We start from the raw sequence: 144,179 nt of genomic DNA on the forward strand, positions 1-144,179 counted from the left end.
TCAGGCAACTTTAAAAATTCAAAGATCCATTTCTTCAGGTCATGTATGTTTGATTTAACTAACAGACCATGTCTCCTCCAAAGTGTGCGTCTTACATCTTCATTCAGCAACCCAAAAATGAAGTGCAAGATGGCTGGAAAACGTGGCATTGCATAAGAGACATCGTGAAAGTCAGTTTTCATGGAAAATATTTGAGTAAGTTTCTTTTTTGACTCTTTTTCATCAAGAAGGAGATAGTACAGAGCAGTGAAGAACTCCTGGAAGCTGAGGTGCATGAAACTGAACATTGTCTCCTGCTGGATTCTTTTCTTAAAGAGGAACTTGCACAAGAATGGACTGCCGGCAGGGTCAGAAACCGTTTCATACACGGTCTTCTCATCAAACAGCACTTGCTGTGCCAGTATCCCTTTCTCTGCCAGCTTACCCAGACTCTTCACCAGTGTGGGAATGGACTGACCCAAACCTTGGCAGTGATGATCTAGTAGAGTGCACAGGAAGTCTACATATATGGACGAGGTCGTCTCCAGTCCACTCAATACATCTGCGTCATCGCTAAACCTCTCTCGGATAACCGTGCAGATGATCCAGCATATAACTGGGATGGAGCAGGCCGTAAGGAGAGTTTCATTTGCTCTCACATACTCGTATCCTTTACTGAAGAGTCTGTCATCCTGGAAGAACCTTTTGAAGTACTCCTCCACCGCCTTCTTAGAGAAGCCAATAATCTCAATGAAGTTGTGAGGTTCCTTTAACATGCTCTTCAGGGTGTCAATAGCTGTAGATCTGGTGGTGACCAGAAGGCATGACTCTCGCAAGATGTGTCCCCTTAACAAGGCACAAAGAGTGACCTCAGGTGGGGCTTTCTGATTCAGATCTGTGAGTGGCGACATGTGATAAATGTCTTCTGTGCTTTTAAGTTCATCAAATCCATCGACAAGGAAGAGCACTTTCTCTAGTGACTGCTGCAGTATCATGGATATCTGATCTGATGTTAAACAGCAATTGTAGCTCAGGAGCTCCACCAAACTCGTGCTGCTAGAAATGTGGTTTATTTCTTTACACTTTAGGTGGAAAACAATATCAAATTTGGTTCTGTAGAGATCAGATGCCCAGTCCAACATCATTTTCTGCACAGTGAAGGATTTTCCATTGCCAGAGTTTCCCTGCAATATGACAGCACCAGGACTGACACCACTGCTATCTGGGTTGAACAGAGTGTTCAGACCAACGGATTCTTGAGTGCTCCTGGAGTCGAGGACCTGCTGGAAAGTCTCTCCTCTGGATGAGATCTCTTCTTCTCGCTCTTTCTGATCTCTATGGTTCTGAATAATCAGAGGTTGTATGTAGCGATCAGACAGCAGCACATGCTCACCAGGCAGAGAGTTGTACTCTGTCACATACTGGTACTCATTGCGTATCTGCTCTTTATATGTGAGAAGCACTGATCTCCTTACTGCAGAAATAAAATTACCAAAAGATTAGTACGTTTCAAAATGTAATGACTTTTAAATACTGTTCGTGATTCTGTATAATGAAATTCTTCAGAATGTACAGGTACACTACATGGCCATATATTATATACACTGATCAGACATAACATTATGACCTTCCTAATATTGTGTTAGTCCCCTTTTTGCTGCCAAAACAGTCCTGACCCATGGAGACATGAACCCCTGTAGGTGTGCTGCAGTATCTGGCACCAAGATGTTAGCAGCAGATCCTTTAAGTCAGAAGTTGGCAATTAAGTTTGGAATCGGGCCCAAAAAAAATTTGCCAAAAGATGGCAGGCCAGAACATGGTCAAAGGATAATTGAAGACATTCAGTGAAAAATGCAACTAGAATTGCCTGTGTTACATTGTCTTTTAACTGGTAGTGAGCTGTTACTCTGTGTTAAATCCTGTAGACAGTCATTAAAGGATTTGTTTGTATTGTATTGCAAATCAGACGGGGTACGGACAGGGTACAGGATTTGTGGTATGGGTGGGTTTAAGGGTGGGTTAAGGTGTAAGGGATGGATCATAAACATGTATGTACACAATAAGTGCATTGTATAAAATGTTTAATATAAATTTAAGTACATAGAAGTTAAGGCCACCAAAACCTTTTTTTTTTCTTCAGAAAATAAGATATAATATCTTATGTCATTTTACTTATCTAGTAAATGCTTCTTTATTTAAGAGTATTTAGATATTTGGTCTGGAAATAAGACAAAAAAAAATAAAAATATTAAGAAACATTTTTGCAGTGAAAATATGAATTACCGCTCCTCTGCACTTAACCTGGAAATCAGTCAACAAATTTGAAAACCAATTTGTTTCCATGCCAAAGGTTGAAAATATGACAATCAGTTTTTGAGAAAAAGTCTGAAAAAGAAAAAAATAATGCTATAATGCACATATGTTCTAACTATGTGTTTATAAGAGGTTGAATTCAAATCAAATGCTGCCAAACTGCCCATACTACTTCTGGATAGGATGTCTACTTCATAAAATGTATGAAAATATAGAAATATATGGTTCAGATCACCCTTAAAGGCACCCTTAAATAGTCATTAATGGAGCTTGGATGTCATCTAGTGATAAAGTTTGGTACTGCGCCCAAACAAAATCTTACTGAAAGCTCATTTGTTGATATATCAACCTAAAATTTGAAATGTTGATATTTTTGGCTTTGATTTTCTTGCAGTTTAAGAGCAAAACATGTTTTGTAATATATTATTATAAAAAATAAACAATTATTGTGGCAAGGGGGGGCGTGGTTCAGCAAGGTCTGCAGCGGGAGAGAGCATCAGGAGAGGCGCGGTCTGTGAGTGAATTAGGCGCAAATAACAAACACCTGTCTCCTGTTTCAGTAATTGCCGTGGAGAGAGTATAAAACACCAGGAGAAACAGGAGCAAGCGAGAGAGAAGGACTACTGGCTGCTGTACTCCCCGACGCTTTTGGAAAGCAGAGATTTCTTTGATGATTGTTTTTGTGCTGGTTTGCACCCTTTTTGTTATTTCTTATTTTTGTGTTAATAAAAGCAGCCAGCTAGTCAAAGCCGACCCTGTCCTCTTCCTTCCTGAGTAAAAGAACATTGTTACACTGGTGCCGAAACCCGGGAAGAGAGATGGATGACGCCGCCGTGTCAGGGACCTCCACTGCACCATTTGCGGAGCTCATTACATCACTCGCGGTCATGCAACATGACCAACACCAAGCCCTGTTGGACCTGCGTCACGATCAGGAGAGGAGGTTCCAGGCCGTCCTCCAGGCCCAGCAGGAGGACCACGAGAGGTTCCGGAGCTGGATGGATTGGGAGGTTCGGCCAGAAGCCACCGTCCAGCATGCTGCGCCTGCCCACCACCCACTCAACAAAATGGGGCCTGAGGATGACCCGGGGGTCTACGGCTGAACCATGCCCCCCTTGCCACAATTATATTTTCATAAACTTAAACTTTTTTCTCACTTTCATAATTTATTTTACTTCAATAATCTGCCAAGTGTCTTCTTTAAAACAAGACCCTTAGGTCTATATTCCACAGCATTCTTGAATTACAACCATTTATATGTGGATAGGGAACTTTCATGTCTATATGCGAAAAAAAAGGGGAGTGAGTTATTTAAATGTTTTCTTAAAATTCCGTTCCTGAAAATCAAAGCAATCAGCCGACTTCAGATAACTTTAACTTTTGTTGCTGACAAGCTATGAAAGAAATAAAAACAGATTTGTAAAGAGCTTGAATCCAGGTAAAAAAATTTCTTGGTTTTCGTAGAACACACACACACACACACACGCACACGCACACGCACACGCACACACACACACACACACACACACACACACACACACACATATATATATATACTGTATGATCATGATTCTCTGTAAGTAATAAGCCTTCATTTAATCTTGCACAAACTACACATGGCTTGAGATTTAGCTTTGTTATAAATATGTTATAGTCATGTTACAGTAAGAGATTAATTTCTTAATTTGAGGAGGTATTGTCAGAAGGTAAATCTAAAGTTCTAAAAAAATCTAAAACCATGCTTTAATACAAAATATGAGCCTCTTGAAGAAAAAAGAAAATGAAAAAAGAAAACCTCCTGCACACTTCTAATCAGAGTCCTTTTCTAAACAATGCCCCTCAGGAATTTAAGTCCAAAAGTTTGCTTCTTTGGTAAAAAATGTGTGGATTCTCATTTGTTAAATTCAGATTTCTTTAGAGAGGAGTATGTTTTTCTTCTACTATGTAATGTAATGTATGTTTCATTAATACTCAAAGCTAGGGGCAATATTGCAGAAAGTACACACACAAGTAAGACCTATTTACAGTAAGTCATAAAATTGATGATGTTCCAGGAAATCCCTTATTTGGACATATTGGTGTTATATTAGTGGTCAATAACAATGCCATATAGCATAAGTGTACTAGGTTAAATATTCAAATCCTCTTTGAAATGATAAGTAAAACCATTATTCATCATTTACCTGAGGCCTGTGTTCTCTCAGTTTGGGTATTTGGGTGATGCCCAGTGATACCTGTTGAAGATTAAACATTGCTTTATGGTATTATTTTAATTGTGTTATACTGTATGTGCTATGCATTGTATATATATATATATATATATATATATATATATATATATATGCAATCAGAAAAATCCAATATTATTAGCATCAATACTGTAAATATTTTACCGGTGGCATTATGTATGATCTGAACATTGCCTGTGATGTTATTATTAGTGAGCACAGGTGCTGTAATATGGCTTTTGCTCTGAGCTGCAATGTTGACATTCAGGTCATCATGAGATCTGGAACTGTACTTCCTACGACAATAGTCTAGGTGACAAGGAGAAACATTGTAGGTTATAACAAGTCCTATTGGTTTATATAAATGAAATTACAGTATCTCAAAGAAGTATCTCACATTTTTTAATATTTTATTTTATCTTTTCAAGTGACAGCACTGAAGAAATGACACCGCCTCTCGCGAGAGTCAGATTTTCACGATTTATTACACATAAACGTTCAAATACACATGGTAAATGCTCGTCTTGGCGTATATTTGCTTTGGTTATGTGAATGTGAACAGCATGTGTAACAGCATATTTTCTCTGTCCATAGGTCTTAATTGCATGCAAAACATACCCTACTATTGGATATATATATATATATATATATATATATATATATATATATATATATATATATATATATATATATAATATAAGCCTAGCTTTGTATCTTTAAATATTTTTACTGTGGTATCGACTTTGGTATATTGTATTGGAGTATTGTGCACTTTTGGTGGTATCGGCACAGACTACTAGATTTTTGGTATCATGACATCCCTGTGTGTTACTAAAAAAATTTAAGTATTATAGTATGTTTTAATAAAGCTAAAATGTTTTAAAAAGCTATAAAAGGCTAAACTATTCGATGTTTGATTAATTTAAATGATTAAAAAGAGTTTCCTTTCTATTGTCTATCCGGTCAATGTTTATTGGGATTTTTAGAAGTAATTAGTTGAATTACTTATTGAGTAATTAAATTACTTTTCAGACAGAGTAAATAGAAATGTATTTTAAATACAACTTTGATGATGTAATTAGTAATTAGTAATTAATTACTTTTTCGAAGTAACTTACCCAACAGTGCTCCCATATTTACAAGTCAAGTGTGACCACACCTTTACAGAAATTAATAAAACAAGAACAAAACTGTAAATTGTTAAACTTTGTTTAAAGACTACTAGGTCAATGAAATTATCATGTTACACCAAAAACTGAAATAAAAGTTCTAAAGTTTAACATACTGACATCATGGTCCATTTCAGTTCATTCTCTGTGAGAGAAAAAGCAATAAAGTTAAAAAATGCACAATAATATTTCCCATTTACGGTGACTATTGTATGTGTGAGTTTTATATATATATATATATATATATATATATATATATATATATATATATATATATATATATATATATATATATATATAAAGAGTCAATAAAATCAAAACAGCCAAATACAAACTTGTCAGTCACTTGTCAAACAAAATTAGTTAGAACTTAAAGTCAGCAATAACTGCACTGCCAGTGTCACTCTTTCCATTTCACATAAATACAGAAATCAAACTCTTAACTAACTTTCTTTTATACAGTTCAAACAGACAATTAACAATTCATTTAATGCTATAACTATGCTATAAATATTAGGCCTACCTAATGCTTGAAATCAGAGGTTATACGTTACATTCGACATGGAAGCTCACAGGTGTGTTCGGCTTCGGCTCCTGTTGGGTTTGACTGATCGATCAGCGAGATTTGAGTCTGGGGAGAAGTTGAATACAGAGACAAAAGCCTCTAGAAAGAGTAGCAAACTTGCAGATTGCTGACATTCAGGTCTTACTAGTTTTGTTTGACAAGTGACTGACAAGTTTACTCTTTTGTACAAAGTTTGTACAAGTTTTTACTGACTCTTAAAAGGTATAAAAACACACCAATACAATATTCACCGTAAACTGGAAATATTTTTTTGCATGTTCTAAATGTATTTAGACATCGCACGTCATCAGCACATTCTGTAAGGCTAAATTATTCAGACACTTTGACCTGACCATGTTTTGCTTAAGTGTCATCTGACATAATTAAGATTTTTCTTTTTTCTGACACAGTTTAACTCTGAGATTTTGTCATATTTAATTACCATTTTTTTAAACTATAGTATTTTAGGGGTGGGCGGCATCCCTATTAAAAATATCAAGTGTTACATTATTCTCCTGATGTCTGAAAATAAAATTTGAAGGAATGTTTCAGCTCATTTGGACAAACTGAAAGGTAATGTTTATTTTTAGCACAACCTATGTAGCGTTGTAGACAGTCACCAACCACCAACAGCCACAAACAGCAGCATTTTTCAGTTCCTCCTGAACCAAAACAACAAGCTTACGCCATGTTGTAACCATAATTATAAAATGGCAACCCATGACGTTCTACCTGGAGCAGTTCACACCCTCAGACTCAGATTTATGCATTTCTATGTCAACATTATCAATGCCGAAATGAATCTGCAGCAGTCAGGTGGAACAAATAAGAGCTCTGTAAGTTGATTACAATCATTATTATTATGTGCTTTGAGACATGAGGTAATTTAATGTTGTCTTTCGTCTTGTGACAAAGACGCTGCTGTATGTCCATGTGTTTTAGAGGAGCCGTGGCTTTGGAGACGCTCTGAAGGGAGGTTGGGATCTCATGCTTTCAAAACTAGCTTGCTAATGTCTGAAATTGCCTACACTATCTTTAAGCAGTCATTCTGTCTGGAACTATTATTTTTTCATTTTAATACATTTACTTAAATTAGCGTGACTGAGCCGCTTTCTCCTCCTTTCCTCTCCCGTGGCGTGCTGTAATTGTTATGTAACCATGAACTGCATTCTCCACGATGACGAGGAAGTTTCAGCAAAGGATTAATTGATTTCTAGCCCTTGCATTAGCTTTACTACTAGATATATTTATGGAGATGAGAAATAAAAACCCCACCCTACAGCTATGATCAGCTGTTCGGCTGAGCTTTATGTTGTTACGGAAAGGCCGAAGATGATTGGTTGGTTCTTGTCACATGACCTGCGGTGTGTTTGCGGCATTCATCTCCCGCGGCATATACGACAGTGTGTTCCAGTTCCTGCCAACATCCAACAACTTTGCACAGTCATTGAAGAGGACTGGACCAACATTCCACAGGCAATCAACAACCTGATCAACTCTATGCGAAGAAGATGTGTTGCACTGCGTGAGGCAAATGGTGGTCACACCAGATACTGACTGGTTTTCGGATCCCCCCGGACCCCACCAGTACAGTAAAAATGCACATTTTAAAGTGGCTTTTTATTTGTGGCCAGCCTAAGGCAATAGTCATGCTGTCTAATCAGCATCTTGATATGCCACACCTGTGAGGATGGATTATCTTGGCAAAGGAGAAGTGCTCACTAACTCAGATTTAGACAGATTTGTGAACAATATTTGAGAGAAATAGGCCTTTTGTGTACATCATTCAGCTCATGAAAAATGGGGGCAACATTTTGTTCAGTGTATAAACCCTGTGGAACAAAAAAACATTTATCTAAAATCTTTGTTCTGAATCTTTAGGGGTGAATTTCCTCTAAAAAATCATTTGCACTTTGCCTGTTAGTAGTCCCCTTATGATCATTATTTGAACTAGCAGAGCAAATTGGAAATGATCCAGAGTTTTGTGGTTCTGAGACTGAAGTCACATTACTGACACATTTAATTTCCTCTATTGAAAGACCCGCACAGAAACAGGTATTTCTGCTAGAAAGGAATATATTTTGAAGAATGTGATAAACTGAACAGTTCTGGGGAACCATTGAATTCCATAGTATTTTTTCCCTCTACTATAGAAGTCTATGATGCCCCAAAGCATCCTGGTTACACACTTTCTTCAAAATATCTTCCTTTGTGTTTAGCAGAACAAAGACATTTATACAGATTTGGAACAACTTAGAAGTGAGTAAATGATTACAGTATTTTCATTTTTGGCTGAACTATCCCTTTAATAACAATGTGCATTTATTTTTAAATGGTTAATTTAGGTATAAGTTTAGGATGTTGCATCAGCCAGTGTTGTTAAGGGAAATAAATTAATTAAAATAAATAGTTGTCATAGCACAAAATGTAAAATTATTTAAAGAGGCCATCTAATAACTCAATGGATTACAATAAGTAATAATAATAACAACACTATTAATAACACGCCATTCTGGGCCTTCTGTCCTAACTCTGGGCATCACTAAGTGTCTAATCTTAACTTTTCACTTTTCAAATTCTTTCTGCAAATCTTAAAAAAAAAATAATGTGTCCACATTATAATAATGTTCCTCACTAACAAAAACTGTTTTGACTGACTAAATCTTACAAATGTTATTATTTAGAAGAAATGACAAAAAAAAAAATTAAAAGGTTTTTAAATTTTATACTCATTCATGAAATGTATTGACATGAGATTTTGTGTTGTTTATGGTCAAGAGAAAAAAAAAGGTGTGTGTGAAGGGGTTATCTTACACCCATTTACCTTATAAGATTAGTTTATTAATACTATTTATAGTAGTGTTGTAGTCGAGACTACCTAAACCGAGACCAAGACTTTGAGGGATTGAGACCAAGACAAGACCAAGATCAGACTAGCACTCCTCAAATTCATCTGAAAGGTCCACTTTTACTGTCTGAGAAATTTCTTATTTTTAATCAATAATTACAATTAGAATAATAAGACATATAGAGCTGTTACCAATCAATTGAAATCACTAACAACAAAATTCATCTTTACACTCTAGAGGTGGAACAGAAATTGCAGCTGAATTGGTACAATTACAAATGCATAAATAATGTGTCGCATGTAGTTTTGGGTTTTGTTTCATGGTCATGTTTCATGTCTTTTATTTTGATTCTTGTTGCTTGTTTATGTCATGCTTCCCTTGCTCCTCATGCACCCTGTTTGTCAACGGATGCATTCCACTCCAGTTTTAGACACGCACTCGCCAACTTCCCTAAGCACCCTGCCACCATTTTGAAGTGCGTTATTCATGAAGTGGACGAGGGAAGTTTATATGGACAGACCCTCGCTCCCTCGATTTTGAACGAATTTTATATATATGTAGTGGGTACGGAAATTATTCAGAACCCCTTAAATTTTTCACTCTTTGTTATATTGCAGCCATTTGCTAAAATCATTTAAGTTCATTTTTTTCCTCATTAATGTACACACAGCACCCCATATTGACAGAAAAACACAGAATTGTTGACATTTTTGCAGATTTATTAAAAAAGAAACATGGTCCTAAGTATTCAGACCCTTTGCTGTGACACTCATATATTTAACTCCATTTCTTCTGATCATCCTTGAGATGGTTCTACACCTTCATTTGAGTCCAGCTGTGTTTGATTATACTGATTGGACTTGATTAGGAAAGCCACACACCTGTCTATATAAGACCTTACAGCTCACAGTGCACGTCAGAGCAAATGAGAATCATGAGGTCAAAGGAACTGCCTGAAGAGCTCAGAGACAGAATTGTGGCACGGCACAGATCTGGCCAAGGTTACAAAAAAATTTCTGCTGCACTTAAGGTTCCTAAAAGCACAGTGGCCTCCATAATCCTTAAATGGAAAATGTTTGGGACAACCAGAACCCTTCCTAAAGCTGGCCGTCTGGCCAAACTGAGCTATCGGGGGAGAAGAGCCTTGGTGAGAGAGGTAAAGAAGAACCCAAAGATCACTGTGGCTGAGCTCCAGAGATGCAGTCGGGAGATGGGAGAAAGTTGTAGAAAGTCATGCCTTGCCACAATTCTGTCTCTGAGCTCTTCAGGAAGTTCCTTTGACCTCATGATTCTCATTTGCTCTGACATGCACTGTTAGCTGTGAGGTCTTATATAGACAGGTGTGTGGCTTTCCTAATCAAGTCCAATCAGTATAATCAAACAGAGCTGTATCTATCTATCTATCTATCTATCTATCTATCTATCTATCTATCTATCTATCTATCTATCTATCTATCTATCTATCTATCTATCTATCTATCTATCTAAACATATAAAATCAATTTCCAATTCTGCTCATATTTGTGAAAACAGCTCTTTTGCTCGTCATATTGCTAAATTATATATTATGTTATATAAAAAACCAAGATCTCATAAGTACTTTTTTGCAATCATATTTTGAATTATGTGGGCATTTGTATTAATTTTGGTGATATTTTTGACACAATCACTCGTTAACTTCTGTTCCAGCACAACAGTTACAAAAGATATCAAATAAGAAATAAGTTCTTGATTGCATTTGAAGCAGGAAGTTTTACTTTCAATCAAATTAACAAATAAATCAAACAATGCAACAGCAATTTAGTGATATCTTCACAGTTGTGGTCTTGACCAGTCTTGAGGCCGGTCTACAACACTAGGTCACACTTTTCTTCAGCATTTCTTCTATGACATCCTCTGTTTAGTTTTGTCCTGGTTAATTTCATCTTACAATATTGATTAAAGCCACCCAGGTTCCAAATTTTCTCTGACACTTTAAGTCTGTCACTTAAAACAATAAGATGAATTAAAAATATAATTAACTATATGTTTAAAGGTTTATTATAGGATTAATTTTTTCCATATATCTCTAAAAAATGATAAAGTCTTCATCCTCAAGGATGAAGTCTTCAGGGTCCTTGTCTTCTGTCTCAATGCCATCTATTGTGAATAGTCTTGTTTGAGAGTTCCTACAGAAGGTGACCTTCACTTTCTCATCGCAGGCTGATGGTGATCTGGATGTGTCCATCATGATTTCAGTGTACCCATCTGTCGTTTTACCGCGCTTCATCCTTTAAAGAGATTGAACAGTCATTAAACCATTAAAAACGGTGCAATTCTTTAATAAATGGTTAAATAAGATTATAGGACAGACCCTGTGATGATAATCCTGCAATCTGAATCCACCTGAGAGCTCTGCAGGATCCTCACAACGTCCTCCAACAACAAGCCACCACTTTCTATGCAGTCATATCTGAAACAATAACACTTTTCAATATAAATATATAACTAAGGTTTACCAAAAATGTATTTTTTAAGTCTAAATGACAAAAAATGCATTCAAGGACACACTGCTATTTCTTTTAAAGGGTTTGTTCACCCAAAAATGAAAATTCTGTAATTTATTACTCACACTCATGTCATTCCACACCCGTAAGACCTTCATTCATCTTCAGAACACAAATTAAGATATTTTTAATAACGACTTTATTCGACAATATCTAGTGATGGGTGATTTCAAAACACTGCATTATGAATATTTAAAGCTTAACGAATCTTCTGTTTCGAATCAGTGGTTCGGAATGTGTATCAAACTGCCAAAGTCACATCCCCCAGTGGTAAACCTTTGAAATTTTGAAACACTTATGACATAATGAAGCCTTGTTTACTGATATCACATGACTTTTCTGAACCACTGATTTAAAAAAATAAAACATTCATAAAGCTTCAAAGTTTCATGAAGCAGTGTTTTGAAATCGACCATCACTAGATATTGACTTTGTTTGTTTTTTTTTGGTGCACAAAATGTATTCTCGACGCTTCATAACATTAAGGTTGAACCACTGTAGTCACATGAACTGTTTTAAATATGTCTTTAGTAGTTTTCTGGGAATCTGAAAGTGTTAATTATCTTGCTGTAAATGCAGGCCTCACTGAGCCATCGTTTTTTTTTTTAAATATCTTAATTTGTGTTCCGAAGATGAACTTCATAATTAATGACAGAAAGTTCATTTTTGGGTGAACTAACCCTTTAAACACCTTCTCACCTGATCTCCTGAAGATTGGGACAGACTTCGGCTAAGGACAGAATCCACTTCACCCAGTTCTCTGTTAAACTTCCGATCTCGAGTCCGATTCTCCGCAGACCAGAAACACAGAGCAAGCTGGACATCAAATCGCTCACAAGCTCTTCATGCTCTGAACAGCTGGATTATGAGCAAAATAATTAGAAATGTTGAGTTCACTGATGGCAAATGATAAATATATATGATTCATATTTGCTATGACCTATTCATTTTCACGTACATAATGAAATGGCAGAATCCTTACCTGTCTTTTAAATCTTTAAGAATGTCAAGTGTTTCGAAGAGTTCATTGAGTTTAGGAATCTCTGAACATGGTGATGTGAATGAAATGAATGATGGGGATATTTCATTCTTGCTATTACGGGCCAAACGAATGTCAACTGTCCAGCTTGAAAAGAGATGAATATATAAGTCACAAGTACATATTTTGTATGCTCAAATGTGACCCTGGACCACAAAACCAGTCATAAGTCACATGGTATTTGTAGCAATAGTCAACAATACATTGTATTGGTCAAAATTATAATTTGGATCCATTAAAATATTTTCAAAATTTCCTACCATTTTTTTTTTTTTTTTTTTTTGCACCCTCAGATTTCAGATTTTCAAATAATTGTATTTCGGCCAAATATTCTCATATTCTAACAAACCATACATAAATGGAAAGCTTATTTATTCATCTTTTAAAATATTGGTCACAGGTTCACATATTAAGAATCTGTGTCATTAAATTATAACCAGGACAGTTAGGGATGAACTCACGTAGAGTCTGTGATGTTTTTGGTGATGCTGAGAGAGGAACACACATTGAGCACACTGTATCTCTTGTCGTACTCCACCTGCAAACTGACAGGCAAGAACAAAAATGGGGGCTGATGTTATACATATATATACACGTATATAAATATATTATATATATATATATATATATATATATATATAATACACACACACACTTTAATGTACCATAATATCTGATCCACCTGCTTTAATATATCAGTATATTTAAATTTTTTAGTATACAACAATAAAATAATAAAATAATAAAAATTGCATAATAAAAAAAAAATATCTACTGATTTCCAATTCAATGGCCTAGATTCCTACAAACAGCTGACTTTCTGATTTCAGAGATAATGCAATAATTTTTTTATAAAAATAATTTTTAGAATTAAAAGAAATAGGTCTTACAAACACCATAACATTCAATGTCATTTAAAGTCACAATCAAAATCAAATCAAATCAAAATGATTTTTTTTTTTTTATGGAATATTGCAGTATTTATTTGTAAATGATGCACACATCATTTACATTTTTTTTTTTTTTTTTTTTAATCTTTCTTCCCTTCCCTCTTCCGGGACAACCAGACACTCACATGAAATCGACCAATACAAAGCCACAACCATCCAATCAATCCCCTTGGACAAAATCAAGTCCCGCCCTACATTTTTGATTGTTCAAGAACACGTTTCACTCAAGATATCTCTCTGTCACAACAGAGAAGCAAAGACTATCATTACTTCATAACTTTTCATTATATTTCATGTGGAACACAAATAGAGTTATCTAAGAGAATACTCAAATTGCTATTTAGTTTTCATTCTTTCTAGCAGAAGTATTGGCAGAACATCATACCAGACGGTGTGAAGGCTGGGACATGTGTGACACAGGGAGAGGATCTTTGGTGCCCAGTTCGTAGTCAGGCTGTCTGTCGTCAACTGCACCTTTTTCAGACCAGACACCGAGTGCAGGGACAACAGCAGAGCGTCCACACTCTCGTCAAATGCAGGACTGCTGTTGTTGCATGGAAAGTAGTTCATATTTAGTTAGAGATCATTTTATGCTTTATCTTTAATGTGTATTGTTGCTATTTTAGCATGAAAAAGGTCTACAAAGTAACAGTCACTCCAAAGGCAGTTATTCTGTATAGTTGTCACGGAGACGAACTCCGTGGTTTCCTCCTCTGGCCATCGGAGGGAGCCATCTCCCGAATACTGACACACACGCATACACACTACATTTCCCATCAGCACGTGCCTTGGACTAATTCGCGCCACAGCTGATACCCATTACCCGGACTATAAAAGACTCTCATTCACTGCAGTTCATTGCAAGTCTTGTTTTGCCTTGGTGAACATTTCTGAGCGTTATTACCCTGACTGTATTCCTGTTGCTGATCCTGTTTGTTACCCGTCTTCGACTCTCTGCTGCCTGCCTTTGACCCCTGCCTGTTACTTTGATCTGTGAGTGATATCTGCCTGTCCTGACCCTCTGCCTGTTATCTGACCACGATTCTGCCTGTCCCTGTTATACCTGTCTGCTCGTGTTTGACCCTGCCTGTATGACCACGCTCTTGTTTAATAAAAGCATGCAAATGGATCCCAGCCTGAGTGACGATTCGTTACAATAGTGGACTTCAATGGAGCCCAAATGGTTGAAGGTCAAAATTACAGTTTCATTGCAGCTTCAAAGTGTTCTACACGATCCCAGGCGAGAAATAATGGTCTTATCTAGAGAAACCATCACTCATTTTCTAAAAAAAAAAAAAATAAGATAAGACCCTTATTTCTCATCTGGTATCATGTAGAACGCTTTGAAGCTGCAATGAAACTGTAATTTTGACCTTCAGCCGTTTGAAGGCCATTGAAGTCCACTATATGGAGAAAAATCCTGGGATGTTTTCATCAAAAACCTTAATTTCTTTTCAAGTGAAGAGAGAAGGACATGAACATCTTAAATGACATGGGGGTGAGTAAATTATCAGAAATTTAATTTGAAAGTGAACTAATCCTTTAAATAGTTTCTGCCCAAGGCATATGCAGGGCAAGGCTTGGTTGAGGTGCATTAGTAGTGTGTTGAAACTCACGGTTATGGTAAGGGGCGTGACATTTCCAAAACACACTGGAAACAGTTGACTAATCATAACACATTGGTCCAGCCAACCAATCAGAGCACATTTTGCTTTTCAGAAAGAGGGGCTTCATAGAGACAGAAACTAAACAGAGCGTTACTGACAGACTGGTGCTGCAATAATGTCAAATATGTGAAAAATAAGCTGTGTTTTAAACATTCAAACATGAAAACCAATTCTAGTAGACTGCAAAAACAAAACAAAATCAAGGCTTTGTAAAAGGGCATAATATGGCCTCTTTAATAAATTAACATTGATTTAATATTCATTTGAAGGTTCTGTTTTATAGTGAGTAATTAAATATTTCTGACAACTTTATTTTTACCTTATAGAGATCCCTTTGCATCGGTTATATACTTGTAGAAAGGTTTTCCAGTTGCTGCTAGTTTCTCCTGAGTTTTCAGACAGGGTGAGCTCTATCTTTGAGAACAGTGACTGTGTGCTGGGACTGGAGCCATAGCACTTCAAAAACAAGCTAAAGTGGAAATAGAAATGCTAAATAAATAAATACATAAAGCAGTTAAGTTAGACTTAACACATTTTAGCAGTTTACAACATTTTGTGAAGGAACAACTGTATATGGCTCTTTCAAAACATAGTGAGTCAAATGCAAACATACTGTATATCACTGTGATGCAGTGTTGCAAAGTCTGCGGTTTTCCAGAAGAATTTGGCTACTTTAACACTGTTGCTGCAGGTTGTTTTTCATGTCCACGAGTTGAAGCAACCCCAAAAAACATGATATTTAGGCCCTGGAATGCGATTTATTATTTTTTTTATTTATTTTTTTTTTTTTTTTAAACCAGGGTAACCCCGCCAAAAATGCAGATTTTACCCCCTGAAACATGATTGGGGTAATTTTGGGCTAGTTTTGAGTAACAATTGTTTTGAGTAATTCTTCTAGCCCTTGTGCGGTCTTCATTTGGGAAGTACACTCAGGGTCTTCGGGGTCTCCACAGACCCCAGGCAACAAAATGCAATTTTGTAACAAAATACTTTCTTTTTTTTTAAACAATTGTAATTTTACTCTGTTTATTAATGTTTTTACTCCATGTTTGTGCAGTTTTTGGAGGATTTATATTTATATAATAAATATAAAAAAATGATATTTTTATTTTTTTTATTTTTTTTTTTACAAAAAAAAAAATGTAAATTTCACTTTATAGAAGACCCTCATTTCTAACTTTCATTATGGGGATAACATGGATAATTTCACATGGTTTAGTGTAAGATTTTTGCCCTTCTTTTGGAAAATGCAGTTTTAAAAGTAAAAAAAAACCCTATCATTTTTACCAGTAGATGGCTGCAGAGCTCCACTATTTGCTATGTGCTATTTGACTGAATATTATGAAATCACAATTATGACAATAAAAATTAGTTTTTGTCAAAGTTTAGCATTTTTTGTAATGAAAAACAAAAAAACTGTTTTTCAATATTGTTACATTAAGATGAGACTCCATTTAGAAATTGGACAAAATTCATCCTCAAAATTAACATTTTTGAAAAACTTATTTTTTTCAGTACAAAAAAATGCTAAACTTTGACAAAGTCATTTTTACAGTTATATTTGTGATTTCATAATATTTAGACATGAATCCAAATGAATAGTACTTGTGAAAATATGTTTTTCAGTCATTCAAATAGCACATAGCAAATAGTGGAGCTCTGCATCCATCTACTGGTAAAAATGATTTTCCAAAAGATGGGCAAAAATCTTACACTAAACCATGTCAAATTATCGATGTTATCCCCATGAATGAAAGTTAGAAATATGGGTCTTTTATAAAGTGAATTTTACATAAAAAGCTGTTTTTGTATAAAAAATATTTGAATATTTATTTATTTATATAAATTTAAAAGATCCAAAAACTGCACAAATATGAAGTAAAAACATTAATAAACAGAGTAAAATTACATTTGTTTTTTAAAAAACAATTATTTTGTTACAAAATAATACAATTTTGTTGCCTGGGGTCTGTGGAGACCCCGAGAGTGACTTTTTTTTTTTTTTTTTACACTAACATAAAGATATCACTCCATTTTTTTTTTTTTCTTTGTAGATATAGAAAGTGTTAACAACTGTACAAAGTTTCATGTCATTTGGACAAAGAGAACATTTTTTTTAAAAATTGAACAAACGTCATTTGGGGTCTAAAAAGACCCCAAAGACCCTTTAAGGGTAGAAGGGAATTTTAACATTTTATCAGATTTATGTGAATCCACTTGTATTAAAATGGCTGAGATACATTTAGGCATTTAGCAGATGCTTTTATCCAAAGTGACTTACATTGTGTTCAAGCATACTTCTTTTTCAATAAAAGCATATCGAACCCATGATGTTGCTAGCACCATGTTCTACTGGTTAAGCATCAAACAGGGCTTAACTCCTACTAGTCATTCACAATTGCTCTAAATACAGTAGCAGCATAAAATATTCAGTAACTTCCAGTACAGTGATATCAAACCAAACCAAACACTCAAACATACTGTACAGTACAGTTCTCTCTACCTGTATTGTCCAGATAAATATTTCCACATCCTGATTTCTGAGCAAAGAATACGCTCCACGTTGTCCAGCTGATCAGAATCACTTCAGGTAAAAGACACATAGCCTGTGTTAGTTTTTTTCTTTTCTTAGCAGATTTAACTTATTACAGTCTGATGTTTTGAGCAGAAGTATAATAAATATCCAGTATTTTCTCACTTCATTTCATGGCTGCAGTCACCGAGAGGCGAGGACAAGCACTCTTCATCACTGTCACCTGACATCTGTCTTGCAGACTGCCAGCTGTGGATATTTTCACAAATCATTTTACTATTAGATGTATGAACACTTTCCTACTGCAAATACATCTGCAATGAATAATCCAAAAATATATTGCATATCCTCACCACAAATACAAAAAGTCAAACTAAAATCAAAAACTGATACACTTTTTTTAATCCAGTTCAGACTGATTATTTACTATAACTAATGTCATATCTTGTTTCGCTCTGAAAAGATGTACATCAGATTACACTAATGGGTTCCAATTAGATTGAAGTAAAAACTGTCATCCCACCAAAAATCATTTGATCTGTCTGAATCACTGTCCTCTTCACTCTCACTCATCTTAAGGATACTGAAAAACAACCACAGAAATAACAATATATAACAGTTTATAAAAGCATAGTGAAGTCTCAAACAGAAAGAACACAGGATCAGTGACCATTCAGCTGTCAATTAATGTTTATAATAGTTGGCCTTGATTCATATATTCCAATATATATTAATAATCAAATGTGCAGAAATTACAGATCTGTTAAGCATGTTTTTTTATTGTTGTGATAAAGTTATATTTTTGCAGTGTATTGTGTTATTAACTAAAACGAAATATTAAAAATAATTTACATTAATTTAAATTAAGCTAAAATAAGATAACATTAACTAAAATATAGCTGAAACAAAATTAAGCTCATGTTCTAAAACAAACTAATACAAATAAAAGTTAAACAGAAACATTAAAAAAATGCTAAAAATGACAAAAGTACAAAAGAAACTTACTAAAACTTGAACTAAAATAAAAAAAATGAAAACTGAAAATATAAAAATAACAGTGTTAACAATATATTTATAAATACTGTTATTGTACATAAAATTATAATAACACTGGTGTTGCGTTATGCACTAATGTTATTGCTTAATAGCACCACTAGGGGGCAGTAGATGAAGAGTAATAGTATGGAGTGCTGTTAGAGTTAGTTCTTCAGCTCTCACTCTTTCTCTATGCTCAAATTAAATGGATAATTAACCCAAAATGACAATTCTGTCATCATTTACTCACCCTCAAGTTGTACCAACCTGTATTTCTTTCTTCTGACGAACACAAAAGATGATATTTTGAATAATGTTTGTAACCAAACTGTTGATGGACATTATTCAAAATATCTTCTTTTGTGTTCAGCAGAAGAAATAAGTTCATACAAGTTTGGAACAACTTGAGTAAATTATCAGAATTTCCTTTTATCCCTTTAAGTAACTATGTGGTCTTTTATAAAGCATTAGTTAGTGCATCATGTCTTCTTGGATGCTGGTCATTGTCACTCCACAGAAAAGGATCATTACAGCAGTTGTTACCCATGTTTCCCCTAGCCATGTACCATCCACGTGTTAGATTTCAGTACAGGAATCACTAATGCCTCACCTGGAGAATTCATTCCTGTAGCCTTTCTTGAGGTTCGCTTTACTTGTCTCAGGCTGCTTGACTGCCAAAAAACTGAGCCACAAAAAACACAGTGGTGTGATAATGTGAGCTTTTCTCATCACAAAATTCAGGGTGCAAAATCAGGTCTGCTCATCTATGTGTACTCGTATGAAAAGAAGTGAACTGAATTCTTACGTTAATGCACTCAAACTGGGTTTCATCTGAATGAGATCCAGGACTCTGGATGCTCCATCCACTGTCATGAATCTGAAGGCAAGATCCACGTTCTTCAGACCAGAGACCGAGTGCAGGGCAGAGAGTAGATCACTCACACTCGTATCGTACTCTGAAGAACTGTTAAAAGCACAGAAATAGAGATTTTTGAATCATTGTGAACTAAAACTCTGCTTATTTGTCTGTTATTCTCCCTATTTCACACATATAAACACTCTCTTCTCGCTCTCTGGTGTTGAAATAGTTACCACTCAGTCAAGTCTTTCAGCTGGTTGTAGGCCTGAAAGAATCTCCTCCAGTCAGCATTTGCATTCTCAGAGTCATCAGTCACTATGATGGTGATGCAGGGAACCACTTTGTGCTCCGGAGGTTTGAAGAGGTCGAAATCATCACAGTCGTCTAAATAATTCACATGGTTACAGCCGACAGAGAGCCTGCAAAACAACAGAGGACAAACATAGCATAACGCTATAAAGAACAAAGATGAATTTAAGCAATTATATTCTCTCTATATTTTTTCCTGCTGAAAAGTTGGTGATAATTTTAATAACCATCTCAGAATACCAGATGCTTTTTTCAACTTCTAAAGCCCTGGGTACACTTCATTTTTTAACACGTTTTGTTTTAGCACAGTCAAAAGCACAGCCTTGCAAAGTACTTCATTTGACTCGTACGCAGGTGTTCGACGTGCAGTTTTGAGTTATAACCCATTTAATTTTTTTATTCTTTCATGCTAGAGTTGTACAAATGAGGGTGCTTTCTAATCTCTTCGCACAATCTCTCGTCTATGTCTCCATTATTGCTGTAGCGTGCATGTGTTCCGGTCTGTTCTGTTTATGCAGTTTTTTTTAACTACCTTATGGATCGACACCCCCAGGGCCACGGTTGCCAACTTGTGGATAAAGTAATTACTTAAAAAAAAAATAATAATAATAATAGTAAAAAATGAAAAAAAATTAAATGCACATGTGCAACCCAAAATCCAGCAGTGCGCATTCTCTTCTGATGACAAAGTTTGCGTCACACCGTACACCGATCCTCGCATATGTGGAAAAAGTGAACTATATTTTGGGTTTAAGGCAGCATCTCATTCTTATAAAGCAATTCTAGAATGCATTGCAAGAAGCTCAAAGAAAAAAAATAATTTACAACTGCTAAATGTCAATTCTAAATCTAAGTGAATGTTACTAGAAAGTATAGTTGGGGTTAAAGTTTAAAACATAATTGTTACCTCACTCCACCTTCATCTTCTCTCATCACACCCAGACTCTCCACATCATTAACAAGAGACATACTGGTATTCAATCTGCCAAAAGAGAATTCATTGTGTTAATATTTAAGCACAGAATGAAGACAACTGTATTCTTGCAAATGTATTGTGGCATTATGGTATCAGATGGTAACACCATGATACATTAATATATGCCATGGTACTATTGAATGTCTATGTAATAGTATTTACACCATGGAACTAGTAAGTTTTCAGGTAGAAAAACACAATAGGTTAATCTTACTGCAAGTGAAGTAAGCTGGAACAAGACAGGAAGAGGGTGAACAGACCAGCCGCCCAGCTCTCAATCAGGTTGTTTAGCCAAACTTTAACCTCCTTCAGACCAGGAACAGAGTGAAGGAACAGCAGCAGAGAATCTGTATGCTCATCCAACTCTGGGCATCTAAAAAAAAATAATATAAATAAAAATAAATAATAAAAAATATTATTAGACTCGCCACAGGCCACTGAACGATACAATGCATTTTGTTTTCATTATTGCATATGAAGCATATTTATTAAAAATCATGATGACTTTATGTTCTGAAAAGTTTTGATTTTGAAACATAAGTTAAGTCAGTTAAAGTCAGTTTCATTCATTCAGTTTTCATATTACATCCACAATGTAAAAAAAACAACAATTTCCAGTGTATGGGAAATGTGAATGCAACATAATTCCACCAAATATTGTCTCAACTAATCAAACACAGTTATCTAAACAAATAGCTTTAAATTGAACAGTGATAGTGAAAGGTTTGTGAGTTCCCAGCATGCACTGCAGCATGAATAAATTATCTGCTTACTGTAATAAGATTATTGTTTTGCTGTTTACTGACCGGTTTGTGTGTCAAGTGTTGAGGTCTATGTACAGTCACTTTTAAAACCATATCCCATATATCTTTGCTTTTTAAGGTAGAAGAAAAGATAGCATAGTTCACTTCACATTTTAAGTGTCCTATAAAACTATATATGGCTAGCAAAATGATAGATCAATTTATTGTGTTACTAACTGAAAACTTTCTGAACAAGAGAACTGTAGTTGCCTTGATGAATTTATTGCCATTTTACATTTAGTGAATGAAAACATTCAAATCGACAAAATATAGAAAAACAGTAGACTGAGAGAACCTAATAATCAGAATGCATAATGTTAAATTTTTACATTCTCTCAACTAATTTTTTTTTTTTTTTTTTAAACAGTGAATAAAATTAAACTCACTGTTCTGTCAGTAGAATGAGTTGGTAAAGCCTTTTGAAAAGAACCTCCCAACTGACACTAGACCCTTTAAAAGGAGGGAAACTGAGCATGAGCTTCACCAGAACCGGTTTGTCCAGAACATGCGAATATCCCGGCTCTCCACTGCTACCATATCTGGAAAGAATCATTCATAATTATAAATGTGAAAAAATCTTGGTTAAACAATTGAAAAATTGGTTCAAGTGTTCAAGTTAAAATAATTGAGGATATTTCATGCATGAATTCTTACGCAATATCATGACCCCATCTGTCCATCGCAAGAGTCAATGATGGATTTTTCTCTTCACTTTCATGCATCTTGTACCTAAAAAAGATTTTACCAACAGTTATTTAGCACAAACACAAGCTAGATGGATCAAGTCAAATGAAAAGAAAGGATGACTTACCGTCGAAATGGCTTTCTAGAGACCGAAAATGTTGAACAGACCCTTTCATCATCACTAATCATGAGGTTGCTCAAATGAAACCTAAAAGATTATAAATGTGATCAAAATACAAATCAGCTGGACATTTATTGAGAGATTACAGCTTAATATGTAAACATTACTTGCTCATACTTTATGTGAGAAATCTTAGGATTGACTTGAAGGTAGCACAGAATTCTGGAGGTCCAAATATCTGTCAGGAACTCTGCACATATGTCCAGCTCAGTTAAACCAGGAACACAATTCAGGAAAGACAGCAGAGCATCCACATTCACACCAAACTCGATGCTTTTCCTTGAAACATACATACAAATACCAATGTTATACATGTAAAAACCCAAAAGGATGGGTTTTATTAAAGTAAAATGAAATACCTACAGCTCTGAGAAGCATCTGAGGTTATGGGATGCTTCGAGGAATTCAGTCATGGGTACTGCCGAGAAAGGACAGAGAGCGAAGGATATTTTTGTAAACCCCTGATAAGAACAAAGACCATGCTTTTCTGAGATTTCACCCTGATGTCCTTCTGAATGCCCAACAGTAAACCTGAAATTAAATGGAACAATTATTCATATTTGTTATTAGTATCCAAGTCTCTTCAAGTAACAATGTTATATTCTTATCTGAATAAATGTAAGAAACTTTAACTGAGAATGATGTTTGTTGAAAAATATATATGAAATTAATTACCAGACAGAATTATTTTGGCTTGCCATTGTGAACTCTGAGCAAAGACCCTTATGTATGGTTTCTGCTTGATTGGCAATGCAAACGCTGTGAATATCAAATGAAATGAACATGAACATCAGTTACATACATTTAAACCAGAAACATTGACGTTCATGTCCATGGTATGTGCCATCTATTTACCTGAAGCTTCTATCCATCATCTCTTTCACAAGGAAGTTCATGGTCAAATCAATATTGGCTTCGCTGATGTTCCTCAACACCAGTCGAATGTTACCCACTGATGTTTGTCCACTGAGGGTTTTCAGGATCTTCTGCACACTTTCATCTGATAGAGATCCATCCTCCATCCTGCAATGCATTTATAACACTGCTTTACAAACCCTTCATTTTAATTATGATGTGGCATAAAAATGATCTTTACTATCATTTAAAATTGCTGAACATGGAAATATGTGGAAAGATGGCTAAATTAGTCAATCAGATCATAGTTCCATCATGATGAACATGATTTTACCAAGTAGAACATGTCCCTGGAAACACATCCTTGTTGATTCTGGAACAATAGTCCAATCAACCAATCAGATCTGAGGGACAGGTTAGTTAATGTCAAGTTTAGGCTTACAACAAGGGTAAGAGCAGTGGTCTCAAACTCAATTCCTGGAGGGCCACAGCTCTGCACAGTTTTGCTCCAACCCTCAAACACACCTGATCCAGCTAATCAAGATCTTCAGGATTACTAGAAACTTCCAAACAGGTGTGAGTTGGAGCTGGCTGGAGCTAAACTCTGTGGCCCTCCAAAAATTGAGTTTGAGATCACTGGGTTAGAGGCTTCTATATCATTCATACCTATCATTTAACTCTAATTTTAGGGATAAGTTAAGGGTAGGGTTTGTTTTAGGAGTAGGAGTAGGGGTAGGGTTTGGACTATGTTTTTGGACAAGAATGTTGTTCCAGGATCAACAAAAGATGCTGATCCAGGAACATGTCTTACTTTGCAAAATCACAACAACCGTTTGATCATAACTTTCAAGCCATTTAAGTAGAATCTGATTTAACCAAGTTCAGCATGTTCCTGAATCAACATCTTTGTTGATCCTGGAACAACATTCCAATCAACTAATCAAGGGTGTGTTTCCCAAAGCAAGCTATGTTAGCAAGTTACGTTGTTACCAATAGAGTTCAATGGGACTTATGACCATAATGATGCTTTCAGAAAACTCACCCCTGATCTGAGGGACAGGTTAGTTAATGTCAAGTTTAGGCTTACAACAAGGGTCAGAGGCTTCTATATCATCCTTACCTATCATTTCCCTATAATTTTAGGGATAAGTTAAGGGTAAGGTTAGTTTTAGCGGTAGGAGTATGTTTTTGGACAAGAATGCTGTTCCTGGATCAACAAAAGATCACCCCTCTCCCAAAACACTTTCTCATCTGATCTACACAAATCTCATAGGTGACCTACTTTGATCTCAAAAAGGTGAGGAGTTTGCATCTATGTATTTGGCAAAATCACAGTAAAGGTTTGACCATAACTTGCAAGCCATTTAAGTAGAATCTGATTTAACCAAGTTCAACATCCTGGAAAATTCCAATCAACCAATCAGATCTGAGAGACAAGTTTACAGTTTATGTCAACTTTAGGCTTACAACCAGGGTTAGGTGCTTCTACATAAGCATAATTCACCTATCATTTCCCTCTGATTTATGGAATAACTTATGGGTAGGTTTAGGTTTAGGGGTAGGGATATGGTTAGGATTACATTTTTTTAGACAGGAATGTTGTTCCAGGAATGTTGTTCCAAAATATGTTAACCCAGGAACGGAATAAAGACGTGGAGCCATTTAGTTCCTACAACTCATTCTTGAGGCAATGGTGGCATTGTTGCATTTACACATATAAAAAGAGTAGCACATTAATCACAACCAAGAAAGAGAACATTACTTCAAATAGTCCACATTCTTTTTCCTCCCCAGGGCTGATGTCAGGAGGTTGACATCGGTGTCAGATATGGAATCAAAATCCAGCCTTCAAAAACACAAACCAGAAACCAACAAGTCTTCATGACATAAACTAATCCTCTCATATAATAATAATAACTATAATAAATTGTATACATCATCAAGGATTTTAAAACATGAGATGGTAATAAACATTTTGGACACTACTGTGATGGTACTGTTTGGAAACCATGAAATATAAATACTTTTTGTAATAGCATATAATTTAAGAATACATACCATAAAGTTGTACACCTGCAGAGTGCAGGATGAAGCATCTTTAAATCTTTTGCATTGCACTTGACTTCCATTCTGATAATGCGTGAAGAATACTGGAGGCAGTACATCACAACCTGACAGTCAATACCCTTCAAAGACCAGCGTATGTTAATACCTAAACGTTCCCAGAACTTCATGACATTCTTCAACATGTTCTTATCATGGAGCTCATACAAGCATTGAAAAATGAAATCATTCACGTACACTGTGTCCTTCTGTATAACTTTGCTGATCCATTTTTCCAGCTCCTTGCGAATAAAGGAAGATGTTGACCGTGGATTTTCCCCCAGGATTAAACAGCCTACTTTCTTGTTTGAGAGACCAAAAAGGAACCGGATTACAGGAAAGAGATACTCATTGCGCCTCCCATGGCTTGCTGACTCCAGTAGCTCCTTGATTTTTATTTTTGCATCCACCTCGTCTGTTAACATGTAAAACAGAGCGGTGAAGAACTCCTGAAAGCTGAGGTGCATGAAACCAAACATCTCCTTCAGATAAGTTCTCTCTTGCTGGCGAAATGTGCAAAGGAAGGGAATGTTTGGTAAATCAGAGATTGCCTTTGGAAGATCATTTCTGGGAAACAAGACTTGACGTTTCGGCATTCCACTCTCCGCTAGCTGACCCAGGTTCTTGAGGAGGTCGAGCTCTTCTTGCTGACTCAAACTACTGTGATGCTTCAAGAGAGTGAACACAAAATCAACAAATATGGACGTGGTGGTCGTCAACTCGCTAGTTACAACACCATCTTTTCCTTTTCTTTTGAAAATTGTGCAGATAATCCAGCAGATGACTGGGATGAAGCAAGCGGTGTAGAGCATCTCATGTACCTTCACCTGCTCATACACTTGACTTGAAAACTCTTCATCCTCAAAGAACTGTTGGAAGTATTCACTCACTCCTTTCTCTGAAAATCCCATGATCTCCATGAAGCACTGAGGCTTTTTCAGAATGATCTCCAGTTTGTCTACAGCACTCGATCTTGTAGTAACCAGCAGGAAGGACTCTCTCATCATACGTCCCTTCAGAAGAGAGCAAACAATGGCCAATGGCTGGGATTTGATGGCTGGTTTTTGTGGCAATGACTCTTTGGATTCAGAAAGCATGAGCTCATCAAAACCATCAATGATGAACAAGATCCTCTGTGATGTGTCTTTTAAGATCTGATCAATCTCATTTGGAGTTAAACTGCAGTCAAGGAGATCCACCAAGCTCATCTCACCTGAAAGACCACTGAGCTCTTTGCATCTTAGATGAAATACTACATCAAAGAGTCTAGCGTAGAGCTCTCCAGAGGCCCAGTCCAGAACGATCTTTTGTGCAGTGATGGATTTCCCACTTCCAGAATCACCTTGGAGAATCACAGCTCTTGGAGTCACTTTTTTGGAGCCATTATCTGGACCGAAAAGCTTATCAAGGCTGATGTTTTGGTTTCTCTGGTTACTTTCTCTGGTGTTGAAGAATCGTTGCCCTCTAGAGCACATCTCATTCTCTCGCTCGTTCTTTTCTCTGTGTTTCTGAACTATCAGCGGGTCAACGTAGCGGTCATTAAGCAGCACCTGTTCACCAGCACGTGAAGTATATTCTGTAATGTATGCATATTCAGACAGCAGGGACTTCTTGTATTCGGCGATCAGTGAGCTTGTATCTGCAAAAAAGAAAGATTTTTTTTTAATATTACATTTTGGTGAATATATATAAAATTGTACAAGTACTGATAATTCTCACTATATGGTAACAATATTGGGTATTTTACCTACTTAAAGAGGTAATTCACCCAAAGATGAAAATTCGTTCATCATTACTAATACTCATGGGGTGTTTTGCACCAATAAGGATTAATCTTAAATCTAGATTAAGTCAAGGTTTATCTAATATTTCTGTTGCACCAAACTTTAAACCTCATTTGAAAATAAGCAGGTTTACATTTAAACCATCATTATGATCCTGGGTTTAATTTATATATAAGATATATTAACTTTAACCCTGTTGCTCCATAACTTTAAAATAAGATTTAAATCTCAATTAGGGATTCCTTTTAAACTTACAGGTGAGGAGGTTTAAATAAAATAAAGTGCACCTACAATTAAAATATGTGGATGATTGAACAGAGATAGAAACAGAGGGTGTGTCGTCAGGTCTCCGAGAGGTGTTTATTACAACTTAAAATGAAAAATAAAGTGTATTGAGCAGGCAGAGTGTGAGGATCGTGGCGACCTGTGAGGTATGCCTGCTATCGAGTCCGGGATGTGGATCCGTAATTCATCTTGGTCCACCTTAGTGTTTCTACTCATCTTGGTTGTTGTGTCTTAAGTTAGGCTGCCATATTACTGCATTAATTGATACTGTAAATACACTTTATTGCCAAAAGTTTTGCGACGCCTGCCTTTACGTGCACATAAACTTTAAATGACATCCCATTCTTAATCCGTAGGTTTTAATGTGGAGTTGGCCCACCGTTTGCAGCTATAACAGCTTTAACTCTTATGGGAAGGCTTTCCACAAGGTTTAGGAGTGTGTGTATGGACATTTTTGACCATTCTTCTAGAAGCACATTTGTGAGGTCAGGCACTGATGTTGGACAAGACGCTCTAATTCATCCCAAAGGTGTTCTATCGGGTTGAGGTCAGGACTCTGTGCAGGCCAGTCAAGTTCTTCCACACCAAACTTGCTCATCCATGTCTTTATGGACCTTGCTTTGTGCACTGGTGCGCAGTCATGTTGGAACAGGAAGGGGCCATCCCCAAACTGTTCCCACAAAGTTGGGAGCATGAAATTGTCCAAAATGTCTTGGTATGCTGAAGCAATAAGAGTTCCTTTCACTGGACCTAAGGGATCAAGCCCAACCCCTGAAAAACAACCCCACACCATAACCACCCTCCACCAAACTTTACACTTGGCACAATGCAGTCAGGCAAGTACCGTTCTCCTGGCAACCACAAAACCCAGACTCGTCCATTGGATTGCCAGACAGAGAAGCGTGATTCATCACTCCAGAGAACACGTCTCCACTGCTCTAGAGTCTAGTGGCAGCGTGCCTTACACCTCTGCGACCAACGGTTTGCATTGTACTTGGTGATGTTAGGCATGGATGCAGCTGTTTGGCCTTGGAAACCCATTCCATGAAACTCTCTATGCACTGTTCTTGAGCTAATCTGAGGGTCACACCAAACTTGCTCACCTATGTCTTTATGGACATTACTTTGTGCACTGGTGCACATTCATGTTGGAACAGGAAGGGGCAATCCCCAAACTGTTCCCACAAAGTTGGGAGCATGAAATTGTCTTGGTATGCTGAAGCATTAAGAGTTCCTTTCACTGGAACTAAGGTGTCAAGCCCAACCCCTAAAAAACAACCCCACACCATAAACCCCCCTCCACCAAACTTTACACTTGGCACAATGCAGTCAGGCAAGTACCGTTCTCCTGGCAACAACCAAACCCAGACTCGTCCATCGGATTGCCAGACAGAGAAGCGTGATTCGTCACTCCAGAGAACACGTCTCCACTGCTCTAGAGTCTAGTGGCGGCGTGCCTTACACCACTGCATCTGACGCTTTGCATTGCACTTGATAATGTAAGGCTTGGATGCAGTTTCTCGGCCATGGACACATGAAGTTTGGAGGTCTGTAGCTATTTACTCTGCTGAAAGTTGGTGACTTCTGCGCACTGTATGCCTCAGCATGTGCTGACCTCATTTTGTGATTTTACGTGGCTGAGTTGCTGTTGTTCCCAATTGCTTCCTCTTTGTTGTGATACCACTAACAGTTGACCATGAAATATTTAGTTGTGAGGAAATTTCACAAATGGACTTATTGCACAGGTGGCAACTGATCACGATACCACGCTTGAATTCACTGAGCTCCTGAGAGTGACCCATTCTTTCAAAAATGTCTGTAGAAGCAGTCTGCATGCATAGGTGCTTGATTTTACTTATGTCAGTGTCAGAGAGAGAGTTTCTGGTGGAAATGGAATATTAACATTGTTGTTGTCAATGGCGAATCCATCATGGTGGAGAAAATTAATCGTATATGGAGGTTTTGATTGCAGGCAAAGAACTTACATTGACTTTTTTGCAGGTTAGAATTCTAATTGTTAATCTGTGTTTGAAATTAATTGATGCAACACAACTCGATTTAAAATAAAGCCTAGATCAACAAATCCTACATTAGCTCTAAACTGTGCTTAATTTAGCCCTTGCTGGTGCAACCCACCCTATGGTTTTATACCTGTATTATTTTCTTTCTTCTGTGGAACAAAAAAAATAAAATAAAATATTTTGAGAAATGGCAACCCATTTGGTTACCAACATTCTTCAAAATATCTTCTTTTGTGTTCTGCAGACAAAGAATGTTGCACAGGTTTGAAACGGCATGAGGGTGAGTAAATTATGACTTTTCATTTTTGGGTAAGGTCTTACAAACATGGTCAAAAATTGCAGTACTAGTAATTTTACCCATCAGTACTGTACCTGTGATTTCAGCCACAGGTCCTACAGCAGGAATAAGAAAACTTTAGATTATTAGATTTTAGAAAAAGTACATTATTTCATTCTTTGGAAATCTCTGTGCATTTCTAATTACTGACAACAGAATTAATATAGCTGTGTTCGGCTGTGGCATTTCCACCAACAGAGAAAGATACTTCCACTCACCGGGAAAGAAATTATTAGAAATATTAATATTTCCAGTGACTGTTGAATTTAATAACACAGGTGCTGAAATATTGCTTCCACTCTGGGCAGAGATACTGATTTTAGAGACTCCATGAGGCTCCATGTTTTCCCCTTTTTCTTCTAATAGAAAGGAAAGGCATGTCATTAATGATATTTTTTTAACCATAGTTTACATGCAAATATTTATAAAATATTATTATAACAGAAATATTATTATATAACTTTATGCAAATCAGTCCTGATCTGACTGGTGTGTTCATTGGGCTGTAAATTACCATCATTTGACCCGTCCATCTGCTGTTTTTAGTATGTCAATCCTCTTATCTGAAATGACCAGCTCAACCTGAGAAAAAAGGCAAATTTTATGTAGAAGTGAATTGGGCACACCATTTGCCACTGAGATAACTGGGGGAAGTGTGACAATTATGAGGAAATAATTATTTTATGTGTATGAGTTTTCAACAGTAGGCAAGTAAGTTCCAGTATCTTGTAGCTTAGAAATAATGATTTTATCTCCAGATTAATTCATTTATAATCATTTATTCATTACTTACCTCCTTCACAAATCCTTCATCATTTTCATTGCATGATTTATAAACACCCACCAGTTTGAAAACACCAACAAATAGCCTACAGAAACGCACACTGGACAGTAGTCATGTGGTCAGGGCAGGGGCTCGAGCTCCAACGGAAATGGTTGAGCTCCCACCCACGGAAAAAACACGAGATATTCTCCATTCTACCCATGGTAAAAAACAAAATAAGGAATAGCCTACATATTGTGTGACAACATGAACGAGGTGGAACGTGTAGCTTATATTAAAGAGGATATGTGTTCTCAATAGTAGCCTAGCTTATGTTGTGGTATATTTACAGCAAACATTCCATGTGTTAATAGTTTTGGATTCATGTAGCGCCCTCTGCCGGAAGTACACTGCGTGGTCATCCTGTTGCTTTCATCTTCATGACTCAATTTGCTAATTTTGTTTAGTTTCACTTTTTATCTATGTCGTGCAAACTTAAAATATTAGGCTAAATTTTATTTTAGATAACAAAACCGAATCTCAAAACTGACGAAATTAATTAAAACTGACGAAACAAAATAATCTTCAAACAAAATGTACTTTTTTAAAACGTCATAAAAGTACGTCTTATGTTCAATAGTAAAACACAATGTTTAATACAGGAAATACAAAAAAAGTGATTTGGTAGTTATTAAAAGTATTATTAGTCAAAGTCAAGAATGTTAGAAACGCCATATTTACCTGGAGCTTGGACATAGCTTTGTATCCTGAGAGCTTGAGCAGATAATGATGCCGGAGAGTAAAATACTTTCACTTTTCATTTAAAAATGAGACCCGCCTTGAGGTCGCACTATCAACAGTGTGTCATTTTGAAACCATCTTGTTGTCATAACTTTCTTTATAGAATGCATTTAGCCTACATAAAAACTTTAAATGACCTATATTTTCATTTCAGTGGCTTTGCATAGGTTTACATTTTTAAATTAAAAAGTGCTGATATAACTTATCTGTGTTTCATTTTTTTTGGATCTGTCTTAACAGGAGAGTGTAGACTATCTGTGTAAACATTTGTGTAATTGACTACCTTTGAACATGCTGAACCGAACAATCAAAAATGCATTTCGTTTCCCACTTCTGTAGCCTGTTTTGTCTCACGTTGTCCTTAAAATCAGTGCAAAGTTATACAAGACATTAGAGAATTTTGTTTTTAATATGCTTTCTTTATTCACTATTTCTTTTATCACAAAGAAAGTCTCTGAAATGCAGACTAGTGTGTGTTTGGTATAGAAACTGTACACAAAAGCAAGGCACTATACTGTACATTTAAATTAATATCTTTTCTTTCTCTCGTCCATTACTCCATGCTGTCCGAATACAAACAAACATGACGTCCCTCACACCTCAGGAAGAAGAGAGCATCACCACCACAAGCAACAGCCATTCACACGAGAAGAACACACAAAAAATACAGACGCGGCATGTAAACTCCCCTCGAATCAAACAGGAATATCCTAAGACATATGACAACATTAAGAGCGATCACACGGGATTTTCTGCCGTTTCTTTGTTTGCTACAAAGTTTATACAATTTCCAATTTTTCAGCAGACTTATCAAATGTACACGTAACAACAAAAACACATTGCAGATCAGACCAGGTGGAAATGTGAGCGAACGGTTTGACTCCATGTACTTCAAGAGATAAACACTTGTTTTAGATGTTACAGGGACTTACGCACTGCTCACAGACTGCAAATCGTTGTACATGAACATGATGAGAAGACACACACAGACATCACCTCCACAGACTTAATAGATACATCAAAAGTGGACGCCACAGCAGGTGCATCTGTAGATCCTAAAGTGACCTTTGACCTGACCGTTTACCCTGCTTTTAGTGAACAAACACCTCCATTAACCGAAAGAGGTCAAAATGCCGAGGTGACCGCAGAACCGGTGGACATGGAGGAAGTGGACAGTGATAATTCTGTCTTCAGGTTTTAAAAGAGTCCTTTGGCTTTCTTTAGGTTCACTTGCTTCCATCCGGGTAGAACGTCAAACTCTTCTCTCTTCATGTCTAACACTCTCTGAAAACACAGAAAATACTGCAGTGAGGGAAGGGAGAGAAACACACAGGAATATAAATATAGATACACTTACTGTTCAAAATGTTGGGGCCGGTAAGATTTTTGAAATACTTTTAAAAGTTTTTTGATTTGGCTTCATTTATTTGTTCAAAAAATACAGCAAAAACAGTAATATTATGAAATTATTACTACAATTTCAAAGAAATGTTTTCTGGTTTGAAGGTTTGGTTCATGCAAAAATGAAAATTCTGTCATTTACTCAGCCTCATGTAGTTCCAAACCCGTCAGAATTTCGCTCATCTTCAGAACAAAGATATTTTTAATGAAATCTGAGAGATTTCTGTCCCACCATTGACAGTCTACGCAACTACTACTTTGACGTTTTAAAAAGTTCATAAAGATATTGTAAAACTAATGAACTGAGCGGTTCAGTCCAAATTTTCTGAAGAGACACAATCGCTTTATATGATGAACAGAATGAATTAAGGCTTTCATTCATATAAACATTCATTAACTCAAACATCAGTTGTGGTAAACAGAAGCTCAAGCATGTTTGCTAGACGTGCGAGAACCAATGAGGTTCATTCTTGTGTGTTACGCGGCACTTTTGAGCTTCAGCAAGAACCATTGATGTTCAGTTTCGTGTGTTACACAGCAAGAACCAATGAGATTCATTCTCATGTTATGCAGCATGTTTGAGCTCACGCAATGAGGAACCAATGAGGTTTGTTCTCATGCATCAAGCAAGTATGGTTGAGCTTCTGTAAATAAAAGCCTAAATTTAATCTGTTCATCATATAAAGTGATTGAGTCTCTTCAGAAAATTTGGACTAAACTGCTCGATTCATATGTTTTTTGTTTGTTTTTTTCGATCGCTTTATGAACTTTTTGAAGCATCAAATTGGTAGTTGCGTAGACTGTCAATGGAGGGACAGGCATCTCTAAGATTATTTAAAATCTCTTCATTTGTGTTCCAAAGATGATCGAAAGTCTTATGGTTTTGGAACAAGATGAGGGAGGGTAAATGATGACAGAATTTAACACTTTAACCTGTAAATGCTCACCTTTTTTGAGCAGAAATCTGAACTTAAATCACTGTAATTCATGAATGCTTTGGAAAACAGTCACTTTCTAAAGATGACACTCAGCAGATTATTGTGAAAGGTCAATGCTGCAACTATGTTGTATTTCAAATATGAAGTTGATACCATAAAAATTGAGCCCCCTAAACATTTTCAAAGTACCGTTTTCATGGTAATGCATTATAATGCAGCCATTACTCCAGTCTTCAGTGTCACATGATCCTTGATTTAGAGCTCAAGAACATGTATTATTATCATCAATGTTGAAAACAGTATACGTTTTTTGTGGAAATCATGATTCATTTTAAGGATTCTTTGATTTATAGAATGTTTAAAAGAACAAAATTTATTTGAAATCAAAATCTTCTGTAACTTCATAAAAGTCTTTGCTGTCATTTTTGAGGAATTTAATGTGTCTTTACTAAATAAAAGTTTTAACTGTTTTTTTTTTTTTTTTTATCTTACTGACCCAACTATTTTAAACAGTAGTGTACATGTGGACAAAGAATCTTAAATTTGCAGAAAAGCCAAGAGGAAAGGGTTACAGTAGCACTGTGTCCTAACTAGGCGCTTTGTGTTTCCAGCGCAAAGTCACTTTTCTGCCCACGTAAGGCAAAACGCAACATAAATCAGTCAAAAGGATAAGATTTGACGTTCATATACAGATAATGTGGGACTTTGGAGCAATAAAAAAATCACTGTAGGTGGAGCAGCGCTAATCTTCTTGCTGTTTGGGCACAAACATACATTAAAAATTATATGTTGTCTAAAACTACTTATTATTTACAGGGTACAATGTGCAGACAACTCACTGACTTCTGGTTGCTTTATCATAGCAAATCACTATCTGTGTGACACTGACATGGAAGAGATATCATTTATTGCTTGCTTATCACGTCACACCTAGTTAGGACACCGTGCTCTCAGAAAAATATTCCCAGAAATGTGTAAACTATTTGTGGAAAAAAAAATAGCTTGTGAAGAAACCTGTTCACATTGTGTTTGTGTGCATGCATGAGTGCTTGTGTGATTTAATGTGGGTGTCAAAGAGCTCTCCTGGATTCTGCAGGACAAAAAGAGTTGTCCAAAGTGAGAAAGACACAGGAAGGAAGGCGAAGCACAAAAGTGTGGCTGTCAGGAAATTGCGTTTAAGTTGTTAGCATAGAAACAATCGATCCCTGTGACATCAGTCCATATCAGAGATACTTACCTACTCAGATTTCCCTACAACCCCGCCTAAAACGGCAAAACATTAAATTCTTAGTATCTAGTTACATCATATGTTAAGCAAGCCATTCATAGGCTGAGTAAACCTACTCAACAAATTCAATTTATCAATAGAACTTAAAGGATAAACAGAACTGAAAATTCAATATAGCTATTAAAACTGGCTTAAACAGAATTAATCTTGTGAGTTAGGGTTGACATAACTGGTTAAAGGTGCAATATGTAAGATTTTTGCAGTAAACTATCCAAAAACCACTGGGCCAGTCTTATATATTTTGTTCACTTGAGTACTTACAATATCCCAAATGTTTCCAACTATTTGTAAATCGTGAAAAAATTGCAATTAACCAAGGCTCCGGGACGTGTGAGGAGTCGCCTGTCAATTGCATCATACCCGCATTACCCTCGGTTTCCGGTTTTATTTTGTAGAAAACATGGAAACACCAAAGAAGCTTTAATATTTACATGTTTTAATACACAAGGGAACAACTGTTTTGATATATTTATAGACAGAAAACTAATTGTTGTTATATAGCTCAACACGTTTAGTCTTATTGATTAAATCTAATTTTCTTGATTTTTTGCGAGTACCATGCTTTACCATGCCTCAGAGAAAAACGCTATTTTGTGAAGTAGCTAACATAGCATAATCAGATGCTGCTTTATTTTTAGTAACAGTAATACAGAATTTTCTCCATCATATGTTTAAAAATTAATTGCATGCCATTTATCAACACAAGCCATCCAGCATTTAATATGATATTCTAAAATCGATCTAGTTTACTGCAGTGTGTCTCAAACAAGTGTCTCACAGCAGCCACCGAACGAACGCACAGAGTAACGTTATAACATCATTTTCAACACTCTCAAATTATATCTAATATGATAAACAGAGCTGTGTTTTATGGAAGCCCGTTTCTGCCACAAAAAAAAAAAAAAAAAAAAAAAAAAAAAAAAAACCTCAAAAATGAAAAGCCACTAAAAAAAAAAAGATGAATTGCGACTTTTTATCTCAGAATTCTGACTTTTTAACACAATTGCGAGTTATAAAGTCAGAATTGCAAGATATAAAGTCGCAATTGTGTGATAAAAAGTCAGAATTTCGAGATATAAAGTCGCAATTGCGAGTTATAAAGTCAGAATTCTGAGATATAATGTCAAAATTGCGTGATAAAAAGTCAGAATTCTGAGATATAAAGTCGCAATTGCAATCTTCTTATTATGATTATTATGATATTGTTATTATCGTGCAAAATTCATTAGTGTATCCATTCTGTTAAAAACAACTTTTATTGTCCAAATACCTTGACTGTAATTTGCAGAATTGCATGATTCTACCCTTGAGTTGCAAAGTTAATGAAACATGATAGGTATTGGTTGTTTTAGTATTAAGCCCACTAGATGGCAGTAAAAGCTGTTTTTTCTCCTTGAAACGCTGTGTACAAGGTTACCATGGAAACATTCTATATGCATATTCCTGCATAATGCATATGTCCGGAGACTAATCTTTATGTGTCTCCTCCAGTAAAATCAATATTTCTTTATTGGTAAATCGGCGCTTAAAATAATCCTTTATGATGTCCTCTATTTTATGTATAATAATAACAAAGCAGCAATCCTGATGGTCAGTCGCAATGAAAGGAAACGCAATCAAAGTAAGAACTGTGAGAAATAACGTTTCACAGTAGTGAGAAAAAGTCAGAATTCTGAGATAAAAAGTCGCAATTCATCTTTTTTTTTTTTAGTGGCGGAAACGCGCATCCATAGTGTTTCCTCATACTCATGACCGGAAAAGCGGAAGCAGCGCCAGCAACTATGGCATAATAAAAGTTCCACTGCTCGCGGTCCTGCTCTGCTTCATACTACAGTAACATTAATAATCTCATCCATGAACATGATTTCTGCCCGAGTCCTATCCCAGTTCTTTTGCACGGGCTGTGAGCTGAAGACCACATGTCCAAAAATTCCATGCTCAAATTTGCTGTCATCAAGCTACGCCTTTGTTTTGAACAGGCCTCTAGCGACCGCTAGTGGACAGAAAATCTTACATATTGCACCTTTAATTAGTAATTTGTCATTTTTCCCCACACACATTGAATTACTGTGTTTTGAATTCCGGATTCATATTTAAAATCAATAGAGCATCTGCTGCTCAAAGCTGCAGTTATGTTGTTCTGTACTGACATGAAGAAAAAAGATTCAGGGATGTGGACATTTTTTGCAATGGTTTTATATTTTTACACAAATCCCAGGCTGTACAGGCAATCTCTCTCATATTAGCATACGGCCTCACCTCAAAGTCCTCATCGGTCAGGTACATCTCGAGTCTCAGAGGGTCGACGCCGTGTGGAAGGGGACGGGTTTGCAGCATTGCTAGAGGATAAGTGCTCTGACAGAGTCGAGCCAAAACATCCTCCACGAGAATGATCTGGTTACACACCTCTGCCTCCTGCACACACACACAAACACAATATATCAATGTCACTACTATCACACAACCGCAAATCAAAGCTTCAGAATTTTATCACAAGTAAACAAAGGTTTCGAAACGTAAATCGAATCGGAAGTTTTTAATGAATGTACTGTACTTTTGTGTGTGTGTGTTTCTAGCCAATCTCTGAAATATTTTATTTTATGAGGGAGTTTGAGTTCAAAATAGTTTTTAAAGTTCTTATCCATTAAATAATGAACAAATGTTGCCAAAAATCATGAAGCCTTCAAATATAGAGGGTATGCATAGACGTCACTTTCCCACAGGAACGCGCTGCCTCAGCTGGACTGATTGGCAAAAGAAGCTGCTGCATGACTGGATTTAATAGAGGAAACTGCGAAAACACGAGTAAAACAAACGAACAGGCAAATCTGCCTGTGAATATTTTATATAACTACAATATAGGTAGGTTTAAATCCAAGTAATCACTTATATCAATGTTATATATATATCGTCATATCGTCCAGCACTAAAACTTATATAGTTTGTGTCAGTGTTTATTTAAAAACCCAGTTATGCAGAATATAAAATGATAAATATTTAATTGATGAGATGTCAACACAATATATAACAATACAATACATACGGTATGATTTTACCCCAAAATCCAACATTTTGACACAAAATGATAACTGCAAATCCATGTTTCTTTGCCTGGAGTCCAGTTGTTTTTGTGAATTGCAGCGACCTATTTGCTTCTTTTGCTTTCAGCAGTCTAAAAATATACCTCAGATTTTGTGTCAAAGCTATTTGTACAGTCAGTCGCAAAGCTCTTTCCCATTTTGGATGTGTTTTGTGTGTTTTTTGCGGCTGAAAACTAATGCTGCCACTCAGTCTTTTGCCACTCAGTGGGCGTGACCGCAGTCTTAATGGTCGATACCCTCTATTGTTGTTGACACTGACAGAAGAGGTGGAGGAAAGCTTGGAGTCAAAAAGGTTAAGAACCACTGTTCAAAACTATATATTTTTCCTGCCTGCTGGAACAACCATCATTATCAGGAGTGTGTCGATGAAGTCTTAAACACTGTCTAGTTAGAAAACTTACTAGGGTTTGGAACAGAGCTAAAGAAAGAAATGGATCTATAAAAATATCTATCGCCTCTGGTTTGCTTAGTTGGGGGCACATACTATTCAGCAATATTATATGACTGCACTGACACACTATTAGATGATGATATCATTGTTTTCTACAGAGCTGCTTCATAGCTGAATTGATCTTTTTTCATATTTGATGAACTTTACACAGTCATTGAACGAAGCTGAATCAACACTGAACTGACCTCAGCTGAACAATGACACCATTTTCTTTTTAGAGCTGCTTTATAGCAAAATTGATCTGTTTGCATCATCAAATCCTTATTTTCCTGTTTATCCCTGCAAAGCTGCTTTGAAATAACCTGTATTGTATAAAGAGCTATATAAACAAAGGTGACTTGACTTGATGTCAGTGTCTCACCCTCTCTGTGATTTCAGCAATGTCCTCCCTGTGCTCCCAGCTGGGGAACATGTTTGTGAAGGTCAGAGGCTCCAGTCCAGCATGGATCAGGTATGACTTCTGAGGCTTCTTCTCGTTCTTCTCTGCTAGACAAAAAGAGGCATCAGTATGCACAGCATAATCTGAACAGAAACCACATCTGAAGCAGGATATATATCATTAAAGATGCTAGTTCAGATACACGCTTCTGATTTGCTGGCTAATAAGGCTGTCAATCACCTCTGCAGTACTGCAACACGGTTTCCATAGCGCACTTCCTGTCTGAGTCCCAGCGGATGCGGGCAGAGCCGGTGCTTTCTGTATCCTGCGGCCACCAGCCCTGCCACAGGTAAACTTCATGATAGTTATCCACTAGGAACAGAGCTGGAAAGAGAAGAAAACATGCATCATTTGTGACTCATTGTTTCCATTCTAAGATAAAAGTTCTAAGAGTTCAAGAGTGTCATTTCTTTTTTTACCTGGTTGCGGGGCAGAGTACAGATCCTCCTGTAGGAACGGCAGGGAACAAACAAGGTCTGCAGCTCTGGATGGGTTGAAAAACTCCTGCGCCACAAACTCACCCGAAGAACTACTGAGCTGGAACAGACGCGGAGTGAAGTTAAACTTGCCAGGGTCTACAAAGAGAGAGAAAGATAGAAATAAAAACACTGAAAAAGGGTATTTGAACCTGAGAAAAAAAAGTCTTTCTTGTGTAAAGTCTGAATGATGGAAGACTATGAATTCTTATGATATGCATTTGCATTATAGCTTGTAAACATATGGAAGCCCATTTCCACCAAATAAAGAAAATAAATGCTTTGTAAATCATGAGATATAAAAGTCACAATTATGACATAAAAGGCAAATTTATGACAACTCAAAACAATGTCAATTTTGACTTTTAATGTCACAATTGTAACTTTTTATCTGATAATTATTGCTTATAAGGTAATAATTATGATTTATCAAAGCATTCTTTTCTTATGCGTTGGATATGCACTTCCATATGAACTCGTTATGTTGGAGATGGATTATTTTCGGAATGATATTGTAGCGAGGGACTTCCCACTCTCCATGGTGTGTTTTACCTTGCAGCATGCAGTCATAGGCCTTACGATCCTTCCTGCCTAATGCTTCCCAGAATTCCACTGGCTCGCCTCCTTCCTCACATTCATGAATGGTCACATTACAGCTGCTGTGAAGTCCAGCCTCCAGCGGTCGTCTTTGAACACAAATATGAGTCAGATTACAATCATAAAAACTTACTGTAATGCAAAATATGACATCAAGAAAACCATATATCATTGGTTAATAGATTTAATTTACACCAAAATTAAAAGTAAGGGGTCAGTAAGATATTTTAATACTTTTCAGTCTCTTATGCTCACAGAGGATGCATTTATTTGATCAGAAATAAAGTAAAAACAGCAATATTGTGAAATATTAGTACAATTTAAAATAACTGTTTTCTATTTGAATATATTTTACTCCTGTGATGCAAAGCTGAATTTTCAGCATCATTCCTCCCATCTTCAGTGTCACATGATCTTTCAGAAATCATTCTAATATGCCGATTTGCTGCTCAAGAACCATTTCTTATTATTATCAATGCTGAAAGCAGTTGTGCTGCTTAATCTTTTTGTGGAAACATTGATACATTTTTTCCAGGATTCTTTGATGAACAGAAAATACAGCATTTATTTGAAACAGAAAACTTTTGTAACACTATAAAGGTCTTTACTGTCACTTTGGAGCAATTTAATGCGTCCTTGTTCACGTGTTGCGTTTTATACAAAGATTTTTGTGCGTGAAAGACTCACTGTTCTTTGATCTTGTCTGCGGCGGTTCGAGCTACATGCCGTGTGTGTGTTTGTGTTTTGCAGCCGTGCCACAGGTAGATGAGGGCTTTGTTGATGCTCAGAAGGACCATTGATGTGCGAGATCGCAAACTGCTGCAGTGACAAGCCACTTCCAGCAGGTGTCCCTCAATGGGTATCTCACCACGTGTACAGTATAGACGCCAATCATCTGAAAGAGATGGTCAAACAGTCCAATATTAATATGCTGGTTTACAGCTTGCACAGCATACTATGTTTAATAACAATAGTACTTGAAACAAAAAAAATTAATGTATTATTTTCACATGAGCTCATTACATATATGCAAGCAAGGTATATATATGGAAAGCCAATATTGTGTAAAAACATGAACAGTCTGAATAAATGATGAATGTAGACAGAGATAATTGCTTTGTGTCACACATAGCATGGCGAAATAGAAGGTCAAGTCAAGTACACTGCATGATGGGATGTGCTCTGGTCATATTTGCCCATTTTGGGTAATCCATGTATACAAAAAAATGCACATACAATGAATAGTATGCATGATGTACAGTACTTCAAAATATTAGGCAGTCTCCCAATCCTAAAATACCCAAAAACTTACTCTGAATGTTCTCCTCATCTTCTTCTCTCTTCCCAGAATGCACGATCATCCCGCCATTGAAACATTGCAGAAAACAGGGCGGCTCCTTCCCCTGCTGGACCTGCATCTGAATACGAGTCACAGCAGCAGTGAGCGAGAGAAAGACAGAAGCGGAAAGCAGTCACAGCATTAAGTTCAGCATCTCGTCCTACCTGTGCTCCTCTCTCTTCGTCCAGCTCAACAGTCATGAGCGCAGATGTTCCTTTCTCACTGACCGTAGAGTTTCTGCCCTGCCAGAAGAAATAGCAGCACTTCTCCCTACCGGGACCCGCACTGCGCACCTGGTCTGGCTTCTGCCTGCTGCCCACTGCACACGGACACAAACATCCAATGACACAAGATTAGAGAAGCGAGAAACATTTGTATACTAGTGCATGAGTTTAAAGAAGGCGTATTTTATACTCCTGTAATATTTTAATTTTTCCTGAAGTCCACTTGCTATATAGCTTCAGTCCTAACCAAGTATTATGGCAATATTTTTATTAAAAAGTATTTTTATCTGTCCATACTAAAACAAAAATGTGCAACAGCACAATAAAAGACAATCAGATATCTTTATACATTAATAATTTTTGTGAACATTTTGTTTCCATTTTAAAATATACACATTTTTAAAAAAAAAGACAAAATTATACATTTTAATATTAAACATCTTTTTCATCTTTTCTTCTTCTATTGTGTATATATATATATATACACACACACAATATTTGATGTTTAATATATATATATTTAATGTGGAACATTATCTCAAAATAATTAAATTGGAAAAAGGAATGAGATTGGTAAAATCCTGTATAATTCTCATAATATAAGAATGTTTATAGGCTATTACACTTTTCCATTAAAGCAATTTTTCAACAACTTACAATTCCAATAAGCAAACAGAGCTATATTTTACTGTACAATGTTCACAGACATAAAACCCTACAGCATTTGAATGCTGACAGAAATCCCAGCTCATTAGTCCCGGTGCAGTTACTGACCTGCAGCGCTCACCATGTACTTCCATTTCACCACATAAGCGTCTCCCTCGTGAAACTGGCCGATGCTCTGCTTGGGCAGTCGGCTGTAGTCAAACTCCAGGATGTGCCAGACATCAACGGCAACAGTGCTGATCTCCAGAGACCGCAGGCAGTCATCCAAGCCGTTCTCCACTGGACCGTGCCCACGACCCACGTCCTGACCGTCCAGAATTGTGCTGATGGGCGACTGCAGGACTGGCAGCATCAGAGAGGCGCTGTACGCCCGGAACTCAGAACGAGAATCTGAGCCCAGAGACTCCTGAGATGGGCAGCAAGAGGGATTGAAAGAAGAGAAAGAGAAGTGCAAAAACAACAATAAAAAACAGGAAATGGAAAAGTTGTGTTCAGATAGAAGGAACAGCTGGAAATCATTCTTTTTCACTACAACACTAAAAAATAATTGTACAGTTTAATATTTTAGTATCGCTTTCTTTGTTATATACACTACCGTTCAAAAGTTTGGGCTCGGTAAGACTTTTTTTTTTGTAAGTAATTAATATTTTTACTCCGTAAGGATGCATTAAATTAATCAAAAGAGAAAGAAAATGCATTGTTAATATTGCAAAATATTTCTATTTCAAATAAATGCTGTTCTTTTGACATTTCTATTCATCAAAGAAGCCTAAAAATGTTCAGTTTCCACAAAAAATATTAAGCAGCACAACTGATTTCAACATCGATAATGCAAATCAGCATATTTTATATTTTAAAATATATTAAAATAGAAAAACAATTATTTTAAATTAAAATAATATTTAACAGAATTACTTTTTAATGTATTTTAATTAAATAAATGCATCATTGGTGAGCATAAGAGACTTCTTTCAAAAACATGAAAAAAATAGTACCAAGTTCTAACTTTTCAATGGTATTGTAAGTTTAGAACCAATTATGCATGGGGTGGGAATCAGAATCATTACATTCCTCTCAATTCCTATCCTTAATAATGGAGGTCAAAAGATTTTTTCTCTTTAGCAGCTGTTTATTGTGCTAAAATCAGATACACACAGCCACCCACCTTCTGCTGGAATGGGTGTTCGATGACATTTTTAGGTGACAGTCTGGAAACATCTTTCCAGTCCAGGAACTTCTCTTTAAACAGACTTGTTTCATTATGTTCGGTCAGTCTGCCAAATATGGCCCAGTCTGGACGACCTTGACCTTTCCTAAAAAATAACCACACCCACAACTTTACACAGACTATAAAAGTTCCACAAACTATCAGATGATTCTCAAATTTGAGTGGATAATTAAAGTAATCTAGTGGAAATGCATGAAACTACCTTGGTATGAGTGTGTTGTGTCCTCCAGGGTCCAGAGGGTTGATGTCACAGTTGGTATAATCAAAGGTCCCGTTCCAAAGGTGCTTGGCCAACTGAAACGCCACCTTCCTCTGTGCCAGTGTGACCTCTTTTCCATGCCATACATACACTTCACTACCAAAATCAAATACTATCACCTACAGAGACAAGAAAAACAAATATAGATAATATATATTATTTCACATTTATTCTGATGAAAATGTGGTTGTCCTAAATGGGGAAAAAGTTATTATTATTAAATATAATAAAATATGCAAAATAGAAGAGTATAAAACCCCTGAATATTTAATTGACCCATTTAAATAAATAAATCAATGATAAAATACAGTTACCACAAAAGTCGAAGAATGTTAAACTATTTCATATTTAACCACAGTGTCAATGCAAAATATAATGTACAGATGTTAATTCAAAATAACTAACGTGTGTCAGATCATTTTTTAACAGATTGTTTAGAGCCAGTGTAAACTCATATCCACATATATTCAGATGAAAATCTGGTTGTCTTAAATGGGGGAAAGCTTTATTTTTAATGAAATAAAATATGCAAAATAGAAGAGTATAAAAACCTTTAAGAATGTACTAAATGTTTAATTCACCTAATTATATAAAATAAATTATAATTGCAAATGTATCAGTTACCACAAAATGCAAAGAATATTAAACTATTTCATATTTATGCAATAACAAATAATGTATGAAGATTATATATATTTATACAATATCTAAAACCTCAAAAAAATATTGTTTTCTGACCTCTTTAGATCCCAACAGTGAACTACGAGGCACTTTCCCCCAGAAATCATCATCGGGAAGCAGTTTATCATCCACCAGACGAAAGATACAGTTTGTCTCCACAATGGCACTTTCAAACATCTCATCCTCGTCTGGAGATCCAGCCGCTGTGATCATTACACACAGAGAGGGAAAAATAGTATTAATTTCAGATAATGGCACATAAATGGTGTCTATTTTGATTTCAGGGTATGTACTTTGGTAGCTGGCTGGTCCTCCCAGGATCTTCCAGAACTCTGCAGCAGCGGGGCTTTGTGCGTTCGTTCCTTCTTCAATCGTCTCCACCAGCACTGCTCGACAACCAAGGTCATGGTTCAGCTGGATGAAAGTGGCCAGTTCTGATGCCTGGATGTCAAGTGGAACAATATAGCAGTAATGTAGAATGCTACATGATAATATGAAGAATAATGTGGCTAAGATGTCAGAGCATCAGTCAGGTCATACCTTGGCTCTTTCAATAACATTTGCAAACTCCCCAATCCAAACGAAACAGTGTTCAGGGGTAACCAGTAGAAAACAGTCACCGCTGTTCAGAGAGGACACTCTGGGCTCCACTAGTCTAGTCTGGACATGCCGTCGACCTGGGGAACATGATGCATGTACAGTTAAACACACACAAACAATCAAAAACTCATACTGCTGCAGTGAAATATCACTATATTACTATTTATATCATATTCCATGCATCTTGTGGGTGTTTTGCAGTATTCTAACCAAGAGTAATGTTATTTATGTCCTTTTTCTGTCTTTGTGAAGCCAATCAGAACACATTTGATGTTTGGACCCATCAGATTTCAATGTTGCCGGGGCTATGCAGCTTATTCCAAACATCACTTTATCACATTGCGCCTGGTTAGAGACAGTGTCAGAGTGTTACAGACTGACCTTTGACCTGCATGAGCATGAGTTTTTTGTAGGGAGCTGCGCTGTTATTGGTCATCTGCTCTGAGATGCTGACACTGCGCAGACTCACACTGCTGTAGCTTTCTTTACTGGCCAAACCAGCCAGGGCTGCGTCTGACAAACTGGAGCTCTTGCTCACTGGAAAACGTGTAAAAAAAAAAAAAAAAACACATTATTACAATAGAAAAACAATATATATTTTAAAAAAGTTTAAAAAAGTTAACCTCCCATCCCACTCAAAATGACATTTTTTCTCTTCATGATGTATCTCTCGGCGGAGGGCGGGACTAAATATCCTCCACAACTGACTGCAAACTGGCATTCAGATTGGCCTCCATTTAATTAGCAATGCCCAATTTCCTAATGATCCAATCAATTCCCAAAGGACGAAATTAAATCCTGCCCCTACATGTTTCTCGTTTCAGAAGCCATTTCACTCGGATATAAGTCACAATAGGGAAGAAAAGACTTGCAACTTTCAGTTTCATGCAGACACAATTTTATTTACAAAAATGCACATTTTTAAGCAGAAACCAATTTGCATGTTCTTGCTAACTTACAGCAGTATTTTGACTTAATTAGCAGTCTTTAACAACTAACATATGTAAGTTCTTTAATCTTTACCTTAGATATTTGATTTATTTTGAATAGTTATGTCTCTTTTTTCTTTTTCTTTCATTCTTGTGTTGTAACTACCACTTTTAAGTTTATATGTTATTCTCAATAAAAAAAAAAAAACATGTACAATCACACACAAAAGAAGCTGTGTTATTTAAGTATTATCTGTATACTTTTATATTTAATAATATTTTGAATTCTCTTTTATTTTTTATATTTTCTGTTTTCATTTTGATTCCATTTTAGTAATTTTGTTATGTGCTTTTGTCATTTGTTTTTAGATATATTTTTATTCAGGTTTATTTTTATTCCAGCTTTAGTCATTTTAGTACTTCAATTCTAGTTGCAAAGGCAACATCTCTTTAAGCGTTTCATGTAATATATATATATATATATATAATCTTATTTCAGACTTATTTCAATTGCTGAACATATTTTTAATAGGTTTAGTTAGTAACACTGAACTGAAGCACATTTCTATTCATTGCTCATGGACTCACTTTTCTCCTGTTTAATTCTCTTGCTCTCCAGCTGCCCGACGTTCAGTCTCTGCTCTGTGTACTCCTGCCGGATGTCTTCTCTTGCAGCGAGAATCTTTAAGGGGTTCCTGGATGCCTGGACATTACGAGAGGGACGAACAGCCCGCTTGTGCTGCACCATCGCCGATGTCAACCTGGAAGCCAAAGAAAGGCCGAAAGTCAGACGACCAAGTCTTTCAATGTCAAATATTTCAATGCCTCTTTAAAAAAAAGCTTAATGCACCAGAAAAGCTACAATATGCTTTGTAAAAAATTATAAATAAATATAAAAATTATAAAAAATTAAATTAAATATTTAAAAATAATATTTTTAAAATATAAAAATAAATGTACATGATTATACTGTATGTATAGCCTATTACAGAAGCACACAAATTACATTGGTGTTTGTTTTCCAAAGATGGCATCAAAGTCCTCATCCAGATGCATTCTGCTACTCATGCTGCGGGGAATATCTGTCATGTGGCGGTAAAATTTTGAAAAGACCTCATCATCCAATCGCATCACTTCCTTCACTGCCTTTTCTGTCACCGTCAGAGTCGTCTCCTGCAAACCTGATACTGAGAGGAAGGATGAAAACAAGAAAATGAGAGAGAGATTGCTTCAATAAAAGGTACATTATTTGAACACTGTGACAGCAATTGAAATAAGCTTCTTTTTTTAAATACACAAATGATGCAATAATCTTTTTTTACTCTGACCTCTATAATGGACTCATAACATCCTCCTGCAAAAAGGACAAGAAATTGAGCAGATCTTGCATCAATCAACTCACCTTTACTGTTCAAACGCCCCAGAAATGTCTCCAGCTTTTCCAACTTCTTATCAGACTCCATTTCTGCTCTGGCCTCAATTTCTGCAGCACATCAGTTTTTTGCCCCAGTTATTATGGCAAAAGAACATTTCCAAACTTTGTGACTTTCTAAAGAGGAATATCTTCTTTCATGTAGTAAGTATTTGTCTAATGTACCTTCTTGTGGTTTAGAAATAGCCGGCACACTGCTCTTCAGTTTAGCAGAGACTGGAGACAGAATCGGGCTGATCACTGCAGAGGAAGCAGCCAGGCCTGACACACACACACACACAAATCAGTCATTTAATAATAAGAACATTATTCTTATAGTTTTGATTTTTTTTAAATATTTTGTTTATGTTTTACTGTATTTGATGCTTTTCTCATTTAACAATAATGACTTTAAATTATCTTTTGGTGTGTAATTTCTCAGCCAAATGTGCGATTAATTTGTGATTAATTAATCGCAGTGTGTAATTAATAGTAGCCCTAATTTTTAAATAAATAACTTTTTTTTTTTATTTATAATAAGCCATGCAACAAATGCATTTTTTTTAATCAATGTAGTTTCAAAACATTTAAATGTTTAGTGATTTATTATTTTATTATTATAAATGTGTTTTTATTTGGTTTTAGGCCATGAAAATGTATTAGATTTCTTTTTGTATTTTTAGTATTCCATAATATTTGTATCCTGTAATAATAAAATAATAGAGTATTTAATAACCTGTACACTTGTTTGCACATTCTAACCTTTTTTCACCATCCTGGCAGCCACCGTGTACTGGGCCGAGTCATTGGCCACGCCCTTCCCTGTGCTCTGCCACGCCTCCTCTCGTGTCGAGATCATCTGTTTCCTCTCTTCAATGGACATCTGCCCCTCTCCCTCTTCAAGTTTCTGATTAGATGAGACAAAATGGCTATGATGGCTATAGATCATCTTGATATATTTACAGCAAGAGAAGACCAACGACTTGGACATCCAGAACAGACCATGTAAGGATAAATCATACGAGCATTCACCAGGTCATCAGCAACCTGTAAAAAGCACTTACAAAACATTTGAATATGACTATCCTCTTTGTGGTTCATACAGTACTGAAATTTGTCATTCAACAGCAAAAGCCAAACATGCAGTAATCCTTACTCAAAGTGCTCTGCATTTCCATCTAAATTAGATTATGCATTTATGCTGCCAACACCCATTTAATGAATGCATTTGCCCTCACAATCTGCATTGTAAAAAGCGCTATTATATATATATATATATACGATTAAAGTGGGTACGGAAAGTATTCAGACCCCCTTAAATTTTTCACTCTTTGTTATATTGCAGCCATTTGCTAAAATCATTTAAGTTCATTTTTTTTCTCATTAATGTACACACAGCACCCCATATTGACAGAAAAACACAGAATTGTTGACATTTTTGCAGATTTATTAAAAAAGAAAAACTGAAATATCACATGGTCCTAAGTATTCAGACCCTTTGCTCAGTATTTAGTAGAAGCACCCTTTTGATCTAATACAGCCATGAGTCTTTTTGGGAAGGATGCAACAAGTTTTTGGGGATCCTCTGCCATTCCTCCTTGTAGATCCTCTCCAGTTCTGTCAGGTTGGATGGTAAATGTTGGTGGACAGCCATTTTTAGGTCTCTCCAGAGATGCTCAATTGGGTTTAAGTCAGGGCTCTGGCTTGGCCATTCAAGAACAGTCACGGAGTTGTTGTGAAGCCACTCCACTAGGGTCATTGTCTTGTTGGAAGGTAAACCTTTGGCCCAGTCTGAGGTCCTGAGCACTCTGGAGAAGGTTTTCGTCCAGGATATCCCTGTATTTGGCCGCATTCATCTTTCCCTCGATTGCAACCAGTCTTCCTGTCCCTGCAGCTGGAAAACACCCCCACAGCATGATGCTCTCACCACCATGCTTCACTGTTGGGACTGTATTGGACAGGTGATGAGCAGTGCCTGGTTTTCTCCACACATACCGCTTAGAATTAAGGCCAAAAAAGTTCTCTCTTGGTCTCATCAGACCAGAGAATCTTATTTTTCACCATCTTGGCAAACTCCATGCGGGCTTTCATGTGTCTTGCACTGAGGAGAGGCTCCCGTCGGGCCACTCTGCCATAAAGCCCTGACTAGTCGAGGGCTGCAGTGATGGTTGACTTTCTACAACTTTCTCCCATCTCCCAACTGCATCTCTGGAGCTCAGCCACAGTGATCTTTGGGTTCTTCTTTACTTCTCTCACCAAGGCTCTTCTCCCCCGATAGCTCAGTTTGGCCGGACGGGCAGTTCTAGGAAGGATTATGGAGGCCACTGTGCTCTTAGGAACCTTAAGTGCAGCAGAATTTTTTTGTAACCTTGGCCAGATCTGTGCCTTGCCACAATTCTGTCTCTGAGCTCTTCAGGCAGTTCCATTGACCTCATGATTCTCATTTGCTCTGACATGCACTGTGAGCTGTAAGGTCTTATATAGACAGGTGTGTGGCTTTCCTAATCAAGTCCAATCAGTATAATCAAACACAGCTGGACTCAAATGAAGGTGTAGAACCATCTCAAGGATGATCAGAAGAAATGGACAGCACCTGAGTTAAATATATGAGTGTCACAGCAAAGGGTCTGAATACTTAGGACCATGTGATATTTTAGTTTTTCTTTTTTAATAAATCTGCAAAAATGTCAACAATTCTGTGTTTTTCTGTCAATAAAAAAATGAACTTAAATGATTTTAGCAAATGGCTGCAATATAACAAAGAGTGAAAAATTTAAGGGGGTCTGAATACTACTTTCCGTACCCACTGTGTATATATGTGTGTATATATTATATATATATATATATATATATATATATATATATATATATATATATATATATATATATAAATATAAAGGTGACTTGACTGTGTATATCTAGAGTAAATTTAACTGAGCTGCCTGTTTCTGTCAGAGAAATAAGCATTTTTTTTACTATCATTCACAGTGAATTAAAGGATAAATTATGCAAACTAATAATAAGAATCCTTCATTAACTAAATGAAAACCATTTTTTACTGCTGGTGTATTAAAGCAGGGATATGTTAAGTATTTTTGAGTCTTTGTTTACTAGTTTGAATGAATGAATGAATGAATGAATGAATGAATGAATGAATGAATGAATGAATGAATGAATGAATGAATGAATGAATGAATGAATGAATGAATGAATGAATACATGCATACATAGATACATAGATGAATACATAAATTATGAACTAGATTCACTTAAAATCAGCAAGAAAAAGCAACTCCTATCTCAAAACAATGATCTACCAAAAATTCTAGACTAATACACCAATATCATCTGGTGGCAGAAGGATGAATGGATAGGCAAACTTCAAAATTCAGACTTTTTGTAGAGTTATGTTAGAAATGAAATGTTTCCAAAATGCACAAGATCTCTCTTACCTGGCCTTGATGTTCTACATATTGGCATTTTGGGGTAGATGGGAGAGGAGGAGGAGAGTAGGTGGAGGAAAAGACAGGCTCCTACAGACAGAGGAGAAGGACGAAACATGAAGTAGACAGAAAAAAAAAGTGAATGAAAGAGCAAGAGACAAATGATTCCAGGGCGTAGATAGTGACGGAAGAAGAAAATAACCCAGAGATGATGGAGAATGAATGAGGATAAAAAAACCAAAGGAAAAGATGCAACATCTACGAGTATGGACCAGTGGTTCTCAACTGGTTTCACATCAGGACACAGATTTTGCAGATTTTTTAGACATCAAATGGCAATTAAAATAGCACCACTATGTATAGTACACTCTCAGAAAACAGGGACAAAAGCTGTGACTGAAGCACTTCCCCTTCAAAAGGGACTAATATGTACCTTTAAGATAGTAATATGTAACCTTTAAGGGTAAAGTCAACATGAAATTAAAATTGACAACTCTTAATATTTTATGGTCCATCCATATATATATTATGAATGATTTATCACATGAAATCGACCAATAGCAAACCACAATGACCCAATTATTTCCTCATGAACAAAATCAAGATCAAAATCAACATATATACTGTATATATAAACCCCTGAAATCTAACAAGTTTAATATGAACTACATAGGCTCAAAATACACCAAATTTTTTAACATGATAACTTACACAGACCATTTTGGTGTCTATATATAATAATTGTTTCATGTTTTTGGTCAGCTACTTTTTATCATTCACATTTTGCATTCCTCCTTCTGACTGTATTGCTGTCAGTACAGACCTGCCACCCATTTTTGAGTTTGACCCATTAATTGAGAACTACTGATCTAGTCCATCTAGAACAGCAAGACATTTCATCCTAAAAAAACATGTAAGATTTTGACTTGGACACATCTTATGTGGTGCAAGACAAACAAGAGAAGCAAAAGATCTATAATGGCAGTATAATGAGGAGTCATTTCTAAGACTAAAGTGATAGTTCACCCAAAAATGAAAATTCTGTCATCATTTACTCACCCTCAAGTTGTTCCAAACTTATATGAATATCTTTATTCTGATGAACATAAAAGATGATATTTTTGAAGAATATGGTCAACCAATTAATGGATCCAACTGGCTTCCATAGTATGAAAAAAAAAAAAAGAAGTAGTCATTGGGGTCCATCAACTGTTTGGTTACACACATTCTTCAAAATATCTTCTTTTGTGTTCAGCAGAAGAAAGAAATTCAGCCACACTTTAGTTTAGGGTCCAGTTCTCACCATTAAATAGCTATTAACTACGGCTTTGCCTCAATAAACCCCGAATTTACTGCTTATTAATAGTTTGTAAGATGTAGAATACAATAATGCAGAATAAGGCATTAATATGTGCTTTATAAGTATTAATAAACCGTCAATATCCTAGTAATATGCAAGGTAATAAGCAACTAGTTAATAGTGAGAAATGGACGCTAAACCAAAGTGTTACCAGAAATTCATACAGGTTTTGAACAACTTGAGGGTAAGTAAATTATGACAGAATTACCATTTTTGGGTGAACTATCCCTTTAAGTGAATTCATTACAGCATGTTCCTAACATTTCAACAGCAGTAACATTTTAAAGAGAAGCAAATATTAGTTTACTATATTTGTTAACAGTTAATGCATTAGCTAACATGAACTAGCAATAAGCAATGTATTTTTTATTATTCAAAACACATATTTTATTATTCATTTATACAATTTTAATGCTAATAAAAATACAATTCTTCATTGTTCATTTTAATTTATAGTGCAGTAACATGTTAACAGATGCAACTGTACTAATTCAAAATGTATTAGGAAATTTAACAAAGATTAATAAATGCTGTAGTACCATTGTTCATTGTTAGTTCATGTTAACTAATGTTAAAGGTGCCTTTGAAATTTTTTTTTTTACAAGATGTAATATAAGTCTAAGGTGTCCCCTGAATGTGTCTGAAGTTTCAGCTCAAAATACCCCATAGATTTTTTTTTATTAATTTTTTTTAACTGCCTATTTTGGGACATCATTATAAATGCGCTGATTCAGGCTGCGGCCCCTTTAATTGCTCGCGCTCTCCGCCCCCTCCCGAGCTCTCGACTCTATCATTGCATAAACAAAGTTCACACAGCGAATATAACCCTCAAAATGGATCTTTACAAAGTGTTCGTCATGCATGCTGCATGCATACATCAGATTATGTGAGTATTGTATTTATTTGGATGTTTACATTTGATTCTGAATGAGGCACCTTTAACAAATGAAACTTTATTGTAAAGTGTTACCAACTGAAAATGCAAAATATGGTTAATTTAGAAGATAAAGCAAGCAGCATGTCAGCCCTAGCCAATCAAATTGCAGTTTCCACTAGCAGGTCAGCCAATCATCTTGCAGCTAAAGCCAAAATTGTCTAGGACAGCCATAGATGCTGGCGCTTACCCAGAGCTGCTCAGATGATGTGAATTCAGTGATAACAGTCTCATCCTAAACACACAGGAGATGCATTTGTGTGTGTGAGGGACAAAAAACTAAGACTATAGAGAAATAATGGTACATGAAAAACTGGAAAAGACTTGGCCTTTATCTTTGGATAAACTGAAAACAGTTTACTTTAACCTTTGCACTTGCTGAATTGAGAAAATTACAATAACTCAGGAACGCACAAGTTGCTATATAAAACTCAGTGAACACCTCTCTGTGAAATGACTCATCAGACTGTATAAAGTACAGGTTTCAGGTCTAGGCAGTCAATTCACAGCTTTGCCTGCGACAGTAAATGAATGTGTTACTATTCACAAATTAAAATAACACATCTGATTCACAGTTTGGATTAGGAATAGTTCACCAAAAATGAAAATTACCATCATTTACTCAGCATCATCTTTCTTTTTTTCTGTGGAACACAAAGGGTGAATTTTTAAATATGCTAGACATTTAAATGGAGTGTGGAGGTGGGGACTAATTTGCATATTCATGTGACCATGTATACTAAATGAAGCAAGAGTAGAGTTGCTTTCAATCTATTTTAGGCATGAAGAAATTATTTTCACAGGACAAAACATTTAAAAATATAATTTTGATTATTAAAAGATGAGTTTTAAGAGAAAATGATTGACAGGAGGAGGATTTTAAAGGTTCCCTAGAACCCTATTTCACAAGATGTAATATAAGTCTAAGGTGTCCCCAGAATGTATCTGAAGTTTCAGCTCAAAATACCCCATAGATTTTTTTATTATACAATGTTTTAACTGCCTATTTTGCCTATTTTGGGGCATAATTAAAAATGTGCCGATTCTGTGCATGTCCCCTTTAAATGCTTGCGATCCCCGCCCCCAAGCTATAATACATTACATAAACAAAGTTCAAAATGGATCTTAACAAAGTGTTCATGATGCAAGTATAGTATTTATTTTGCGGATGTTTACATTTGATTCTGAATGAGTTGTGCAGAGGCTGTGCAGCTCCAGACGTTAATACTGGCTTGTCTAATGCCTTGAACATGGGCTGGCATATGAAAAATTGGGGTCATACATATTAATGATCCCGACTGTTGTGTCACAGTCCGTGTTAAGTTGAAATTCGCCTGTTTTTCAGTGGTCTTTTGCACGAATCAAATTTACATAAGGAGGAAACAATGGAGTTTGCGACCCACTGTATATGTCATTTCTGTGTACAGAACTCTAATTATTTAACTATGCCAAGGTCAATTCAATTTTAAATTCTAGGGCACCTTTAAGTATTATTTTGGAAAATCTGTATCTTAAAGTTGACAATTTAAAGTACATATAATAATACATCATGTGGACTTACATTTTTCCTCAAGAACTTGATTAAAATAGTATTTTTCCTAATCCTAATGAGATTAACAAGCCAATCAAGCATGCTCACATAAGTTTAACTTTCCTTTTATTCCTTTTATTTAAACAGCCAATAGAATTTGAGTGTAAATAATACTGACAAGGCAGAATTTAGTTCACCAATAATAATAATAATAATAATAATAATAGTAATAACAACAACTGTCAGAATTGTCAATGAGAAACCCTAACAATGAGAAAACAATGATATTTGACAGGTTTATCTATGGAGATTTTGCATTAAAATTAATAAAATGTTAAAATCTCTACTGTGTCAAAGTCAATTTAAAAAGCTAAGAAAAGCATTTACTTTTAAATAAAGCACAGTTGCATGTAAATACAGTTTTACTTCCAAGTTTTGTTTTGGCTAGTTACTTTTACTTGAGTATTTTAAATAAGTAACATTTTTGACATAGTACTTGAACTTGAGTGTTATTTCTTGGCATTTTTCATGCCCAGGAATGTGGATACCAAAAGTGGGTAGATGGTGGAGACTGTTGTAATACTGTCATGACTATATATACATATAAAACCTGTAGTGCATTTCTATATTTGATGTTGAGAGGCAACATATGCTTACCTTTTTCTTAAAGCCTTGCTCCTCCACTATTTGACTACTCTTCTCGCTTACAGACACCACCTCCTGTACAACTTCCTGTTTCTTGTTTATCCTGTTTTTCCAATCTTCCTCTCCACTCTTCTTCAACATGGCTAACCTGAGAAAGAAAAGTGTCAAACGCTTCACTCCATCTTGAACATTGTAGATGCAAAAATCATGCAGATCTACTGTATAAAATGCAAGAAATGACAATTAAAGGGATCATTCAGATATCACACCAAATACTACAACATAGATAATTCTTCACAATTCAGCTTTCTCATACTACTTTGTCATGGTTTGTTCTCTCTATACTCATTTCATCCTGCCCTGTGGGGAAGGCTGGAGTACTAAAATAGTGCTGTCCGCATTATCAGCGCTCGTGGAGAGCAGAGATGACCCAATTTCATTTATAAGACAAGACAGAAGGAGAACAGCTCCAGTCACCCTGAAACATCAACACACTCCAATGCATGTGCCATTGTTCCTTACACCACAATATGCCATGAGTGAGCTTTTAACATGCTATCATGTGACCTTTAAAAGCTAATCCTGACACATACAAATCTTGCTTTCTAGCTAAAAACAATATATACAGTATATTACATTGGTCAAGGGGTTGGGGACAGTAAGATTTTTTATTTTTTTTTTGATAGAAATTAATTTTTATTCAAGGAGATTTATATGTATAACATTACAAATGCTTTCTATTTAAAACAATTCCTTTCTATTCAAAGAATCCTGAAGCAACTGTTTCCAACATTGATAATAATAAGAAATGTTTCTTGAGCAGCAAATCAGCATATTAGAATGATTTCTGAAGGATCATGTGCTTATCATCACAGGAATAAATTAAACTTTAAAATATATTAAAATAGAAAGATGCATTAATTTGACCCAAAATACTGTAAAATTTTAAATATATTTTACAATTAAAAAAAAAAAAACAGCCTTGGTGAGCATAAAAGACTTCTTTAAAAAATATTTATTTTTTAAATATCCTACCAACTCCAAATGGTAAGAATGAATAGTACTGAAAGCATTTATATTTGTAATAAATTATATTTATGACTTTGTGGCCAGTGATAAGTTTGGTAAATAATATGTACCACAGGCTATTGTCGAGACCTGGAAGGTAATTTTGAAAGGTTTATTTATTTACTAAATTAAATACAATTTCTTTATGGGAATGTCATATTTTGCCTGAATCACAGTAAATGGGATTATCTGTATGACAACAGTGTTGCCAAGTCTGAAGCCGAATTGGGCTACTTTTACACTGTTGCCTGGGTTTTTTTTTTTTTTTAGTCCACGGGTTGAAGTGCCCCGAACTCCATTTTTACCCCCCTAAATTTACCCCCCGATTTTTTTTAGTCCCTGGAACGCAATTGGGTAGGTCTTTAATAGCAATTGGGCTGGATTTGTTATGTAAACCTGGCAACCCTTCCAGACATTCCGCTCTCCCAGAAGGTCCGGAAGTCTCCAGCATATTGACAGGGGCTCCCTGACGCCCACAAATTATGTACAATATCCTGGAAATTGAGCAAGCAGGAAAGAAAAAATGCCTGTCTCCCCCTAGCATTAATATACGTTTTCATTGAACCTATCACAAATGGTCAGCCAAGACGTATTAACGTTACATCTGGTTTGTCATGCGTTTCAAATGCGTCTTCTGTGACTACTTACATTCGGATTTTATGAGACCCCCGCTTCTTTTTTGGTCACACTAAAATTACATCAATTTCAATTTTGCCGCATGAATACTAATGAATGAAAGTCCCAGTGTTGGATGGCTTATGCAAATGAATATAACAGTAATAGTGTTTTCAAAAGTACCGACCGCAATACCAAGTTGGTAATGAAATTTTAAAAATGTGATGCTTTGAGCACTGTTGAGCAAATTCATAAACACCTCTGATTGGCCTTCGTGTTCACGTTCATCAGGGTTGTCTGTGATTGGCTACAATGATCAACACTTCAAAAATATGTTGTAAATAGACATCAATGACGCTCTTAACAGAGCGCTTACACGGATACATACAGGAACGTTTGAAAGCAGGAGGACCGTTCCGCTGGCAGACAGCTGCTTCAAAAAGCTCCCACTCCCAAAACGCTTTCAAATTCAAACACTTTCATGTGCTTTCAAAAGCTCCGGTGGCCAATCACAGACTTATCTGATGAACGTGTGAACACAAAGGCAAATCAGAAGTGTCTGTTCAAAAGCGCTCAAAGTGTCACATTTTCAAAATTTCAGTACCGACTTGGTATCGCGGTCGGTATTTCTACAACACTAAATAGTATATTATTTTTAATGCGTGTTGTGCAATCTCCCGGAAATTTGTTGGCAAGGTGGGATGTCTGGTATGCCCACAGCTGATGTACAAGTAAAGTAATCAACACACACCTCTCTTTGATTGACATAGATGACATGGCCTCTGGATCTTCCTGGATATCTGGCTTTTGATCTAAGGAGACGATGGGTCCAGATGGACCGTATTTTCCCAGGATCTCTTCTTGGGGTTGTGTTTGAGGCGGTATGAAGCACTGGGGTTTTGGCTGGGTTTGAGGGGGTACCTTGGGTTGAGAGGGAACGTAGGCATGTAACTGAGGTGGAAGAAAGGATTGTGGTTTTGGCTGAGTCTGCGGCGGTACTCGGGGTTGTGTCTGCCGTTGGGGTTCAGAGTACACCTGAGTTTGTCGTGGAGGAGCCTGAGGAGGAGCCGAGTCAATGTGGGCAAGAGGTTTAAAGTCAGAAACGAGGTGCGTCTGTAGTTTGGCCTGTGTCTGTGGCGGTGTCGGCGGGCTGTAGGGTTGTGTTTGGGGTCGGGTGGGTGTCGCTGTGTAGACTTGAGGGTGCTGTGCTGGTTTTGGTTGAGGTTGCGGAGGAGTGTATGACTGGGTTTGCTGGAGGTAAGTGAGGGAGTGTGAGGCGTGTGAAGAACTTCTGGAGGAGACCGCAGCAGTGCTCACCGCCCTCACGGGAACGCTGGGATCAGGGACATCTGGAGAAACACATTGAGGTCAATTATTGGAGCAAATACACATACAAAGAGCCTTACATGGTAAATCTCACAAAAACGGTCAAGAACATGTCTATTTCTCCCAAAAAGAAAAAAGAAAATACATTTTACATAAAGAAAGGAAAATTAGGTCCTTTTTGCGAATATTAGATTTTTTTAATATATACATTTTATTAATGACAATTAACACTAGAAGTCCCAGAGAGCAGCCATTTGGCTTTTCTACCTATAAAACCCGCAGGACAGCCGAATGGCTGGAAGGCTTTAGGCTAATATCCTTAATCAGCTGTGAACAGTTGCTTTTGTTATGTAAACAATGTGGGGCCATGCTGAGCCACTTCAAGGAAACTTGTGTTTCACTTTGCCATCTTAGGGAGAAATCAACACACATGTTTTTTTTTCCTTTGTTGCTGAGATCTATTGATAAAAATAGTACAAAATAAAATAAAGAAACCAACCATTTGTACAATAATATTAAAAAGTGAGTGAGTACATTCCAGCAATCACTCACAATCCTGGCACTGCCTGGCAATATATTATAAATACATTTTGTATATATTCATTATATATTAATCTTATATTTGAAATACATCATAAGTCCATTTTTAAAAGTGTTTGAAAGATGGGTTCAAGTGTACTACAAGTGGTAACTAAATACATTTTTCTATACAGAGATAGTATGTTAAAAGCACATTTTAGTTCAAATTCATGGTGTCTCAAAATAGCACAGTTGAGTACACTTAGATGTTCTTAAGATTATCTTAAGAAGTACTAAAGAAGAGCTTTTAGTATATTAAGTACAAAATAAGTGCACGGAAATAGAGCACTGAACATTATGGAAGTGTAAAAGTGTACTAAAATAAAGTGTATTTTATTGCACTTTTTTTTTCACCTGGGTAGACACTCCAACACTTTCCGTTTGCATTAAGATTATTTTTATTACCACACTGGCAGATATTGATCATTTTACTTAAGTAAACACAAAGTTTACCCTAAATCCCCATTACTGTCATGCAAAAAAGAATAGTAATTTAAAATTGTAATGTATTTCTATAAGTGCAGTCAATTCGATTATTATATGTCTGTTTGTTTACACATATATACACATACATTATATAGAGTCATGCTCAAAATTATTCATACCCTTGGTAAATATGACCAAAGAAGGCTGTGAAAATAAATCTGCATTGTTAATACGTTTGATCTTTCATTTAAGAAATCTACAAAAATCCAAACTTTCATTGGAGATTAATAATTTTAAATGGGGGGGGGGGGGGGGGGTATTATTATTATTATTATTATTATTATTTATTTATTTATTTTTTTAAAAAAAATTTTAATGGGTAACCATGATATTGATCCTACAATCAAAGGCATTATATCAGTATGAATTAATCAAAATACTAATAGATGATCAAGCACTTTGGACTTAATACTTTGTACTTTAACTTTAACGTAGTAAAATGAGAGTCTAATGAGAATTATCACCGAAAAAATAAGAATTACATGAATGAGAGTTTGATATGAAACAAATAAAATTATGGACCACAAAACCAGTTCTTAGGAATGCATATCCACTTACAAAAATAAAAATTTGATACATTTACGGTTGAAAATATCTGCTTAATGGTTACAAATACACCTGTGTGACATATTATATATATAAAATGGTAAAGGAGGTGAACTTATGAACTGGACATGACACACTTGTCAGGATTCATGAGATTGACCAGAGGCATTATATCAGTTTAAATCAATCAAAATATACATGTATAACAGCAAATCAAGCAGCCAACACTAATACACCATTCAAATATTTACACCCATCCAATTAAGAATACACAAAAATATGTGTCTAGCCATAGCTATTCAATGCACCACATACAGAAAAGAGAGAGAAAAAAAAAAAAAACATACATAAAACCCAGAAACTGCATTACACATCAGCTTACACTCTCATGCTCATCATAGGGCTCAAATCAATACCTGACACACATGAACAGACAGCAGTCAAAAGCACCACTGCCACACACACACACAAATAAACCCATGTTAAAAACATCCTTTATCCTGTAAAGGCCACTGTCGCATTCTGCTGTCATGGCTGTCCTTTAACATGTGGCAGACGTGAACCTGATAACCTACTGTGTTTTTTCTGAAGGGTGACAACATGTCTGTATCAGTGTGTGCATGTGTGCCGAGCACATTTCCATCCATCTCACCGCTCCCGTCTTTCATTCATCTCCCTCTTTACTACACAATTCACACATACACGCCTCTTGCTTCCAGACGAATGGATAGTAACAGCTTTGGCGGGGAGCGCAAACAAAAGCCACGGAGGGGAGCATCACTCCACTTTGCCTTCTGCCCGATTCATTTCGGCATCATTAGTTTTGCACGGCTCAGACAAAGAGAGCCACACGCTTGATGTATGATAAATTATGCTAATCACATTCAACTCGAGCAGCATGTAGGCTGAGAGCCCGGTTAACCCGGTTAACCCAATCAGAGGCCGGCTGCATCGTGCAGACATGCAGCATGCGTGTGTGTGACTGCATGTACAGAAACAATAGACACAGCTGAGAGGTTTGCACCCCTTTTAAAAGACTTTTCTTTTTGGTTTTGTCTAACCTTACCTGAGATGACGGCTTTGGTACCACTTCCTCTTGCCGTCTGATGAGTGTCTGGTGAAAGGTAGCCTCCCTGTGAGATGGGTGTGCTTTCTTTTTCCCTCTCCCGCGGGGCGCTCAGCTCTGCATCTCCCCTGCCGTGAGGGGGTGTGTGTCTGAGCGCATGTGTGTGTGGAGGGGAAGTCGCACTGGGGAGCTCTGTGTCTCTCTCCTCTCTCCCTAAATACCCAAGTCTTCCCTTCCACCCACTTTCATCCTGCCTCTGGCCATTGGCTGAAATCAGCGCGGCCCCACCCTTGACATATGCTGATTGGCCGGGCTGCACTGCGGGGGGCGGAGACTGAACATCAGGTGTGGGATTTTCCCCACTCTCTGTAAGACTGAAGTATCGAACTCCTCTCTCATAGGCTGGAAGCTGAGTCTGATTGGGCGAGGCCTGAGCGGAGGGCGGAGCTGCCGACATCCCCATGCGAACATCTGCGGTCATTGATGGGGAAGCGCTTGTCACCATGGCAACAGAGGCCTGGGCGGTGACCGCGGTAACAGAGCGGACCAGTGATGCAGAGAGAGGCTCCAACCTCATGCTTCCATTTTGCAGCTGGAGAGAAAGAAAGAATAGTTGAATTTTCAGATGTCTTTTTAAATGGCACTCACATTTACAGGCCCCAGAGAGGTCAAAGGTCATATGCAGGACACATCATTCAGAAGCAGCTTGCAGAGATTGGATGCGTTTTGCATACCAAACAACCTATTCTGTTCACTTCTCAAACATGCAGCAAAGCAGTACTTTTTACATCACTATCATCATCATCATCATCATCAAGGTCTGGGTGTTTAAAACACAATTCTAATCCCACTTTCTTGACAAAAACTGTCAGATAGTGGATTTTCTCTCATACCAAACACAATTTTGATTATTTAAAGAAATACTTCACCACAAAAATCTTCAAAAAACAAACAAACAAACACCATAAAAGTTACCCATGTGAATTGTCCCTTGTGAAAAATCAAGTAAACTCTATCATACTTCTAAAAAGAGTTCTTATTATAGAAATAATATGCTATAAAAGAATATACTTAAGTGTGACCTTAACTGCATGTTATTTGCAATTAAATGAAAATGTATTATAGTTAAATTTCATAATAATAATTTCATAATAGCTTCATTGTATTTGAAATAAAGTTAAAGAGTACTGCTGAATGTAATGACAAGCATTTCTGGTAAACTAAAATGTACTTTGAAAAAGTTTTGTTTATTGAAACTTGTATATCAAGTATTTAAAAAATATGTTTAAATACACATTTGTAATGATGAAGTTGCAATTTAGTACATTTAAGATATGTAATATAGAATGTCACATTACAGTTCAAATTCTAATCAAGTACATGTGCTTAGTATGTTAGTCAACAAATCAAAATTTGTATTTCTTTAATGCATGACAAAAAAATTATTTAAACAATGATTTAAAATGTACTTAAGTAATATATTATATGACATTAGAAAGTGCATTTTTTTAAAACTGTGTGTTAAGAAACAGTCATGAAAGTGAGCGTGCATTAAACTGCCAAAGTCATGCGATTTCAGTAAGCGAGGCTTCGTTGTGTCATAAGTGTTTCAAAATTTCAATGGTTCACGTGAATTTGGCAGTTTGATATGCGCTCCGAACCACTGATTCGAAACAAAAGATTCGTAAAGCTTCAAAGCTTCATGAAGCACTTCATTAGATATTGTTGAATAAAGTAGTTTTTTGGGGTTTTTGCCACACAAAAAGTATTCTTGTTGCTTTCAAATATTAAGGTTGAACCACTGTAGTCACATGAACTGTTTTAAATATGTTTTTAGTAGCTTTCTGGGCGTTTGAAAGTCTAAGTTAACTTGCTGTCAATGCAGCCCTCACTGAGCCATCAGATTTTATCAAAAATATCTTAATTTGTGTTTCAAAGATGAAGGTCTTAAGGGTGTGGAACAACATGAGGGTGAGTAATTAATGACAGAATTTCCATTTTTGGGTGAACTTACCCTTTAAGTGGCCTCTTATTTCATTATTATATTATCTCCAAACAGCATTTACAATATATTTTTAGGATTTAAAGTACACTAAAAGTGCACATTAAATACAATTAAGCACCATGGATTATCCCACTTATACCATGGACATTTGCCAGCATTGAACACTCAAAGCTGTTATTGATGTTTGCAGTGCAATATTTGACCGGAAGGGTAAAAATGCTGGTTATTTTCATCAGTTACAGCTCATTAGATGTAGCACTCTGCCCACTTTAAATCAGACACACAGATAAAGTAATGTGTAAGATTACATTTATTTGAATCTCTGTGTGCGAGGGATGTGTGTGATGATGCGAGTGATTAATATAGAAGGGTGATTAAACTGACTTGGAACTACCTGTGCATTAAACTAATCTAATGCACACCATCCGGCCAATTAGAATCAAGTATTCAGACAGACCATAGAATAATTCAAATCATCTGAAGCCATATTACTTTACATATAGCTTTGTTTTAGGAAAAGAACAAATTTTGGACACCGACAGCCCAGCCCCTGTTCTCCATATGCTTTTGCTGTATGAATAAAAATCAACATGAACATCCTGACAAACATCTTGTTCCATTGGGGGGGATAAGCCATATAGGTTTGTAATAACATAAGGTTTAGTAAATGATAGAATGCAATGAAATGCAGTTACTAGATCAAGAAATGAAACAAGTCAAAATCAAAGCAGTTATAATGCAACTCAGCAGAAGCAAATATCCAGTTGGAAAATGCAATGTTTTCAGAAACTCAGAAATTAACCAATCAGCAGCTGCTGCCAAGGCAAAACTCTCACTGCTCAGCCAATCAAAAGTCTCAGTCTAGGGTCTCTTACTTGCTCGCTCTGAGGGGGACCAACAGAATCATTAGTCACAGCGGGTTGAACTGTGAGACTGGACAGATCTACATCTTTTGTAAGTTCCTGTGAATGGCACAATATCTCTTCACTTTCAAGAGAGTATTGACTGAAGTCAACTACAACTTCTAAATGATTCAGGATGAAAGACAAATATACCAGCAAAATAACACAAAAATAACTGACAAATAATAATGCATGGCCTCTGTAAACTTGGTGAAACTAGCCTAGAAATTTTAGACAGACTTTTAAATTTTAGAGTGCTCAAAGCAAAAATGTCCATTAATTTAAATGGTGGTATCCACAAAAAAAAAATCCTTATTTGTGAACTTGAAAAAAAGAAAGAAAGAGGGAAGCCTCACCTGATCAACCTCGCCCTGGGTAATAGGTTGGGTCTGAAAGCGGGCGTTGGCCCTACGCTGGCGTGTGTCAGAGCGGGGGCCGTTTGCTGATTGGCCAGAGGGTTGCGACAAGCGATTGAATAATGCCATCTTCTCAGCCAGGCTTAGTGCTGATAGGTCCGGTTCATCAGGCCCCAAACCCTCTTCTCCTGCAACCGCCTCCTTTGAAACATCTTCTTTCTCCTGCTCATGGTGGGCCGATCCATGTGCTGATGAAGCCTGCAAACTGGGAGGAGAATCACGTTATGTTATAATAAAACACTACACACAGAGACCAGTCCGGCTGCTAACAAAACTGCACACAAAACGATTCTTGAACAATTACAGTAAGTATAGTAAGTGTGAATCCCAGTAACTAGTTTGTGCATTTGTTTATACACAACTCAGTTATTAAGCAGAGCAATATGATTTTATACATTAGCTATATACAGTCAGCTATCCATAAATTACACTCATAAAAGTTACTCTTGAAAGAATGTGTTTCATTATTCTGTTACACTTAATAATATAATTAATAAGTAAAATAAGTAATTATGCTACATAGCTGTACATTATGGAGGCTTGTTTTTGGCACTAAAAATAAAAAAATAAAAAAGGTAATTGTGACGTTTCTCTCACAATTCTGACTTTTCTTATAAAGTTAAGTCAGAATTCACTCTAAAAAATAACTAAAAAATGAAACAAATTTACACAGTAAAATACTTTCACATTGAAACAGTAATATACTGTAAAAACAATGCATTCTGAGTAATACTATTTGTCATTTCCGAGAAAGTAACCTATATGCTACTTTCTTGAAATGACAAATATTACCCAGAATACATTGTTTTTACAGTATATTACTTCTGTATATTACAATGCATTCTGGGTAATATTTTTGTCATTTTTGGAGAAAGTAGCCTATAGGCCTCTTTTCTTAAAACAACAATTACCCAGAATGCATTGTTTTACAGTATATTACTGTTTTCAATGGTATTTTACTGTGTAAATTTGTTTCTTTTTTTAGTTCTTTTTTTAGTGTAGTCGCAATTGACTATCTCGCAATTGTGAGTTATCAAGCGATTCTCGATATATAAACACAACTGCGAGTTATAAAGTCAGAATTGCGTGATATAAACTCAATTTCAAGAAATTCTGAACACTCTCTCTCATATACACAGTTTTAAAATGTTTATAATTGTATTAATTAGGACTCAAATGCATTGGTGTTGTTTTCTTGCATTTAATTTGAGTGAAACTTTGTTCTAGTTTAAGTTCATCTTGACAGATGGGTGACACCTCTGACATTTGAGTGTGCATCAAGTATGCAGAATTTGTTTTGCTACTTACCATGTGACTATTTACAGCTAATCTGGGTGACCACGCGCTGATGTAGACACCCCCAAACATATGCACATGCTCACACACATTAATATACTCTTACTTTTTCACAGACAGTCACATGCTCACATTTCAAAATTGAGGAACTGAATAACCCCACAATTACATGCCAGCCATTCTGTTTTAACATTCCCAATGACAATTTTCAACAGCGAGTGAACATTAAATTCACCAGCAGATGGAGCACTGGCACATAAACATTCACACAGACACATTTTTAGAATTGAAAAATGCACCAAAAATGCACCAGAATGAATGAACCAGTTAATTAGACTCTTTTCTCCAAGTATGGTCTGAATTCTCTATTAATATGCAATCATGTTGTCAAAAAAAAAAAAAAAAAAAACACATCTGGTTTGCTTCTATAAAAAGCCCAAGTCAAGCAATGAACAAATTAGGAAACAGCATGCAGCTGAAGACTAAAAGTCCTAAATTCTCATGACATGTATACACAGAAACGCATACAAAATAAAATAAAGCATTGAAATGATACCTGAAGCTAGTCATGGAAGTGCTGACTACGGCAGGACTGGGGATTCTGGGAGCAGTGGTTTGAACAGTGATGACTTGGGAAGGGGGAGCAGGGGAACTTTAAAGGAGGACAAAACAAAAGGAATGGTAGAGTGAAGTGTACAAGAATTACTGCAAAAGTAGGGGTGAAGAACAAATCATTGAAACAACAGAGTTAAAGTGAAAATGACCAAAAGTAATTAGTCATTTTAGCATCAAATGAGTGATTATGGGAATATTAAATGGTCAGTAATGAGTATATCTTTTAATGAAACAGTTCACCCACAATGAAAAATTCTGTCATTATTTACTCACCCTCATGTTGTTGTACACCTGTATGCTGTATTTTTTTTTTTTTTTTTTAAGGAAACTGAAATTTCATGCTGCTACAAACACCGTTTCTAATGACCACAAGCTCCAAAATGAAAAAAGTACTTTGTCATTAAGTACTTTTCGAATAGTTAGTCATTATTTGTTGATATTACTCTTCAAAACTCTCTTTGGGTTCCACAGAAAAAAACAACAGCATTCTGGCTTAGAATGACATGAAGGTGAGTAAACAGAATTTTTAACTTGTGGCAAAACTCCTTAACATCACAAAAATGAGGAAATTACTTACGTAGCAGCAATGACAACTTCCTCTGACGTGACTGGCTGTGTCCGTGAACGATCCTGAACTCGTCTGAGTCTTCGTTCAACTGCAGCATTGCGTGACCGAGGTTTGGGTACACCTCCCTCTGAAGTCCTCTCCAGCTCCTGCCAGACAGACCAGACCAGGAGAGGTCACAAACAACAAAAATATTTGGCTATGCAAACAAATGTAATATTAATGGCATTAAACAACTAAATATATATTCAATATTAATGTGTTGTTTTTTTTTGTATCACCATGTGATATATCATATTCAGCAAGTTGTGTATGCTACAGAGAGTTGATACCCTGAAAAGAGACCTCTTGGCTGCCACGCTCATTTTAGCTCGTTCATCCATTTTTTCTTCATCCACTAGACAAAAAAGGGGGGTGTTCAACTTAAGTTACTCAATATTAACTGTTTTATAGAACTGTTAGAAAAGCATGACTATGCTGCTGATATTTGGTACAACAGTTTGTTTGATATTGCATAAATATTGACTCACATTCTGCATGTTGAAGCTCTGGACTAAGACGGGACCTGAAGATGAAAGTACAAAAAGAAAAATAACTAACCCTGATGATTCAACTGGTGTGATGTGACTAAAGAAAGCAAAACTTAAAAATAAATTCAAAAATGTACATTAAAGATACTCACTAAACCTTTCAAAAAATGCTTTAATAAATTCTGATAAGTATATATTTTTAAAAGACGGTGGAAGACTTGAGAATAAAACAGTGACAATTTACCACAACTAATAATAAATTGGTGTTTTCAGTGCAACACATGACTTCTTGTTTCACTGTACCTATCAGACTCCAGCCTTTCGGCTGATGTAATTGGCTGGGTTCTAAACCTCTCAGATGACTTCCTGTCATCACCAGGGGAAATATAACGTCTGGGCCGACGTGCTCCTCTCTCCCCTTCACTGCTGACAATTGGATCAGTCTCCATGGGAACCTGGTCACCTTTAGACTCCCTTTAGACAGGAAAGATTGTCTTAATAAAAGATAACTTTCAGAATTAGTTGGATACGGAGTCTCTAAAGCAAAATTTGCAGTAAAAAAAATAAAAAAAAAAAAACCCTAAGACATTTTTGTGTGCATACAAGTCAATTCTCATGCACACACAAAAGTCTCAGGGCACTAAAGTTTAGACAAAAGTCAATCAATAAATCAAGTCACACAATCAGTTTTATTTAGTAATGATAATCATGCATTTGATGAAGACAGAATATCAAGGCAAGATTAAGAACCAACAGTTTGTAACCCTACAAAATCTCATCTTGCTGCCAATATTGTTAGAGGAGATGCCAAAGTAGATTTAAATTAAGTTTAGATTAAGTGATTGAAATGCAAAGTCATCACTGAAGCCATTAGTTGAATCCAACATTGCTCCGTTCAGACTTAGCTGATTGGATGTGTGGTAAAGTTTCAGCAATTACAAATTAAACTTCTGAATGAACAGCAGCATATGGTAAAGGCATTCCATATGATTAAAAAAAGCACATTTTACATCCAAAAGTACGGGTTATTACATAAAGGTTAGTGGGTTTAATCATCATCTTTGACAAAATTTTGATTTAGCATGCTGACAGGCCAGTCCACGTACAGCTCAGGTCTGCGTCCAGAAGCATTCTCCAGGTAGGAATGTCTCAGCTTTGCCACAGAAACTCTTGTGTCCAAGGTACCCATTTCACCATTGGCCACGGCACCCGGCTCCTTAATATGAACCCCAGCACCCATCACTATGGCAGACTCTCGACTGGCAGCACGGTCAAGACTTCGCAATGCAGACCGCTGAGTTACTCCAATATCTGACATGGAGCGGATTCGTACCTTTGGCCTGAGGTCACCTGCATCCTGACTCACACGATGTTGAGCTTGTGGGAGGGAGGAACCTTTCTGCAAGTACCCTCCAGCTTCCCCCACCCTAATGTGTGGAAAATGCTGTTCATTGGTTAGCTGTATCTGTGTGGGAGCGGTGCTCACATCTGCAGGTAGTTGTGGGTTATACCTCTGCTTTCCCTTTTCACATCCTTCAAACTGATCATCTGGTTGGCCCATTCGATGCACTCCTCGTGCTTCCCATTCATCCAACTGGCCAATTATACACACCCTACATCCCTCCCAATCATCTTCTGATTGGCTTATCCGTCTTCGTCTGACATGCCCTTCCTCGTTCTCTGACAGATTGATCCGTCGTCTCCTACCATGTCCTTCTGCCACTTCTTTTTGCTGGAACCTTTGGCCTTCTTGCTCCTCTAGCTCTTGACTGATTTTCTTATCACCCTGTACCAGTGGTTCAATAGACTGTTCAACTTGGCCTTTTCTTTGATCAGCTTTCCATTCTCTTTCTTTGAATTTGTCAACCTTACTGACACCTCCTTTTTCCATCCCCTCTAACCGATTAGTGCTCCAATTACCTTGACCCTCCTCATTTTTAATTCCACTCTTTTGCTTGTTTTCTTCTCTTTGACCAATCTTCCTTACACCACGTCCTACATCTTCACCTAACCAGCTGTTCTTTGTGCAATTATCTATCTCTCTGTCCTCAGATTGACTGGTTCTGGTCCTGTCATTTAGTAGTCCTATCACCTTTTCCCCTGTTTTCACCATGTCTTCCATCTGAGCCATTCCTCTTCCATCAAACCCTTCCCTCCCTTCCAACTGGTGCAACTTTCTTCCACCTCTCCCCTTTGTCTCTTCTGACTGGCTAATCCGTCGGATTCTCTGACTTTCCAAAACTTCTTCAGTTTGTCCACGCATGGGATCATCCACACTTTTCTGTCTGCGGCGGATCTCTGAGGGTAGCACAGCCTTTCTGCTCCTAAGTAGCCCTTCTGAAGGTGGAGCCACCCTGGATGCTGATCGACCCTCTCTGTGAACAGCCTGACTATGATCAGCACTGGGACGCCGTCTTGTCTCTTCACCCTCTTTGCCAGTAGATGTTGAACCAGGTGAGGTCAAGCATCCTTTGTGATCCAGCATCTCAGACATGCCAAGTGGACGTCCAGGCATAGGGTGAGCTACATGAGCATTCGAAGGTGGGGATAGATGGCTAGATGCATGGGAAGGACCAGAGTGGACTATTTGTCCATAGGCTGGAGGTAATGCCTGGACTGGACCATACTGCAATGGTTGGCTGTGACCATAATGCCTATGTGAAGGATGTAATTGTGAGGTTTGTTCATATTCATGTAGAGGCTTCTGAGTTGTTGCATGTACTTGAGCCGGTTGGCGAGTGTCCCCATCCAAAGGCGCTGGTTGAAGGATAGCCCGATACTTCTGTACAGGTGGTGGGGCATCTCTTCGACCAGGTAATGGATGCTGGAGGTCTTTGTAAGCGGAGTGTGGTTGTTGTGTCATTTGTGATGGTTGTTGAGCATCTTGACTATCTCGCCTTGGTAGGGATTGCCTGATTTGCCCAAATCCAGGCTGATGACCCATAGTGCTAGGATGTACACCAGGAATCTGTTCATAGTTTGGGGGCTCTGCACTTTGGGCACGATGATAATTTCCCATTTCATTTGAAGGTATAGGTTGAAGGGCAGGAGAATCCATACTGTGAGTGCGCTGGAATCGTGGCCGCTCTGCACTATGTGCCCTTTGTTGACGGGTCTCTGCTAGCTGACTCGGTTGTTGGATTGGGGGTTCAGTGCTCCGTGTTCGCGGCTGGTTTGCAGATTGAGGTCGTGGAGCCAAATATGGAGGGGCAACTGTTGGATGACGTCTGACAGAGGATGCATCTGGCCCTGAATCAGAACCCCTTCCTGAGATATCCTCCCTTGTTTGTCTCTCTCTTACTCTTATTCTTCGTGAAGGGAGGAAAGAGAGGAATTAACATTCATCCATTTCAAAACATGATCTACTATCATTTTGAGTAGGGATGCACGATATTGGATTTTTGCCAATATGCCGATATTTTACAACTAATTTTGGCCGATAGCCGATGCCGATATTATTTCCTTTTGTTTGGAAACAACACAAAGTCTCTCCTGTGCAGGGATTAAACAAATTATTTTTCATTTCAATTAGTTGTTAGTTTCAGTAGAACAAAAACTTAATTGTTAGAACGAAAACATCATTAAAAGTTCTTTTTATAATGAGAGTACACTGAAAGCTTTGGAATTAACAATAAAAATCAATCGCTGTTTTTTTTTTTTTTCAGACGCAGTTCCACTTATTTGTGGATTGAACATTTGTAGATGGTGTAGAGCAAAAGAGCTGTAAGAATTCTAAAAATCTTATTATAAAAAAGTTATTTTCATAACGTTTAAAATATATATTACACAATGAATAAAACTGTAATTTATATTATATATATATATATATATATATATATATATATATATATACACACACACACACACACACACACACAATTATTTAAATTTACAAGTATCATGTTTGTGATCTTGTAAACTATAGCTTCTGACCTTTAAATCGATTGCTGCTTTATTTATGCAGAAACAAGTATCTTAATGTTTATTTACTTTTTCTTTTATTAGTCTAACAAGTGGGCCTGTAGCGCCCCCTAAATAAATTAAACTCCTAACCGGGCAGGTGGTTGTTGTTGCTGTTGCTGCTAGTGACTGTACTGCACACCGGACACCAGTGTTGCAAAGTCTGCGGTAAAAAAAATTTCCACTGGTTGATTTCCACCCCTGTACGTACAATTTCAGGGCTCCAACACCCCCAAAACACACCCCAGTTGTACAAATTCAGGGGCGAATACGGCCGCCTGATGAAGAAAATTGACTTGGGCTATTTTTGGGCTACTTTTGACTGGCCATTGGGTTAGTTTTGTTGCACAGACCTGGCAACCCTGCCATACACGTCTTTCCATACACCATTCAGGTAAAAGCTCACTTTAAGAATGACCACACAGCAGATGTGATCATGTCGCTAGCACTCCTTGAGCACATGTGAGTTACTGCAAATGCATAATCAACATATCTTATTATTGGCAAGGAATATCGTAATAATTTTTCATATTGGGCCTATGCCGACGTTGACATTTTAAGCCTTTAACGCCTTTATTTGATAATAATATCGTGCATCCCTAATTATGAGAGAAAGTGTCATTAAAATAAAGGATAAGGACCACATTCTCATCTTAAATAGTTTGTTTCAAGTACTCTACAGCTAGCATTTTCCTGAATAGTCCCCTGGTAACTATTTATAGTTGTAGCCATTTATTGATAACCTCACCACAAGCAGTGACTCATTGACACAAAAATAAGCTTCACCTGTTATTTTATGAATGAACAAATCGAAAAGGACTGAAGCCAAGGTACATTGTTAGGAGCTGGTCATATTATGGTGAGGAACAAAGGTCAGTGGAAAAAAAAAAAAACGCAGCGGATGCAGGGGGAGATTAAAAAGGGAACGGTTTTCCATCATCTATGGTGACTACATATGAAAGGGTCAAGGGGATAAAAATGTATACTTTTGTGCATGGACTTTGTAGAATAAGGACAACTGACGGAAATGGAGTTAGCGGGTCAACTGAGGGAATTTAAAGGGTTACACTCCCACTCTGATACCTGGATGGCCAGTTGATTTGTGAGTATGTTTCACTGTCCATGTCTCTCCTGAGGGACCACTCGCTCTGAGAAAGAGCTGCCAAGCTAAAGAACACAGAGGTCCAGACCCCAGTTATCACCGTAAAAACACCATGACATTCATCACTATAACAAAACACACTCTTGGCTTCACTAATCCTAAATAAGATTCTAGAAGGGGACTATTGTCACAAATAAAACATCAATGTCCACTACCCCTGATTATTTCCTCTCTTCCTTGTTGAATAGTTATTTTGCATAACTTTAGTTTAAGGTTCCTCAATTAGTCTCTGACATTATTACTGCCTTAGGGGCCTTCATTTAAGTATGATGATCTCATCAGTCTGGTCATCTATATCCTCGAGGGTTGTTTAGAGTTTCAGAGTTATGTAACATTTTGAATAGAACACATGCACCTGTACTTGGATATAAAGGCATGGTAGGGGTCTCCTATGGAAACGATCACAATGAAATCATGAGGGTTAAGCCCAAAGTATAGTTCACTTTTTACTGGGAGCATCGATTCACAAGGTAGTCAAAGAAAAACTGCATAAACAGAACACACCGGAACGCATGCAAGCTACAGCGACGACGGAGGCGTAGATAGACGAGAGATAGTGTGAAGAGGTCAGAATGTACCCTCATTTATCAACTCTAGCATGAAAGAATACAAAGATTTTTACATAGGTTGTAACTCATGGCGAGAGATTGCTCAAAACTGCGCATGCGTCGAATGCCTGGTAAAAAAAACAAAAATTGTAAAAAAAAAAAAAAATGAAGTATACCCAGGGCTTTATGACTTGTATTTTCAGGTTTACTGACAACAGGTTGTAATGCTGTAAAAGCTGTAAAAGCTGCTTTTCTCCTCTGATGCTTAGATCAATTTTATAAATGTCTGAAAACAACCAATTACTGTCATACTAAATAATGTTTCCTGTCCACGACTATGGAGTATCTTTCAGCAGAGCTTCAGAGTGAAATTCTTGCTGATGTCCAGAGAACAGTTCTACATATTTCACCCTAGCACACCAGCTCTCTGGCATGACTGCGAAACTGACTAAACACAAAAGCTGGTCCATTCAGCACTTTTACCAGGAGTATGTTCAAGAGCTTCAGAATTACCGGAGTTAGGCAAAAAACCCAAAGCATTAGTCCTTGTTGAGGTCCACCAGTTTATCGGTATAGATAGATGATGGCAATTGCTAACCCTGTTGCATTTACTTGCTGATTTCAATTACTAGGATGATTTCTAAATATTAAGCAAGCTAAGATCTTGAATCTCTTGTTCTCTGCAGCTTTTCTTATGTTGTAAATCTGTCTTTGTAAATATGCAGTCCCTTATCCATAATTCATGTACCCATTATTTAACACATTTGTATTCTAATAAAACCTTGATCCAAACCAGTCAAAATCTTTTTATGGGTCTTAAAGACCCCTTCTTAAAAATCAAATTGTCAGTTTTGTGCCATTAGTCCATGGCCTATTAACTTTGAGGCCATCGATATGCTAGCATTCCTTCAAACTAAATGTTAGCCCCTCATATGTCCAGCACCAACTTGCTGTTTCAATAGGAAGAATGCCAACAAAGGAAGAAAATACCACAATCAATCAAAATCAGGGTCCTTGAACTCATACATTTTTAAGATCCAGAACTCTGCACACTACTTACCCCTGTCTGCTGAGGATATTTTGAGCTTGTTGCTCAATAAACAGGTCTCCAGGAGAGATGCCATATCGTGTCGTGGGCAACGAAGCTCTGCGTGCTGTCCTAGGAGAACTTGCCACAGTGACAAGAGCAACACCCTTTGTTGGTTGGGCTGCTGTTGCCTCCATGGGAACCGGAGCTTCCTGTGGCCGTGGTTTCGGACTTCGATCAGGTGCTCGTCTCGAATTTTCCAAGTTCATCGCCCTCTCTCTCTCTCGCTCGGCATCAAAGCCTGACGGAGGAGCATGATCGGGGGCGGGGTCAGAAGGCATGAAGACCCGCCCTATCCCTGAACTGCTGTATTTAGACCTGCTGCTGCTTCGATCCCGGCCCTGCTCTTGCAATGCCCCGCCCCCCGTTCTGCTTTCACCACGTCCCCTGTCAGGAGGAGCCCCTCTGTCCGACAGGTCAGACTCTCTCCGTGCACGTGTGTAGCGTGGTGTGTAATCCAGATCCACCTCCTGGTCGAGGAGGATTCCGTACCGTTCTGATAATTGTCGTCGACGTTCAGCTTTGTACCGTGCGATCCGCTCAGCTTTAGAGCTGAGGCTGGCTGCATCAGACCCTGCTGGGGTAAGGTCTACTGGGTCAGGATGGGTGGACGACTGTGGATCTGGACGTGCCCGAGCTCTGGATTGTCGCTCTGGAGCTTCCATCTCATCACGACTGTAGCGTCGCACTGTAGAGTGGCAAACAGAGAGTGAGAAGGAGATCAACAAATTCATTTTATTAAAAAAAAAAATTTACTTCTGAAGATTGTGTGATTAGATTAGTTATTGGAATGTGTGATCAATGGCAGGGCATTGATGGAGTATTCTGAGTGTTTTTTAGTGTGTTACAATGTGGTTTCTAGGTTATTCTGCATGATAGCTGACTAGGGTTGTCAAAAGTACTGACTTCAGTACCAAGTCGGTACTAAAATTTTTTAAAAAAAATGTGACGATACCAGCATTTTGAGCACTGTTGAGCGGATTCTTAAACACCTCTGATTGGCCATTGTGTTCATGCACTCAACATATATGCCTGTGATTGGCTACAATGATCAGCGCTTCACACACAGGAGAGTTTGAAAGCAGGCGGCTATCAGTGGCAGTTCTAGCTTGTATGGTGCCCTGGGCGAACCACCCTTTCTGCCACCCAACTGATGTCACCTCAGATCTCCCCAGTGAAGCCCTGAGGTGATGTAAACCAAACCCCTTACTTCTACTTCTCCAGTCGACACTCTAAGTCCTGTCCAGCTTAATTGACCCACACGATGACCTGATATCCTGGACATGATGTGCAAATAAGAGGTAAAACGAAAGATCGAAGATGTCTTTTTACAACATGTTTTTGAAGCGTTGATCATTGTAGTCAATCACAGGCATAAATGTTGAGTGTGTGAACACAATGGCCAATCAGAAATGTTTAAGAATCCACTCAACAGTGCTCAAAATGCTAGGGGGAAACGCTGGTATCGTCATATTTTTAAAATTTCAATACCAATTTGGTACCAAAGTCGGTACTTTTGACTATTGCTTACATGTCCAAAATTCTATGATACTGTGGTCACTAGATATGAACTGGGCTTCTTGTTCAATGCAAGTCTTTGGGATTTTTTCAGCTGTTACACTGTCCAGGTTTCAGATTGCTAAGAAACGTTATAGCGTACCTCTTCTCCTATGTACCAAAGTTTAGAGGGGTTTGTCAAAATAACAGAATAACAAATAGCAATAGTAATAGCATCTCTTGCCTTAGCTGTGTTTATGGCCTGCTTACAGAAAACAATGAATTGTGGTGTCTTACCCACAATGCCTGGATCACTGGGATCTGAAGCACGTGTGTAGCGTGGTGTGTCCTCCTCCAATAGCCGATTAGTCACAAGGCCAGCTGTATGTTGCATGCTTGTATTAAGAGCAGCTGGAACATCAGCCTCAATCCCCTCCAACCGTCTTGCTATCCTCTCTTTCCTGCGTGATGAGAAGCCAATTTATGTAGTGTTTGGGTTAACACAACATTCTGGGCAGACTGACAGTGCTTTCCATAGAGTAATGATGCAACATAAGTTACTTAAAGGGTTACCCAAAAGTGGAAAATTCTGTCATTAATTCCAATTAATCGTTCCAAACCCCTAAAAATTTCGTTCATCTTCAGAACACAAATGAAGATCTTTTTTGATGAAATCTGAGAGCTTTCTGTCTCTCCATAAACAGCTACACAACTGACACTTTGACGCTTCAAAAAGTTCATAAAGAGATTGTAAAACTAATCCATATGAATTAATCAGTTTAGTCCAATTTTTTTAAGAGACTTGATCACTTTATGACGAACAGATTTGATTTAACAAATTGATCAGCATTGATCAGCAAACAAACAGAAGCTCAACCGAACCTGCTTGACATGCGAGAACAAACCTATTTGGTTCTTGTGGAAGCTCAAACGTGCTGCGTGACACAAGAATGAGCCTCATTGGTTCTTGCACATCAAGCAAACAAGCTTGAGCTTCTGTTTACCACAATCAATGTTTATATGTGAATAAAAGTCTAAATTCAATCTGTTCATCATTTAAAACAATTGTCTCTCTTCAAAAAATTTGGACTAAGCCGCTCAATTAATATTCATTAGTTTTACGATCTCTTTATGAACTTTTTATAGCGTGAAAGTATCAGTTGCATAGGACAGAAAGCTCTCAGATTTCATCAAAAATCTGATTTCATCAAATCTTCATTTGTGTTCCGAAAATGAACGAAAGTCTGGAACGACATGAGGGCGAGTAATTAATGACAAAATTTTCATTTTTGGGTGAACTGTCCCTTAAAAAAAAAAATGTAGCATTTTATTTGTAATGGTAACATTCCTCAACACTGACTATATGAGTTTTCAAAAGCAATCAGTCATTTTACCTCTCTGCATTTGGCAGATGCTTTTATCCAAAGCAACTTGCATTGCATTCAAGGTATACATTTTATCAGTTCATGTATTCCATGGGAATCAAACCCATGACCTTAGCATTGCCAACACCATACTCAACTGTTTGAGCTATAGAGATGCCATTTTAATTTTAATATGCATAGAAAACTTTTGGAAGACCAAATGTACCTGTTCATTTCTGGGCAACTTCTGATCGTGGTTTCAAATTGCTTCCTTAGCTCTGAAACTAAAAAGACAAGTATTTTAGCAAATATCCAACTTTAAGAACTTTAAGAAAAAAAAAAAAAAATTCCCGTTCTTTACTGCTCGGGATACACTGCATGATTTTAGCAATCCTATAAGATCATTACAAATCACACTGTGCGACATGTGTCTATTAAACCTGGGTACGAAATGCTTGTACACTGTACGATGATACCTATTGACTCGTAGGCTACGATGCAAGTTTCTATAGAAGAATAAAACGTCTGGGACAGCAAAAAATTGTGCAGTGTATCCCGAGCCTACCTTTGTAAGCACATTGTTTAGTATGTCTCACCTTTGGGCAACACAGCAAGAATTTTTTCATCAATATCTGTAGTACTCCTAACCAGTGATGTCCTGTCATCCACACCAAAGCTGATAAGGCAAAAATAGAAATCAAATCAAAACAATCCTGAGGTTTCAATAAATGTCATGTTAGTGTAATGTAGATACAGATACAGTAGATTTAATGTGTTAATTTCATTTTTGTTCTTTCCAGAACTTTTTTTTGAAAGGGGACTGAGCCAACAGTAAGCGCTGCTTGGCCACACCTCCAACCCAATTTATTATATAATATGTTGGAACTTTGTTGATTTTTCCAACATCTAATCTCTACACACCTTCAAAAAAAGCGGATTTGGCACTTAGTGTCTCCAAAATTCTACACTGGCAGGTCATCATGAGCATGTGGCCAAATCTACCAATGTGTTCCCGTGTGACATTTTAAGCTGAATTAGCATAGAGGATCTTGAACGTTTACTTGAATCGGACCACAGGAATAGATTAGCTGCTAAGGTATTTATACATCTAGAGTTCCCCTTCACCATGGTACCAGTCCTGCCATCCCAAACAGCACACTCCAGTTACTCCCGTTTACAGCACACCATTCGCTATGCACAACAATCTCATAAGCTGGGCAGCAAAACACTAATTAGAGCTTAAACAGGTTTGGATTGCATTAATGGAAACTTTTCAGACACAACCGATATGGAAACGATGCAACGATGAATAACTGACTCTGTGCAAATGAATTATTGAAAAAATAATACACAAAAGGTCTAATGGCCATTATACCCTTGATGTGCATTACATTTTAAATTACTTATAATAATTGTAAACAGTCCAGGTAAACCATAGTATATACTTCCCATATGCCACTGATTAAGTGTCTTGCTTAAAAACAAGCTGTAGTTAACATTTTACAAGTGCCCAGAAAGAATGTAAAGTGATATGCTACTGTAATGTGGTCAACAAACCTAAAACTTCTTCATTTCTGTTCAATTACAGAAAATTACATCAAGACCCTTGTAGCATACTAACCAATCAGAATCAAGTGTTGACAGTTCTTAGTTTAATTTTAAATTTAAATTAACAAAATTGTTATATATTTTACTGATATTATAAATAAACAAAATCCTGACTGATTTTTGATTTCTGTTAAATGTTATTTGAAGTTTCCAACTAAAATCATTGTTACTTTACATTTCATGCACTTCTGATAATTCAGATATTAATATATGACTATATTTACCATTTCCATACCATGAAATTAGCCACTTTCGTACTATGAAGCATACGTTAACTAAGATATATGGCAGAACATACACTACAATCATTGACAATGACATTCATTTCATAAGATTATTTTCATTAATTAAAGACATTATGAGTTGTGGCTACAACATTGTTATGTTCTATATTGTGTGATCATGAGGTCTCCTTTGGAACTGATGTTTTCATTTATTTTGGAAAAATTAAAGACAAGAGCACATTTTTCTCTTTTAACAGCTTAACCAATGGAAACAACAAAAGATAACACGCACATACACCCACACATACACACTCTGGGTCTGTGATGATAACAGCAGACTGTGCCTCCTAGGCAAAAGTCTTTTTTATTGATGAATCAATATATATTGCAGTGTCCTGACCACAATTTGTGATTACAGTAACCAAAACATCTGCCCTTTCCATTTATCTCAAGATACTTAAAAAACATAATCAGTGTCCTGAGGTCCATAGTGCAACAGTTTCATTTCAAACAATCCCTTTCGTATGTTCAGAAACAGAAGGAGCAAAGATTTGATTCATTTCAACTCCAGAATAAAGATGTAAATGGGATATGTATATAGTTTGACAGGAGCACACAAAAAATCCTGAAATCTATACTCTAGCTCTGCTCTAAAACCCAATTGGTTCCAATAGAGTCTAGCATTAACACATGTTGCTAAGCTAATGAAGAGATAAGGCCTATTCTAAGCTCAAAAACACATAGCACACACAAACTTTAGGTGAAACAGTCCATTTTACTTAGATTTATTTAGATCAATTTTTAGCAATGCAACATTTATAAGAGTATTTTCACATGTATACATACACATATGTACTTTTGCTTAGATTTTGACTTTGTCAATTTACATTTTATTCATTTAGCAGATTTGTCCACCATTTTAGATTCAAGTTGTTGCAGTGCGTGCTGGGATTGCCTTATAAATGCTGTGTAGGCAGACAGCTCACTAAGGTTTGGAGCAGAGCTACTGTAACGAGACAGTTTGGGCAGAAAATCTCTAATCTCTCTTATCAACCCATTTAGAGTTAAGTATTAAAGAACATAAAGGGATTAATTCAGGATTTAATTCAGCTATAGACTTGAGGAGACAGTTTAAAACAAAGACAAATGTTGTGGTTGAAACTAAACAATTTTTAAAAAGGCAAGATGTATGTATTCTAACCTTATTGTGCTTTTCTTTAGTAGTGCAGGGCTGTAGAGCTTAGCAGAAGCGTCACTGACAAAGCCTGCAAAAAGAAACAAGACAAAGAATGTTTAGAAATATACAATATGTCTGAGATTCTGTGATTCTTGTTAAAGTGACTTTAACAAGACAATTCACAAATTCTAGCCAAGAAACAACTCGTATTATACTGATGTACATAAAATGAAACATTTGTGCACACACAAACTGAATTTACCAGCTGAACTTGAATAGTTTTGTGTAATTAAATTTAATTTAATGTTGCTTACTGTGAAGTTAAGCAACTAAAGAATTCATTAGGATCAGGAAAGACACAAATTTATCTTGTGACAAAAATTGTAATGGCATTTTTATCCAGAATATCTCCTCCTGTTGCCAATAATCACAACAATTTTAATAACACTTCATCTTAACTCATGTTTTGGCCAATAAAACCCATTGTAATCGTATTTTTTACCCCGCTGTACAGTCAACAGCTTGAGTTACTGCGTTTAACATTCTCCAGTGTTGGTCGAATTATAAATTTACCCCCTCCAAATGGAGCACCTGGGCTGGGGAGGGTTCGCTCCAAGAACAAGCTGAGAAGAACAAAGAAACCGTGGGTGTGAAGACATCCTAATTAACTTAAATGAAGTCTACTGGACGAGTTTCCGTCTCAGGATTGCCAGAGAATCACTTCAGGATGCTGACAGCTACAAATTAGCAGAGTGGAGAGGAGAAGAACAAGGCATTGTCTAAAAATACTAGTTGGGGTGATCAGGGTAAAAAATAGGCCCTGCTCAAAGGTTCACCCTCCTTCTTAAAACACATGTAGTTCACAGCACAGAAAGACAAACGTCCAGTAAACCATTTTTACACAAGGTTTGTGTAAAGGATTTTATGATCTAATGTGTGGACAGCACAATTATCACGTCCTGCCATTAGCACATTTTAACAGTGTTGACACAGAGTCAGGGGTCATTTCATGATCAACACATTACATGCAGGTTTACACACAGTGTGACAGCTGCAGGCACTGCTGAGATGTGACATCAAATCAGTTGCGACTCTGAAACTTTGGCAGTTGAAAAAGAGAGATTTGGCTTAACAAAATATCTTCGACTGAGACAAGCTATTCCACTATTGAACTGTTCCACTTCAACAAGACCTGATTTAAGTTTAGTAGTTGACTGACAGGTCTTTCAATGGCTGATGTTGTTCATACTTTTATCTGATGAGCAAGATGTCAATAGCTCTTATGCTCAACAAGGCTGCATTTAATTGATCAAAAAATACAGTAAAATAGAGTATGAAATTTAGAATAACTTTTCTATTTTAATGTATTTTAAAGTCACTTATTGGCCATTAAAGTCATTACTTCAGTCTTCAGTGTCACACGATCATTCATAAATCATTCTAATTTGCTGATTTGCTGCTCAAGAAACATTTCTGATAGCCTTGTGGGCAGCACTGATGTATAGCGCGAGTTGGAGTCCTGGCTCACGGACCTTTCCTGATCCCATTCCCCTTTCTCTCCCACTCCACTATCATAATAAAAGGCAAAAAATGCCAAAAAATAAATCTTAAAAAATAAAAAAATTGGCTGAATAATTAGCCTAGCCAATATACACTCCATCCAGAATCATTTACTTTAGAGGTTAGTTGTTTTTGGCGTGCACATGGATAAAATTATATGAATTCATAATTATGCGTGACTGCTGTCTTGTTCCCTTTGATGAGCAATTACTAAAAAGTCATTATCAATTGCATGGCCAAGTGTTTAATATTGATTTTTTTTTTTTTTTAAATGGTTCATGTCAATACCGTTCTCTGGAGAGCAGATTTACTGATGGCCAATACAATTATTTAAGCTACTGCTCGGCCCAAAAAAGTTGCTGTAATAGGCAAATACTTAGGAGTCTATGACTGTATCATTATTGCTGTGATTATTATGTTTCTAGCACGTTATATGTTTGAGAACATTTCTTTTAGTTCCAGACCTGAGATTCATTGACAGTTTTTGGGATGTGCTGGAGGAGACTTTACAGAGTGCTTGACTCTTGCATTATCAATACAAAAGATCTTGACAAAAAAACTGATGCACCTCTTGACAGAAATAAATGTTGTGATGTTTTTTTACATCAAGAGGTGCGTCAATTTAAAGTGCATCTGGACTCAGAGGTGCCAATTCATGTGTGAAAATGATTCTTCATGCTCCCTCCCAACCATTCTTTCACAATCTGAGCCTGATGAATTTTGGCTTTGTCATCCTGGAATATGGCCATGATACATCTTCCTACATGGTTGTTTAAGAAATGAAAAGCTACACACTCCATCAGTTAGGGTTAAAAGAACTTTTCCCAAGCATATAACATGCTAGAAACATAATAATCACAGCAATAATGATCCAGTCATAGACTCTTATGTATATGCCTATTTAAACCCAGACAGCGACTTTATTTTGGCCAGCAGTGTATATACTGTATATATTATACAAAATAATGAAAGCAAATAAATAGTATAGAAAAGTAGTGTTGCAGAATTTAATTCAACACTTATTTTACACAATATTTACTCAATTTCCAAACAAAGAAAAGCATACTTTTCTATTTATATGACAGGGCTGTCGATTTTCTACACTAACTCCAGGCAGAATGATTACTTCGATCCCTTTGGCAACAGTCATCAGCTGATGCAGACTATCTCCAAATGGTCAAATCGAGGTCCATCACCAATCACTTGCGAAGTTCACAGTAACCTTTAGCTCACCACAACTATTTAGACTTCATCTGATCAATTAATCAATCTTCGTGCCCAAAAGAACAAGAGAAAATATACAAAGGATATACAAAATATAAAAGAGTCATATACTTCTGTTTTGTACTATTAAATTAAATATTTTTGCCAAATTACTTAAAACAAAGCCATCCTTTCTTGAAATCAAACAACTGTGTAATCCTTTCTGTTCTGTAACTATTCAATCAATGACCCTTTAACCATTTTACTCAAGTCCCCATAAATCAGCCTCACTGCCTGGTAACAGTAACCGGGCACAGAGAGTTCCACACTTACCTTGACTACACTGTGTGACATGGTTGAGATAGTTAGCAATCCACGGGTTTTGAAACATGTTGGAATGAAAAGGAAAGAAGAAAACAGATGAAAAAGAGGAAAAGGACAGACAGACCTAATCACAGGCTCAGACAGATGAAGAAAGAGCAAGAGAGAGAGAGGGACCGCCACGGACGGACTCAACGTGATGGAAATGCACACAGGCAAAACTGCAGGGCTAAAGCAAACACATGGGAGGGTGGTAGAGAGAGAGAGAGAGAGAGAGAGAGGTGCTAAGGCAGCTCACAGGCAGTAATCTGATTACAGGCAGAAATTAGCCTAGATGATAAAAGTGGATTGTGGGAGCACGAAGGATTCCTGGACTTATGACATGATCGCTGCTACATTTACACACACTCACACATGCGTCAGCAATCCAGGAGTCACAAATACTCGGTGATGCAAAGATGAAAGTCTTTAAGTCTGAACTGCTTTGAACATCTTTTAGTCAGAAAAACAAGCTAAATGAATGTGAAGCTTTACTAAAAATCAAGCTGTGTTATAAGAAAATGCTATATTCTTACAATGCACACACTAAAGACAGCTAAAAAAGATAAAAGCTACCTTCCGTGTAATTTTGAGCTTTTATGCTATCCGTTTCGAGTGCGACAGGACATTTTGTGGATCATCTGGATTCTGCTTCTGCTGCACTGCCAAAGAGGTTGAGTTGGTAACTTAAATAAGGTTTCATTAGTTAACATTAGTTAACATGAACTAAGAATGAATACTTCTACAGCAATTATTAAACTTAAATGTTAATGTCAACATTTACTAATACATTATTAAATTAAAAAGTTAGTTAATACATTAACTAATGTTAACAAATGAGACCTTACTGTAAAGTGTTACCATGAAGTTTTAGCTGTTTAGCATAAAACAGTTAGCTCTTACTGGTAGATGCTGTAATATAACATCCAATACATTACACATATTCCTCACATTACAATACTTTTTGCTGTATTAAAATTATTGATTATTCAATCAAATTGAGTGTTAATTTTAATGACAAACTATTATGATTATTCTTGAAAATCGTTGCCTAGTTGCCAAGTCGATACACAGTTGTTTGCCAGTATTTCTGCCAGTGTTGTTACTGTTAACTAAAAATAATAAAAATGTATTTTGGCAATTAAAATAAATCTGAAATAAAACAAATATTGGAATAAAAACTTAAAACATGAAACTTTTGCCCTATGTTGCCTTGGCTACTAAAGTTCAAGTTGAAGAACTAAAATTATTAAACTAAAACTGAAATAAAAATAAACTATAGAAATATTCTGGGGGAAAAAAATAATAAAAATGACAAAAGCACATAACTAAATTGCTGGGGGGGAAAACTAATTAAAATGAAAATTAAAAATATCAAAATAAAAGCCAATTCAAAATATTAATAAATACTATAACTATATATAAATATTACTAAAATAACTAATTTTGTGTACATCTTTGTCTATGCATAAAGTTAACTGTCACATCGCAAAGTGTCTGTCAATCAAACTGCCCTAAAAACTCACTGAAAAGTAAATGACTGATGAATGCTTTGTTGCTGCAAATCACTGTTATGAGACAGCGAGAGTGAGAGACCAACCAGTCAGAATGAAAGTGCAATAGGTCCACACAGGTATATGCCAATACAACCTAATAAAACACTACAACTTTGCTGTGAAAGTATCACAAGTTGACAACGTTAAAGTGTGCACTAGAGGGAGCACCAAGAGCCAAAGGTGCTGCGAGGTTCACTACACCAGTGTTTCTCAAGACTGCACACAATGTCCTTCATGTTGAATGTGATTTCATCAAGTGCATCATGTTCCTGGATCAACATCTTTGTTGATCCTGGAATAACATTCCAATCAACCAATCAGATCTGAGGGACAAGTTTAGAGTTTATGTCAAATTTCGGCTTACAACCAGGGTTGCTTCTACATCACTGTTATTCACCTATCATTTCCTAGGATTTTAAGGATAACTTATGGGCAGGAGTCAGTTTAGGTTTTTCATTCATGCAAAGTTGACAAGTTTCTGTCCTTATCTAGAGCAATTTCATCTATGAGATTGATTGTAATCATGCAATTCATAAGCAATTCATAATATTATCAGATGGAAAAGTAGTTTCACTACAAACAGGTACAACTTTAAACAAATAAAAATCAACAAAAGATTGGTTTTTCATGATTAACCCAAGTATATAAATCAAAATTGAGAGCATAAAACAAGCTCTAAAAAAAAAAAAAAATCACAGACATATTAATAATAGCTGCATTTTTAAGAAAACCCTGTCCATACTAGCCAGAGAGTCATAATACTGGCACACGCATGTGCAAACATGTCCATCTCTCTGTCCTCTATCTTACTGGACCACTCAAGCACTGCCGCCCTTAATAAGGCAATGTGTGATGTGATTGGCTGAGAAGCCTCAAGGGGGAGTGGCCAACTTATGTTTATCCAGCTCTGCTGTGCATGTGCTCTTCTCCACACTACCTCACTCATCTATCATATTCCTTTCACTCCTGAAAGTCATACCTCTATTTTCTCTTCTCCCTTAGCCAATTCTAGGATACAAATTAACAAAACGGTACAATAAAACACAACATATACAAGATTCTTATGTAGTTATGATGAAGTAGTTGTTGTTAAGAAGGGATATCTAATTTACCTGCCCTGACTGCAAAATTAGAGAGTACATTTGAGACCTAAAAACACAAGCACAAATAACTAGACTCGATGTTTCCAGTAAGCCAAGGAGTTATGACTCTAGTCTATTCTGGTAATTTAGAGGTTAGTAGTCGGTTACGCAGGATGAATGTGTGCCAGATGGGTTGTGTTAGGTCAATAACACAGTACATCTGGACAAAACCTATAATGTGAAGTGATGAAACAATAATAATAATAATAATAATAATAATAATAATAATAGGTAACAATTTATTTTACAGTGCCATAGTTACTACATACTATAGTAATAACAGTAAATTATGCATATTTACAACTAACCCTAACCCAAAAAACCTAACTCTAGTAGTTAGTTAATTAATAGTACTCAGTACTTATGAGTAATTACAATGTAACTACAGCACTGTAAAATAAAGTGTAACCAAATAATGTAATAACATATGCATATGAGATATTGTATAGAGTGTAATAGTAGGATAAATGTCTCATTCATTTTCTGCATAGATAACATGATTAACAATAACGTTAAAGTAAGTTCAAATAAGTCAGTCACTCACCATACACTCTCAAACTATATGTTATACACTACCATTCCAAAGTGTGCATTAAAAGAGTGCATTAAATTGAACAAAAGCAACAGTAAAGACATTTAGAATTTACATTTAGAATTTACAACTTTCCCCTAACCTTGGGTAAATTGAGCCACAGGAACACTATTTTTAGAACCCTTTGTCATATATGCATTCTGATCATTTTAAATGATAAGAAACATCCTGAAATTACTTTAAACACTTCCATTGTATGGTACTTTTGTCTAGTTTTCTCTCATCTTGAGGACCACATAAGTAAAAAATCTTACCCCACTCTTATTTACAATACATCTGATTTTTATATACTACTTTCCTGACAAAATGTAAATAGGAGAAATTCATAGAATAAAAATAAAAGACAGTTGAAATACTGAACTGAGTGTTGCACTCTGTTGTGGCATCACAATGAAAGCAGGATTCAAATCAGAGAACGATTTCACACTCATTCATCACTCAAGGAACTGCTAGAGCCGTTGCCAAGGAATAATCTTGTTTACAAGAGACAGAGTTGAATGGTGGGCCACATCAAAGCATTGTGGGAAGAACAGACATCACACAAAATCAACAAAGCTAGAGATTTCTAAAAACTCCATGCTCAAACATAGATGCACACTGCTGTAGTTCACTTGACATTTATTGACATAAGCCCTTGTAATCACTGTAAAGCTGTGCAGGTATGCAAAAGAAACAAGTGTGAATTGAAGTATGCGGACACCAACAATGTCCCACAGGGTGTGACAGACACTGATGCTTAAGTACAGTCCTAAATGTAATTCCCTAAAATACCATTTTGCATACATTACAAAGGTTTGTACTTGTCTCAGATGTAGCAATAATTGCAATAACAAATAATTAACATTAATTAAAGTTGATATGAAATAGAATTTTCTTCCCTATTGTGATGTACAGTATATCTGAGTGAAATGGCTTCTGAAGAAATGGCTTCACAGTCATAATTCTGTTAAGAAAAAGACCCCATTTGTCTCCTTTGAAGTTTCAGAAAATATCTCAATAATGTTTCATACTGTTGTCAGGTCTGTCAGAGTCTGATATTTTAAATCAAAATAATTAACTAACTATTTAACTATGTAGAGCTGCACGATTAATCATTAAAAGATCATGATCTCAATTCACACACCCACGCAATCTTGATTCGGCTCTATGACTATTAAACCTTATAATACTTATAAAACAAGTATGGTCACAGTGAATAGTCAGATCTGTTACAATAACTCACATTATTGGGATAAAAGTTTATAGTTTGGATACAAACACTAATGTCTATGGTACTGTAGCGATTTAAAATAAATAAATAAATAAAAAAAGAATAAATAACCTTCTGAAAGTATCTTGAAGCTTCAAATAAAGACTGTATTAATTACACTGTTACACCAGTAGCTGGCGACAAGTGACTGTAAAAATAATTGATTTGTCATTGAATCATTCATTAAAAAGATTTGTTCAAAAAAACAGATTCATCCAGTAGTGGTTAAACGGATCGTTGTTGATCCGTGGTCTGTACGGATCAATTGCAAGTTTAACCACAAAAGGGTGAAAGGTTATCATTTGCACATTAAATAGATATAAAACCATTCTAGCGCTAGAAGAGGCAAAAGAGGATTTAATTCGGAATTGCACGCCACGCTTTTATCGGTGCACACAGACGCACTACAAGGCTCGCGCGCACACAGAGAGAGAGAGATGCGCATTTCAGATGACTCGCAAACTCCAAATTGATTTCCCTTTCGTGTCCTCAATGCACTTGGATGAACACATACACGCATTATGTCAGTCAAAATACCCCTCTCGGCAAGTATTCTCTAAACACATTTGGTTATGTCTTAATTGAATGAGGTGAAAATTCAGATGTGTATCTATCAGATGTGTGCATGCATGGGGTCTTACTTTTAAAGTGACAGCAACGTATAAATACCTGCTGTTGTCCATCATGTAAATCAAACAACAAAACACATATTTAACAAAGATTAATCTGTATTAAATTTACACAGTAAAGTGTCATTTTACATTTAATTATTACATTTCTGAACACAAAAATTAATACTACAGTTAGACCTTATACTTTATTTGTAACTTTATGTTGTATTTATTCTATTCTTATAATTAGTTTACATCATTTGTTCTTTTTACAGTCTGTTCACATGCCTTTAATAATGTATTAGTTAGGTTAGTAGTTTCTGCTGTGGTATTTGAGTAGTTAAAGTAGGCTAAGTAATAAATGCAAAGTCTCTCTTTTTTTTTTTGTGCTGATCTGAAAAATTATCCAATCCTTGACTTAATAACCGTGATATGATCCGAACCGTGAGTTTTGTGATCCGCTGCACCACTATCATCCAGTAATGAAACAAGTGAAGTTTTAAGAGCGAGTCATTGAATCATTCATTTAAAAAACTATTTTTAACATTTTAAATAGACTGCAGCAATTAACATTTGAGCAGAATCTCTAGTAAATCACGTTATTTTGTTTAGTCGTCTGTTCAGAATAGTGATCTTTGTTTGAAACAAAAATCATCATTCTCAATTTATCCAGAATTGTGCAGCCCCATATGCTTTCCATGTTTTATTTATCTCATGGAATTGTATAACTAAAAGTTGATACTTAAACACAACTGCAACAAAAGTGAAAAAATAAATAAATAAATAAATTTAAAAAAGTGAAATTTAAGCAAGTTTGTTCAACGTGAGTGGTGTGACATGACAAAAGACAATAAAACCCATTATAATCAATGATGCTGTCTACACTGGATGTTGCACAACACTAGACTGATGCCCCTTTCTATTTCTGACACAATTTAACTCAGTCACCCAATTTATCTTTAGCACTAATATTAGCATAAAGCAATAAAAAAAAAGTATCCCTTTATGGTAATATTAGAGACATCACCACAGTGAATGTAGAAATGGTAAAATCACTTCTGGAATCTTATAAAAACTCTCTTTCATGCATTTAACCTGCAGTCCCAGCACAGTTTGGAGGAGGAGTTCGGTCAGACTACATTCTCTAGTCGTTCTGGTCTCCATCTTCTGCCTTTATTAGGACACAGAGCTTACTGGCAGGATGAGGTTTGTTTAAATTACTGCTGAACTACAGACTGCACTGTGAGAACAACCATTCGAACATACCTTACAGACAGGAGGCAGGTGCTGATCTCTAACTGCCTCAAACACTAGGCTGAATTCACAAGCGCTGGATTGAAAGTGATTCTCTATTGGGATCCTGAGCCTGGACCATCTCAATATGTCTCATTGTTCTATCTCTTATCTAAACATCTCTCCTCAAAAGGACTTGTCTTTTCCTACCCATATTCTCATCCTCCTCCTTTCAACAGTCTTTGTTTTTTTATAATAGAATACTCACAGTATGTATTTTGTATACAGAACATAAATGCACAGAATACTATGACAAAATGTGAAATATATAACCAGCGAACAATGCATAAAGCAATACTGTATCCCACAATGCAATGTGATGATTTGAACTTCTACTATAACAAATAAATCACCTGAAATAAATCAAATAAATAAAACAAATAAATCTAGACATTTTGCTGGACTGCCAAAAGACATTTTTTACACAAAACAAGATAGAAAAGCAAAATAAGCACATTTCGAAGTAAATAAAAAAAATAATAATTCAAAAATTATAATCAAATATTAAACTCAAAATAAAAATGACAGCTGCATGCCATTCACTAAATTAAACATAAAATATATAAACTGTAGTGTAATTGAATGTTTTTTTTTAAATCAGATATAAATCAAAAATTTTTTTTGAAAAAGCAAAATAGCCTTATTTAAGAGATAATAAATGGATGTCATTCACTAAATGAATCATACAACACATTAACTGTAGTAAAAGGTAAGAAATAAAAAAATATATATTAAAAATAGTCTTAATTAAAATATTAACTGGATGCCATTTACTGAATTATAAAATATTAACTTTATAATGGTAATAAATGTAAATACTTCAAAAATTACAAGACTATGCATGCATGCATGTATATATGTATGTATAACTATTAAGGGAAAAACATTAAACAAAGCAGTATACAGTACACTGTGCAGCATGCAGTAAGCAGTACACTATTATTCCATTCCAAACACAGCACACATCATTCTCTATGAGGTTTACAAATGGAGAGGACTCACATTCTCTGCTCTTATAAGGTTGTGAAGAGTCTGAATCAGTCAGGCCTCATCACTCCATGAAATTTATTCAAGAGTTGCTCTTGGCTCAGTTTGGGGAAATAACTGATCTTACGTCAACAGCCATTCTAAACAGGAAGTTACGATAAAGATCTACACAAGGAATTAATTCTGAACATTAATTCATTTGTGCTATTACACAACCTGTGCTCCTTCAAAACTCCTCCATTCTTCAATCTCTCTTGTAATCCAAAAATCACTACAGACAGGAACTCATAAACACATTGTCAAACAGAGCTGATGTATAACAGAAAAGTGCCATCTGAAGTCTGTAATGATCAAGTTTTAAACTGTACCAAGAGGGCATGATTTGGCTGGTAAGCATGGCCTTTTTGCCCCTGCTTGCAGACGCCATACACAACCATCTGCTCACAGAAACTCTCTTTCTCCATTGACTGCCATTCAAAAATGAGTGTTTTATTCTGAAATTTGCTGTCAGGATATTATTATCCTGCTGCCCTAAGACATCTCGAACTCTATCCATCATACTAGCAACAAATTCAACTTCTATTTGGGAGATGTCAGATGTTTTTAGAAAGATGTTTCTCAAACCGTAGCAGGGAATGAGCCACAGCTGAACCTCAAAGGACAAAGACAGACTGTGGTGAGCTGCAAACAATACCAGTGGGAGTGGGAGATTTATGGATGAATTATATTCAGACTCTGTAGCAGTTAAATCAAATGGTGACACATTGCAGAGCTAATGTGATAAGGAATGCACATGCACACACACACAGGAGCAAAGCATGGCTTTTATGCAAACCAAAACACAAATAGTAACAGAGTGCAGAACAAAATCTAAAATAGAATCTTTAAATTGCTACATTACAGGAATTTGATTTTTGTCAACTTTTGCACACTTTCACCATAGAACATAATTGTTGAAGTCGGCATGAAACGGAAGTTGCTATAATCTTTTCTTCCCTATTGTTGCATATATCCTACTGAAAAAGTTTCTCGGGGGAAAAAAAGAAAGAAAAAAAAGTAGGGAGGGATTTGATTTTGTCCACAGGGAATTGATTGGTTGGTTGTGGTTTGTTATTGGTGAATCTCACTTGAGTGACAGGTCGCCCCACCCTCGTGCCGGTAAACATAATCAGAGAAGAGAAGTCGCTGAAAGAGGGAGGGAAAGTTATTCTGATTAAAGATTACTGGGGCACATGAATTTAAAATAATGATGTGCACAGATAAATTGTTTATAAAAAATATTTAAATATTCCATTAAAAAAAAAGGTCATTTTTGTTTTCATGGTGTCAGTAAGATACAGCCTGGTCTGGTTAAACAAGTCTTGTTCATTCTTCAGCATCAATTTTGAATGCATCCGAATTACAGAAATCACTGTTCTAAAGAAAACACCTCCTTAAATGAACAGCAAATCTTTTCCTGAAGTGGCATAGTGGTGCAACAACTAATAAAGTAGTGCAAAAACTACTGTATTATCCAGAATTACAAGTTTTACAACAATGTTCTGTGTATCAAAGGTCTCCCCAAAAATATTAAAGGGTTAGTTCACCCAAATGAAAATTCTGTCATTAATTACTCACCCTCATGTCGTTCCACACCCGTAAGACCTTCGTTCATGTTCGGAACACAAATTAAGATATTTTTGATGAAATCTGAGAGCTCTCTGACTAGACAGCAATTTAATTACAGCACCACTGTCAAGGCCCAGAAAGGTAGTAAAGACATTGTTAAAATAGTCCGTGTGACCTTAATTTTATGAAGCAACGAGAATACTTTTTTTTGCGCAAAAACAAAAAAATAATGACCTTATTCAACAAATTCTCCTACGCTGTTTACGTTGGATAGACGGTGCAGCACTTCCAGGTTCTACGTGAGCCGCACGACGCATGTGTGTGATGCTGACACAGGAGCCGGCCAATAATGAGTCGGCGTTCTGACATAGAACCTGGAAGCAATGTCTATACAACAAAAACAGCTAAATTTGTTGAATAAAAGGCATTATTTTTGTTTTTGCACACAAATAGAATTCTCATCGCTTCATAAAATTAAGGTTGAACCACTTGTCACAAGGACTATGTTTTTACTACTTTTCTGGACCTTGAATGTGGTAATTAAATTGCAAGAATAAGAACACTGAGACAATACTTAAAGTATAAAAAAATACAAAAAGAAAACAGAGGGGTTACGTGTTGACAGTATATCTGACTGTTTGTTTTGACAGAGTGGGCAGGTGCAGATAATTCAACAGCTGCAATATCACAGTCTGGCTCTCACACATACACACACACTCGAAGAAAAAAAAAAAAAAATACAAATGGAGCCATGTACTGTATGTAGACTCTGTATGTAGTGGCCTTTCCAGCCTCATAACCACAGTGAATGTGCAGAACTCCGATTGCATACAATTACCCAACTGGTCCACATTTAGTCTGTTCATCGACGGATATGCACTTCAGAGCTCATCTAGTTTGCTAGTATCCCAGAATTGCAAACCATATTCAGAAACAGCTTGACCAAGACCACATAATGGCTCTCCTTGACCAAGCACAAGCGGCAAATTTGTGCAATCATTTGTAAAACTGCTCCTACATAAATTGTTGTGACAGTTTTACAGTTGTTTTGGATAAAAGCATCTGTTTAATGAATAAATGTAAGTGCACATAAGATTTATACAGAAATTTGTTGTGCTCGTGTTTCATAAATGAAGCCCAGTGATCCTAATGTCACACAAATAAACTCCCACATCTGTGCATTAACTGAAATGATGATCTCCAAAAGTTAGATCCATAAAAATGACTTCACTTAACCTCACAACACTCTGGTGAAAGAGTGTTTGTTCAATAATTCATGACTAATCTTTGGCCAAATCATTTTTCTGGTTTAATACTTTGGTAATACACCAAGTACTTTGAGAACTGGATACATTTGCTTGGGCATAAAATATTATACCTTACAGAAAACCTGTGTTTTTTACCTGTACCCTACCCTGTATTTTTACCATACAGAAAATTTACATTGAAAGGTTAAACATGGGACAAAAATTATGCACATTTTGCTAGAATAAGTAATTTTACCCCACTCTCCCCACCTCTCAGCTCCATTGAATATGTTTTACTATATCCGTTCAGAAGAATTAGGGTGTTCAGGTTAAATTCCCAGTCATCTCAATGGCAAAAAGTATCCCAATCAACCTGAATTCACATTACACAGATCCCCAACCATTAAAGGTGCAGTAAGCGATTTCTGAGAAACACAGTTGATGTTTGTGATCAACCCAAACAAACACACCCATACCTCCATAGCTCCGCCCCCAAAATGCAAGAGTGGATGTGTCTCTATCATAGCTGAAGCAAAGCAAAATAATGCTTTGCAAAAAATAAAGCGAAGTTGACAAACAAACAACAAGGAAGAACAAAAAATTAACAGTACACACGAGTATACGCAAGCAAGGGTTTGTTGTTCAAATCTTCCTCTTGCTCACTCTCTCTCCTCCCCCATCATGAGTGGACACACACCCTACTGCTGATTGGCTACAATCGTGTTGTGCTGCTCAGTCCAAACCACTTTCAACAGCGTTCACAGAAATCACTTAAAGGTGCAGTGTGTAAATTTTAGCAGCATCTAGCGTTGAGGTTGCGAATTGCAACCAATGGCTCAGCACCGTGCTCACCCCTCCCTTTCAAAAAGCTACGGTTGCTGACACAAAGATGTCATTGTCTGAGAAAGCAAAGCAGCCAATCAAGCAATGAGGTTTCTTCTTACTTCTAACAAAGATCGGTCTACTTCTAATAAACCAGATGACTACTACTACTACAACTTCTTTGTGCATATTCAACGTATTGACAGTCCAAGCTGCCTCTAAAAACACCAACGAAAATAGTGACGAAACATGCTCTGTAGAGCAGTTTGTCCATTTAGGGTTACTGTAGAAACATGCCTGCGCAAAATGACGACTTGCGAAATGACTACTTGAGGAGGACCCGCAGTGTATTCTAAAGTGAAAAAAACTGAACGGTAAAGTCATTATGTAAAGTCTTTATACACCACAAAGCATAGTTATATTATATTGCATTTCTGTCAATAGATCCTCCTAAATTTTACACACTGCACCTTTAATATAGGTAGTTTAAATGTTAATAACAAAAATTTACAGACGGAACAATCATTTAAATGCCAAAAAAATACCAAATACTGTACATTAAGGTTTTTAAAAAAATCATTCTTTTTCTATTTCAAATAAATAGTGCTCTTTTGAACTTTCTATTAATCAAAGAATCCTAAAAAAAATGTGTCACAGTTTCCAGAAAAATATTAAGCAGCACAACCTTTTTCAACATTGTTAATAATAAGAAATAATTCTTGAGCAGCAAATCAGCGTATTAAAATGATTTCTAAAGGGTCATGTGACTCTGAAAATTCAGCTTTGCATCACAGGAATAAATTACATTTTACAATATTTTCAAATAGTTACTACTGTTTTTACTCTAATTTTGAACAAATAAATGCAGCCTTGGTGAACATAAGAGACTTTTTTTTTCTTTTAACATTTCATTCAATGTCATGCTTTAGAGGATCTAGAGTCTAGACCTGAGCATGCTCTTTTCCATAAGGTAGGAGGTCATCTTCAGGGCAGGGTACGGTTTCAGTCACTGAGGTTATGGAGTTCTAGCCGGTCTCATATTTAAGGTCTGCTGGACCAATCTTTATTTTTCTGGGACAGCAGCATGTGATATGACTCACAGATCATCATGCATATATCTGAGCCCAAAATATTGCAGAACCTGCAGTCCAAATAATCTAAAAAATCTGTTAACTTTATATCACTCCAAATCATGTACTGTATAATCAAAAATAATCAGTAATTAATGCCTGACCTCAATGACAACAAATACTGCTTGTTAGTGAACATCTGAGCACCCACAAGAGCAGGTGATTTTCTTGATGCGGTTGCACGCTCCTCCAGACATCGCAAACATAAACACACATGGGATGCCAGGCTTAGACATACCGGCTTGTTGGCACAGACCTCAGACACACTCCGGTTACAACTGCTGTTAACAGCTGATTCTAGATGAGCTTCAGACGACTTGAAGGCACAGTGAGTCCTAACCTTCACATTTATGAGCAAAACAACAGGGCAAAGATCTCAAATTATCATGATAAACTATTTGCGTCAAGCAAAATGTCTATTCAACTTCCCAACCCTTCAGTTTCACTAAAGAATGTCAATGCAAACCAAAAAACAAACTTGTTACCTAGACTTGTTCTGAAGAAAATCTGAATACTTCCTGTCCATGTAAAACCTGCTGCCACAATACTCAATACTTGAATGCGGGTGGTGGTTGCCATGTGGATGCGAGGGTGTTTTGTGTAGTTGCTAGGACATTACTAGGTGGTTGTTTTAATTATTGGACCAAAAACCTCTGCACGCAATAACCTAGAATACTGTCTATCACTTGATGGCTGCTCTAACAAGTCTGCATGGTCAGTTAGGAACTTGGGTGTGCTCTTTGATACCAACCTTTCATTTGAAAGCCACATTTCTAGTATCTGTAAAACCGCATTTTTCCATCTTAAACAAACAAACAAAAAAAAACAAACAAACAAAAAATATTATATATATATATTATATATATATTATATATTATATATTATATATATATATATATATATTAAATTATGACATTCTCTCAATGACAAATGCAGAAAAGTTATTTCATGCGTTCATGACCTCAAGGCCAGATTATTGTAATTCTCTACTGGGTGGTTACCCTGCACACTTAATAAACAAACTACAGCTGGTCCAAAACACAGCAGCTAGAGTTCTTACTAGAACCAGGAAGTATGACCATATTAGCCCGGTTCTGTCATAAATGCATTGGCTTCATATTAAACATCATACACATTTTAAAATCTAGCTAATTACTTACAAAGCACTAAATGGTTCTCAGTACTTGGCACATTATAGCTTCACATCTAGTACTATCTCAAAATTCTGGCCAGTTGATTTTACCTAGATTATCAAAATCAACTGCAGGTGGTAGATCCTTTTCATATTTAGCTCCCAAACTCTGGAATAGTACGGTGGCCCAGTAGTGCACAACACAACAAAATTTAAAAAGCAAACATAAGTTCACAACACAACGGAATAAAGCCACAACACAATGGAATAAAGCCACAACACAACGAAATAAAGCCACAACACAACGAAATAAAGCCACAACACAACGAAATCAAGCCACAACACAACAGAAATGCTCCCGACCACTAGGGGGCTCTCAGAGCTCGGTATTGTTAGTATTCCTTGCCAATGTTTTATAGAGTCGACAGTGATATGAATACCACGATTAGTTTCAACAGTATAACCACTGTATATCGGCATGAAATATTAATTCAAAATCAACTGACTGCACAATAGCTTCATATTTATACCTGTGAATGATTTGACGCGCTACCACATCGAATGATGAAGGGAACGTCTGCCAATTCCACCAAGCGGTTAAAACATATAATTTGTATTCATTACAATTACTTTTAACATTTAAAAACAGACATATTCAAATTACAAAGCTTGTCAGTCTTACCAACAGGAACTAACAAGCTTTGGAATTTGAACATGTCTGTTTTTAAATGTTAAACAAAGTCATTGTAATGAATACAAATGATGCGTTTTAACCACTTGGTGGAAGTGACAGACGTTCCCTTCATCCGTGGTAGCGCGTCAAATCATTCAGAGGTATAAATATGAAGCTATTGTGCACTCAAGTGATTTTGAATTAATATTTCATGTCGATATACAACGTTTACATACTTAAAACTAATCATGGTATTGATATCTTTTTAAGACTTTATAGAACATTGGCAAGGAATACTAATATTAACGAGCTCTGAGAGCCCCCTAGTGGTTGAGAGCATTTCCGTTGTGTTGTGGCTTGATTTCGTAGTGTTGTGAACTTATGTTTGCTTTTTTAATTTTGTTGTGTTGTGCACTACAGGGCCACCGTATGAATAGTCTTTCTAACCTTGCTTAGGAAGTTCGGGCCACTGTTAGTTTACATCATGTAGATTCTAGACTAAAAACACATCTCATACCTGGCATACACATAACACATTATCACATTTCTATAATTCACATTAGTTAAAGGATCGTTAGTCTGCATAGTCTGCCGTTGGTCAACGGCAACCAGGAACACTTCTTATAACACCAGATGTACTTGAATGGCATTTACGCTAATATTAGTCTCTCCGTTTATCCCGAGGTTACCATAGTCAGCAGTATCCGGTCCATATCCAGATCAGATGGTGGACCTGCACCTAGACACGACCACAACGAAGCCCTGAATGTCAGCTGAAATCCTGTCAACTAGATAATCCCCTGCAAAGTCCTCATCGACACTACAGTCATCGGCATAGATCCTCAGCAAAGACTACAAAAACCCGACAGGTCCTCTGCACAGACCTATGACCAGCTTCGTCTCCATACTGGAGTGATGAATGCGATCTTCAAGAAAAAGGAACTGGATGAAATATTGAATGCTACCAGCCCATGATCTGATTTCTGATCACACTAATCACACCATGTTCACTCGTTGGCCAGAGGAGAACTGGCCCACCGACTGAGCCTGGTTTCTCCCAAGGGTTTTTTTCTCCATTCTGTCACCAATGGAGTTTGGGTTCATTGCCATTGTCGGCTTGCTTAGTTGGGGACACTTAAAAAACAACAATATAGATCTGACTGTACTCACACTATTGGATGATAAAATCACTGTTTTCTACAGAGCTGCTTTATAGATGAAATGAACTAATTTAATAATTGATGATCTTTACAACAAAACTGAATCAACACTGACTGCAGCTAAGCAATGGCACTTTTTCTTTTAGAGCTGCTGTACAGCTGAAATGAACTGTTTGCATCATTGAATCATTTTCCTGTTATCCCTGTAAAGCTGCTTTAAAACAATCTGTATTGTATAAAGCGCTATATAAATAAAGGTGACTTGACTTGTTATGTGGGTACTTATTAAAAAGCCACCCCAAAATCTCTAGTTCCTAGAACTCTCTATAAAACCTACCATTGAAAGAAACAGGAATGACGTCATGTTGAGAGGAACATTCCATAAATATAACCAAGCAAAGTTAAACAAGTATGTTTAATGGCTCATAAGTGAAAAATGAAAAATAATAAAATACAAATTAATTAATTAAACAAATAAAAATAAGACTTATGCAAAAAAGTAAAAAGAAAACAATCAAGTAAACAATACATTAGTCAAACGAAGATAATAAAATAAGAGAGTAAAAAATAAGCAAGTAAAAATAAAACAAAAAAAAGAATATAAAATGAGTAAAAAGAAAATAAGAAAAATTAAGTAAATAAGTACATAAATTAATAAATAATTACGTAAATGTATTAGTAAAGTAAATAAATGAACAAGTAAATAAATGCACAAATAAATATATAATTAAATAAACAAACAGACGGATGGATGGACGGACAGGCGGAAACAGAACAGACATTATTATTTCAACTTCAAACAAAGCACATGCTCAGGATTGTGGGATATCACAGACAGCGACACCTATTCTGACTTCCAAAACCAACCAGATGAAGGCATCTTACTAGACAAGATTGAGATGTGCACTGATGCATCTCTACCATCGTATACTCTGGTTTTAAACATAGCCAATATGTTCATGCTTTTAGTAAGAATCCCAGTTCCATTGTCACCAACTCTAAAGCAAGGTCAGACCACATTTGTTCTTAAAACAAACAACAAAATCAGAAGCACTATCAGCAGCAGAACATTCAACAGTCATAGAAGATTCTGTCAAAATATACCTGTTGAGCTGTAAGAGGATGGACACAGACGACAATCACTGACACATGCTTCCCAACCCGTCTACTGTCCAGCAGGGAGCGGATCAGGGTGGGTTGGAGTCACAGGGGGATTACGCTATCATGGGGCTTAATAAAGCCGGCTCAGCCCGAGGGCTTACGGCTGCCGCCACACAGAGACGTAGATGGAGAAACAAAAAGGAAGAAAGATGGAAAAGGTACTTACTGGTTACTGCCTAGAAAAGCTTCCCAAGTTCATCTGAAGAGTCCAAGCGCAACTATTCCAAACGCAACAGTTCCTAAACAGTGTTTTGAATAAAGTGTGGGTCAGTTTGTGAATGATGAGAAGTGAAGAGATAGCAGACGCCCGTCATACTCCTCCCTAAAAATGAAGGGATGCTGATCCATATGAATGAAGGATGTAAAGGAATAACAGTGTTGATGATAGACAGGAAGAAGGGAAAGGGGGAGGGAAAGGGGAAAAGAGAAGGAGAGGAGGGGAAAGGATATTTGGAAGGGAAAAATAGGATACGGCGGCCAATTAAAGAAAACAACACAACACAGGTAAAGAAATGAGAAAATTCCAACGGCGTCCTAATCCAAAAAAAATATTCCTCTGTGGAGAAGCGGTCACTGAAAATCCGCAGGTGGCAATTCTCTGAATATCCTGTTCAGCTAACAACTCCAGAGTGACAGTCTATTGAGAGTCACGCTAGTGCACACGCTCAGAGGTAACCTCAACCAGTGGACTCCATGTATGGCCTGAGAACTGAGTCCTACAGGGGAATCTGCCATAAATAGCCTGAGGGGGGTTGAGAGACCCAGGGATTGAATCAGCTGTTAGATCAACAACATCACCAGACTACCAGAGATAGACACATGCATGGATCAGATGGAACGTATAGAGCAGGAATGGATGGATTGATCTTGAAATATCAATACTTCTGATATGATCACATAAATCATTGATCCTTTGAACACTGAAGAACACTTTTAAACTGTATTTAATTATTTAGCATTAAAATCAATGCGCTTCATCAGTTGCAAGGAGTCCAGCATTTATTCAAATGGAATTGTGCAAGATTTGTTGTAAGTTTACTTTGATGAAAAGTGGTTGATTGAATAACTAAACTAGTTAGTGAAATCAAAATTAAAATCAATGTGCATCATAAGTTTCAAAGAGCAAATAGTGAAGCTTTTATTAAAATATAATTGTGCAATAGGCTATTTCTTGGAAGTTTATTTCAATTAAAAGTGGTTGAATTTTTTTGTTTTTGTTTTAAAGTAGTTGAATTGATTAATTAATTAGACTGTTTGGCACTGAAATCAATTTGCATCATAAAATGCAAAGATCAAAAAGTGTAATGTTTATTAAAATGGAATTGTGCAAGTTTTTTTTTTTTTTTCAAATGAAATTGCTTAAATACACTATTTAAAAATAGTTAATAAATTATTTGGCATTAAAAATAATGTGTATCATAGGTTTTCAGTGAGACAAGTGCAGTATTTTAAAAGGCAATATTTTTTGCATGTTTATTTCAATTAAAAGTGTTGAGAAATTATAAATATGTATGCTAATTTGCAATTTAGCAATTATGTAAAAAATATATATATATATGGATTTCAATCATAAGGTTTATAAAAAGCTATTGTATCATCAGAAAAATCACAAAAAAACTTAAAAAGTTAGTTCAACCCAAATATGAAAATTCTGTCATTAGTACTTTCTGGACCTTGAAAGTGGTGGTTAAATTGCTGTCTATGGAGGAGTTAGATACCTCTCGGATTTCATCAAAAATATCTTAATTTGTGTTTCGAAGTTGAATGAAGGTCTTACAGGTTTGGAACAACATGAGGGTGAGTAATTAATGACAGAATTTTCATTTTTGGGTGAACTAACCCTTCAGTGATGATGATATTGCATTAAATGTAAAAAGTGGACAAGGGACCATTGCTGAATTAACCCAGTTATATTAATGTTGTCTCTTTGGCCTTGAGCATGGCAGTGAATGCCGACTCATTGCCAAAGCAGATCAGGCTCTGAAGGACGTGACTGAACTTTTATGACCAACGTAGATTTCTGACCAGATCATGCATGGTCACGCTGTCGCAGTGTCACTTTAATACACACTCAGCATGTTCAATCTCGTGACAAACATTAATGAAACGGCCTTGAATGTTTTTCTCACTAAAAATGGCAAAGGATGGCATCTGTTTGTGAACTTTATCATTACACAACATTATAGGCAATGAATTGAAGGCGGCTCCAAATTAAGCCACATGCCAAATTGAGTTTTTTTTTCCACGTAATTCATAATTTCAGAAGCATGTCTATCCCAATAGCAAACACAAGCATCCATTTACTTTATATAATCTAACTGAACACACCTTATTCAGACATATGGGTGAATTTCACAAAACCTCTCACATTTTTTGAGACCACATTTAAATAAAAGCATGGTAAAGAGTGTGTGTGTGTGTGTGTGTGTGTGTGTGCGTGTAAATATTATATCAGTAATTGATTTTGTGCTGAAATTGATGTATTATTGAAATTCACCCATACAGAAAAACTTAAACCACTTACAAAGTTGCATGGCAACAGAGATAGATGGGGTAACTGACAATATCTAGAAAGTCATATGAAATAAAAAAAAGACCTTTCCAAACTGTACACTAAGGAAGAGAGCCATCTGCTGGACAAATCATTCTATGACAATAATTAAATGCAATGATAACTTTCTCAGTTAAGGGTTAGTTCACCCAAAAAATGAAAATTCTGTCATTAAGTTCTCACCCTCTGAGGTGGGTGACATGTTGTTCCACAACCGTAAGACCTTCGTTCATCTTCAGAACACAAATTAAGATATTTTTGATGAAATACGATAATTTTTTTATCTCCCATAGAAAGCAACAAAATGACCACATTCAAGGTCCAGAAAAGAAGTGAAGACATCGTTAAAATAGTCAACGTAACTTGATTTTGTGAAGCAACGAGAATACGTTCTTCAATTCTTCAAAATATCTTCTTTTTTTTTTGTTTTTTGAAGCTGCTTCTTCTACCATTAGTGAGTGTTTAAAACAGTAATGCATTACATGTACCACCCAGGGCTGCCTTTCCCAAAAGCATCATAAGCTTAACCGTATAACCATTGCCATCAATGATTTCTACAATCAACTTAGTTCATGATGCATTTGAGAAACGCAGCTCAGTACCAAGAGCACCCGGGTCACAGAGTGTGAACTGAGACACTTATCAACTTTTCAATGGCGGGCTTCAATCACAGGGTCAGGGTGTTAGCCTTCATGAGCTTTATCCATGTCCACACATACAGCATGGGACAAGGCAGAAGAAAGCTGATTATTGCCTCTATGGACTTCAATGCTAATGTAAACACACTAGAGACAGACCGCATACTGCACTCATTCATGGGGTTTAACTTCAGCTGCTTGAACAGAAAGCACAAAACACATGTGCGGTATTCATTTAATCACATGCATTTGTTCGGCCTGGTCATGTGATCCCAAGCACCCAAACATACTGTAGTGTACTGTATGTCCACAAGCAATATGGCTGTTTTCTAATGCGCTTATAAGATTATAAAATAAGGCATTTACACGCAGAAGTAAAGACGTTTTTGTTTGAATTTAAACAACAGCACATAGGCTACTTAAGTAGAATTAGAGTAAATCTATAACCTTAAGGAACTTATACAAGTAGCTTTATACAAGCAAAATAAAGATTTGATGTTTTTTGTTCCAATGGTCCAACAGAATCCTCAAAGCATAACAATTTCTAAAATATTTTTGTGAAAATTACATTTTAACACCATTGTCTATTATTAAATTGAGTTAGGACTATATCAGCTACCCTGCTATAGCCTATATGAAAACTCATATTATATTAGTTTCATTAGTCATTTCCTCCTCTGAAGTGCTGAAAGTTATCACTGACTGGAAGTTGTTATCACTTGATAAAGCCATGAAACTGCAACTTTTAGACAACAACAGTAATCACAGAGCTTATTCACTTGAGCCGTTGAGAAGTCCACAAATAAAAAAATGAGTAACTAATTCAACAATTAAACTTTTTTTTTTTTTTTTTTTTTTTTGTCTAAAGTTGATATAGCCTGCAGTTTTATTAACACTTAAAACAGCCTGTATATGTCCTGGAGTTTATTCCTCACATAAAGAGAAGACTATCCTGCCTAAAGTTTTTTTATTTTACGTTTTTTAAACAATAATAAAGACCTCTTAAATATTACATAAACTTTATATTTTCACTCAAGTAGACCAAATAAAGATGCAAAAGCGATTATAAATGCGTATTCTTACCTTTAACTTACTTGTAGGAACACGAACTCTGCACTTTTTCGCTTGTTTTTCGGGATTATTTCTTTTCGCTTGCTTCATTCATACCGCCTGAACGAACAAGCATCAGTCCCGCCGGACCAAAGCGTTTGGTGGCATTAAAGCCGATAAACACGAGCTCGAGATTTCCGGTGAAATCAACCAATGACAGAACAACATCGTTGCCTAGCTGTCACACGGGAACAGTCGAAGGTCTAATCACGTCTTTTTCCAATGTATGTTCCATTTTTGTTGTTTCATTGTTTTGTGTTTTATTATTTTTACTGTTTAAATTAGCCTGACAATCCTATAAATAGTCTAATATACATTTAAATACAGATATAATGTGGGATGTCATCATAAACAGTGCCACAAACCTACCCTGAGAAATATTCACTGACGTAAAAAGTGTAAATAGACTACTAACTTTTCTTTTTTAAGAAAATGTTTGTTTATTCATTCATTCATTCACGCAAATGAATGCATTACAGGTCCATTGTCATTGTATTTAAATGAGTCAAATTGTGTGTCTAACGCTGACATGACATAATGGCTAAGTGTTGAATACATAATCACAACTACAGTTTAATTAGAACAGAGTCTGAGGATGTCAGAGTTTGTGTGTGTCTGTTGATGATTTTAGCACTTTTCTCTAGCCAGACTCGCACACTGAGCTGCCAGTTGGACCCAAATATTGGCAACGCTTATTATCAATGGATCACAACATTGGCTCAACATTTTATGAATGTGTCAGGCCAGTAGAGCATTTTACGAATGAAACATAAAATCCTCTCAGCATGCTCTAGGAGACTTGGAGGATGTCCATCTACATTTTTTTCTCTCTCTCTGAGTTTTTTCAGTAACACATGGACAGACACACATTTGGCTATAACTATATATTGCACTTTTAAAATCATTAACACACTTTATCCACAAAGTGTCACTTTTAATCATTTTCAACACTGTATTGTCTTATGATTTGAAACCCAACAAACTTCTATTTGTAAAATGTGTTTGTGCTTTGGTTCTATAAAACGATAATGTCATTTGGTTTTTTAAAATGTTTCTCACTCTCAGTAGTTAAGCTATTGGTCATTTACTTTGTCTATGGATTTTTTAACATCATCACACAATTCCTCTTCTCAAAATGTGCAAATTAAAGGGTAGAGAAGATAAAAACATATTCAGTATATTTTTTTAATGTAAAATGTCATATTTAAATTAGATTTCAACCCATTAAATAATTCAAAAAACAAACAAACAAAAAAATATGATAGCCTATACTTAAGAAGAGCAATATTTAAAACAGTTATAAATTCAAATATATTAATTGAAAACATGCTTTTGGCCTTGTTCAACATATGCAAATTATGAACTTTAATAAAGAGGGTTAACTCCAAACATAGTTATGCAGATCTTATTCAGGTATATAATCACAGCAATTAAATTGTAGAAAATGTTTATTAAATTTGATTTTTTTTTATCCTTATGTCACATATTTACATTTCAAATGCCTAAAACATTTACAAACATGGAACCAAAAAAGTATGTATGCAAATGCAAACCATGATATCCAGAAATGTCCAATGATAAAAAAAAAGCATTAAAAATGTAACCCATGACACTCTTGGCATGACAATGCAACAGCTTGTGTTTTCAAAACAGACAGTGTTATCATTACGACTCCCGTTACAAATGAAAAGAAAAACAGTACGATTCAGTGGCTTTTTCACATACTCTGAATGCTACAATGGCAAAAATGCTACATAGTTCATGAAAACAGCTTGAAATCATATAACAGTTATGGCCTTTTTCAGTGAAATAGGGAACAGATCCTGTCAGTGTGCTACACATCTTACTTTCGATCCAAACGTTAGCTTATCGTACTTGCAAAGAAAGAAAGAAATATTTGGCTGTGTGATCTAAAGACTGTTTACTTATTCATTCATTTATCATTTCTTTATAGAAAAACGTTGGTACGAGCTCATGATGATAACAGTACATGATTCTGAATGGAAGACGTACAAATGCTCAAATAAAATAAGGCCACATTTAGCTTTGAACGGAATCAAGATCAAACAAAGTCACTTTTAATGTTGCAATTTCCTCGCTGTATGCACTTTGCTGTAACAAGTTTCTAGGCAGCTGTGAATGGATGCACTAAATTTATTGATGTTTATATAAACTGACTGAACATTACAACTATACAAAGCATCAAATATCAGCCGTGGGCCTTTTTCACTTTACTGCAGCCTTTACTACAAACTCAAAAAGCAAAATCCTGTAATTCATGTCCAATGTTCACAACGAGAGCCCCTAAAAATCAAGAAGCCAAAATGGGACATGCTGCAGGTGTCATTCTCTCAGTTAAATTTGCCCATCGATTATGGTTTTTTTTTCGTTAAGCACTAGAAAATTATATCATTTTCTTATCATTCTATACAGCAACATAATACTGCCAACTTGATCCAAGAGCGAAGAAATTAATTATTATGGTTAAATACAAAATATCTTTTAAAATATTTAAAATATACTTTTATTTTATACATTATGCAGACTGGTTAACAATTTCAATGATAACAAAAATAAGTATTCAGTGAAATGCATTTTTTTTTTTAAATCACATGAATGGCACTATGACAGGGAAAAAGCAAGCGCACACTCACACACACATGCACGCGCGCGCACACTCTTCCACACGCAACTTTAAACGCTTTTCTGTGAGTGACATTTGGATAGATGACACTTAAACACAAGTACATCCCGCTTCCCAGATTTTCTACAGCCAAAGAGCTTTTGTGTTGGACAATATTGCTCAAGCTTTCATGCATTATGATGTCTGAAAGTATCACATCTCTCCATTCCATAGCATATGGTATCTTAGAATTTTCATTTTTCCTAAAATTGTTCCATACATATCACACATTACCATAGAGTATCTTTCACCTAAACTAATCCAAATCATTACATATCTAGAGCTGTCCTCTACTTTGCAACCATCTACGTTTAACCATTAAAATTATCTGTACACATTTAGCTTGTTCATCGAAACACTCGTGAGCATTTATTGCTTCCCGAAGTTACCTGGGGGTTTAGGGTATAGACACGAAACATTACAGTATCTAACGTGTGTCTTTGTGTTCGCATTTGGACCCTGTTTTTAAAGTCTACATCGCCTGAAAATAGTTCCCTAATTCGAAGTCGCACCTGCGTGAAACCTGGGTCATCATTTAAGGTATTTGATATATCAGACAAACATTCAAAACATGATGCACATTTCGACACTTAAGATATCAAACATTTTGGTGGTGTTTCAAAGTAACTCCTTAGGCTTATCGTTACTGGTGTGTTTCAAAAAGGCCACTCGATAGCTAAAAATTCTCTTTGAATCCAATCACGATAAAAATATGTTAACAAGGTGCTTTTAAAGTTGATACATCAAATACTGAAACGCTCATCCAACCCAGGTCTCCGTTTGACCTGCAATACATCACTGGTTTTTAATCGTTACTGTACAAAGCTCTCCACACTCAGGGACATACGTTACAGTGTGCTGAAAAGTTCTGGTAATAGGGCACTATGGGTTCGAACCAAGAGCGATACGGTTTCTTTGATCGATTCGTCGGAAAATGAAAACAGTTCAGAGCCATTGAGCGTCTTTTACCACCTCGTGTGGAACTCCTGATTTGGAGCAGAACAGCTCAGGTGACACATAAACATGAAAGGAAAAAAAAAAAAAAAGGATGAATAAATAGTGGCAGTTCTCGTAAAACTGCCATACTGGTTTTGGTAAAGTCAAAAAACAATATATACCAAAATTTAAAAAGCGTTTACAAAACATTCATGTCTGCTCAGACAGAACCACATTGGACAGAGGGGTGACCACACCCCTTGAAAGCACTCCACAAACGGACCACATGTTCCAACAAACGACAAGAGAGTTCCAGGATGTCAACAGAGGAAAGGCTGGCGGGACAAAGACTCACTGGGGAGGATGGGTAGAGGCTGCCCCCATGGACTGGTTTCATGATGGACTGATGGATTCGTGAGGTTTTAAATGGGTCGAGGAACATCATGCATGGGAAGAGTTATTAAACCTTGTTCCAACCAGATGGGATGTGAAATGCCACGTTCATATTTCATCCGAAAATAAAAAATAACTTTTCGCCTAAAGAAAATGAAGCCTATATTTTCAGGACCATAAGATGTTTTATATATTTAATATTTGTAAATATTTATTCATTTATTTATTAAAATCATCATAAAGGCAGTACGACAAGTACTACACAGCAAAAAGCTTGGATTACATATGGTCCCTCTCTATATAGTGTTAAACTGAAGCAGAGTTAAAGTTAATTAGATAATTAAGTGATTAATTTATGATTTAGCATTAGTGATGAACACCTGCTGTTAACAAGCAGAATCACTGAAGAGAAACGCAATAACTACAAATGACTTCCAGCCACAACCTTAGATGAAATCAACTGAAGAGAAAAGATCTCTCAAGATCTGAATAAACAGCTCTACAAACAGCAACTCTGCTTGAGTGTTATTTTAACTCTATGTAGAGAGGGACCATGTGTTCTTTGAGCAGAGTTCATTTAACTCTGGGGATTTTGCTGTGTACCATTTACTATTTCATATATAATTTTATAGTTTTATAATTTTATTAGTTCCTTAAATCTAAAATATTTTTATTTGATTTTGGGGTGAATATGAAAAAAAAACAAAAAAACAATTACACTGTAAACGCACCTGGTTAGGACATGGTCTTATGATGTGGTTTGCTTAAAGTGTTAGTTCACCCAAAAATGAAAATGATATCATTTATTACTCACCCTCATGTCGTTCCACACCCACAAGACCTTCGTTTATCTTCGGAACACAAATTAAGATATTTTTGATGAAATCCGATGGCTCATTAAGGCCTGCATCGCCAGCAATAACACTCACTTTTTCAATGCCCAGAAAGCTACTAAAAACATATTTAAAACATTTCATGTGACTACAGAGGTTCAACCTTAATTTTATAAAGCGACAAGAATACTTTGTGCGCCAAAAATAACAAAATAGCGACTTTATTCAACAATATCTAGTGATGGGCGATTTCAAAACACTGCTTCATGAAGCTTCACGAATCATTTGTTTCGAATCAGTGGTTAAATATGTTTTAGTAGCTTTCTGGGTATTGAAAAATGGAGTGTTATTGCTGGCGATGCAGGCCTCACTGAGCCATAGGATTTCATCAAAAATATCTTAATTTGTGTTCCGAAGATGAACAAAGGTTTTATGGGTGTGGAATGACATGAGGGCGAGTAATTGATGACTTAGTTTTCATTTTTGGGTGAACTAACTCTTTAAAGTCAGAAATTAAAGCAGTGCAGTTCAGCAAGAGTGCTAAGATACAAACACATTCTAGCATCTTGATACATGATACCAGTGAGTTGGGGGATGTTGTTAACTCAATAAATAAAGAATGGTCGTAGTCAGTAATTAAGAAGTGTAGCAAAAGACCTTGAATACAGAGACAAGACGTTGTTAATACTGGTGGAATGATATTGTAAGTGTGATGAAGACATAAACAAATAGCTATATTGCAAGTTATTAGCAAACATTGGTGCGCAGAGATAACACTGTCTAGATGACAAAAAAAATGAATGAGATGTACACAAGGTTAGTGTAGTAAAGGGTTAGTGAGAAGGGTCTTTGAAAAAACAGATTGATGGAGCATGCTAAGATGCGAGGAAGGAAATGGTTGTGTAGAAGATGGGTTGTTTGCAAGGGGTACAAGAGATTGTAGCTGGTTTTAAAATTCACTGATTGTTCTGTCATACTTTTTGAACAGTCAATACTTTTTTCTTTACAAAAGACGGTGACTTGTTTTTTTGTTTTGTTTTTTTTGGTTACACAACAACATTTTCATTGTTGCTGAGTAACACACCAGACAAGGTCCAATAAACCAATCTTTTATGCAAGGACAGAAGAATGATGAGGATTGGTGAGAAATGGGCTATGATGAGAACCGTAACATATGAAGGGGGTGGGGCATAGTTGGGAACCTCCTTCTGGCAGTGGAACAGCAACACTTAGAAAGCCAGCAAAGCTGGAACTGAGTGGGCGTGGAGTGGAGTTGATACACAATGCTCTTGTCGGAGTAGAAGGCCATTTCAGATGTCTCAGTGTGGTGAGGTGTTTAAATGTGTTCTGAATGCACGTGAGTGTCTGTATACATGACGATGACTTTGAGTGTTTGTGTGTCAGTTTTTGTATGTTAATGCACAGACATGTATTAGAGAGAGACGCATCGCTCAGTGTCTAATGTTGTGTGTGTGTGTTTGTGTGTGTGTGTCAATGTCTGAGGATGTTTCAATAGCATATGAGGATGAAGGCATTTAGCAGACAGCCAGGTCACAGTGCTGGAGGCTGGCCCTTAGTTGGATGACCTCTGACCTCTAGGGTTCAGCTACGACCTCTCCACCTGGCTGGGCTCCTGTGACTCTGAAAATGCCAATAGAGCAGAAATTAATAATGTAAATAGCTGAAATGTGAAAATAGCAAAAATGTGTCCTCCAATTACAACAAGTTTTAATAACACTACGCTGGATTCAATTCACTGCAGACTTTTCTTTGTAAAAAATAAAACTAATATAATAAACGATGATTGATGACTGATAGACTTAAATACTGAGTCAAGTTTGGCTGGTAAGCTGTTAACTGAACTTTAGGAGTAGGCCTCCCCTTAGTGGCCATTCAGCATAAACACAACTGTTGTTTATATATATTTATATATATATATATATATATATATATATATATAAATATATATATATATATATAAGGTCAGCAAACCCTCATAATTGTACTTTCTCAACCAATTTTTCAAATTATATTAGTTTTGGTCAATATTTTTAGTAATATTAGTATATAGTAATATTAGTATAATATATAGTATAAATGGCATATTAAACAGAACATTTTATCACCTTTTAGGGTTGCCTGATCTTTTGTTTCTTTAGGTTCACTGGTGACTGCAGGGAGGGTGCTGCCTTCTTTATCCTCTAATTTTGTGATGTTTGAAGAATCCTGCGAGGCAGGAAGGGGGCATTCTTCCTCCCTTCCACAATCCCCCCACCTTCCCACTCCCTGCAGTCCATCCCAAGAGTCTGAGCTACGGAGGCTAAGGCGTCTCATTCGTGAGACAGTGTCCACCTCCCTCATGCGGGCAAGTCTCTCCTCTGAGCCATGCCCGGGTGGGGCTGTAAAAAGAGCCTCTATTCTTTGGGAAAGTCCACGGCTCCGTCTATCTACACTTGAAACCTGACCTTCATCTGGACCTTGACTCCGGCCCTTATCAATGCCTTCGCCAGCATCAACTTGTGTATGCTCCACTTTGTCAGTGCTAGAGGCTAGACTGCTCTGATCTTCACCGAGACCCTGTTCATGCTTAAGTGTTTTTTGTTTTGTGTCAGAATCTGCCTCTTTGTCACCAGTGTCTTGGGTATTTTTATCTAACTCCCAGTCTGAATCATCTGTGCCTTGTCCATCGATCCCACACCCACGCCAACCCCCCAGACCCCGTTTTTCACCACCTCCTTCCTGTCTATCATTGTCTAAACCCCACCTCTCCCCACCAATACCCCATCTTTCAGCATCAAGAGACCGTCTCTCTCTTGACCAGAATCCACCTTGGCCCAAACTTTCCCCTTCCCACCCAGCTCTCTCCCAATCTAACCCTAGAGACAATCTACGATTAGGGTAAGGTAGCACAGAAAGCGGAAGGTGATCCGGTGGAAATTCAGGACGTAGCTCTGAATCCAAACCTGAATTAGTCCACATTGCAGCCTTATTTGCCCTCAAGATCACATTCGGTTCTTTCTTTGCCTCTGAGGCTGTATCGTTCTTTTGCTCTGTTTCTTCAGTAACAGGGTCTTTCAGCTCACATTTCTCCTGCTCTGTTTCTGTCTTTTCCCTAGAAGTGTCTTCTTCTGTAACTTTCTCTGTCACTTCAGGTTGTTGGCTTTTAGGTGTCTCTGTTTGCTCTGTTTCTGTCTCTTTTACTTCTGAATGATTCTGCTCAGTATTGGCAGGATCGTCTTTCATTTCAGTGGCTAAAATGTTGTTCACTTCATTCTCAGCTGACTCAATGCCAGTAATATCTGTATCACCTTTAACCTTGTTTGACTCATCAAGGTCTACTGCTGAACCCTCTCCTGTAATCAGAGTAGCAATATGCTTTTCAGCTAATGAAAGCTGCATCTGCCAGTCAGCAGGAACCTCTGGGTTGGCCTCTAAACCTGCTTTGTCACCAACCGGCTTTCCGGTTGCAAGGCTACAGAGCACACCCCTGTTATTAAGGAACCTGTTATTGTGGCTTGTTACCCTCCTAAAGCCTGAGCTTCTTTCCTCCCTGAATAATGAGACTGGCTCCTGTCTCACTTCTAATGCTGAAGAACAACATGGCTGTTCAGAATCTACGGGAGGCCTACTAGGTATGGGCACATGCTGTGGGGTTTCGATGCTCATTGCACTTCCTGGTTTGGATTTGACAGAGGCTCGGCTAGCGGCCCCAGATTCTCTGGCCATTTGGAGAGTTTGACAGATGTGCTCGTAGTCTGGGGGGCTGGTTAGAGTGGAGGCATCTTGCATGGGCTGTCTGTCAGCCCATGGGACCTCGGCTGCCATGGAAGAGGTGGAGGAGGTTTGTGCAGTCAAATCGTCATCTCTTTGGGTCTCTTTGGGGGCTGGGATGTCCAGCTTCACTGATCTGCAGGCTTTGCGTTGGGTTATCTGGGACATGACTGTTTTGTAATCTCTGAAACCTGGTTCTGGTGGGGGAGGAGCAGGACAAATCTCCTCTCTTAGCTGTTTGCTGAAGCTTACACTCTTCCCAGTTGATGGTCGGGAAAAGGCACTTTTCACCTCCCGGTATTCTGGGTCGCTTCCAGGCACCAAGCTTGGCCGAAGAGTGGTTGCAGGAATTCCAATTGAATCTGAAGATAGCCTCGATTTGATGCGGTCAGGGATTTGCATGGAGGAACGGTTGGGAAGGTTATTGCTGGCAGTGCTGAGCTCCAGGATATCTTTGTAGGCCTCATTAAGATCCTCAATGCACTGGTCTACACTGGGGCGTTTACTTGCTTGGTCTTGGGCCTCTTTATTGATGGTCTCAAGCTCCTCAATGGCATCCCATGGTCGTCGGCTCACTGGCTTCAGCAGGAACTGGCCAAAGCCCTCAGGGTTTGGCCCTGAGGCTGACTTTGCCTCTTCAGTCAGATCTGATGGTGGGGACTGAGCCGGGGGCTGTGTTGGTGGCGGGGGTGGAGGTTGAGATGGAGGTTGGGTTGGAGGTGGGGGTGGAGGGTGTGGCGGGGGATGTAATGGAGGTCTGTGAGAACCTGTGCTCTTGGAGAAGGTACCTGTCCGTGAAAAAGCACTGTTGCTGGATGGTTTTAGGCTTTTCTGGCCCTTCATGGGATACCCGTAAGGGGTGCTGGAGTCAGGACCTCCTGAAGTTGGTGGAGCTGCTGGAGTCGGGGGAACTGGTGGCACTGATGGAACTGATGGAGCCGTCAAAGCCCCAAGAGCCCCTGGGGCAGCCCCTGGAGCCACTGATGTAGTCTCAGCAGTAGCTGTTACCTCTGGGGCAGCAGGAGCATCTTGTGCTTCTGTATTGGCGGGACCTGGATTTGCATTGCTCTTTGTGGGCTCAGGGCTCGTTTGGGTCTCCTGGTCACGGTACTGGTCCCCTGGCCAAGCCCCAGAGTACCTTCGAAGCTCATCATGTGGATTTGGCTTAATGATCCTAGAGCGTGAGTTCCTTCTGCGATGAGCTCTCCTTGTGGCTATGCTACTGGTCCCACTGCCAAGTGTGAGTGCTTGTAGCTCCAAGTCAGTGGAGGTGGTGGATGTGCTTTTGAGGCTTTGGTTTGGCAGGGAGCCAAGGGTGTTGCTGTTTTCGCTGGAGGAGCTTGGTGGAGGAGGAGGAGGAATTGGAGGAGAGACTGGTTCTTTCTCTTCGTTGTTGTTTTGATCTCGAGATTTTGCACTGGATTGCGAAAGTGGCACAGACACCAGGCAGAAGATAGTCTCACTAAGTTTCTTTTTCACGCTCTTTTTCTCTGGTTCCTGGACTGGTTCCGTCTTTACAGTTGACACACTCTCTGAGGAACCTTTATCCATGGATTTGTCAGCCTTACCAGACTTGTCAGTGATTTTCTCAGCTTTTGTCTGGTCTGTATTGCTGTCTCCTTTTGCCTGCTTGTCAGCCTTAATCAACTTGTCAGTGAATTTGTCAGATTTACACTGTTTTTCTAACATTTTATCTGCTTTAAGTTGTTTTTCTAAAATTCTATCAATCTTCAAGTGCTTCTCTAAGAGTCTTTCAGCTTTACTTTGCTTGTCCGAAATTCTTTCTGCTTTTATGGGCTTTTCAGGGATTTTCTCTGCTTTGACTTCAGGCTTAATTTGTTTGTCTGTATATCTGTCAGCCTTGACCTGATCTGGGGTCCTATCTACCTGTATCTGGTCTGTTAATCTTTCCACCTTTATTTGTTTGTCTGTAAACCTGTCTGGCTTTACTTGATCTGTAGGCTTATCTAATTTGATTAGCTCTGTAACTCGATCTGTTTTCACTTGCTCTGTTACTTTGACTTGATCTGTTCTTGTCTGCTCAGCACCTCTCTCCACTTTGACCGGCTCTGTTACTCTCTCAACCTTGACTTGGTCAGTGACTCTGTCAGCTCTAATTTGCTGGTCTGTATTTCTGTCTGTTTTAATGATTGGTTGCAGGGGTCTGGGCTGAAACGCAATGGGGTACTTGGCACAGCTCTGGTCAGATGCTACAGTTTCACTGCCCTTGTTCATCCCCTTGTGCCAGCGGTTAGTATTCTCCTGTTCAGTGAGAGCCGGTTTGTTAGTGTCCGTGCTAAGACTCGGTCCCTGTGAAGGGAGAAAGGCACTATCATGTGTGGATTGTCCTAAAGTTGCAGCGCAGGGAAGCTCTTTGTTGACGTGTCGGATCTTGTCCGCGTCTGTGAGCGAGTTTCCACAGGGCCCCCCTGAGACATGCCTGATGCGCGGGTCATCAAATGGGACATACTGCACGAGTCCTGGACGGCTAGGTACGACAGGCCCTGGATGCACAGGCCTTCTCGGAACTACTGCCATGCTCCTGTCTTCACGCCGTTCTGACCACGACAATCCTGAAGTCCTGGAAAACCACTGGCCCATCTCTGCACTCACAGGCTCGCGTTTCCATCGGACAAGAGCAGAATCTGCTCTGTAGTTCTGTCCACTCCTGGGTGGCAGGAATCTCCTGTAGGAGGGAGGTGGGATGTAACCAGGGGGCTCCATGCCAGTCAGTTCATGGTAAAACAGATCTGCCCTATATGCTTCTGGTCTCAGGAGCTCTGCACTTTGGGAGTAACAAATGGACCGGTCTCGTAGCAGTTCTGAGCTCTGAGAGTAACAAAGGGATCGGTCCCTTAACAGATCGGCACTATGCGAGTGGCTGAAAAAACGGTCGCGCAGTAGTTCTGCACTCTGAGAATGACTGACAAATCTGTCTCTTAGTGGTTCAGCACTTTGAGAGTGACTCACCAAGCGGTCTCGAATTGGCTCTGCACTCTGTGAAAAGCAAATGGACCGATCTCTTAAAGGCTCTGCACTCTGAGAATAACAACCAGACCGGTCTCTGAGTGGTTCAAAACTCTGAGAGAAGCACACTGAGCGGTCTCTGGGTTTGGACACAGGTTCAGAGGACAACGTTTCCCAGCTCCCCCTGTTTTGCTGGTGAGTCTCATAAGATGGGGGCTTGACAGGGCGGCTGAACCGTGGCTTTGGTACAACTGCAGAAGGAGCATGACTTTGTGTCTGACCACTCCACCTCTCCCCTGCTTGCCATTCACTGTGGTATCGACCGTATGGAGCAGAGCTGTTACTTCTTTGTATAGGGGGCTGATTTGGGGCACCAGTTTGAGGCAGATCTCCATAGTGAGGATCCTCAGGGGAAAGGACTCTGGGGAGAGACTGGGACTTAGCTCGCACTGTGGCAGACACACTGCCCTCTGCTGGTCGCAGGCGGTGTTGCTGCTCCTGAGACCAATGTTCAGCCTCCCCATCTGACAGTTGCCGGCCCAAGCCCACTGCAGGGCGCCACTCCTCTGTGCCCAGGCTCTGGCATTTTCTCTCTCCAGTCACACGTAAAGTCTCTGGGCCTGAGTCTATTGGTTCTCGTATCCATGGGCCTTCCTCCCAGCGTGCCAGTGGCCTCTCAGCTCTCAACTCCTCAACAGCTAACACTGGACCTCGCCATAATCCTCCAGAAACTCTGAGCTCCCTGGGATCAGCATAGTCCAATAGAGCACTGAAGTCCTGTCCCCTCCTTCTCCAGAATGAAATATCTCGCTCATCTGCATGCTCAGAGAATGTCAGGCTGGGAGCATCATAAAACCTAGCAACAGAGACAAAAACAGATCATTAATTAAAGAAGCACTTCTGTTGTTGAATTTTCAAAAACTTGAAAAAAATGAATTTAAAAAACTTTAATAATGAAAAAGCCTCACTTTTGTGGAATGTTTCTATATTGAAATAAAAAGCTTACAAAAATTAAAATGGTGCTATTATAGCAATCATAAATTGCATCTTTAATGTTACAAAAACAGAACTGAATAAAATTATATTCATACAGTCAAGTAAACCAGTATGTGGTAAACTAACACCATGGGCCCTATTTTAACGATCTAAACGCAAAGTGTAAAGCGCACGACGCAGGTGCACTCAGGGCGTGTCCAAATCCACTTTTGCTATTTTAACGACGGAAAAACGGTCCGAGCGCCGGGGCGCATTTTTTAAATGGGTTGTCCCTATTCTCTTAATGAGCAATGGGCGTAACGTTCAATAAACCAATCAGAGTGTCATCTCCCATTCCCTTTAAGAGCGAGATTCGCTCGCGCCATGGCGGATTGCTATTTACATGGTGGAATTTGTTGGCGGAAAAGCTGAACGCTTTTCAAGCGAAGAAACCGATCTGCTCGTGCGCGAAGTTAAACGTTTAGTTAGAAGGTAAACGAAGTTACATTTTTATATTTATGTAGCCTACACAATAATATTCTTTTACACTGTAATCCTTTTGTTTTTAATATTTGGCATGTTTGTGTGATGCGCATCCCTGTGTGTAATAAGCAAAGTCGACGCGCCCAGAGGCACAGTTTCTACCAACGCGCTCTAACAAAAAATTATTGCGCCATTGGCTTTAGACTTTAGACCAGGTTTGAGTTGGTCTATGGCGCAGTCTATTTTCATCTCCTTAAAATAGCAATGCTCCGGCAATGCGGCTGAACACACCTCTTTTTTAGACCAGCACGCCCATGGGCGCACTAACTGGCGCAAATGCATTTACTAATTTAAAGACGTGGCGCTGAACGGGAAAACGCGAACGGCGCCGGACGCAAACTAGCAAACACACTTGCGCTGCGCCTTGCGTCGCATTGCGCCAGGTGTATTATAGGGCCCCAAGGGTTACTTTATGTCAAATATGTCATAGTTGACAATGGGCATATTAGGGAGTAGAATAGTATCAATTTATAATTTTGCTCTTATTTTTTTACTGGTAATAACAGCCAATTACAAAATTATCTGAAATGTGCTGATTTGCTTAACAACACTGACAGAGAGAAACTTTTATACGCATTATCATTTTATGTAGACAATACAATCAATCAATCAGTAAAGAAAATCAAAATGTAATAAACAATTAAACTATTTGCTTATTTATAGCTGCTGCATCAAAAAATAGCACTATGGCTGTCAACAACATTGAAAGCATGCTAGTAACGCTGACAAAATAATAACAGACATAAAATATGTTTGAAAACTTGACGTTCTACACTATGATATGCTATATTTAAAATATTTTAAACTAGACTTAAACTATATTGCAAATCCTACCCAAAAATAAATATATAGTGTGATTAGGGGCATCATGCACTTAGTATTTTTGAGGGGCACCAAGTAACTGGGGGTGGGGGGTTATGGGGCATGTCATCATATCCGATTATATTTTGGGATTATTGAAGCGAGAACAAACATTAGTTACTCATTTACTGTTGCTATTCCAGAATATTACGAATATTATGCCTATAAGTCCTGCATCGATTCAGTCTTCCACATATTCTGTAGCTTATAGAAATAAACAAATTTACAGCATATAAGCAAAGCACTGATACTGCAAGGTAAAGCACACCTTATCTTGGTGTTTGACAGCCTATTTTGTGAATCAGAGGCTGTTCTTTAAAGTCCTTCAAACCTAGCGTCCTCCATTACCTAGTGTACACTGTATTTGGTCGATCAGTAAAAGTCATTTTAACAGAAGGTTAAAAAATTATATTTTGTAAAATTTTGGACGGATTACCCCAACCACCCACACACGAAAACTTGATGGTTCTGCAAGAATCGCCTAGGCTGTGTGACATATTTTAGCTCCAAAACTAAGAAATTCACCAAAAGATGACAACTTTGAGGCACTATTCATTTTGTAGGCTACCTACAGTATTCTAAGATTAGAATAGTTGTGGTACATGACAAGACAGCGCGTCCATCTCTGGCTCAGCAGATTTAAATTTAGCAGTTGTTGGTCACATGACGCACTGAATGTTCTAATCACATTATCAAATGTAAAAATATTATTTTTTTTGTCTTTCAAATCCATTTGGCTCAAAAATCTGAGGGTGCACATGCCCCCAATATTGACTTGTAATGAATCACAAAAACAGACACACACTTATTATTGGTTTGACAAAGTCTTTCTCTAACAAATCTTGCACTGAATCCACCAGTATGGTTACTGAATTACTGAACTGCAAGTCATCAACTTTCATTCACGTACACTTCTAAATACACCAAGCACTTGGGACAGATACAATATACATAGATAAAATTGAAAAGAAACAGCCATCCAATGCAAGTATCATAGTGTTTGTAGTGAAAGCTAATTTGCAACACTCATCCCTAGAAGGGCCTTTATAAACTACAAAATTAAGAAAAAAAAGGGTCATTCCTTGTCAAATGAGCCAAATTTTGGAAACTTCCCCAGCTCAAAGTTTTTATTTTGTTTATAAGACAAACATAATTAGTGATGAAATATTACATGTAATAGATGTATATTGACTGAGTAATACACTATTTTGTAGAGGGAGGTCAAATGACTTTAAAAAGATGGTAGCAACATTATTTTATTTTTACACAGAGATTGGTAGGTCTATTAGTAAAATCTGTTGAGTTTTGCATTTTTAGTTGCATCATATGCCAACAGTGACAATTCAAAAATGGAAAAAAGCACTTCTTGTTTGTTTTTGCCCCAAGTTTGCATGCCTGCAACTCAAGAAATATTAAAGATATCTTGATATCGTTTTATATTTTGGCTTTTAACAAACATTTATTTTGGTATCTTCATTTTAAAGGCCCTATATGGTTTAATCCCAGAGATATGGAGATCGTAATGCGGTTCCATGAGTAAATTGTACACATTTTCAGCAGCCAAAAACCAAATGTGGGTAATTTTACATACAGCTGATGCTTTTTTTTTTTCTTTTAAAGAGGAATATCTGAACAACAAAAAATGCTGAAGCTAGAAATGTATCTTGTTTTTTTCTATCAACACAATTGCATAAAATATACCTTTCTGAGTGCCATAAATAATGTTTTTTCAAAGTTTGCGTACCTGTCACTCAAAATCTATTAAAGGTATTGCTACAGATTTTTTTTTCTTTAAGGCCTGTGTTTTTGTTTGTTTGGTCTGTCTGTAAGAAAGCAAATAAACAAAAATCAAATTTGCTTAAAGGGTAGTGGGGGGACGGTATCTGAATCAGCCCATTGGCTTATTAAAAAAAAAAGAAAAGAAAACGGAAGTGGCATGAAAAAGCATGATCGGTGCATCCCTAATGTTTTCCACTTAAATAAATCTATCAGTCAATCAAATTTAGTGATAAACATTGGCAAAAACCTAACCATGACTTTAAAGAAAAAACTTAATGAAGAACCAGGAAAAATTAATATGCAATTTAGTCTGTTAAGCATAATGACAAATAAAACATTTTTGTTGATGAAAAAGGTTAGTGTTTTGCATAACTCAGATGTCCATTCAGTGTCACTTTACGCACACAAAAAATGCACCTCTGGGCGAGCTATAGATGTGATTACATTCACATGGCCGATTCCTTTCAGATTACATCAATGTTGCCGGTCTGGATTTTTGTGATAAATCACAGTGGAATGGATTAGGCAACAACATGAAATATAAATAAAATCTATTTTAATTTGTTTCTGTTAGGACAGTTTAAGACAGTCTCCAACAGCAGCACATAGGTGGCGTGACATCCACCCAGATTTCAGTGGCCTCAAAACATATTTGGGCACATGTCAATTGTTAATGTGATGAACTACACCTATGTGATCTTATATGTGGGAAACATCTGAAAAATGAAGTTGCAATAGTTTTGAGAAAAGCTTTTGTTTGCAAATACCACTTGGTTAGATGTTGTTCATACATTTTTATCATGACCAAAGTGCCCAGATACTTTTAAATCATCCAGTCACTGTTTAAGTTACAACAGACTATTAAATATGGGCCATAAATATGGCTGGAATATTGCATCCAAAATAATGATAAACCAAAATAAAGCTGCTAATAACAAACAAAATATATGCCCTTTACTAGTGTCAACCTGTAAAAGAAATGTTTTGATGTGCGTCACTTACAGGATATCCCCACCACTTTTGCCAAGATCGGGGTTTACCAGATCATTATCACATTTTTGAAATAGCATGTATTTAATACAATTGTCAAGGATACATGTGTGCTTTGAGCATATATTGTGTCTTGATACTCTTATCTGTAAAGTGTTTTTACCTGCTAGTTGTTCACTAATGCATGCAAGTGTCGATGTTAATAAATCATAATCATTTGAAACTTAGCAAACTGGCAGCTCCAGTGGTAAAATGAAAATATTTATCTTGAACTCTTTAATGGAAACTATGTATAAACCTAAATTATACAATCTGATAATCAATTAAAATGGAAATTATACCTGTTTGATATTACACTGTAGCCACATTGGATCCGTCGTTTGGAAAATGATGGATGGATGATTCCGCTGTGGGCGCCATTTTTTGGTCAGACGCATTCTCATTCGTTCATATGGGCATTCTCTAGCCACTGATCATACATCGGTCGTACACTCGTTATTGCAGTGCATTGTGGGATTGAATGAGTGCACTTGATAAGGTCCACTTTGGATTCAGATTCCACTACAATGGCTGTCCCCTCAAATAGTGCCCTATTTATTGGTATGGGGCGATTTCGGACAAAGCCGAGTTTTTGCTAATCTGTTTTACGATTCAAAAGAGTGAATCACTCATGAAACATACATCGATTCACTAGTTCTGATTTTATAAAGACGACAGAAAACACCAGAAACAGACTGTAGCCTATATAAACTTTTTTTCCTGACAGAGCAAGTTCTGACACTTGCAACACCAGTCAATTCATTGACTTGAACTGCGCGTAATATTTTTAAAAACATTTTTATTTCATTGCTGCCATTTCTTTTCTTTTAACCTTTGATGACTTATGTGTTATGGTTAGGTTAGATGACCATCAAAAACATAGGTTAAGTGAGGATTTGAACTGTAGCTACGTTGTAGGCTGTGTGTAGCACGCATAGCCTATGGAGTAGCCTGCACCACTCTAAAAATGTAACAACACTTCAATTCTACACGGACCGCAAGCGTTGTGATTGGTCTCCTAGAACCCTGCCCTCAGGTCAAAAAGAAAAATCGACGTGGACAATGATGCAGAAGTATAAATGAAAACCGATGTGTAGCACCTACGGCCTAGGTCCAGTGCAGAAGTATAAATCAGCCTTTAGGGCCAGTTCACACAGAATGCCTTTTTTATTTTTGACTTAGGCAGTGAAACGGGGAAAACAGCAAGGTCTCAAGTTATGGTTTTTAAAAGTTGAATTTATTTTAACTTGAGAGCCACATTTTTAGAACGCTGTGTCATGCGCGAGATGCTGCAAAAGACACAAGGCGTGATCGCAACGGTCAAATATGTCCGTCTAGTGCATGTTTACATAGAAAAATAATGGAAAAGTAGTGCTGTGAAATGGAAAAACATGTTCTTTGTGAACAGCCCTTATGCTGCCTTCACATTTTGGAATCATTATAAATATGAGTTTCCTAGAAAAAAATTGGACATTACCACCCTCTCAAGTCGTATTTAATACTGGGAGATAATTTTTTTTCCGGGTTTTCAAGTTGGGAGTTCCATAAACTTTAAACATTACAGAGGGGGGGACATTTGCTTTTGTGAGTTGCATTCTTAAAAGTTGCTCTAAGTGATCCTGTGTGGAGTAACTTCCTGTTGACGTTTGAAATGTTGTCAAACAAAACAGAGGCTAACTAGACCCTCCCTCCTACTCCTCCTCCTCCCCCTCCCCCTCCGTGCTTCCTGAAACAGTCATGAATGCGCATTTAAAATCATTCTTATCAGTTATTGGCTGGAGCATGTTTATTATGTTTTGTGGTCCAGGCTGCACCAGTTTGTTTTTATTGTGTTTTTGGAGCTTGTGGCGACTACAGAGGCGCATTTTTTTTACAGTGTGTTCAGGGGACAGGCAGCTGGCGGATAGTGAGGAGATGTTTGCTGTATGTCACAAAAAATGTTTTGGCCTAAAAATGCATGACATCACTTAGAGATGACACCTTTAATTGTTTTTTCCACAACAGCTTTAGCCTTGTCTTTTTGTTGAAGTAGTGCACATTTACATGAATAACCATCTGAAATTCCAGAATTGTTAGCAAGATATCTGGAATCTAAATGGTGCTATGAATATTTAAAAGTTGTCAATGAATGGGATGATAAATATCATTTTGGCTCTAATAAGGTTTCCCCGATGAATAGGCAAAAATAAACCTGGTGTCCTCCATGATTCCTGTTCTTACCGAACAACAAAGCACTTGGATGTGACAAACTTGTAATCAAAACTGGGAAGTAGGAAATTTCCGATAGCATGTGAAGGCGGCATTAGGCTAACTTTATTGCCAGCAGGAATAAAGGAATAAATGGTTTTACAAAACCATTTTAACAGTGAAAATTATGTGATCACACTTAACAAGGTAACAAATAAGTTAATTGCTGATACTAAATGAAATCAAATTTATTTTTTGCAATGGCCAAAATCCACTTTCTTAATATACTGTACAACTTTTTTTAACCACTTTGAATTAAATTACGGAGCCATTTACACAACACCATTTTCAACTAGTAACAGAAAACTTTTTATTGGTTTTGGCCATTAATTTAGATGACAACGATGCTTTGGGGGCCTGAAAACATGATAAAACAATAGCATTATTGTCTCCACATAAACTACAACAACGCATATTTCTGAAAGCTGTGACATGCGCATGCATATAACGTGTTCAGTCTGTAGGTGCGGAGTGTTTCTTTACAGTGACATCACCATCTACTGGCCTGGCAGCATATTACAGCGTTTTTAATCAAGCGTTTTCGCAGATCTGTGTGAACAGGAATCGTTTTGACATTGTACGCAAAAAAAAAATGCAAAGGAAAAACTTTTCTGTTTTTAGTACATCGTTGTCATGTAAATGTACCCTAAGTCTCAAGAACCATTCACACCAAGAATGTGATATCGTAAGTGACATCGCCATCTACTGGCCTAGCAGTATATTACAGCGTTTTTAATCATTTTCGCGGATCTGTGTGAACAGGAATCATTTTGACATCATTGTCATCTGTATACAAAAAATGCAAAACTTTTCCATTCACACCAAGGATGATAATCATATCGATAAATTAATGTTTTTATCATACATCAGCTGGAAAAAAAAAAAGTTCAAAAGTGATTCCAACAATGTCTGTGTCGTTTTCGTTATAGTTGCGATGTAGACTTCCCTGTTCTCAAAGAATTAGAAAATTAATTAAAAGGTTATGGTTTTTGGCAAGAACGCCCCTAAAACAGATGCCACCAATATTTGAAACATCAATTTTTTTCAACATGACACTTTAATGTGGAGCCTTATGACACTGCACACTTACCCACTATCTGTAGCTAAAGAGTCACCCAAAGGTTGCAGGTCACCAAGGAAAGCAACAGGAACCTCCAATCTCCGTTGAATTCTTTCATGGCCCTCATTAATGTTGTTGTTGTTCTCCGGATAAGCCTTCACCGGTGCCGGTCTGTAGACCCCCGTGCCCGCTTCCGCTCCCCCTTCTGTTGTCCCAAATCCATTCAGAGTACCGCCACCGCCACCACCACTACCACCACCAGCAGGCCGGTTCTCTACGTTGTCACGGCGACATTCGTTGTTTCGATTGTCATAAGGCGCAGAGGAAGAGGAGGAGGCAGGGCCGCTCCTGGGCAGTTTGTATCCATGAGAGATCAGCAGGTCCTCCACACTGTACATGATGTGTGTGTGTGTGTATGAACAGAGCTGGAAAGGGAGCCCAAAGGCGTGTGTAAGTGTGTGTGTGTGTATGTGTGTGTGGCCTATGGGCAGTGCTGGTGCAGCAGGCGGGGACACAGCTGCTCAGCAGAGGCCATCACTGGAGAATAAGAGAGACAGAGAGAGATAGAGAGAGAACATTACACTCTAAAACAATAACCATCTGCTCTGCAGAGACCTAACCATCTTCTTGGTTGAGCACATGAAACTTTAAAGCTACATACAGTATTTATTCTTTAGATCTGATGTGGCCACACCCTGTCAGGTTATTATATAACCAATGCACAAAATGCTCAAGAGGTGCAGCTCAAGTCAATGCGAGACTCTGCTCCCATTTTACTGAGATAATCTGGGGCTGCATGGGTGATATTTTTCAACATGATACTCAACTTATCAAAGGAACCATAACTTTGATCAAAGAGTCATTGTTGCCGAGCAGATTTTATGCAAGAAACTAAATACTGTGTTTCTGAACAATATATTTGATCATTTTTATTTACTGCATATACACTTATATAACAATACGTAGTCATAAATAGCAATGTTTACAGTACTTACAGTATATTTTTTACTAAAGCATGGAAAAATAGCACTTCAGTGTTTTTTTCTTTTTGAGTGAAAATGCATTGCAAACAAATTAGTTTAAATCAAGACATTAAACTAGACAGTTAAAACAGATTCACAAAAATGAATATATCTAACTCTTATGCCATTTTTGCTTCTGAAGTTTAAAGGGAAGAGTTGAGCCAAAAATGTAAATTCTGTCATTACTCACCCTCATGTCGTTCCAAACCTGTTACACTTTTGTTCATCTTCGGAACACAAATGATGATCTTTTTGAAGAAATCTGAGAGCTTTCTGCCCCTCCATTGGGAACATCGCAACTACCACTTTCAAGCCCCAGAAAGGTAGCAGAGACATTATTAAAGTAATCCATGTGGCACCAGTATTTTAACCTCAATTTTATGAAGTGTTGCATGTGCTTTGCTTGCGCAGAAAAAGCTTAAGTGACCACTTTATTTGCAAAATATTAACGTGTGAATGTGCGTTGGAGATTAAAGGGGACCTATAATAAGTCTCTGTTGACCCCAGAATGTGTCTGTGAAGTTTCAACTCAAAATACCCCACAGATTATTTATTATAGCTTGTCAAATTTGCCCCTATGTAGGTGTGAGCAAAAATACGCAATTTTTGTGTGTGTCCCTTTAAATGCAAATGCCCACTTTCCAGAAGAGGGCGGAGCTTTAACAGCTCATGCTTCGTTTGCTCAACAACAACAAAGCTGGAGAATCTCACGCAGCCAAAATGAGGATTGTCAGTAACGGTGTTCAGCCTTACATTGTTCAAACCGGAGTCGACACTGATGGAGAGACTCAGGAAGAAGTTACAACTTTTAGAATGAAACTGGATGTTTCTGAATGGATAATGGATACATTTTTGTAGTTGCTGTGGAGTTGATTCAAGTCATCCACTAGCATGTGCCGTCATGTTAATCTTTTGTTCAAATCCAGCATTGAATTGACCCTCGTTTGTGAAGCAGTCTGGCGTAAAATGACGGCATGGCAACAACACTCTTCTTTACCGCTTCTCTAAAGCAGCCCAACATGGCCTCACCCCCTTTCTTTCATGTTCTCTGGGGCGGGGTTTATGTAATTTTAGGGTTAGTGATGTCACTAACCAAAGAAGAAACTTGCTGTAGTCCCTACCAGCCATTTGTTGTAGTCCTTAAAAAGCAATTTCTGTAAAAGAAAATATCTCCCTTTGCATTGACCTTTGAGCATCATAACTTTGCAGATGTTGTTTATGCTCAAACAGCAACATTACACACTAACTAAAGTTAAAAAAGTGAAATTATAATCAACCATCCCTTTAATATTTTGTAAATAAAGTGGTAAATTATGTTTTTTTGCACAAACAAAGCACTCACGTCACTTCATTATATTGAGGTTAAACCACAGGAGTCACATGGTTTACTTTAATGATGTGTTTACTACCTTTCTAGGGCTTGAAAGTGTAAAAGTTGGAGGGACAAAAAGCTCTCTAAAAAGATCTTCATTTGTGTTCCAAAGATGAATGAATGTCTTATGGATTTGGAACGACATGAGGGTTAGCAATTAATGACAGAATTTTCATTTGTGGTTGACCTATCCCTTTAAAGCATTTCTACACCACTAACAACACTAAATGCAACTGCAAAATAATGTTTTAAAAAAGGTATCCTGAAAGAAATCATGTAGTGTGGAACATTTAAATATAATAATAATACTAATAAGTAATTTTGATTTTATGTTGACTTTTTAACCAGTAGCATCTACTAACTTGCATATTTAAAAGACAGTAAAAATGACAAATCACACAAACAGCAAATACTGATTTCTGAATTTATATCTGAATAGTTGTTCAATAAATAATCATATGAAAACAGTCTATCTAGGGTTGAGAGAGCAACACTGTGTGTTTCCATGGTAATTTAAAATGACTGAACCACACCTCAGAGCTGAATGTATCCTAGCAGTAACCTTTGGTCCCCACAATGACCTTAACTTGACCTTGAACTATGCTTAGAGAAAAAGAGAGACAATGACCTTGACTCATGCTCTGTAGGAGCTCTATGTGCATGTTTGTGTGTGTGTGTGTGTGTGTCTCCCTAAACACTATCTTGTTTTCTTGAGTAACGCTCACACCGATTTGATGAGTGTCATTCGGTCAGGTTGAATTCACAGTGAGCCATGCAATACTGCCAGCTACGCTTGAGGCTCTGGCTAGATCCTTCTCTAACTAGGCAGGAGACTGTTTACCATCTCTGCACTTTTTTTTCGTTGTCAACACACACGCACTCACACACACCTGACCTCTGGATGACCTCTGTGGAAAATATGTGCAAGCGTTCTGCACTTACAGTGTATTAGATGCATGATAAAACCAGTAACCCGTGTATACTTTATCCTGTCTAATGATACTACAAAACTGCATGCATAAAATATACATACTTTTTTCACTACGTTTCTGCTGGTTGTCTGAAAAGCTCGTTGTGGGCAGGTTATCGCATTGCAGAATCATTAAAACCACTGATGCTTTAATAACCGATGTAAATTTGTCAAATATGGGGTTGAAATTACAGTGAGGTTGATAGTGCATTTCCCCTTCCAGCTGTAACTGTGATTGGTGTGGTATGGGAGTGACATCATCACTGTGAGCAGCCAATCACGTCCCACTGAGTCTGAATCAGCTGTAACCTACAGCACAATTCTGAGTAAAAATAAATAAAGAGTGAAAAACCAAACAATGCTGTTTGATACACAGCTCTTGCTCTTATACTGCCTGTGACACAGTTAAACTAGCCACCTCCCTCCAATACTGCATTCTGAACAATACGAAAACGAATGCAGGTACCATCGCAGCCTGATCGTATCACACCACAAAGTAGTGTTCCTTATTCAGTCGTAAGGATCAGGGAAGAGAGATGGCAATAGTCAAAGTGTGATTTGACCATGACAGCTGCTGTCAATGATAGCACATCGGTGTTGCTGGGTAGAAAAAGGGGTGTTGCTGCCTCATGTTGATTGAATATGAGAGTGTCACAGCATCACCACTGGAATGGAGGTTCATAATTACAACCATTGACTGTATCCCAGAGGGGGACTTCACAAAACACTGATCTGACATCATTTATCTAATCTTGTCATTCTGTGTCATACTAACATATCATTTTGCTCACTAGTAACAGGTATCATGTATGTGCGTTATGCAAAAAAACACGTTCACGTGTAAATAAACTCATCATTTGTCCTTTATTTTACATTGAAAACTTTGAAAGTTGAAAGATAATATGATAAAATATCACTATAATGAATTTATGTATTTTTTCTGCATTATATAATAAATGCTAAAACATAAAGATGAGCTATATTTTACATGCATATCATCATGGCAACAGCAGCCAATACACACACGCCTCAATTGACAATGAAATGTTTCTCTTTGTCAGCAATTAGATTAAATGGGAAGCAAATCTAGATTTTTGCTAAAGGCAAGTCACTCAGACAGACAGTTCACATCAAAAATGAAAATTCTGTCACAATTTATTCATCCTCATGGTGTTTCTATCCTGAATGACTTTCTAAACGCCAAGGGAGAAGTTAGGCAGAACGACAGCTTCAGTCACTATTCACGTTCATTATATGGCAAAAAGATGCAATGAGAGTGAATGGTGACTGAAGCTGTCGTTCTGCCTAACATCTGCTTTTGTGCTCCACGGAAGACAGAAAATCATAAGAATCTGAAAGAGAGTAAATGATGGCAGAATATTCAAAATAGGAAGGTGTTCCTTTTAATTTGTAAAAAAAAAAAACATGTAGCCTAATCTCACATGCATATCCAAACTGTGCTCAGATTCGCCACCAAAGTCCGCACATATATGAAGTCAAATATCAAATTCTTCCAAGACCAAATTATTCATACTCTTACACCCCAAATATACTCTCATTTAAATTTCTCCCCACTACACTGTAAAAAATGCTGGGTTAAAAACAACCCAAGTTGGGTTGAAAACAGACAAATTGGGTTGTTTTAACCCATCGGTTGGGTTAAATGTTCACCCAACCTGCTGGGTAGTTTTATTTAACTCAACTATTGTTTAAAAATTACTGTATTGCTTGCTTAAAATGAACCCAAAGTATGTTGGAAATTAACATTATTTAATATGTTTAATGAATATTATACAATAAACATTTATTGAATTGCTTATCAATAAATGTTCACTTTTCGATTATTATTGTTCCCTCTAGTAATTATTTGTCTGATTTTTAATTTCCAACCCATTTTGGGTTCATTTTAAGCAAGCAATACAGTCATTTTTAAACGATAGTTGAGATAAATAAAACTGTCCAGCACGTTGAGCAAACATTTAACCCAACCACTGGGTTAAAACAACCCAATCGCTGGGTTTGTCCATTTTCAACCCAACTTGGGTTGTTTTTAACCAAGCATTTTTTGTTTTCTTCAGGAAAAACATCTGCAGCAAAGTTGAAACAAAAACCATAATGGACTTTTAAATGAAAGTTCAGGAGGAAGTTCATTTAATCCTGTCAAACAAACAACTGTGACAATTCTTCCACCATCCCATCCCCTCCACTTCCATTTCTACTCACTTCCACTTTAGCATTCATTAATTAAGAAGTCCAGCGGGTCTATTTAGAGCTCGATTTGAATCTTGAGCACTTCACCATGGACAACAAGCCTAATATGTTTACCTTTATCTCTCACTTGATCATGTGACAATCTCAAAGCTGTAAAAGAGCAACCTCTAAGCAATAAAATTTTCCTGTGGACACACACACACACACACACACGCACAGTGGTCGAATACACTGTCTCTAAGGAGCAGGCCCCCGCTCGATGCTCCAGTGTAGGGCACACAGGTAGCTTCCGTCAGCACATGAGCAGGTGATAAAAATCACCCCTCCATCACTTTTCACAGAATACAGATTTTAATAGGGGCCGATACAGTTATTATCTTAAGTGTACCATAATTAATTAAGAACTTAGCACAGAGAGACACACAGAGAGAGAGAGAGAGAGAGAGAGAGAGAGAGAGGTGGGGTGGAATGGGCACAGCAGAGTAACACCCAAACGCACCAGCCATTCCCTACCCTATGGGAGAGGATGTTAATATTAGAGCAAGAAGCCCAACTCAAATGCAATTTCCACCTCTCACTTATTTCATTTCGCTGAACATCTCCACTGCGCCACAAACACACGCAGCTCCTGATGAGCATCAACGCGGCGCACAAGCGCGTAATATGACCTACAGCATCAGCATCAGCACCAGCAGCAGCATCAGCAGCGCAAACGTGCTATGCTGGCAAAGCCATACTGCAGTGTGTGCCACAGTATACATCAAACAGGCCGCTCAAGAATGATTTTAAAAGTCAGAACGCCCCAAAAAACGCACGCATACGTAGCGCAGCGCAGCGCCGCAGGTAGAGAAATCACATTGCACAGGCTGAGTGGGGAAAATACGCTGTCATAATCCTATTTCAGTTTTTACATATCCTCCCATATCAACATAAACACATAAATGGCCTGGACTCGCACCGGCAAGCGCAAGGTGCGGGATGCGTTTTTTTTTTCTCGGCTCTCCGCACCATTTGCAGATGCGTCTTTTGCTTGAGTGTGTGTTTATCTTTTGCATTAGGTGGAAAATATACACGCGCGCGCGCGCTCGCGTTATACTGCTCCTTAATGGAAAAAATGCATGCATGCACGGGCCGGCTGCAGATGTATCTATTCGGTCGTTAAAAGGCGAGACGCGCTCGGATGTCATTTCGAATGTATATGTCTTACCTGGTGCTCGTTTGGCGCGGCCGTCGCAGTTCGCCTGCGCCCAGCGTCAGAGGCTGCAGGACGCTTCAGCTGAGCATGCCTATATCAGCGGGCTCTCCTCCTCTCTACGCGGAAGGAGAAAAAACGGCGTTGGCGATAATGGTTTCTCCCGAAGTGTGCGCGAAGTTTATTTTCCTTCCTTCGCCCTTGTTGACGTCAGACGTGCGTGAAATTGCTGCTTGATTTGACATTTAGTGGAGCTCGGTGCGCCAGCACTAATGCGGAGCCTTCCATGCTGGTGGCGAGTGTGTTCTGATGTGAGCAGGGTTCAGTTCATGCTAGGTGTGCACACACTCTCAGAAATAAAGGTTCCAGCCTTAAAGGAGAACCTTTAAGTTCCACTGAGAACTTTTTATCATCTACTGGTGCTTTAAAGCCCCAATATGAGGATCTGAACAACAACAAGAACTTTGTTTATCTTCAAAGGACCTTTTAGTCAACTCAAGAATCCTACACAGCAAAATATGGTTCTTGATGAAAAGATATTTATATAGGTACGGGAGCAAATAAAAAACCTTGAGATTGTTCGAAAACCAGTGTGAAAGAACCTAGAAACAATGCAGTCATATATGAAGAACATCAAGAACTTTTAGCCTAAAAGAACTCTAATGGATCTTAATAAGAATAGAAATATTTTTATATACATATTTTAGATTTCATTATACTTGTATTTTATATATAAATATATAAACCAATTTTTAGCCTACACAAGAACTCTATAGAGTTAAAAAATGGATCTTGATAAGAAAATAATGTGTGTATGTGTGTACAAATTTAAGGGGTAGTTCACCCAAAAATTACAATTCTGTCATTAATTACTCACCCTCATGTCATTCCAAACCCATAAGACTTTCGTTCATCTTCAGAACAAAAATGAAGATTTTTTTTTTTATGAAATCTGAGCGATTTCAATCCCTCCATTGACAGTCTACGCAACTACCACTTTGACGCATCAAAAAGTTCATAAAGAGGTCGTATTGAGCGGTTTAGTCCAAATTTTCTGAATAGACACGATCACTTTATATGACGAACAGGCTTTTATTCACATATAAACATTCATCAATGCACACATCAGTTGTGGTAAACAGAAGCTCAAGCATGTTTGCTAGACGTGCGAGAAACAACGAGGGTCATTGACAGCACGTTTGAGCTTCCGAAAGAGGTTTGTTCTCGCGCATCAAGCAGGTTCGGTTAAGCTTCTTTATATGTTCGCTGATCAATGTTTACCATATGTGAATAAAAGCAATTAAATCTGTTCATCATATAAAGCGATCCAGGACTAAATTTGGACCAAACCATTCAATACATATGGATCAGTTTTACAATCATAAAGCGTCAAAGTGGTAGTTGCGTAGACTGTCAATGGAGGGACAGAAATCTCTCAGATTTCATTAAAAATATCTTCATTTTTGTTCTGATGACGAACGAAAGACTTAGGGTGAGTAAATGATGACAGAATTTTCATTTTTGGGTGAACTATCCCTTTAAGAACCTCTAGAACGCCAATACACAGGTCTGAAGAAGCTGTAATGTATTGTCACAAACTTTAATTAGCTCCAAAGAAGTATATCATAAACTGAAAACAGGAAAGATTTCTTTATTTACATTTATCTGCATATACATTTATGCATTTAGCAGACGCATTCAAGAAAGTCAGAATTGTGCATTAGGTATAGAGTCGAATTGACCATCTTTGCATGCATGTAAATGACTTGCTACCAGAAAACAGATGAGATTATATAATATTCCACATGGATGAACAGAGAAAAAGTCCAAAGTTCTGTGCTTTTTGAAACTGCCCATCTGAGCTTCGTCTCTCTCTCGTGCATTTAACGCCATACACATTCTCTCAGGGACCAGCCCACTCTCACAAACACACAAATATACACACACCTCATCACCATGGAACACTGACCCAGAATTCCCGGTGCTCTTGATCAGATCAGCACGGTGTGAGAGCTATCCGCAATGACACGCCGTAGAGATGCTAGAGGTGAAGGGAGAGAGAGAAAAAGCCTGGATGTTGTTCACATGCAAACCTCCCAGCATGCCCTATATGAGGTTGTGTCATGAAAACAACAAGAATTGCAAATCAAAATATTATGACAAATTATATTCTGTAAAAAAAATATATTTTGTCAAAATCAACTTAGTTAATGTGGTTCAGATAACATAATATTTTGAGTTTCTGTTGATTAACTCAAATTTTTAATTTCAGTGAACTCAAAATTGTAACTTTTTTTAAGTTAAACCAACAATTCTTTTTTTAACACGACTAGTTTGTAGTCACAGTGAACTCAGTTTGCACAAACCATTTAAATAGACCACAAGAGTATGTTGCATGAGGCCTCTGTAGGGTTTCTGAAAGGCTCATGTATGAAAAACTATGTCAGTATTATAATAAAGAGGGAAGGCAAGGAGGAGCGTATTCTACAGAAAAGAAAGAGAGCAAAGGGAAATGTAATGGACTGTTGTATACAGTGCTGATTTTGAAAAGAAATCTGTCATTTAAACATGTTACAATGATAAATACATTCTTACTGATTGCAGAAATCACAACCAAATCACCCAGAATATTTCATAAACAAGCATACAAGGGTCAAGGATTGTGTATAACTTTGTAAACGACGGGCGTTTGGATTCTGCTGAGCTTTCTGCGGAGTGCTGCGGGCGCAGATTCTGTGTGGGCCTGGATATAAGCCTTTTCAAAGACAACCCTACTGAGCTTTGGGGCTTAATACAGATCTGTAGGTCTGTTACTATGTAGAATAGTGAAATGATGAATCTGTGCACTCAGCCTCACTGTAATCACTGCCCTCTAGTGGCACTCCCAGGTTTTGCAAGGCAACTAAACTGCAGAGCTGGTCATATGCACACATGGTCATGGAGACTTTGTTCAATAACCTTGCATCTTAAAGGAACAATTCAAACTTCTATTTTTAAATGATCAGTGTGATATAAATACAGGGAAAGGACACGGATATGGTGAAACACAACAGCGAAGCACAAAGGGAGCTTGCAGAGGACGAAAGAGTCAGAAGGTCGGAGAACAGTCAATACCTTAACATTTACCCATAATCCCACTGGGTGATGAAGTGGACACACTGGTGCATGTGAAGTACCCGTGATTCCCACACAGGAAATGATGGTGAATATATAAATTCGGTTATCCAGATTTAGAACTGAACAGTTTGGCGATTACTGTTGAATCTTTCTTACGGCACTAAAGCTGGCTGAAATCTATCAGCTCTTAATATAATAGAATGGTATCAGCAGTATAAGTGAGTTTGGGGTGGGACAATCTAGCAATTCTGTCTCGCAATTCCGTTTGTTGCCACTAGTGGCGCCAAAATTACATACTTCACCTTAACCCTAGAAACAAATAACTGTACACAATCATGTCCAGAATCATTAGGTTGAATATAGTTTTATTATGACGTATAGTAAAGCTTAAAAACATACATTTTAAAAATGTCAACAGCAGCAAAAGCAAGAGGAGAAAACCTGCATGAGAGCAGTGTCTGTGCTTATCGTATGTGCCAAAGACATTCAAGTGAGCTACAAATCACATACAGGAAAGCACATACTGGAACACTTGGGGAAAACACACAGTTTCCATCAGTGACTTAAAGGGACAGTTCACCCAAAACTGAAAATTCTGTCATCATTTACTCACTCTCAAGTTGTTGCAGACCTGCATGAATTTCTGAACACAAAAGAAGACTTTCATAGTATGGAAAAAAAAAAAATACTATGGGTCCGTCAACTGTTTGGTTAACCAAGTTCTTTAAAATACCTTTTTTTGTGTGTTTAGCAGAAGAAATAAACTCATTCAGGTTTCGAACAACTTGAGGGTGAGTAAATGATGAGAGAATTTTCATTTTTGGGTGAACTATCCCTTTAATATTCATAATCTCTCAGCCTGTTTCAAACTCAAATTTAAAGGTGCACTCAGTAATTTTCCCTCATTAAAAAACTGTAAAACAATGATCACAGCTGAATGCTACTCACTTTATCTCAGTCTTGAGACAAGTTTGAGGTCAGTAAGATTTTTTTTGTTTTTTTTAAAGAAACTATTACACTTTTATTCACCAATGACACATTAAATTGACCAAAAATTACAGTAAAGACTTTTACATTGTTACAAAAAAAATAGTTTTGAACTTTCTATTCATCAAAAATCCTGAAAATAAAAAAGAAAAGTATCCCAGTTTTCATGAAAACATAAAGCAGCACAACTGTTTTCAACATTGATAATAATAAGAAATGTTTCATGAGCAGCAAATCAGCATATTAGAATGATTTCTGAAGGATCATGTGACACTGAAGACTGGAGTAATGATGCTGAAAATTCAGCTTTGATCACAAGTATTAATTACATTTTAAAATATATTCAAATAGAAAACGGCTATTTTAAACTGTAAAAATATTTCACAATATTTCACAATCAGACCGTTCACAAACATGAAAATATCCCCAAACTTTTAAACGGTAGTGTAGGCTTTCAGAATAATTTAATCATAAGACGGCAAACATTTCTACTCTGGCATTGAGAACTGAGAACTTATCTACATGAGCTGCACAACAAAAGAACAAGGACAAAAATATTACTGAGTGAACCTTTAATTCATTCAAATACGAATCTGAACATTTTTATCTTCTGAATGGAGTATATTGAAATAGAAATCTTCATAATGTGCACTGGAAGCTTTCATTAATGACTGTTCTATGTCAATATACACCACACACACACACACACACACACATTACTCTACATCAACACATCAGTGCATTGCTCGTGACAGTGCGCTCTACATCACATGCCAATTGGGGGGTTTCAGCATAATTAGTGTCTGTGTATGTAAATAGAACATGAAACCTGATCCAGGATCAGTCTGATTTCTTCAACATAACGATGATAAATATTAAAGTTGGGTCGAGGATCACAGTTCCAAACCCGAAGCATTAAACACGATTGTCCCAGAGGAAACTAAGAGAACTAGAAATACTTGATCATAGTGTCTAAATGAAAAACATGACAAGTAGACCATCAGGAAAAAATATAAACAGCAGCTTGTGATGTAGAACTCATATATATTTTTTAAAAATCAATTTCTTTTGTTAAGTTTCTGTGAGTGTAAAAAAACCCTGTTTGTTTGCAGATGTTTCTGTTAATAATTAATATCATTATTTTCATTCTTCCTTAAGAATAACAGAAAGAGATACTGTTTCTTTTTTTTCTTTTCTTTGTTGTGTACATTTTGATTGTACTGATTTGTTGTACACTCTTAAAAATGAAAGTTCCTTATTGGCACCGATGGTCCCATGAAGAACCTTTAACATCCATGAAACCTTTTAAATTGCACAAAATGTTCTTTTTATACTGGAAAAAAGGTTCTTTAGATTATAAAACATTCTTCACACTAGAAAAAAAAAAAGAAAAAGGGTTCTTTTAAGAACTGTTCACTGAAAGGTTCTTTGGAGAGCCAAAAATGGTTCTTTTTATAGCATCTCTGCAAAAAAAAACAAAAAAACAAAACAAAAAACCCTTTTGGAACCTTTATTTTTAAAGGGATAGTTCACCCTAAAATTTAAATTCTGTCATCATTTATTCACCCTCAAAATGTTCCAAACCGGTGTGTATTTAGGAATTTCATACAGGTTAAGAAAAACTTAAAGGTGAGTAAATTATTAAAAAATTTTCATTTTTGGGTGAACTATCCCCTTAAGTCATAATTTACTCACCCTAGTGTTGTTCTAATGCTATATGCTCTTCTTTCTTTTATGGACCAAAAAAGGAGAAAAAAAGCCCACTTGCGCTAGTCCATATAATGGCAGTGAATAGCGACCAGCATCAAGATTTTTAAAAAGATGCAAAAGTATCACAGAATGTACCCATGTGACATGTGCCAATTTTGTCAATCTTAATTTCTGACAACTTTTGTGCTTTTTCTGAGCAACACAGAGTGAAATGCGGCACTAATAGGGTCTTACGAATGCGCATGTCATGCATCCGTGCAGAGAAGACCAATGGCCAAGGTCAAGAATTTTGTTAAAGCTGCTGTCCGCGATTTTGGCCCTCTAGCGGTTAATAAACAGAACTGCACGCGTCTTGCGGAGGAACATTCTAGCCGGAGCTACTTTTCTCCGTGTATGTCTATGGCGAGTCACGCAGTTACTGTGATACTCTGCGGCGAGTCCTACCAGTCCGGTCTGAAATAGTCCGAATATAAACACTTATTATAAGTGTACCATAATGATTCAGGATAAGACAAAATCACGGTTTGAAAAATGGATTCATGTTGTATATTCTCATTATAGAATTTTTGTAAATTTTTAACACAAAACAAGTTGCGGACTGCAGCTTTAAATAATACTGTACTGTACTAACACTGTACTTGACTGGTTTTGGTCCTTCCTGTCCAACAGAAGATTCTCAGTACATATAGGGAAGCATTCTTCTTCTGTAGCGCATGCTATATGTGGTGTCCCTCAGGGTTCAACTTTGGCACCGTTACCCATTGGTTTAGGTGATTTGATGTGTCTTATCATTGCTATGCCGATGATAGTAGCTTAAATTAAACTTAAAACTTGAACTTGTATACCGCCAAAACACTTGGAATATACGACATGTGTCACATGGGATCATTCTGTGATACTTTTGAAAAAGCTTGATGCTGGACGCTATTCACTGCCATAATATGGATGAACACAAGCAGGATATAAAAGTCCATAAAAGAAAGAAGGGAATACAGCATCAGAACAACACCAGGGTGAGTAAATGATGACTTAATTTTCATTTCAGGGTGAACTATCCCTTTAAGAGTGTATGCATATAGAAAATATGGAGAATTGCTAACTTAAAAATCTTAACTTTTGAGTAACTTAACCAGACTTCCTTGGTCAACAAGCTTCACCAAAAAGACCACCTATAAACCAGTCTAAACCAGCATGAGAAGACATTTGAACCAGCTGATTGAAGACGCCCCTTGTTGCACTATATCTAATATAGTTAATATGTTAAAATGGCCTGTTGATGTGTTTGAAATATTCACCAAATAATTTCCTTTCCACTTTAAAAATTCTCTCTCAGTTTCTCTCACTTATCTCATCTGCAGCAGTAACTGAGCATAGAGTTATTTGTTGCTATGGACACATTTGAATAAAATAAATAACAAATACAAAGAATAGCAATGTGTATTCAGTCACATTTGGTGGCAACAGCTGATCAATCACAGGATGATGTTAATTTCTACATCGATTTAATTAGGATGGTGAAATGATGCAGTAGCCTAATAGCATCCAATATCTCCATTTAATCTATTTATCGTCTAGATCCACTCGCATAATGACACGAATAAAATCCGAATGACTTTCCCAGGCTAAACTCTTGTTGGCAGTCATGAGAGTGTGCTAAATTTACCACTGGCTGACTCTTAAAAAGCTAATGCTAAACTCTGCTGTGATGTTGCAAATTGGAATGCAGACTAACGTCTCCATAGTAACATGTTCACTTCTTTTGCAGGTACATGTGAATCTAACCAACGTGACTCTAAACAACTTGCACAGGCTTGCTTTAAATGATTGTTTTAAAAATAGTAGCAGCTCGTACCTCAGAACCACACTGGATGAACACTTATGAAAGAAAGGCAGTGGAAACGTTTAAGACTGTTAAATTTACCCAAATGATTGGTATTAATACAAATCAGAAATGTTAGCTCAGGTCCAAAACCTAGTGAGTTGCCTACCAAGACATCAATTAAAGTCACACTATGTAAGTTTTGCCGCTAGAGGTCGTTTTCTCGAAACAATAACAAAGGCGTAGCTCGCTGATGCCGTTAATGAGTGTGGAATCATGGGAGTTTTCATATTCACCTCCACAGCCAATGGAAAGCAATCCGACAGGACTTAGGCAGAAATCATATTCATGGTTGAGCTAATGTTCTAAAATTTCATTAACATTACCATGGTATGAAGCAGGGTGGGGCTGAGAGCCTGTGGCTTGTTTAGCTTTGTTGTTTATGCATATTTTATGATTAAAGTTATGATTAAAGTTACATTTAACGTTCAACTTCTTCCCTGATCTTGAATTGTGTTACAATTACACATTTAAGCGAAATATATAACATTGTTTTAGTGTTTTTTTGGATATTTTAATCCAAAAATCTTACATATTGTGCCTTTAAAATGTCTTGTTTTGGCCACATTTTATGACAACACTGCATGTATCCTTCACTTAGGATGTATTCATTTCACTTAGGATGATACCTTAGAATGTAGGTGCCTATGTAGACAGTAGACAGCGAGGCAGCTCACTAGAGCTGGAAACAGAGCTACAACGTGAATTCAAAGGCAATGTTGTCCTGAAACATCAAAAGTTAAGAATAAATCTGACTGAAAACACAGCAAGGAGACGCTAGGATTTCCCCCTTGGGGAAAGTATTCTATGCTAGGCATTAGCGACTATACATTTAAAAATCTAACTCGGAGTAGAAGGCTTGGATCGCTGGACAATCCAGTCTAAAGTTAAATTTACATGAACTGCGGACTTCTTCGAACATTTTCCGTACCTTTTACATTCTTGCATCCTTTTAAGCCTCAGACTCTGATTGGTCAGTGGCGACACTGCCGTTCTGCTCCCCTACAACGGATTGGTCCTGGGTATTTGTAACTCCGCCAACAGTAAATGTTGGCCCGTCTCTCTCCCTGATAGATTCTGAATCAGTGGACTTCACCGTCTGTTCAGTCACATTAGGATCCTCCCATTTCTCTTCATCAAGCCGACTGGAGATCGACCAATAGAGATGAGCATCCAAACGGGCGGCAGCCAATGCAAGCTCTCTCGCCGAACAGGAGGGCGTGTCCACCTTTGAAAGATAATAAATACAAACAACTTTAGTCAAGCCCTGTTCACACTGTACAATTTTGCCCACAATTTGGCCAAATTTTGTGAATCCTAAAAGATTCCTTGGATCCAAAATCTGAAGTCTTTGATCGCTAGTTTGACATGTTCATCAATTTATGACCACATGGCGATCAAATTTTACCTCAGACGAAATTCTGTCACAGTCCCGCAGTGTGGCTTCTCCTATGACAATCGTCAAATCAAAAACCAATAGGAGTGCAGAACCTGATGACGCAATTAGTGAGACAACAACAAACCACCACTTGCTTCAAATTTTTATTATAATTATTATTTTTTTTTTCAGTTTTCTTTGATCAAAATTTACAATAGAGATTGTTTTTGTTTGCAAGCCACCTTTTCAATCCCGCACGGATTGATGATGAAAAACCCCAGCCGAGTCTTCTTGCATGCATCTGTTTTTAACGTCTCGACTGCTGTACAGTGTGACATTAATGACAACTGAGACATGGCTTACAGCAGGGATCATGTTCGTTCAGTCTGACAAGCAACAGTCGTAAAGGACTATTATAAATCATACAGTGTGCACCCGGCTTTAATATACTTAAAACTAGAAATAGAAGGTCATTTAACTAGATCCTCATCCTGTGAATGACAGCTAAAACAGATAAATCCTACTAAATTTGATTGCATCTGTCCATTTACATACATTTAAGTATTTTGTATATTTACACACATATATTAACTAAATATCTATAATTATTCCAAAATATAAATATTAACTAATTATCACAATATTATTGCTTTTCTTTTTTGTAGCTTTTATACATGCTGTTTGGTTGAAGGATAGAAAATAAGAATGTGATTGCGTAAGTAGTTTGATTTTTTTCGCTTTAAACTGCAGCAACACCTAAAGCAACCTGAATCAGAATTGTAGTGGAAGAAATCTCTGATTCTGCTCTATAATAAAGTGCCGGTCAGCCTTCCACAGACAGATGATAATTATACAGCCTTTGAACTACACACATAATATTATGTTGGAAACTTTGTAAGGGATTTAGGTGAAAACTAAGATGAAACCTAAATATGGGGATTGCGTTTTTATGAATATATACAAATCAATAAATACATGCAATGAAATATTGATTTTTAGTTAGCCTAGGAATGTAGGTTAAAGGTGAATTATACATGTTTACACTCTTAAAAAATAGGGTTCTCTTTTGAATGGGAACTCGCACTGCGTCCGAAGACACATTGGGCAATGCCTTAATGTCTCATCGGACACAGTGTCTCGTTCCCCTTTTTATGTTACCATGGTTACATGCATAACCTGAGACGTTCCCTTTCGAATGGGAACTCGCACTGCGTACCAAGACACATTGGGCAATGCCTTAATGTCTCATCGGACACAGTGTCTCGTTCCCCTTCTCAGGGAACCATGGTTACATGCATAACCTGAGACGTTCCCTTTCGAATGGGAGCTTGCACTGCATACCAAGACACATTGGGCAATGCCTTAATGTCTCATCGGACACAGTGTCTCGTTCCCCTTCTCAGGGAACCATGGTTACATGCATAACCTGAGATGTTTTCAAAGGGCGTTTTCATAGTAATGTCAAAGAAGAACCATTCTGGGTTTCGCAAAGAATCTTTTAGTAATCAGTTTTTTTCTTAGTGCAAAGAAGATTTTATATTTGTACAGTTTTTCCTCAACTTTATTTTGTAAGAAACCTTTTTCCACTATACAGAAACTTTTGTGTATCAAAAAGGTTTCATGGATGGTGAAGGTTCTTCATGGAACCATAATGGTTTTTTTATGGTTCTTCATGGAACCATAAAACCAATAATTAAGTTTTATTTTTTCAGAGTGTATACAAAAATATTTTACCACAGACTGCAATTAACCAATCAGAAGTCCACATACCTCAAATGTGTGGTGAAATGCCCCGTAATCCACGTCGAAAAATCCATCGGCTAGCAACATCATGGGACTAAACCTGTGACCCCATAAGAGCTCTTCAGCCAGGTAGGAGCTCCGCGCCTGACAGGTCATACCTGTAGATCAGAATATATCCATTGATTTCTAAACACAAATCAATCCAACACATTTTGCATGATATATTTATTTTGTATGCACCTGTAGCTTCCACCATCCCCTCCAAGATGACAACAATCTCAAAGTCCTCTTTCTCCAGCTGAGCATGTGACATGTCCCAGAACGGAGAGCGAACATCGATCTCATGAGAGATCACCAGCGGAGACACCAGGAAGAGACGATCATCTCCCGTCTCAAAACCCACACTGATATCCGTCTGATCCAGTGGAATGAACTCGCCTAAAGAGAAAGAGAAAGAAATAACGGTTCAAAAAACAATTCTAACACACTCATTGTACAACATAACCACCAGGTGGCAGCACTTCATCACTAACTAGGTCTATGTGAGGATGCTGATGTTGCAGATGAGGCCTGTGAGGGTGTTGAATGCTGTCTTACCCTCTTGTGTCTGTTTGGATTTGATAAGTTTGGCTCTCATGTTGGCGCCCACAATGTGGGAGGATCTCAAGTCCCCAACACGGAACATCAAACAGAGCTTGTCATCCCGCAGTGAGATGACAGCATTACGAGAGAACACCAACGTCTCGGCACGCTTATTCGGCTGAGAGATCTTCACAAACATACAGCCAACCTAGTGAGAGAGCAAGATAAAGATACTTTGTGGTTTTTACATTTTGGAAGATGTGAGTGGTGCTCAGTGTTATTTTTGTGTTATTTATATATTATTATATCATGGTCTGTCTGAATATTCGATTCTGATTGGCTGGAAGGTGTGCAAACCGTTTAATGCACAGGTAGTTCCAAGTCAGTTTAATCACTGTTCTAGGCTGCGTTTAATGTAACATTTCCTTAAGCATTCAGTATGTACTATATCAAGGCCCTTGGAGTGGGGTGGGGTGGGGGTGAGGGAATACAGGGTGGCAACAAATATAAAAATAGGGTGGCAGGGGCACAAAGTTATACAATATTGTACTTGTTATTATTAATTAGTATTATACTATTGTGATTATTAATTATTATTATGTTTCCAGGTCAAACTGACCCTAACTGGTTTTAATAAAATTTACCAAAACTCACACTATGAAAAATAGTCGTCACCTTTATTTATATTGCGCTTTTTACAATGTAGATTGTGTCAAAGCAGCTTTACAGTGATAACTGGTGCATTATTTTGGCTGCACAGCAGCTCTTAAAGAATAGTGTCAGATCAAAGCACTGTTGAATATCAAATGTCAAGTCAAATGTCAAGTGTCCCCAACTAAGCAAGCCAGAGGCGACAGCGGCAAGGAACCCAAACTCCAACAGGTGACATCAGGTGGCAAACAAGTGGCAAATAGGTGTTAAAATGGAGAAAAAAACCTTGGGAGAAACCAGGCTTAGTCGGGGGGCCAGTTATCCTCTGGTGAACAGTGCTTTGTTACAAATCAGGTTACTATCTTAAGTCAGATAGGATTGCAACATTCAAAGTATTTATTTCAGTTCCATCCAAAAAAAATAGTGAATAGCAACCACTGCAAATAGCAAAATGATCAAAACACTATTATGACAAAATAACATAAAAAAATACAAAAACATTACAAAAATATAACAAATATGAAAACATGACAAATACATTTTTTAACCTTTTCTAATTGTATTTAATATTTTCATTTTTAACAAACTGTGAACATACTGTATATAGCCATTACAACCAGTAATTAAAACTTTTAAAATGTCTTTTAATGTTTGTGCTTTTTTCACCATCCCTGATTAGGCTTAATAATTTACATTTTAGACTCATTTGGAGCACAAATGTCCTTTATGCAAATGGAATAGCTGCAAGTGTAATTCTTTAGATGAATATTATTTTTATTTGTTCAAATCTCTGTGTACTTTGACCCACGTGATAGATGAGAATTCTGTGTTGTGACGACAGCACTAACGTTAGCGGGAAAGTTTAAAATTGTGTGCAAAACAATCCTGCACCCTGTTCAGGCCCCGTTAGTACATACAAATCATATTACTTTAATTTAACATTTGTAGTTAGTAGTACCTTAATAATTCGATAACTTTGTCTATTTTGATATTTGATGAAAACTTGATTGATGATAACTTTTTGATGCAGTCACATGTCGTTGAAAAATGTTTTTGCCTATTAAAGCAGCCCCCTCTGTTGGTGAAAATAATTACTACATGGTTGCTCTTGTACTCCGCAGTAAGCAGGCTATATTGATCGGGCTTTTTATACTGTATGTTTGCAGGTTGTTTTGATCGAACGTGCTGTAAAACGGGGACATTTCCAGGGACAGTTCCAGTCGGGGACAGACCATCAAAAACCGGGACTGTCCCCGGAAAACAGGAACGTCTGACCACCCTACATT

The 144,179-nt window shown here is 37.2% G+C and overlaps 4 protein-coding genes across 17 annotated transcripts in view; all 4 read right to left on the bottom strand.

The window, feature by feature from the left end:
• Positions 1-1,659, bottom strand: part of LOC137003737 (NACHT, LRR and PYD domains-containing protein 1 homolog) — a 5,127-nt gene extending 3,468 nt beyond the window's left edge. Inside the window, exons 1-2 of the mRNA XM_067364026.1 lie at positions 1,656-1,659; positions 1-1,453 (exon numbers count right to left, since the gene is read on the bottom strand). The exon at positions 1-1,453 is cut by the window's left edge and continues 249 nt beyond it. Of these exons, the coding sequence (XP_067220127.1) occupies positions 1-1,453; positions 1,656-1,659 (1,457 nt within the window). The remainder of the gene's footprint in view (positions 1,454-1,655) is intronic.
• Positions 1,660-10,414: 8,755 nt separating this feature from the next.
• On the bottom strand, positions 10,415-31,639 carry LOC137003220 (uncharacterized). Of its 3 annotated transcripts, none has more exons than XM_067363287.1 (28): positions 31,575-31,639; positions 30,585-30,652; positions 30,289-30,429; positions 30,106-30,126; positions 25,599-27,282; positions 25,303-25,386; positions 23,541-23,708; positions 23,361-23,444; positions 23,049-23,216; positions 22,803-22,964; positions 22,632-22,712; positions 22,475-22,549; positions 22,207-22,359; positions 21,232-21,390; positions 20,949-21,023; positions 19,966-20,151; positions 19,679-19,837; positions 19,484-19,555; positions 18,362-18,421; positions 18,004-18,087; positions 17,809-17,889; positions 15,625-15,774; positions 14,024-14,182; positions 13,150-13,233; positions 12,632-12,775; positions 12,349-12,507; positions 11,457-11,555; positions 10,415-11,373 (listed from the first exon to the last, which is right to left on the bottom strand). In XM_067363287.1, the coding sequence occupies exons 2-28, from the start codon at positions 30,601-30,603 to the stop codon at positions 11,172-11,174; spliced, it is 4,713 nt and encodes a 1,570-aa protein (XP_067219388.1). In that variant the 5' UTR covers positions 30,604-30,652; positions 31,575-31,639; the 3' UTR covers positions 10,415-11,171. The 3 variants fall into 3 exon arrangements, with proteins under 3 accessions (XP_067219388.1, XP_067219390.1, XP_067219391.1); XM_067363289.1 differs by lacking the exon at positions 31,575-31,639 and adding an exon at positions 30,864-31,563; XM_067363290.1 differs by lacking the exons at positions 14,024-14,182; positions 15,625-15,774 and having other exon boundaries at positions 10,416-11,373.
• Positions 31,640-32,042: 403 nt separating this feature from the next.
• Positions 32,043-100,352, bottom strand: svilb (supervillin b). Of its 12 annotated transcripts, none has more exons than XM_067363880.1 (42): positions 100,176-100,352; positions 99,870-100,042; positions 80,242-80,305; positions 77,805-77,884; positions 77,435-77,492; positions 76,142-76,305; positions 74,321-75,035; positions 72,634-72,717; positions 68,697-70,898; positions 67,894-68,064; positions 67,591-67,625; positions 67,393-67,457; positions 67,073-67,209; positions 66,437-66,532; positions 64,525-64,789; positions 64,142-64,228; positions 61,262-61,853; positions 58,010-58,607; positions 55,588-55,723; positions 53,590-53,634; positions 51,115-51,195; positions 48,425-48,569; positions 47,849-47,944; positions 47,654-47,734; positions 47,258-47,438; positions 46,840-47,012; positions 45,704-45,859; positions 45,263-45,399; positions 45,016-45,163; positions 44,780-44,925; positions 43,985-44,160; positions 43,720-43,867; positions 42,663-42,960; positions 41,829-41,983; positions 41,638-41,743; positions 41,013-41,220; positions 40,281-40,414; positions 39,672-39,827; positions 39,433-39,576; positions 39,175-39,296; positions 37,521-37,676; positions 32,043-32,918 (listed from the first exon to the last, which is right to left on the bottom strand). In XM_067363880.1, exons 5-42 carry the CDS (start codon positions 77,440-77,442, stop codon positions 32,832-32,834), a joined length of 8,634 nt encoding a protein of 2,877 aa, XP_067219981.1. In that variant the 5' UTR covers positions 77,443-77,492; positions 77,805-77,884; positions 80,242-80,305; positions 99,870-100,042; positions 100,176-100,352; the 3' UTR covers positions 32,043-32,831. The 12 variants fall into 12 exon arrangements, with proteins under 12 accessions (XP_067219981.1, XP_067219975.1, XP_067219979.1 ...); XM_067363874.1 differs by lacking the exons at positions 99,870-100,042; positions 100,176-100,352 and adding exons at positions 35,211-35,236; positions 83,314-83,546; XM_067363878.1 differs by having other exon boundaries at positions 99,870-100,352.
• Positions 100,353-136,690: 36,338 nt separating this feature from the next.
• kcnj9 (potassium inwardly rectifying channel subfamily J member 9) overlaps positions 136,691-144,179 on the bottom strand; it is a 21,260-nt gene continuing 13,771 nt past the window's right edge. Inside the window, exons 5-8 of the mRNA XM_067362730.1 lie at positions 142,258-142,450; positions 141,901-142,098; positions 141,688-141,818; positions 136,691-139,767 (exon numbers count right to left, since the gene is read on the bottom strand). Of these exons, the coding sequence (XP_067218831.1) occupies positions 139,492-139,767; positions 141,688-141,818; positions 141,901-142,098; positions 142,258-142,450 (798 nt within the window). The 3' untranslated portion in view covers positions 136,691-139,491. The remainder of the gene's footprint in view (positions 139,768-141,687; positions 141,819-141,900; positions 142,099-142,257; positions 142,451-144,179) is intronic.

The sequence above is a fragment of the Chanodichthys erythropterus genome, chromosome 16 (assembly GCF_024489055.1).
Source record: "Chanodichthys erythropterus isolate Z2021 chromosome 16, ASM2448905v1, whole genome shotgun sequence".
NCBI lineage: Eukaryota > Metazoa > Chordata > Actinopteri > Cypriniformes > Xenocyprididae > Chanodichthys > Chanodichthys erythropterus.

What these genes read in the sequence shown, in the direction of transcription:
- svilb (XM_067363872.1), bottom strand. Translation starts at nt 83,371, where the DNA reads ATGTTTCAAAACCCGTGGATTGCTAACTATCTCAACCATGTCACACAG. An exon ending in GTCCCCCTCAGAGCGAGCAA is followed by an intron (nt 61,854 to 64,141) that starts GTAAGAGACCCT and finishes CTTTCTCTCCAG; the next exon opens with CTGCAAAATGGAAGCATGAG. An exon ending in CACTGTTGGGATCTAAAGAG is followed by an intron (nt 44,161 to 44,779) that starts GTCAGAAAACAA and finishes TTGTCTCTGTAG; the next exon opens with GTGATAGTATTTGATTTTGG.
- LOC137003220 (XM_067363287.1), bottom strand. An exon ending in TGCAGGTGTACAACTTTATG is followed by an intron (nt 25,387 to 25,598) that starts GTATGTATTCTT and finishes GTGTTTTTGAAG; the next exon opens with GCTGGATTTTGATTCCATAT. An exon ending in TCTAGAAAGCCATTTCGACG is followed by an intron (nt 22,550 to 22,631) that starts GTAAGTCATCCT and finishes AATCTTTTTTAG; the next exon opens with GTACAAGATGCATGAAAGTG.